General features: G+C 42.1%; 2 protein-coding genes, 2 long non-coding RNA genes and 1 pseudogene across 16 annotated transcripts; 2 read left to right on the forward strand and 3 right to left on the reverse strand.

Moving 5' to 3' along the window:
* Positions 1-8,386: 8,386 nt before the first annotated feature.
* Positions 8,387-65,277, reverse strand: RNF180 (ring finger protein 180). 6 transcript variants are annotated; one of them, XM_079995554.1, is made up of 9 exons: positions 64,194-65,277; positions 61,150-61,285; positions 54,052-54,147; positions 52,222-53,169; positions 24,743-24,820; positions 24,071-24,100; positions 23,705-23,918; positions 21,096-21,221; positions 8,387-8,718 (listed from the first exon to the last, which is right to left on the reverse strand). In XM_079995554.1, exons 2-9 carry the CDS (start codon positions 61,255-61,257, stop codon positions 8,522-8,524), a joined length of 1,797 nt encoding a protein of 598 aa, XP_079851680.1. In that variant the 5' UTR covers positions 61,258-61,285; positions 64,194-65,277; the 3' UTR covers positions 8,387-8,521. The 6 variants fall into 6 exon arrangements, with proteins under 6 accessions (XP_079851680.1, XP_079851678.1, XP_079851677.1 ...); XM_079995552.1 differs by having other exon boundaries at positions 64,190-65,277; XM_079995551.1 differs by lacking the exon at positions 64,194-65,277 and adding an exon at positions 63,866-64,162.
* Positions 13,263-17,317, reverse strand: LOC307226510 (phosphatidylinositide phosphatase SAC2 pseudogene; annotated as a pseudogene). The gene is made up of 3 exons: positions 16,847-17,317; positions 16,288-16,487; positions 13,263-15,803 (listed from the first exon to the last, which is right to left on the reverse strand). The product of its transcript is annotated as a phosphatidylinositide phosphatase SAC2 pseudogene (transcript).
* Positions 65,278-68,653: 3,376 nt separating the features above from the next.
* On the forward strand, positions 68,654-99,736 carry LOC307226874. Of its 5 annotated transcripts, none has more exons than XR_013843633.1 (6): positions 68,654-70,567; positions 80,115-80,174; positions 92,379-92,426; positions 93,696-93,994; positions 95,087-95,170; positions 99,488-99,736. It is a non-coding gene; the product is annotated as an uncharacterized lncRNA (long non-coding RNA). The 5 variants fall into 5 exon arrangements; XR_013843635.1 differs by lacking the exon at positions 99,488-99,736 and having other exon boundaries at positions 93,696-93,811; positions 93,904-93,994; positions 95,087-95,252; XR_013843634.1 differs by lacking the exon at positions 99,488-99,736 and having other exon boundaries at positions 95,087-95,252.
* Positions 74,206-92,136, reverse strand: LOC307226873. Of its 3 annotated transcripts, none has more exons than XR_013843630.1 (3): positions 89,693-92,136; positions 85,333-85,504; positions 74,206-75,278 (listed from the first exon to the last, which is right to left on the reverse strand). It is a non-coding gene; the product is annotated as an uncharacterized lncRNA (long non-coding RNA). The 3 variants fall into 3 exon arrangements; XR_013843631.1 differs by lacking the exon at positions 89,693-92,136 and adding an exon at positions 89,274-89,653; XR_013843632.1 differs by lacking the exon at positions 89,693-92,136 and adding an exon at positions 89,183-89,653.
* Positions 99,737-120,661: 20,925 nt separating the features above from the next.
* On the forward strand, positions 120,662-123,015 carry HTR1A (5-hydroxytryptamine receptor 1A). The gene has a single exon (XM_079995692.1). It carries the CDS (start codon positions 121,361-121,363, stop codon positions 122,675-122,677), a length of 1,317 nt encoding a protein of 438 aa, XP_079851818.1. The 5' UTR covers positions 120,662-121,360; the 3' UTR covers positions 122,678-123,015.
* The last annotated feature ends 21,164 nt before the right edge of the window (positions 123,016-144,179 follow it).

Genomic DNA, 144,179 nt, shown 5'->3' on the forward strand with positions numbered 1-144,179 from the left:
GGGTGAGCTCCCCTTGCTCGGTCCCTGCTCCTGTCAACCTAGCAGTTTGAAAGCATGTCAAATTGCAAGTAGATAAATAGGTACCGCTCCAGCGGGAAGGTAAATGGCGCTTCTGTGTGCTGCTCTGGTTCACCAGAAGTGGCTTAGTCATGCTGGCCACATGACCCGGAAGCTGTACTCCAGCTCCCATGGCCAATAAAGTGAGATGAGCGCCGCAACCCCAGAGTCGGCCACGACTGGACCTAACGGTCAGGGGTCCCTTTACCTTTAATGGCAACTCCTGCAGCCAATAATTTGTGCCAATGTATTGCTCAGCTTTCCTTTGGACCACATCTGCAAAGCAAAGGGGTGTGTGTGTCTTGTCGTCTGGACAGCCCAGGGCATTCATGCACACCACTCAGGCTTGAACCTTGGGGAGGTTACTTTGGTGCTGCTACTGCAGCAGTTTCACTTCACCCCTTATCTCTCAAGACAGATGGATGTCAACAACAACAACAAAACGCAATCACTAAACATAAAGTGGGTCCTTGGGGGTGGGGTAATCAAGAGTGCCCCTCCGCTGATCTTAGCACCCAAGACAGTCTATGGGGAAGGAAGCGGTCTTTCAGATATTTGGGGTCTTTGTTGTTTAGGGCTTTAAACACTAATGCAAGTACGTTGAAATGGGCGTAGAATGCAACCCCCCAGTAGAAAATTAGGTGGTTTTTGAAGCCTCCTCCTCCTCCTCCCATTAATTCCCTGCCTTTTCACCAAGGATCTCACATAATTCTTCCCCTCTCAGTAGGTTAGGTTCAGAGACAGTGACTGGGCCAAGGTCTCTTGGTAAGCTTTGTGGCTGAGTTGGGCTTTGAACCCTGGTTTCCCAGGTCCTAGTCCAACACTCTAACTACTGAAAAATAAATCCATCCTACTTTCTTCTCAAATAACTGCTAGTATGTCCTGTTAAAGCCCAAACTACTTTGGATCCCATTACCTGAAGAATCCCTCACTCTCATATTTACCATCTGGTGCTTTCAAATTCCCTTTTCTGAATGCATCTTCCTTTCAGAAGAAGAGCCAGTGTGGTGTAGTGGTTAAGAGCGGTAGTCTTGTAATCCGGGGAACCAGGTTCGCGTCTCCGCTCCTCCACATGCAGCTGCTGGGTGACCTTGGGCCAGTCACACTTCTCTGAAGTCTCTCAGCCCCACTCACCTCACAGAGTGTTTGTTGTGGGGGAGGAAGGGAAAGGAGAATGTTAGCCGCTTTGAGACTCCTGAAGGGGAGTGAAAGGCGGGGTATCAAATCCAAACTCTTTCAGAGGTGAGATAAAACAAACTTTTGAGAAAGTTGTTTTTTGTTTTACTCTGGTACTGCAGTCATGGAACAGTGAGGTTCACCTGGTATCATTATGTTTAGATTCATAGGTGCAGTACTTTCCATTGGGAGAAGTATGCTTTATATATCAGAAGTATGGAAAACAGTGCTTTAGTGGATTGGCACTACACTACTGAGCCACTCCAGATCACTCTTCCCACCCTCACCTCCACCAGACAAGGACCAACAAGAATAGCCCACCTTTCCACAGAAATGCCACTGCATTAGACTTTTTTCATTATATAAATCACATTTCTTTGAAGGTTGTGCATCCCACCTTTCCATTAATGTATATCAATAAACTTCTACGTCTCTCATACCAGACTAAAATCTGATTGGAGATGCATTCAGTGGCCCATCCTTGTGGGTCCTCTTCTGGGTTTTGTTTTTTACAGCATTCCATCTTGCTCTGACATAAATGCATCTTTCCCTACCTCTGCCTATCCATGAGGTCTTACCTGTCCTCCTTTCTCCCCATTGCTGCCTCCGAAATAGGTGAGGTTATCCCTTTGCCTGTGCTCTGAATTCACCATCCTTTGAAAGTTGCATATTCGTGCAGTTACACTGATATTATGGTGACATTGGGATCGTATTGCAGCCAGATATGCTAGATCAATTTTCAAACTAAAGCTCTTCAAGCTGTTTTAGGTTTTCATGCAGGGAACACAGACCAATACTTTTACAAAAAGTGAAGAGTGGTGTCTATTGCTTCCAAGTACATAGGGAATTAAAGCAGAGACATAAAATTGAATTGCAAATAATATTCCAATTTAATTGTTCCAAATATAAGCTAATATTTAAAATGGGTGCCAAATATATATCAGATGCGACTGTAAGCCCCATAATAAACATGATAGGTGGAACTATGTATCCCAGAATAATATAATGGCTCATAGAAATAAAACAGGTCACAGAAGGATTACTTAGAGTAGACAGCCATAAGGAAGCCAACACAGCAGCTTCGCCTGTTTGTTTAGCACAGCTGAGGGGAACCTTTGACTTCCTAATGTTGCCCACCAGTCTCAGGAAGCATGGTGAATGGTCAGGAATGATGGGAGTTTAGTTCAGCAACATATGGAGGGCCAATGGCTCCCTATGCCTGGTTTAGCAGAACAGGATGGAGCCCAAACATTTCAACAAGTTTTACTTATAAGGAGGCAATGAGTTAAAGAGGGGGAAAAAACCCCACTCTCTACATTAATTTCCATCTGTATTCCCAAAGTTTTGGGCTTTCCCCAAATTGGACCTTGCATTCCCACTTATTCAGTAAAGTAAATTTGAATTCCAGAGTCCTCCATTTCCATTAACTAATGAATTTGTTACATTTGCCATGATTACAGATCTGTTCCTATGGGTTCCTGAACCAGCGAAACAGTCAGTATTGATTTAGTGGTGTCTGGATCCAGTCCTCTTCTGGAAGCTAGGGCTGGTAAGGAGGAGACATTCATAATATGTCCCATTTGCTTAATGCCATCGCCTACACAGACAGAAGTTTCCTTTGAAATATGCTCTGGCTACGGCTTTCTGAAAAGAACTTTCTCTAAGTGATCAACAGCTGCCAAGAATGACAGTTCAATTTGGTATCAACTGCAACCATAGTCTTCAACAACTTCAATATTTTCAAGACCTGAAGGACAATTCCAGGTCCAACTTTTAGGACTAGATGAGATTTTAACAGTGCAATCCTATACACAGTATTGTTAAGTATGGCTTACTCTCAGTTATGTAGGCGCTGAAAGCCTAAATCTCAACAGGAAGTGATTTGACCATGACAAGGGCCTGATGTCAATATCTCCACTTTCAGATCACCCTCGTCCTTGTAGTTACAGAGCACATTGTTTTTGAAAGCCATTTGGTTTTTTTGCCTACCTCGTAGCAAAACGTCACAACACCTTTGGTTTTGGCAGTTAGGCATTGGTAGGGGTATTATTATGCAGATGAGTTGGGGGGGGAAGAGCGCCATCACCTCCCCCAAATGTTTAAGGGTAGTCCGATAAAGGATTCCGGGGGGGGGGGGGCGTTGCCTCGTCCAAAACCTATGGAGGCTAGGGCCTAAAGCACCCCCCCGAGTGGTGACCCCTCGGGGAGTGTCTAGGGATGTGCATCTCAGGGGCTCCCCCTGTTGGTGTTAACCCTTTCCGGTTCTATGCCAGATAGTCTGATAGGACCAATGCCTAAAGCCAATACCACTCTTACCTGTAACCAATAAAGTTGTGGCCATTTTTCACCCATTAACCTAAAATTCTGGTGTCCTGTGTCTTTATTTATCCCAACTGGGGGGGGGGGGAATCACCACGCAACAAGGTGACAGATCATATAGACTGCAGGAGGTTTTAATTCCTTTTCCCCGCACACGTCTTCTCACCAGCCTTACTTTATACTTGAATGGGCCAAACACATGTTTAACATGCACTGTTGGAGTCCAGCCTGGCCATGACTCTTGGGGGGCTTCATTTGAGGAAGAGGAATGGGACTTTACCAAGACCTCCAGGGAGCTTGAAGAGCCCAATGCCATAGTTGAACAGTCTGACCAAGTCCCAAAGACACTTCGCCTGGACCCTTGATCATCAGCAGCACCTAGACCCAGACTCTCCTTCTACATCCTCACCCCCCAGGAGCTGATAAGACGCCAAGCTCAGAAGATCAGATGGCAGAGGAGTGCTTCAAGGGCCATCCGTGGGTTTCCCTACCAGGGGTCTACTTTAGAGGAGGGAGAAACTAGAGAAGGGTCAGGTGTGCACTGAGACCCAGCAGATGATCAGGAAGAGAGGAAGAGAGAGAGGAGCTGACTGCAAGGATATAAATCTCTCAGCCTTTCTTAGGCCTTTGCTGGGATAACATTGCTCAATTGAATATTAATAGGATGTGACAACGGACTTCTGTTCCAGGGTTTGAAAGGCTAATGAAAGACACAAATGCATTTACCCTGTACATCCAGTTTGGTCCTTAATGAGCATAGGCTTCTGAACTTTCTCAGCAACTGATGTGCCCATTTCCTTTTATGACTACCACACTGAGCAGTGTATCAGGCTCTGATTTTGACCTAGATGAAGAGGTGCTGAACAGATAACTCAGATGAACCAGCAATACCAGAGGTTAATCTGGTATATCAACCCAAACTTCAACATCAGTTGGGTCTTCCATAGACACCATGTCCTGGACCTGCAACCCATCTGAGAATCTAGTCCTTGGCATATGAGTACCTCCAACCCTGCAGTGCAGGTAACAAAGAAAGAAATTGACAGAGAGAAGGTGGAATGCTAGCCTCCCATATGGATAGCCATTCATATGGATATATAAGCTTAAACTTCTGATGTGCAGTAGTAACTAAAAGGTAATATGAGGATGGACTTGTCCTAAATAATTATGTTATATGGTGGTGGTGTACCAGATTATTAATGTAAGTGCACAAGATATACCAGATTACTTATATCTTATAGTTTTGAATAGATTTGGATATAATGTTTATTAATGATATTTATTTTTTAAAGCACCATAATTACATTCTTACAAATGGTTTACATTTTCAAATCTTTTTGTTTTAGAGAATGACATTTTAAAAAATCAGTCAGGTCAAGAAAAACAATTACTTTATTATTTCTTCAGAACTATCTCCCCTTTTTTTGTTAAAGCTCCAAAGTACAAAACACATTTTGGCTGAAAATGTACTTCACATTCTTCATTATGGTGAGCCAGGAACAAGTGAGTCATAGACTTATGACAAATAAGCACCAAACAACCTAAATCCTTTGGTGAGGGAAACTGCATGTCAGATCTATGAATAAAACCTTGAAGTTTATATTTTCATTCTTAAACAGCCCCACAGTATTGCTATATTGAACATACAGTGATAAAAGACATCCATAGTTCTATAATGGATTGCATAGAAGAAGCAACAGCTGCCTAGCTTTAGCACAGCTGCAGCATCAGGTGTTCCCCAGGCTTTCAGCTGGTCTGTATTTTGCCTTTGAGATAATGCAGATTAAGCTTTTCTGGCCCAAGCTAAATACAAAAGAGGGAGCCAAAAAAGATTGGATAAAAGAGTTAATGAATTAAAATGGAAATCTTTACAGACTGACTGTACAAAGTATGTCAGAAATGGGGCACAGACAGAAGGAAGCTGCCAGGTATAGATTTAAAGGATGGCTGGTTACCTGGGACTGCAGTGAAGCATGTCCCAGGGCCATTGTGTCATGGCATGACTCATGGTTGCCTTGTAAGGTGTGAAAGCCCATTTGAATGGACCAATCAGAGTAATGAAGGAGTGTGGCTATGGTAACAGACCTGGCTCCATTCAAGTCCGCCCAAATAATTTAAAAGGCAAGTCGTAGCAGAAGTTGGCTGCTCATATATTGTTGGATCCCTCACCCTCCCAGCCTGTTTCTGAATGGTCCTGCCCAAAGGAGGGTGGGTGAGGCAGTGTGCGGACCTTTCCATGGAATACTCAGTTGCTGTATTTGGGGCCAGGGATGATATTTTCCAGCAGACAAACTGGCTGGTTGGCAGGCTTTTGCCTACCTCATAGCAATTGTCACAACTTTGGGTAGATAAGGCATTGGATTGCATCTTTAGCCTACTGGCTAAAGGAGATCTGGGAAGGGGTGTCTCTGGGAGTCCACACGGGGGAAGATGAGCCATAGCACCCTTCCAAGTGGCGGCCCTGAAGGGTTCACCCCAATTTAATGTACATAATAGATAGACTTGCTGTTCAAGCCTTCAAGGTCAACCAAACCTCTGATCAACCAGCTGGTGAGCTGCTTGATACCTGATGCATTTCCAATGCCTTCACTTAAGCCTACTTACATCTGTAATCAATAAAGTTGTGGTCTATTTCAACCCCAAACTGATGTCATGAGTCTCATTTCTACCTTGGGCAGCCCCACACCAGGGCTGCATGCTTCCTGTGCTTGGCCCCGCAAGGGCAAAACCCTGTTATTTTGAGAAATTTGCTCAGTGAGTTGCTGCTAATCTGTGATAGTGTTTTCTCAGAAGAATCCTTGTAGTTTCCCAGTGATATTTGTGATTGGGCTATAAAAAACAGTGTATAGTATTGGCAGACTAAGATGCTGTGAACTTGAGAGTATGGGCTGACTTGCGTGTAAACCATGGTCCACCACAAAGTGCATGAGCTAGAACAAGCCTGAGCTCAGCACTTCTCCTGTGCAGCTAGGAGAAAAATGTTTGCAGTACAGTAATTTCGCTTTTTATGAATTTTGGTAAGAAGCATAGATCATAGTCTAAAATAAACTCTTGTCATTTTCTAAACAACCTAGCTTCAAACCTAGATTATGAAGCTGGCTTATTTAATTAAGAAGCTATCTAAAATGATAAATATCTATTTTTTGCTCTGAATTTTTCTCACCTTTCTTGTCTGTAAATATAACAGTGTTTGTCCTCTTCTCTTTGCATTGGCTTATTGTGTTCATTTAAAAATGCTTTTTAAAACAACTTCTTAGCGCTTGCATTTCGTTGCCTCTATTTCTCAGAATACATTGCTTTCCTCTAGTAGAAATCTCTTAGACAGACCAAAGGTTACACCTGCTGTCTCACACTCAGATTGTAATCGGAGGGGCGTCATTTTCTTGTGGTTAACTGTTTCATAGCACCCTGTTTTGATTTGTTTTAGGCACTTTAGAAATAATAAATACTATGTTAAATTATGGGCTGGATCCAGATCCAGTCATATTGAGAGCAGAGGAGATTAATAGGACTAACATCAGAATGCCAAACAACAATCTGTGCCACATTCTTTTCAGTTACCTATTCTTCCACATATTGAGGTTGTGTGTGTGTGTTACAAGAATGTGTGACATATGTATCTTTGAAATGCTTCCAGTCTTCTTACATCTAAGGGCAGTTTGTGCACAAATAAAATTATTTGATTTTTCAACACTTGACAACTCCCAGCTGTGTGAGCAGTCTCTAATGAAAAACACTGTGTTTAAGGAAATGTGTGGTGATACGACCTTTCTGACTTGAGCTGTGATTGCTCATTCATGCCTCAGTTGATTCTGCATGCATGTGTGAATCTGTATAAGATGTGAGCTTAAAGTAACAGGCAAGTAACCTTATTCCACCTTGCATGTCAAGCGCTAAGAAAGAAACAAAGGGCTGATTCACATGTTCATATTTGTCACCTGATATCTTGCACCATCACTTGATTATTTGTTACTTGATGACATTGACCAAGTCTGAACATTACATTCCCTAAAATGTTCCCATTGGCAATGGGAAGTGAGGTGTAATGTTGTTGCCACATATGGTGTTATCTAGAGTAAACATGAGGTGTAGCATTTTCCTACAATAGCAATCTGATATGTTTTTTTGGGGTGTCTTTTAATTGCATTGTGGAAACAGCTTCCATTAAACACAGGCAGTACCTATGTGGCTTTTGATTTGTGTTTCCACTCATTGTCCCATAATAAATGTGACTACTCTGCTTCAGGAGACTAAAGGTTAGTTTCCTCCACGTCAATACTTTGACAGACATAGAGAAAAGAGAGCTAGATTGTCTGTGCAGGTTTGGCTACATTGGTCACCACAAAAACTGCTCTTGAACAATATCCTATGTGAACTTAATATATTCAGGGTGAATACTGCAAATGAAAAGCTAGTCTTAACACATGTGATATACAGTGCAGTTGATACACACTGCAAATAAGCAAATATATCATATGGAGAACTCCAGACATCACAATGAAGCCTAACTGCTTAAGGTGTGAACTCCTCCACAGAAACCATTATATCTGAGGTGATAAGGAGTGTCTATCTGTAGGATGTGAAATATGAAGACTGTTTCAAACATGCCAATTGTTGCTTGTAGCTGAAGCCACTTTTCAGTGAATATGCACATTTGAATCTGCTCTAATTTGCTTAAAGGTTGGTAATACAGAACCAAAAAGAAAGCATTGGATCAGAAAACTGTGTTTCCATTTTAGAAGGCATTAGTAAAATTACACACTATATACAAATACTTCTTCACAATTCAAAGTTCAAAATGCAACAGAAAAACCTAATGATTAGAAAATGGACACTGGGTTACTCTTGATATTTTAACCATTTCAATTTTTAAAACAGTAAATCCAAGTCTTCTACATGCTCTTTACATCAGGGTATGTCTGTTCCCATGTGCCTGATGGCTGAACGAAACAATGGGAAATAGAAGTCCTTAAAAGGGAAAGAAAAAATAGCAGAGAAAGCAGAAGACTATGAATCCTATAACCCAATTGATGGAATAAATGTAGATTATCACCATGTCCATGTCAAATCGCAATCCTCTGCTATCATCCTCAAAGTCCATATAGTCCATCCTGTGAGCAGCATGTGGGAAATGCCTTCGGGTAAAGGAATCTGTGTTTTGAAAACCTGCAGGACCAGAAAAAAAAAAAAGAACAAGTTATAATTCTGTCAAAAATACAGCTAGTATAAATTCCTTTTCTTAGATACACAGAGAAAAGACAGGGGGAAACCATATGCTAATATAATAGTCCAGTTACATTTGATCTCATCTCTCCCTCATATGCTATCTTGCAGCAGTCATTCCACCTGACTGTAAAAGAGGGAATGATATAAATCAGGACACACTCCGTGGGCTCTGCTGACAGGTCAGTTCCAGTTCACCCTTCTCCCTCCAAATGTTTCCATTCAAGCTACTTAGTATACAAACTTTAAGCACTTGTATCAGATTTTGCTTGTTTTCCTTTTTCCTTCCTATCTTTCTTTCCTTCTGTGTCATGCCTTCTATTTTATTTTATTTTATTTATTTGCAATATTTATATCCCACTCAATAATGTCCTCTGGGGAGTTAAAAACCATAAAACAAACAAGAATCCCTAAAAATTAAATAGAATAAAACAAGACTCCCTAGATTTCCCTCGCACACCATTCTCAAACCTTCTGAGGATCCTATAATGAGATCAACAAGCAGTTTGTATAACTGAGATGCTAACCGTTTCAATTGCCCCAAGGATTGTAAACAAACGAGGTTTGGGAGCAAATTCCTTTCTCTTTTGACGATACAGAGCTCATGAAAGATCTAATTTGGGTTATCTGGAACCAATTATGCTTTACGTTACCTAATTTCTCATGCAGCATTGTCTCCAATATGGGGTGGTCCCTTTCAGATAGGCTCTTTACACGATACAACCCCTTGCAGCTTCCAGCCTTTGTAATGGATGTACTTACCCTTATGCCAAAATTGCTTTAAAAAATGTGACCTAAAAAAATGTGACTGCATGTCAAACTATTGCAGATCTTTATAAAGTTAGAGTATCTGTGCTTATGAAGCTATTGTGCATAGTTTGAAAAGAAAAGCCATGAAATATCAAAAACCACCTCCCAGTGACCAGTCTCTCAAAGGCTCATAATAAATCACTCTCGATTAATTTTTTTTTTTTAAATCTGACATGGTTTTACTCTGTGATATGTGATAAAAGGAGAATATGGAACAAAACTTTTGTCACTACAGCCATTTTCAATGGCTCGGGGATATTAACATATCCTAAACATCACTACAAAATGTGCACCTAGGTTTTATTTCCTCATTTTACATCACAGCTTGTAAGGAATGAATCTGTAAGTGACAAGTGCTGCCATTGGTGTGAAACTATTTGATTTCCATATATAAATCTTCTATATGTAGTCCACTCTCCAGAGGACTTTAATCAAATTGGCTACGTTTGATTATATTTTATTTATCTCCGTTCATATGGCAAATATAACACAAAATTTGCCAGGCAGCTATTTTTGCCTCAACAACTTTGAATCATCTTGTAATCATGAATCAAAACATAATCATGCAAACGTTTAGTGACATTAGTTGAACTTGTGACGTTAAGTTGCACCAGTTGAGAAGATTCAGATGAATAGATGTAATCCTTGATTTGTATCTCTGTGTGATTTACTTTAAGCAAACCTGCCTTATATTTACCCTGGATTAGACTTTATAATGTAATCATTTTTCATTCAAAAATAGGAATTTTATTACTGTAATTGTTCTTGCTGGTGAACTCCACAGTCATACATCTCATACTGCATTAGCTAAATGTCTGACCCAATTTTCCCCACCAGAACTGTATGGGAAGCCCCCTTGACTTCGAAGAGTAAATGAAAAGCAATCATAAATCCAAAGCATAAGTTGCATGCTAGTATTAAAACACCCTTCCATCTAAGGCTCTTGCAGATTCATTACTGCATGCACTGAAAGCATAAAAACAGTAAGTTTAGGCTCCTGCCTGAACTTCCTGTCACATAAATAGGAAATTCATTCTACTATATCTTAATTAATTCAGTTTTAATAAAGGTAAAGGGACCCCTGACCATTAGGTCCAGTCGTGGCCGACTCTGGGGTTGCGGCACTCATCTCGCTTTATTGTCCGAGGGAGCCTGCGTACAGCTTCCGGGTCATGTGGCCAGCATGACTACGCCACTTCTGGAGAACCAGAGCAGTGCACGGAAATGCCGTTTAGCTTCCCACCAGAGCAGTACCTATTTATCTGCTTGCACTTTGACATGCTTTCAAACTGCTAGGTTGGCAGGAGCAGGGACCAAGCAACGGGAGCTCACCCCGTCGTGGGGATTCAAACTGCCAACCTTCTGATCGGCAAGTCCTAGGCTCTGTGGTTTAAATAGCCCACACCAAATTAAAAAAGGGGAAGCTGGGTCTTCTCAGTACACGTGGCTATGGATGAATAGGGTGTTCTTTAGTCACCAGTTGTGTTTCTCATTTTGCTTTCCATAAAGACTTTAAAATATTTTCATTGTTTTTAAGAATTATTTTCTATATTCCTTTGGGAAGAAGGAAGGATCACCCCACCCCCAGCCTAGTCTCCGGCCCAAACTCAAGCAGCACCATAAGCATATGTGTTACTAAGAACTGCAACTCAAGAGGCAGACCATCTTCCTTGCATGCAGTAGGCCCCAGGTCTAGTCCCTGGTGGCATCTCTGGGTAGGGTGGGAAAAGGTCCTTCCTGAAACACTGGAGAGCTGCTGCTCGCCAGGATAGACAATATTGAGTTAGATGGACCAATGGGCTCATAATTTTTCCTTACCCAATTGGAATGAAGGGTAGTTCACCACATTGGCCTCTGCTAACCTGCAAAGCCGAATGTTGTCACCATTACTGAAGGATGTCAACATTTTTCACTCATTTCCAGCAAACAGAAAGGCACTAGGTATAAGAAAAGCATAATCTTGGTCTGCCAGACATCTAGTAGAGATTTAGTGGCAAGGGTAAAGGGTAATTTTGGAAGTCTTTTGCCTGTTTTGCAGTGATGTTAGGAAGCTTTAGCTCTTGCATACTATATTTAGTAATATGATGCAAATGTCTGCTTGATATCCAGCTCCTTAGAACATGTTTCACGCCATTTATTTTTTTTCCTGATAACTTGAGACACACACTTAAATAGGAATACTTCTATCTAGAAAAATTATGTTAACAAACAAAAAAGGGCTGTTTTAATCAAATGTCTTCTTTCAAATACCTTCCTTGTAGTTCTCCCTTCAACTAGTTTCTCAGTGTCTTTAAAATTTATTCCATGTAGATTTCAATGATGGGGCCCTGTGATGTTTCAGGGACAATGTGGTCTGTGTTACATTTATGCGGCTAGTAAGGCAAACTGTGGGGATGGATGCTTTTATGAAGCAAGTCTGAAGAGAGGAAGAGGATGCCCATCAGGAAACTGTTCTGTATGACAGCCACAGAACCAATGAATATATATATATATATATATATATATATATGGGACTAATTGTTTAAAAACACTCCCAGAGGTTTTTGCATCAGTTGTTTAAGAAACATAAAATAAATCTATAATGATTTCAGGCTAAAATCTACTTGCTTATACTGCTCTCAGAACAAAGAAGGCAAAAGTGAACTGTGTTAATTGAATAAGAGACAGTCAGTCTTTGCTCCAAGAAGCGAACTGTCTGTGATTCGATTAACAGTATGCTCTCATCTTCCTTCTTTCAGCTGTTTTCTTTACCTTGCATTGATTTTTGTGGCATTTTAGAAAGTAACCACTCTCTCCTACCCTCAAGAAAAACAACAGGCAAAAGTCCATTAGAGACATTATGTGAGATGGTGCAAAAAACAACAACAACCCATCATTTTTGTTTTATTATGAACAGAAGAATGTCAATGAGCAAAGTGATGGAAAACATACAGGTGGTGTTTGTTTGTTTTTAATCTAAGTAGCTAACCAAAGAGTAGCAGGTAAATCAAACAGAAGCTGACATTTTAGCACATTCTAAGCTGAGAGCAGTACCTGCATTTCTCACAACTCAGGAGATTTTAGCCAAGTGAGATTTATCCTTGTATGATTGTGCAGCACATTTTATATGTAGATGTGAGCAATGTGTGATGCTGAAAAAAATCATGTGGAAAACAGTCACTCAAGTTTCCTTTTCGGCCTCACAGCAGGTGGCTAGCAACAGCTGTTAATGAAGATAACAAATATGGGTGAAGGTTTCTGGATTTGGAGGGAAAATGCATGAAAATTTTCTTCAAGTTAAAACTTGATTGTTAACCCCCAAACGACTACTTGGAATGCAATTTAATTCAAAAAATAAACCATGCAGGTATGAAACACAATAAAGGCATTAAGGAACATAGGAAGGAGAGAGATAGTGGGCTAGATGGACAAATAGTTCTCTGACAGACCGTGGCCAGGATGGCTGCTTTAAGGTCATTTACAGAATGTCCTGGAATGCTGAAATGTTCCCAACTGGCTTTTGAACCTTGCCATTTCTGATTAACGTCAGGTGATTTTGTCAGATCAGCCCAGCATCCTGCTCTCACTGTGGCCAACCAGAATACTGTGGGAAGCTTGTTAAAAGGACATGAGCACAACAACACCTGCAATTCCCAACAATCTCCAACCTCTAATGCCTCTAACTGTGGCAGTCAGTATAGTCCCCTTTTAAAGCCATCCAAGTTGGCAGTCATCAATGCTTCTTGAGGAAGTGAGTGCCATAGTTTAACTATGTGCTGCATGAAGAACTACTTTTTTCTATCTGTCCTGAATCTTCTAACATTCAGGCTCTACAAAATTTACTTTTTCCAAAATCAGTGGCTTCATATGAAGTGAGACTTTGGAACCTTTGTACATGGCTGGATAGAGATTATTAAGTGTCTCTCTCTGTGTGGGGATTACTACTACTACTACTAAAATTTCTATACCACCCTTCATCTGAGGATCACAGGGCACTTAACATAAAAATACATAACATAGTAAAAAACAAAATAATACCCCACCACAGTTTAAAAGACCCTAGATTGTTTAATTGCCCAAGGCCTTGGAGAAGAGGAATGTTTTTGCCTGTAATGAAGGTGTCAGGCGAGCCTCCCTGGGGGAGAGCATTCCACAAACAGGGAGCTACCACAGAAAAGGCCTGTTCTCGTGTTGCCACCCTTTGGATCTCTCATGGAAGAGGCAAGTGAAGAAGGGCCTCCGATGATGATCGCAGGGTCCTGGTTGGTTCATATGAGGAGAGGCAGTCCTTGAGGTATTGTGGCTTGGGAAACGTTTTTAAATGATGTAAAAGTCTCTGAATTTCTTCCATTGTCTCTGTGCTACTTCCTCAACCAAATTGACAGTTTTATTGTGCACATTAAGCAGAAATAAATTACTAGATACAGGTGTCCTACATGCAGGCTTTCAGTAAGAACTGATTAATATAACTACTTTCTGTGATTTGTGCATGAAGACTTGAAGATGGTTTATATAATACAAGGAAAGTTCCCAATATTAACCTGGAAATCAGAGGTAAATGACTATTCTTCACACCCAGGCATGTTACTGTTACTGAGAGTTTAAGCAACTAACATAAAGATGTTAGGAAATATCACATTGTGGCTTGTTGCTATTTTAAATCTGTTATTTACGGTAAGTATCGAGCACATCTTGTGCTGAAATTAAACAAAATAGTTGGCTGTTTCACAGATGCGTTGACACTTTTTATCATATCATTTCAAAATAGTTTAAAGATAATTACAGAAATATTTATAGAGGGATTTGTTCTCCTGGCAATTCAACACCAATCAATTCACTTTTATGTTAAAACTGAGAGCTGAGTCTTGCATGGGCATGCACCCGTGCACAGACACTCACTATCACTTGGCCAATAACATTAAATACATTTAGGGTTAACAGGTGTTTAGAACCAGCTTCTACATAAATCAGAAAGCCTGTAGAAACTGGTATCAAAAGATAATTGTGCAATTGATCACACAAACTAACATGCACATCAACCACTGGTGTATGAGCTGCCTGTTTAATATAGTTTACCTTCACTTGAGAATAATTCTGAAACCTGTTCAGAACCCAATTAACATTTCCCAAACCTTTCTGTAAACATAGTTACTGGCATTTTTTGATACCAATACTTAGTGGCAGTTGGTTCACCCCTCCCCTCAAAGGGCCATTACAAACCATTAGTTTAGCAATACTGTATGTACAACTTAAATCTGAAGCGTATGCTCCCTCGATCTGAATTATTCACATCTGACACCGTTTGAACATTTCTCTCAGTTCATTTTGCTGAATTTCATTTACAGATTCTGGTTCAGCTGGGCTCTTCTGGACTTTAGCCACTGCAAAGCTGATTTGTTGGGTCAAACCAGCTTGTGTAATATTAGTCACTTGAACCATGGAGCTCTGAATCTTTGCAAAAGGAGAAACTGCCCCACTGCTATTATTCTCTGCTGGTGAAGGAGTCGTATGAAACCTGACCCAGCTTCCAGTACACTGGATGAGGAGCCTGGACTGTTATGAGACTTAGCATTGGTGTTTTCTACTGCTAAGAATTGGGATCTTGACTCTGAAAATGGTACATTCAATTTAGATGGTCTAGAAGGAACCTCAACAGCTGTTCCCAAACAAGATTCAGTTTTCTTTGAAGCATTATTGCTAACACGATCCACCTCTTGCTGGGCTTCTTGAGAATTCATCTTCATTTCCGAAGCACTTGTCATCTTAGTTTGAGCGTCCTGCATAAATCTGTGGCAGTAGACATCAATCGGCTTAGTGAACTCTAATACAGCATTGTCTGTGGCAGCAGTTTCCTGGGGTCCTTTGCCTTCCAATTCAGACTTGTTAGTTTGGTCTTCATAGTGTGTCATGTGGATTTCTGAAGGAACAGGAATGCTAATATTGATGTCAATGCTGCTTATAGACTGGGACTGATTGCCTAGCTGACGAGCAGAGGCGATGACACCACAACTGGGCAGAACTTAATCTATCTGTCCCACGTTCTCCAAGGAGTCGATGAACCGCTGGTCATCATCAGATTTGGAATTTGTAAGGTACTCATCAGAATGAATCAGTATCTGAAGAGATCTCAATTCAGATTCTGCATTGGCTTTAGGATCTGTCATGGGATTTGTGCTGGGCCCGGGGGTAACCCAAGCAACACGGTCCAGATCCAGACCCGAATCCAAGGGTTCCGCGAGCAGTTAGTCTGACAGGGCCAAAGCAGGACACGAGGCAGGAAACCAGGCAAGGTCAGGCACAGGGTCTCAGGCAGGTTCTAGCAAACAGCAACGTTGCTCCCGCAACCTGGGGCGGGGTCCCACAGCCTTTTATCGTTGTTGGGGTAATGGGCGGTCCTGATCCCCCAGTGACTCACTTCCTTGTCTCGCCCAAAGGCAAGCACTCCTCCTGCAAGTACTCAGGTCTCTCCTTCTCTCAGACCTTAGTCTCTGCAGCTCGGGAGATGTCAGTGGGTTACTGGACCCAGAGGCTGCCTCAGCCTCTCCTGACCCAACTGCTAGTGGAGCAGCTGTAAGCGATTGCCCAGCTGAAGGCAACGAGGTACTAGCCGCATCTGGAGCCAGGGCAGGCTCAGGCCCCTGACTTGGCCCAGCTGGTGCTTGTTGCAGGGGAACCTGTGTAGACTGGGGCTTCCGAGTCCAAGCCCGCGTCCCAGGCCATCACAGGATTCTCCATGGTTTCAAGACTATTGTCAGATTTCCAAAGATTCACTTTCAAGTTGGGTCTTAAGAAGCTGACTTTCATTTCAGGCTTTGTAAAGTTCCCCAACTATCTAAGGTTGCTGATGTTTACATTGGATTTGGTTTGTTTCACTTTCTGATTAAGAGATGAGAACTTTCTCATTAAGTAGTATTTTCCTTGGGCTAAAGGTAAAGGTAAAGGTACCCCTGCCCGTACGGGCCAGTCTTGACAGACTCTGGGGTTGTGCGCCCATCTCACTTAAGAGGCCAGGGGCCAGGGCTGTCCGGAGACACTTCCGTGTCACGTGGCCAGCGTGACATCGCTGCTCTGGCCAGAGCCAGAGCCGCACATGGAAACGCCGTTTACCTTCCCGCTGGTAAGCGGTCCCTATTTATCTACTTGCACCCAGAGGTGCTTTCGAACTGCTAGGTTGGCAGGCGCTGGGACCGAGCAGCGGGAGCGCACCCCGCCGCAGGGATTCGAACCGCCGACCTTTCGATCGGCAAGCCCTAGGCGCTGAGGCTTTAACCCACAGCGCCACCTGCGTCCCTTCCTTGGGCTAGGGACCCTCTATTTTGGGATCTAATACCAATGATGTTCGCATGGGGTTTACTACTTTTCCTCTCCAGTTTCTTCTCAATAGTGGCTACAACTAACCCCATGGCTTATTTTGTGATTTGCAGCATCTCTGCAATGCACTGAAGAGTATATTTTCCATCCTCTTCAGGACTGCGCATCACTGCTCTAAGGGTATGGAAATATCCACTTGGGTCTTTGTATTTATAATGGAGCTTCATGCACATGAACTTGGGCTCTGAAAGAGAGTTGGTTCAGGATCTATTTCTATTCTTTCCAAATCTTCAAGGCTAAGCCTTTGGTACTGATTTACTTTATCTACTTCATCATCATAATAGGCTACATAGTATGCTGAGTTAGAAAGCAAACGGACATCCACATCTTCATGAGTAGCATCAACCAGGCTTGGGTCACAGCCAATAAGTACCCAACCCATTTAGGGCACAGTACTCAAGATATAAGGGACGCGGGTGGTGCTGTGGGTTAAACCACAGAGCCTAGGACTTGCCGTTCAGAAGGTTGGCGGTTCGAATCCCCGCGATGGGGTGAGTTCCCGTTGTTCAGTCCCAGCTTCTGCCAACCTAGCAGTTTGAAAGCATGTCAAAGTGCAAGTAGATAAATAGGTAACGCCCTGGTGGGAAGGTAAACGGCGTTTCTGTGTGCAGCTCTGGTTCCCCAGAAGCGGCTTAGTCATGCTGGCCACATGACCAGGAAGCTGTATGCCGGCTCCCTCGGCCAATAAAGCGAGATGAGTGCCACAACCCCTGAGTTGGTCACGACTGGACCTAATGGTCAGGGGTCCTTTACCTTTACTCAAGATATGCTGGCCATATGGGCAACAGGATTTGGCAGAAGCCCCTTTACCCCAGAGGAATAGCAGAGCAACACTGGCAGAGCAAGTCACTGGTGGAACCATTGTGCCAGCTGAAATAGGATGGGGTGGAAGAGATGTGGGAAGCACAGCAGAAAAGCAAATTTATGCTGTATCCTACAGTTCTTCAGTCCACCCCATCGATAGTACTTGTGCCACCATCGTACCCCATACTTGTGCCTGCCACAAAGAATTTGCATCTCAGTGGCTTCAACTGGTGTAGTGGTTGTGGGGGACTGAAAAATACCTGCCCATGTAAAATTTATGTGAAGTGTTGTCACATGATGAAAACTGCAGGTAATGGACAATTTTACTTAAAATGCTACATATATGAAGTGAGCATGTAATTAATTATTTGAGCAATGCGGGTAGCTATCTTAATTACAGCAGGTCTTAAAGCTAATTGTTGATTGAGTGATTCAGAACAGTGTTGTAGAATAGCATGTTTTCACTTGTTACAGAATAAGCACTTATTAAAAATAACAGAATAGCCTTCTTCCCTAAGCTGTGGAACTCCTCACAGTGGTCCATATGGCAATTCACTATACAACTTGTCCTGAATGCTGAAGATGCACAGCTTTGATGCCTGAGATATCTATTTTCAGGACTCATCCTATATTTGTGATAATAAATTGTTTTAAATGTTGTATTGTTGTAACCCGGTCTGGGGCCTTAGGGCAAAGGGCAGGTAAATAATAATACAGTAATAAGGAAAATAAACGTAAAGCATTGTAAAACAACTACAAATGGTCAGATAGTAGTTTGTATGTTTTATCTCTAGTTTTAAGACTCTTGCTTTTTGGATAAAGTGTTTTCACTGATTCCATGGAACTTAAATCTATTATTTTTCTTCAATGAAAAATTGTCGTAACAGGAAGTGTTCACAAGCTCTCTGTAGCAACATGTACTCAGGATGTTCTGAAAGTGTAGAAAGGTGAGGAAAGAAACATAATGCATTATGTTTAAAACATGGCTCACAGAGCCTTTGGGAGGAGTGACCCAAAAGGCATTAGAGATTCTATAAATATTTTAGCAATCCTAAGGGATACAATATAGGGAGAGGAATTAGAAAAAAGAGCCAGCAAGTAGTTTGCCGGCATGAAAGCAGAACTAGGGATGTACTGAGAGTTTTACTCAGTAAAATTGATTGGGCACACTCATTTGGGTGGGTTTTTTTTTTTTTACTCTCCGTGATTACTCTTTTATGTAACTCATAGCAATTCTCATAACAAAAAGAGTCTTAAGCTAGCACAGCTAGTCAATACCAATAATTGGATTTGTAACTGGATGCTAATTATCAGCTGACGAGAAGCAGTAACTTTAATTCATGAGTATTTTTGGTTAAACATTAATTGATATTTAATATACTTATTAATGACTAGGTGGGCATTATTATAGAATCATAAGGCGGCAAGGAAACCAGAGGGCTGTTGTTCAGCTCCCTAATCTCTGTCAATATAGCTGTACCTAAAGCATCCCTGTCAGGTGCCTGTTCAACCTTTCTCATAAAAGCCTGCAAGGAAGGAAATGTACAACCTCCTGAAGAAGTTCACTGAAATACTAAAACTGCTCTTAAATTTTGGTACAGTGGTGCCCCGCAAGACGAATGCCTCGCAAGACGGAAAACCCGCTAGACGAAAGGGTTTTCCGTTTTGGAGGCGCTTCACAAAACGAATTTCCCTATGGGCTTGCTTCGCAAGACGAAATGTCTTGCGAGTTCCTGCGGGTTCCCCCCCCTTTTCCTAAGCCGCTAAACCGCTTATCAGCTGATCCACTGATAAGCCGCTTATCAGCTGATCCGCTAAAAGCCGCTAAACCGCTAATAGCGCTAATCCGCTAAGCTGTCAATGGGCTTGCTTCGCAAGACGAAAAAACCGCTATACGAAGAGCCTCACGGAACGGATTAATTTCGTCTTGCGAGGCACCACTGTATTTTAAACAACAGAATTACAAAGCTCGAAGTGGTTTAATGAGCCATCAATTTCAAGCTTGTGACAGAAGTAGAGGTCATGCCCAAACCCACCTTTTTCATCTTATCTTCACTCTTGAATATACATCTGTAACTAATGTTAGAGGGCATCTAGACATTCCTTCTCTTTATGATTATTCTTTCTAAAATCTCAACAGCATTTCTGCAGATTTCTTCCTTTATCTGACATTTAGCTAGATCAACTCTTTGAAGTTGCTTCCATCAGACCTGTCATTTCATACTGCATGACTACTCTTTTCAAAGTGACATTGGGCAAACAAGGATACCAGCAACAATGTGTGTCCTGTGCTGTGTTTATGGCAGTTATGTAACAACAAAAAATACATGCTCAGCACAAGCCTGGTAGGACAATGGTACTCAATGAAAGAAGAGAAAAGCATAGTCTTTGCTGGTTGTAAATTTTGCCTGGGAGCAGAACCATAAATGCTCCATAGGCCACAGAACATTTTGCTTTCAGTGAAATAGGACTGACCTTGACTGACCCGGTTTTACAGTACTACATTGGAAGATGCTTTTGGGTCAACTGTTTATAAATTCTGGATATAGTACCCTCAGAGTTAACCTTCCAATCTTGTTCCAAGGTTTGCCAGTAAAGAATATGTTTCAAATAAAACCAAGTCAGTGCAGGGCTCTGCTCCCTAGAATAAGTGATAAAGTCATGTCATGGCAGTGCCTATTCTGAACCATGATAGAGGGTCTCTTGTTCTTTTTCTGCCTACTTCTTAGCATTTGTGAAACAGAAAGGACCTCAGTTTAAGCCAACTCCAAGCAATTCCATGTCCAAGCCCCATGAGGCAACAAATGCATATTAGAGGGCAATGGCTGTTGCTGAATCAAAGATCATAGTCATACTATTATAAGATTGTACAAATCATTGCATAGGGTAATAGTATTATTTATTTATTTAGAAGCATTTATAATCTGTTTAAGATTTTGAAAACCTGTAAGCGGAAGTTAGTAGGAAGCTGAATGAAAAAGAAAGCAAACTTCAGGTGGTTCACACCTGTATTTCCTGGGGAAACTGACAGTAAAGTAAGATTACAGGAAAATGTCACATACCTAGATTTCAAATGTGAAACACATCAATAATATTGTACAACATGGTGCATAGACTACACCAAATACCAGTTAGACCCACCAATCTGAACAGTGGTATTATCCTATACTCTTTCAATACAGGGCCCCAGTAGTGTCCTGTTATGAACTCTGATGCATGTAATGTAATGAATCTGTAGACCTTAGGCTGCAAAATTTACAGGTAGCGGCCAAGAAATGGCATCAAATCCATTCACATGAATGCTACAGGCTGCATGTGACACATGAAAAGGCAAAATATTTAGCAATCTTTCTTACCTTCAATAACTCTGAATGCCTTCCTGCAACTAGGGAGGGGCCATTTTGCTAAACCAGATTCTTGAAAATTTTCCTTTAATTTTGAATATTCAATAGGAAAGTGAGCCTTTGTTGAATTGTTCAGTTCTGCAGTGTGGGGGAAGGAAAAAAAGACGTCACAAATCTAAACCACTTCATAATGTAAATTTTGTAATTGCCAAAGATTTTATTTACTTTTCTCACATGTTACACACACACACACACACACACACACACACACTCTCCATGCAGCACATAAAAGAATTTTAAAATCAAAAAAAAAATTAAACATTCAATACAAAACACATATAAGAAAACCTGGCAAGCATGAGCTCTTGTATATAGATCTGTTACTTTCAGGAAACTTATTCTCAGTAATGTGGAATCAAGACCAATGCCACAACCCAGAAAACCATTTAATTATCCAACTAGTTACCATTTAACTAGAATTTTGGTATGTGTTTTTTTAACAGTTGCTCTCTGTGCTGCATGTTAAAACAGATCTATTTTTTTAAAAAAAATATATATACCACTTGTAAGCGTTGTATACTTTAAAATACAGGCTACAGTTGCATGACCTGGGTTGCAATCCTATCCATTCTTACCAGGGAATAAGTTCCACTGAACAAGTATGCTTAGGATCTGGCCACAGCAGATTCTAGATAGGTTGCATGTAAGCATTTGGGTATGTCTAGCTATATACACTGTGGTTCAAGGCTGCATGTCAGTGTACTTGCAGCACTAAAGTGACCTCTCTGGAACATAAGCCTGGGCAGTTTGTATGGAGGTCCTGGGTTGCTCAGATGACAAGACTCACTGGACTCACTGATGGGATCCAAAGGAAAGCAGAGCAATACTTTTAGCTTATTTATTTATGATGTGATATCTTCTTGAATACTTATATAGCATCCCTAGCTATATAAAGGGCTGCAGTCTAGGAAGTAAACATACAGATATTAAGTATAGATTTTAAAGCAGAAGGGTCTCAATCATAGTCAAGGAAGCTGAGCACATGCAATTAAAGAGCTCTCTGCAACTTTATATAGGAGCACCCTAAAGTAGATTATTAGCTGATGAAGTTTCTAGGTAGTCTATCAGCTTGCAGCACTTAAGTGGCAGGATATTGGTAGAGATTAGCCCTTGCCTTATTTTTTTATGATGGTTTAGTGTTTCCATTATTTTTAAATTATTGTTAGTATTTTATAATGTTTTTATATTTTGCTGGATATCATTCTGTGATCAATTGTAGGATGAAGAGTAGTATCAATATTTTCTAAATAAATATGCAGAGAAGATTGGGGGAAAGCATAGTCTAGCCTGGGCTCTAGTGCAGAAGGAAAACTGTCCAAAACCTCAATACATAAACACAGGATCACTAATGATTCTCATCACCTTTGCAATTAATAGCCTTCCTTCCTGACTCAATCAGGCAAGTTGTCTCTGCCACCATTTTGGCAGAAACCTAGCAAAAAAATTAATCTGGAATTTTGTGGGCCATTACTCATCCTCTTTAGAAAAGTGCCCAAGTGATTATCTCTGGATGTGCTATATAATGGACAGTACAATAAATAATGAGCTAGCTCTTCAATTTCCATTGAACCACAAATGCATCTTATCTGGTCCTGTGGGCATACCAAGTGCTCTTCCCCCGTTACTGCAGATTTCAAAGCTGAAAACTTAATAAGGAAAAAGCTCTCTGGGCTGCAGGGTATCTAAGCTCAACCAGATAATGTTTGTACCCACTCTTTAATTTCAAAAGTTGCATAGCTGGAGAAATCTTAGAAGAATGGATTACTGCTATTCTGGTTTCTAGTGCTATATTTTTAATGTTGTGAGAGAGGAATGCTTTGAGCTATTCACAGGAACTTGTACTGAGATAGATAGATGGTATCTGAAGAATATAGATGGTATCTGAAGAATATAGATGGTATTTGAAGAAGTGTGCATGCACATGAAAGCTCATACCAAGAACTAACTTAGTTGGTCTTTAAGGTGCTACTGGAAGGAATTTTTTTATTTTGTTTTGAGATAGATCATATTGTGGAAAAACTGAAACACCTGCTGTAATCGTTAATTTTTGTATAGCCCATGCTTCTGGGTTTATTGCATCAAACAGGGTTGGGGTGGACCTAGCAACAGGTAAGACTATTAAGAACGTAACTGATTGTGTTTCAAGCAGCATCTTCCCCCCTTATGTAGGGGCAGGGTGTTTGGCTATGGAGAAGTGAGTGCTACATACACAATCTCCCCACGTGCTTTCCCCCCAATATTGGTGGTTCTAAGCCCAGTTGAAGACACATGTGTCTTGGAAGAACCTCCTGGCTTGATGAGGGGCAGTTTAACACCCCCTCCTGGCTTTCTACTTTCGCTACTAACATTTGTATTCCTCCCTTTCTCTACATAACTGGAATAGATGTGGATTTAGACACATGGATCTGCTACCATCATGCCTAATGTATGACTAGTTACCATTATACTCGATTTGGAGTACAGTGTCTAATTAGTCCTGAACATTCACTTTGAGGGAAGACAGCTAAATATTTATTGGTCGTTACTAGGAAAGATGAAATATATCTTTAAAAGCTTTATACCTGATTGGAAAAAAACTTGGGCAATTGCCGTGCGGCACAGAGGACACAGAGTGCTGGTTGGATTATCTTTGGCGAGTGTGCGTAGGCAAGGTTCACAGAAGATGTGGTGGCAGGGATAGCACATGTAAGGATTAAAATAAACATCCAGGCACACTGCACAGAGGTAGCCTTCCTTATCTTGCCAGTGTTCGTGCTCCTCATCTGTATTCATAGCCTGGGGTAAGAGGGAGAAACAAAGCAGTGCTTTAAAATTATTTCACTCAGTCAAATAAGAGACACAATAAAGGCATCATGCTCCAATACAATGTGTATTCCCCAACCCCCACTAATATTTTCTAACGTAACCCCAAAGTAAAAGCAATGTACCTGAAGTAATGTGAACACTTCTAGGTGGAACTAGAACAAAAAGAAACATGCTTTGCTGCAACAGCTGAAAAATAACACAAATCACCTCCCCCTATGTACGGCAAGCTTTCCTATTACTTGTCATGTGCGCATTTTATGAACTGTATTACAACAGTCAGTAAAAGAACAACAACACTGGGGCTAGGGGTAGGTGTATTAAAAAGTAGGTGAGTGCTTAGCATTACTATAACAAATTATCTTCTTCTCTTATGAGAAAGTGAATGCTTAGATCATCTTCAGAATTCCACATGCTGTAGTCGAAAATAGTGAGCAATGCAAGCCTGTGCTCATACAAGCTAGCCCACCCAGCACTTAATGGGTTTCAAGGAGAGGCAGTAGAAACTACCTCCACTGCCTGATTACTGCCCCTCCCTCCAGAAGGTGTCCCATTCAGGGGGGCTATGGATTTGGGGGATCTAACACAATCGAGTTGGTCCTACCTCCCAGCTTCAGATCCTCCAGATCACCCCAGCCTTTCCCTTCCCTGAGCCCTAGTTAGGAGGACGGGTTCAGAACCAGCACATGTTCTGAGCCACGGCTCTGCTCATGCTCCAGGAAGGGGTGGGAGAGCAAGGGCAACTAAAAAAAATGGTGCCTAGTCATAGCTGATGCAACCTTGTCTAGCTCAGATACCTGTGATTTATAGTTGGATGGCTCCCGCACTTTTGTAGAAACCTTGCTCCGTGACCAAAGTCTTGCCGGTAAGAGAATCTAAGCAGTAGTGGAAATGGTATAGTCAAGCAATGTGTTGTTCAAGGCTACTTAGGAGTTTTGTAGCTAAGCAATAGCTTTGAACTTGCCCACACCTGGTCCCAACTCTCTAGCACAATGACTAAGAAATCAAGAGCACGGGATGGCAAAATGGAAAGGGCAAACCCAGCTTTCATTTTTAATCAGGGGTTTCTAGATCTCATGGTTGAAGAGACATATTAAATAGGTATCAATCAATCAATCAATCAATCAATCAATCAATAGGTGTCAATTAAATAGGACATATTCATTAGGTCCAGACATTAGAGGTCAGAAATGGGTTTCGGCCAAGGTCTGGTGTGTGTGTGTTTGCGTGTGCATCTCACTCCTCTTTCTTTTTGCGATTGCATTCTTTTGCTGATGCCAAATTAAATTAGAATGATAAATCATTTCTGATTAGTTCCTAAGCTCAGATGACCTAAACTTGTCTACTTTATTTTGTCAATTGTGAATTTGGCATTGCAGATGGTAGCATTTTTGTTTCTGGCATGAAGTAAACACGAAGTCCTGAATTATTATTATTAACTTATTTGAACAATGTAAGTGATAATTTCTTCTTACCAAACATGTATCTATAGATTCACGTCACTGCAAATATATATGTAGTATTTTGTAAATATGTGTCCATGTGGGTCTAAATACATGCACACATAGATCTTCACTGGGTGAAGGGGTGGCCCTGTATTGCCTTGAAAATGTGATACTATGGCCACTCCTAAAGAAACTGACCCTGGATCCCTTGGTTTGGCATGACTACTCACCAGCTGCAGATACCTCCTTCCTAGGGAAGGTTGTGGAAAGAGTCCTTGTGGGGCAGTTTCATGAATTTTTGGATAACATAGATTATTTAGACCCACTCCATTTTGGGTTCAGACCTGACTATTGACTGAGCTGCTCTTGCTCACCTTGAGCAAGAGTGAGACGAGAGTACTGCAAATGTGCTTCTTCTTTTTGATCTCTCTGCAGCTTTTGACATCATTGACCATGGTATGCTCCTGGACCAGCTCCATGGAAAATAGGCCATTGGGTTTCAGTGGTTCCGGCCCTATCTATGGGACCAAATCCAGAGAGTAGCATGGGAGAGTGCTTTTAAGCCACTGGCAGTTAAGCTTTTTAAGTATCTATATGAAGTTGCTTGGAACAGTCATTAGGAGTTTGGGGGCAATGTGCCATCACCTTGATGATGGCACTCAGCTCTATTTCTCATAATATTGGTATCAGGAGAGGCCTTGCAGACCCTGACTGGTGCCAGGATGCAGTAGTGGGATGGATGATGGAAAGTAAGATGAGCTTAAATCCAAGCAAGATGGAGATGCATAGGTGAGTGCTTCCAGTGTTTGAGAAACTAGCCAATTACCTGCCCTGAATGGGGTTGTGCTCCCCTTGAAGGAGCAGGTACATAGGTAGGAAATGCTTCTGGATCCATGTTTGTTGCTGGATGCCCAGGAAAGCCTTGGTAGCTAGAAGTGCCTCCTACCAGCTCCAGCTGGAACAGGAGTTCTCAATCACAGTAGTTCAGGCAATGGTGACTTTAGGGTTGGATTACTAAAACAAACATGAGGTGGGGCTTCCCTTGTGCTTGGTCCAGAAACTACAGTTAGTGCAGAAGGCTGCAGAATGGTTGCTGACTGGAGTCAGACCCTGTCAGCATAAAACACCCTGCTCAAAGATCTACAGTGGCTGCCAATTTGCTACAGGCCAAATTTCAAGGTGTTACTATTGGAATATAAAGATGTTAACTGCTTAGGAGCAGTTTACTTGTGGGAGCACCTTACCCCATCTATGCCTGCACAACCACTTTAACTTGCTTTTACAATGACTTAGAATCATAGAATCATAGAGTTGGAAGCGACCACAAGGGCCATCGAGTCCAACCCCCTGCCAAGCAGGAAACACCATCAGAGCACTCCTGACATATGGTTGTCAAGCCTCTGCTTAAAGACCTCCAAAGAATGAGACTCCACCACACTCCTTGGCAGCAAATTCCACTGTCGAACAGCTCTTACTGTCAGGAAGTTCTTCCTAATGTTTAGGTGGAATCTTCTTTCTTGTAGTTTGGATCCATTGCTCCGTGTCCGCTTCTCTGGAGCAGCAGAAAACAACCTTTCTCCCTCCTCTATGTGACATCCTTTTATATATTTGAACATGGCTATCATATCACCCCTTAACCTCCTCTTCTCCAGGCTAAACATGCCCAGCTCCCTTAGCCGTTTCTCATAAGGCATCGTTTCCAGGCCTTTGACCATTTTGGTTGCCCTCCTCTGGACACCTTCCAGTTTGTCAGTGTCCTTCTTGAACTGTGGTGCCCAGAACTGGACACAGTACTCCAGGTGAGGTCTGACCAGAGCAGAATACAGTGGCACTATTACTTCCCTTGATCTAGATGCTATACTCCTATTGATGCAGCCCAGAATTGCATTGGCTTTTTTAGCTGCCGCGTCACACTGCTGGCTCATGTCAAGTTTGTGGTCAACCAAGACTCCTAGATCCTTTTCACATGTACTGCTCTCAAGCCAGGTGTCACCCATCTTGTATTTGTGCCTCTCATTTTTTTTGCCCAAGTGCAATACTTTACATTTCTCCCTATTAAAATTCATCTTGTTTGTTTTGGCCCAGTTCTCTAATCTGTCAAGGTCATTTTGAAGTGTGATCCTGTCCTCTGGGGTGTTAGCCACCCCTCCCAGTTTGGTGTCATCTGCAAATTTGATCAGGATGCCCTTGAGTCCATCATCCAAGTCGTTGATAAAGATGTTGAATAAGACCGGGCCCAATTGCTTTTACAATTGTCACATAATGTTTGTCTTGCACTTGTAAAGAGTCAATCTTTTAGTGCAGCACTTCCCGCACCCAGGAACTACCTGCCCATTGACATTAGGCATCTTTGCTGTTCTCTTTTCAGTACCTTTTTGTTTAGGAAAACCTACCCAGACATGCAAAATTGATGTGCATTTTAATCTGTAATTTAGTTTGTAATGTTTATTTTTAACTGGTGACTTACATTTTGAATTTTAAAATCTTGCTTTTAACATTGATTTTTATAGACTATTTTTTTTAAAAAATATTCTTCATAAACTGCTCATAGGTTTTATTTACCATTAAGTGGTATACAAAATATGTTAAATGAAATGAATAAAAATATAATCATTGAACCAAGTTGAAGAAAAACTATGGAATGGGACTGCTGCTCACATTTAATTTTTAAATACTGAAGTGTAATTCTATCAGCTTCTAGTCTGGGATTACTTTGACACCATCCACAATTCCAGGCTGCTCTCAATTCTTATAAACTAGTGAAAAGTTATTTTAATGGTGATTATCATCCCTCACTTGCCGCTGTCACGCATTTCTCCCTGTCTTCTTCACCCAAAGCTTCTACAGTTTTACCCGAGGCACTGATTTAGTGGCAAGAAGCATCCTGTGGTAGACAAGGTAGCAGGGATTAAGTAGTAAATTTAGAAAATAACAGCAAAAGGAAACAAGTAGTTCTATGAGATGAGTGTGAGATTAAAGCAGACCAGAAAAAACAAAGTACTGAAATCATTTACCATCTAAAGATGTGGACCTTCCTCCTAATTTGGCCTCTGAGGGTTCTGTGCTCAGACTGATGTCTGATATTTAGCATAGTTGCTTATGGTTATACACTGTGGAGAAATTTATGCCTAAACTTCACATATAGATAGTGGTTCGCAAAATAAGTCAAAGCATCCATGTTTGTATTTAGTTAATAATTTACTTTCACTTCCTCTCTATCTGGCTTCTCACTAAGATGCAAAATAGAAGTAAAAAACGTCAAGTAGGTTATGAGGGTCTTTGGAGCTAAGAATTACAAAGAGCCATGGCCTCCTCTCAGGCTTTTCTGCTTCACCTTGGGAGAGATAAATTGCTCACAGAGAAAACTATAAAGAAGAGTATATTTTTCAGCACAACATTTACATTTAAAGTGAGTGTTGTCTACTTATGGCACCTAGAATAAATGATCCATAGACAATTGGAAGCATAAAAGGGTGGAATACTACGGCAGTATTCATTGAAAATGAGTAGAGTTACTGCAACTAAAGCCATTATATACTCCGGCACAAAGTCATTATACTGTCTCCCATTTTGTATAACTAAACAGTTTGATTCATTTACATTGGCACTTATTGGAATTGGTGAATTTTCCTCAAATAAGCAAAGGAATATTGTGTATATTTACAGAGTATCTTTGTCATTGCAATAACATCTATGGCATGCAATTGTCTCCAGTAAAGCACATTTAAAGAATCCTAGGAACTGTAATTTCCTGCACACAGAGCTATGCCCGGCATTCTTAACAACCCACAGTTCTCATTATTATTTGGGGAATACCATATGCTTTAATGTGGGAAATACGGGTTCACATATGCATGTGTATAGACACAAAAGCAGTTACACAAGTGTTTATGGAAATCAGTGCCAGTACTGAATACGTGTCCTTGAAAACTACATTACTTGGGACATCTGCATTACTGGATGAAAAGTTCACAGTTTGAGTTGGAAACAAATTCTTGGGGAAATAGCATTTGATTGGTAATACAGTCAAGCACATTCAATTGTCTATGTGTCAGGGGGAAAGTTTTATAGTCACTATTGCTAGACAAGTTTTGTGTGAAATGAGAAGGGAAAACTGGGGCAGGACTCAAACTTATGGGCGAGAGATCTGTGCAAGAAGCATCTGGGCCACTTTGCGCTTCCAGTTATAAAACTGGTTAAGTGACACAAGTTTCCAAAGGTGGGAGCTGGTCTCAGGAGAAGGAGGGATGCTGGTTTTTGAAGGGAATAGTTCATATTAGACAACCTTGTTCTGAATCAAGAAATGGGTCATTACAACAAAGTAGTCCATTAATGTATACATAGATGCTCAGATTTACAGTGGTTTCTATGCATAGTGAGGAATGTGCTTGGTTGTAAAATCTACAGGCCAGGGGGCCAGTGTGAATTATGTGTTCATTTGTACTATAAACTTTACTGTGCTAAATCTAAATTTCTCAAAGTGAAAGCCCGATGTCCTTAAGAAGGCCCGAGCCACTGTGCAAAGATGAATTCAATTTGAACACTTCCTCCCAATTACAGTACTCTGCATTCCATACTCCAGAACTGAAACTTGCATATTAGTGCTACAGTTGCATATAGCTATGCACTAATACTGTATATTCAGTGAGATAATAGTGGCACAGCTGGGGTTTTTTGGTAGTTTTTATTGCTCCTTTTCATGCATGCACAATCTACGCACCCCACCCCGATATATTGTGAGTGTCTAGGTTTTATTTCCTCTTCTCCTTTAACAGCTTGATCTGAGCCCAAACTGAAAAATAACTGCCTACACAGACCACCTCCTCTGCCTTTCACACAGATGGATTCTAATAGGTGTATCCTTGACTGAGTGAGACTTACTTTAACAATATTTGAGAACCCCTGTGCTAAATGTTCTAAAACCCATTTCTGAAAGCATTGTTATTGCCTTGAAGAGCCTTTTTTTTGCAAGAGTCTGCTCTCATCAAAGCACTGAACTGCTGCAAGTCTCATTGCAAGGAATGGGAATGACACCAGCCACGGCAATTTGAAGATAGGCCTGTTTTAGTATTTAGCAAAATTTCTGATGACATTCTGCAGCATCCACATTGTTAAATGCAGAAGCACTTCAAGAGCTTTACTGTTATGCAGCTTTTTAAATACTAATCCCCCCAGATCACTCCATGTCCTAATTGGAATGTCATTTATTAGAATATACATCTAAAGTGGCAACTGATATTACTAGTAGCCAGATAAATGCTACTGGAAAGATTACATTTTTCAGTTTAAGAACGTTTGGGAATGCAGCTCTCAGTGAAGCCATTGGCAATCACCCAGGGAAGTAGCAATTTTTCCCATTACATGAAACAAATTAACGCAATACATTCATGAAAATAGCTTCCCAAGATGCTTAGACATATACACATGCTCAAAATTCCCAAATGGTGGGTACTTTGTAGGCAGACAACAGGGTGTTGAGAGTTGCGTGTCGAGGTCCCCAATACACCCCAAAGGAAAACACAATTGACACTTAATTTTTGTTTAATTTTTTGGGCATAATTTTGGCCACAACTTTATTCAAATACAGCAATGTGAGTGGTTGCTTAGGCATTGGTAGCACTAACTGCCCCCGCACGGGGACAGCTCTGACATTTGCACCCCCCTTGAAGTCAGGAAGGGTAAGTCACCTGGGGAGAGAGACGGGACTGGGAACCATGCCTCACCTCTCCCCAGCATGCTCCCAGGGGCTTGCGTGGCCCTAGCCCCTTGCCAGGGGGTTTTGGACAAAAGCATGGGGGAGCCCCTGGGTTCCTTTAATGGTAAAACCCTTCAGCAGCAGCAGCAGCAGCATTTTGGAGGGGCAGGCACAGCTGAATCCATACCCCTCCACCAGCAGCAGCATTTTGGGGGGCAGGCACAGCCGAATCCATACCCCTCCAGCAACCAATTCCAGACCAATGCCTAACTGCCAAATGAGCACTGAAGCTCACCGCCAAACCACTCACAAATGCAACCCTTCCTTCAATCCCAAAGCAACCGCATCCAGCCAGGTGTCGTTCCCCATAGGGGAAAGATGCACCCCATCTGCCCTAAAGAGGGCAACAGCCTTGAAGGAAATAGCAGGGTGCAATATCACAGAACCACTGTTATTTTATTTTATTTATATTATATTATATTATATTATATTATATTATATTATTTATTTTATTTATTGTATTTTATTTTATTTTCCACCGCCTTATTAACATGCTTTCTGGCCTGCTCGGTGGTAGTTTGTCTAGGCATTTGTTCCGACTATCTGCACCTGACCTCAGCAGGGCAGCACTGACGACTGGGCCCCACCATATCGTCAGTACAAGCAAACATCGTGGGGGAGCAATGAACCAGGATCAGACTCAAGCGCACCCCAAATGCTCCAGGGACCCTTGCGTGGCCCTACCCCTCGAAAGGGGTTGACAAAAGCATGGCGAATCCTTGGATTCCTTTAAAGGATTACCTTTGCGCGGAGGGGACAGGTGCTCCCACCCCCCCTCCAGACCACCTTGAACCAATGCCTTAAATTATTTTGAGTCCAGGGAGAGCTGTCATCAACTCATCCAAGTCCTCCTGCATGCAGGAACGCAAACTTATGCTGTAAGAAGACGGCAAGTCATTCTCGTCCAGCTGCACCACTAGCACTGTGGGAGGACCTGCACAGATCACACTCGACTGCACCAAAGGAAGGAACTCCTCCCAAAGCATTCCCCATCTGGACACCCAGTATATGTTCACTTGGGCAGGAAGACTGAGATGGTGCCCCAGTCCAGACTCGTCAGCGCGCTTGCCAGCCCAGTGTACAATGCTTTATTTTTTATTTATTTTATTTTATTTTATTTTATTTATTTTCCACCGCCTTATTAACATGCTTTCTGGCCTGCTCAACCGCCAATCCAAATGTGCACAGCTGCTCCTATGAAAAAAGGAAATAACAGACAGGCATCAGCACAGACATCACTGGTGACAATTCCTGATGTAACCCTTGTTAGCATCAGACTTCCAATGACCCATATTCACAATCCTGTCTACTGACAGGCCCCCAGTGTGCAGCCTTTGCAGCAGCCCTATTCGGAAGGAATGAGGCGTGTTCAGTGGTAGGCAAGCCGCAGGCCGTAATAACTGGTGCACGACATAAGCACATCGATGCCTGGCTAACGGGAACCCATTTTCATGCACTAGGAGCGGGCCAGCCCCCAGGGGAATGAAAAGCCAAATATTTCTGGTATCCATAACTGGGCAAGGGCCCTCCTCACCTGTGAGGGGAAGCCTGATGGTGGCACTCCTGCCCACTAGGTCTGTTTTAGAGTTCCCAACTCTAATGACCAGCTCCAAGCAGATAAGGAAAAGTCCTGAAGCAACAAGCCTCCAGACTCTCAGCCCCGTGCTGGCTCCAACACAATTTCCCCAACCTTCAGTGCACCAAAAATGCAATGGAATACTGAAAGGAGTCTCGCCTTGATCTTTAACCAGCAGACAAGTTATAACTTGTTGCAGATACTGCATAGGTAAAAATTGACCGACTTCCTGCCCACTGTCGTATGAGGTTGGAGCCTATTCCAACTTTCCAAGGCCCTGTGCACGACAGACTTTATACAAGGGTCTCTGAAAATTAAAGCTTTATTATAACAGACATTGCAGCGGACTGAATACTGATAGTTTTAACAGCACATCCAATCTGCAGCAGGTGGACCAAATACTGCAGGATCTGCTCAGAGGATGGGGGCCACATCTTCTGAATGGCCGAGGACTGACAGCTTAAGGCTAAGAAATCCATCCAGGCCTTCTCATAAGAGCTAAAAGCAGAAGGGGAAATGGAAGCTGCTGCTCTCTGTAATTGACAACTAATTGTTGTCAAAATGCCACAGGTGGTCTGGAAAAGTCTGGCAGTAGCTAAGTGTCTGGAGCCCAGGATCTGAAGCGCTCCATCTGAAAATGGGATAGAGTGTCAGCAACATCATTAGAGGATCCCGTAATCATGAGAGCAGAAAGCACAATATTAAACCTTAAGCAGCGCAGCTCGAAGTGTGAGCAGAGGGGCGGAGACTCTGCTGGAGCATGAGGACTGTTTTGCCAAGACGCTCACCACTGCCTGGTTATCAGACCAAAAGCAGATCTGATGGTTACTGAACTCCTCGGGCCACATGTGAACTGCTACTACAACGGGGAAAACTCAAGAAAAGTTAGGTCAGATGATTGCTTCACCACACCGGGCTTGAGGCCATGGCTTTGCACACCAGCAGCCCCTGAAATAAAAAATTGCAAACCATCGCATGAGATCTGCCTTCACCTCACTTGGTAAGCGTACACGAAGGTAAGGGGACCTCAGGCCGCAGGCAGCCTGGCCTAGCGGGAATGGAAGGGGCGGCCTGGGGCAACACTCTGCATGCAAGATTAATTAAGTGACCCAGCAAGATCGGATGTGATGGAGCATCACTTGCTTCAGAGGAAGTATTACAAAATAACTTCCTTCAAGGCAGACAGCTTCTACATAGGCAAGTGGTATGTTTTAGCAATGATATCCATCTGGATCCCTAAATAAATGTGATTGGCTTGCCCTGCCAGGCTCAAGGCCGGTGTACATGATGATGAAGGGACCCCGGGCCATGAGACAACCTGGCCAAGCAGGAACGGAAGGGGCAGCCAGGGGCAACCACCCTGCATGCAAAATTTAACTGCCCTAGCAAATGATAGGATCTGACAAGGCAACACTTGCTTCAGAGGAAGCATAACAAGAACAACTTCCTTCAAGGCAAACAGCTTCACCACAGCAAGCAGATGTTTGAGCAACAATATCAAGCTGACCCCCAAATACATTAAAAGGGGGCAGTAGGACCACTGTCTTATCCACTGCCAACAGAACACCCAGCTCCCAGAGGGAACAAAGGGTGTCCAGAAAGCCTACGAAAAGGCTGGTGTCACATGAACCAGCCAGTAAAATAATCCAAATAATGGTACCCCCAATTAAATGAGTCTTGACTCGCACTGTTCAATCCAGAAAGGCGCTAAAGGACTTGAGTGCTGCACAGTCTATTGCGCAACCCATCGGCATCGCCTTATCAAAAATAAGGAGCTCCATCCAAATTAAAGCCCAACCACTTAAACTCTTCAACAAGGCACCTCTTCCAATTTGTTGGTAAGCTCAACCACCTGATCCAGAGACGCGTATTTCACGAAACAATTCCGGAAGGATAGCGTCATTCACTGAGGTCCCTTTGGGATGCGATAAATAAGGATCAGATGGAATTATATGGGGCTTTCTTAGGGACAATCCCCGGTGGGGATAAACGAAGATCAGGAATAGGAGGAGGATCAACGGGGATCCCACCATACGTCTCAATGCAAGCTGCGTCCTAACCTTCTTTCAGGCTACTTCAGGTAGCTCTCTGACTTTTGATTTGCTGTATTCCGAGCCACTGGCTGAAGAGCCAGAGGAATCCTAAACCTTGAAAAAACCCTTCCCATAAGCACAAAGCTGCGATCCCAGCAAGCTGCGGGAATGATGGCAGCCCTGCGTCTAACTAAAAGCTTCCCTAAACAAGGCTGCTTTCAGATGTCTTCTAGAAGTCTTGTGGTTGAGGGTGTTCCACAGGACAGGTGCCACCCGAGAAGGCCCTCTGCCTGGCACCCTGTAATTTTGCTTCTCGCAGTGAGGGAACCACCAGAAGGCCCTTGGAGCTGGACCTCAGTGTCCAGGTAGAGTGATGGGGGAGCATGCAGCTGTCCCATATAGGGACCAATTCCGCAACCTAGACATTACCATCACCACGTGCTGACCAGCTGAGCTATCCAGGCCCTGCCATAGTCTGCAAAAAACAAAAACAAAAAAACCCTAAACAATGTGAGGAACCGGTGCAACCAATGTTTCGTGCACCACTTGGGGCCGCTATTCAGGCCAGAATCGCTGCCAGAGGCCATTGAATTCTAGGGCAAAGTGAGCAAAGCCTTAGGAACACCTGCTAGGCCCGACATAAATAATTCCAATGAAATAGCAAACTTGAGGCAGCCCACCGCCTGACCAGGTACCCCTGCTTGCCCTTTTAGAGGGAAGCACCTCCTCAAGAAACCTAAATTTCTTTTCATTTCATTTCTTTCTTTTTTTTGGGGGAGGGAAGCAATGATATCGCAAATGGGCCCAACTACCCAGCCACAGAATAGTCCAAAAGGAGCAGTTTGTTTTGTTTTGTTATAACAATGACTAAGAGGGGGAAATGACCCCTGTCTCCCAGGACCTAGTCCTGTCCTCTAGCCACTAAGCCACAATTCCTCTCTAAAATAGTGGTAGCCACTATCAGGGCAAAACAAACTTGAAGAAAATAAACTTGTTCAGAAACAGCATAGTTAAAGAGCATACACAGAGTGCTCATAGTCATTGGAGGCACAGAGACACTGGCTCCACTCTGTCTGCCCCAAATATACAATAGCAACTGAGCCTGCAAGCAAAATTCTTAGAGAATGAGTCACATGTCACAGAGACTTCACAATTTACTGCTAACTGTAGCAGGCTTAGGCCTGAATGTAGGCCTCACTGCTTCTGCTCTTAAAAATCTTTGACTCATTGCAATATTAAAGGAAGCTCAAAATGGTGCTCCTGCCCAAGGCTAGATTAAAATTCGGCCAACAGCGCTGCACACACCCAAAATAAAGCCACCTTTGGGGATACTAAAAACGAAAGTGATTCCAGCTAAGCTAGGAACAGTCCTGACTAGCCCCACAATTAACAAACAGGCAAAATGAGGGAACCTTTTCTGCAAAGGTAAAGGTAAAGGTACCCCTGCCCGTACGGGCCAGTCTTGACAGACTCTGGGGTTGTGCGCCCATCTCACTTAAGAGGCCAGGGGCCAGCGCTGTCCGGAGACACTTCCGGGTCACGTGGCCAGCGTGACATCGCTGCTCTGGCCAGAGCCAGAGCCAGAGCCAGAGCCAGAGCCAGAGCCAGAGCCAGAGCCAGAGCCAGAGCCGCACACGGAAACGCCGTTTACCTTCCCGCTGGTAAGCGGTCCCTATTTATCTACTTGCACCCGGAGGTGCTTTCGAACTGCTAGGTTGGCAGGCGCTGGGACCGAGCAGCGGGAGCGCACCCCGCCGCAGGGATTCGAACCGCCGACCTTTCGATCGGCAAGCCCTAGGCGCTGAGGCTTTAACCCACAGCGCCACCTGCGTCTTTCTTTCTGCAAAAGAAAGCCCCTAATGGGGGCTCTCTCCCTATTGGGAAAGGCAAGCCAAGGAGGATTATGCACAGGCAGCGCTCACAGGTACAAGAAGGATCTTCTCAAAGGGCAGGGTAAGGGGTGGGAAATCAAAGAGGAAAAGAAAAGGGGTGGAATTAAATTAATTAAGGGACTAGAGAGGATTAAAGAGAAGGGGGAAATAAAGAAATGTAACCAGACAATGAGAAGATAACTCCACAGTCCAAGTGCTCCTGGTGATCCGAAGCACACAGCGAAAGAGGACGTCCGTTGCTGCGTGCCTTTTATTTAACAAATAGGGCTGTCAATCACTAAATGGCAACATCTAAATTTCCCCAGTAACAGCCCGCCCCTGCTTACGAGTTGGCCAAACCATCCGCCCAGAAACAGCAAGGTGTCTTGGAATCCCCAACCGCAACACGTGCTCTCCGTGATGGAGAACATGCTTTGTTATTAGTAGACAATGTGCTACAAGGGGACAAAACTCACAACTGAGCAGCAAAACTCTACAATGCAGGTTTGAGCTAAATGTGAAAATCTATGGGGACTATGAAGGGCCAACAAACCTCTTTATGTTCCCTTTCCACCAAGGGAAGGAGAAAGAATAGGGATAGACTTCTTAGATTTCTCCAAGTTCCCTGAAGTTTGGGGGTTAAAAAGTTGTTGTTTTTTGGGAAGACAGAGAATGCCCTGAGATGCATATAGGTTTTTCACCCTTCATGCTTGCCTGAAGCTCTGGTTCCACTGCAGTATAGTTGTTAGCATGGAAAGATTCCCAGCATTAAAACTCCAACTTACCCTGCTCCCCAACGCTATCGTTTGGATGCTCACAGAGAGCAAGAAGGACCTCTGTGTCCAAGATTACCAAGCTCTTCTGTTGAAACAGATACCTTGATGAAACCACCAGGCAGGGGAATGGGGGAGGAAGACAAGCCCCATTCCACCCATTTTCCAGAAAGTTCTCCAGCTGTTAAGTTTTGCTGTCCTTGCTTACATTACAAAGCAGACTTACTTTGGTTTAAAAAATGGTTTGTCTCTGCCCACCCTCCCACTCCATGTTACATCTATATAATCACAGGATTGGAAGGGATTTAAAAAACCAATTTAATCTAACCCCAAACTCATCACATTATTATTATTTTTATTATAACCAAAAAACCCAAAAACCCTCCAACAAAAGAATCTCTTACAGAGGAATCTACATTCACTTCTGCTAAAATACATTGGAATTGAAGGAGATTTACTCACATTGGAATCAGTGGCTATAAAATGGCTAACTTTTTTATTTTTGAAAAAATGCTTAATTAGCTTTGGGTCTAGAATATTTTAAGAACAGCTGAAAGCAAAAGAGGCAAGCATTTCTATCTAGTTTACGTGAAGTGTTTTTTTACACTCCTCTACTAATCAGTAATGAGTTAAATAAAATTTTAAATTATTTTAGTTGCTTTGTTGGTCACATATCAAAACACAGTAACAGTAAAGGTAAAGGGACCCCTGACCGTTAGGTCCAGTTGCGAACGACTCTGGGGTTGTGGCGCTCATCTCGCTTTACTGGCCGAGGGAGCAGGCGTACAGCTTCTGGGTCATGTCGCCAGCATGACTAAGCCGCTTCTGGCGAAACCAGAGCAGTGCACGGAAACGCCGTTTACCTTCCCACTGCAGCGGTACCTATTTATCTACTTGCACTTTGACGTGCTTTCGAACTGCTAGGTTGGCAGGAGCAGGGACTGAGCAATGGGAGCTCACCCTGTCGCGGGGATTCGAACCGCCGACCTTCTGATCGGCAAGCCCTAGGCTCTGTGGTTTAGACCACAGCGCCACCTGTGTCTATTTTGTTAATGCAATACCCACCCGGGAAGAATGGCAGATGAAGGTGATGGACTACATGGAACTGGCGGAAATGACTGGCAGAATCCGAGACCAGGGAGAAGAGTCGGTGGAAGAAGATTGGAAAAAATTTAAAGTTTATCTACAGAAACATTGTAAAATTAAGGAATGTTAGAAGGATGTTGGAATGAAGCTATGTGGGTTTTAGCAGAAATGTTATAAAGGATTAAGTAAAAATGGATTGGTAATTAGTGAAAGAGGAGAATGTAAAATTATAGTATATCAAGATAAATTTTTAGGATAAAAACAAAGATGGAAAGGATTTGCTGAAATATCTAATTCAATTAGAATACAAAAAAGGGAGGTGTGAGGAGGTCAAGGAAATAAGCAAAGGAAAGAAATTTATGTAAAGGTTGGATTTGTGTTTTTCTTTTTTTGTGCTTTGTTTAACTTTTTCTATTTTTCTTTCTGTAACCTTCAAAATTTTAATAAAATCTATTATAAAAAAAATATTTTGTTAATGCAAGCCTACAAATATTATTACTCACCAAGTAAAACTCAGACTTCTAGACATATGTTGTAGCCTGCTGCATATACTGTACATTCTATAGATGTAAATAAAATAATCAACAAAAATGAATCAACAAAGCTGTCTGGCTTTTTGGGCTTTTTTGGGGGGCATGGCTGTGAACTGCATTCCAAATTTTACTCCTACTGTACAACGCTACTTATCCTCCAGTGTACTCTGTTATAAAATAGGAACTACATTTTTAGACAGCTCTTAAAGCTGAGCAACACCACTTGGCATCTTTTTGCAAATGAAAATTTGCAGATTTTGCCTGGAGGAATGGTACCATTAATTACATAAAAACTGAAATGAGAATGACTTTGATTTGACATTTATCCAGTTTAGACTTGAATACACACACAGCAGAATGATGTAGTGGAATGGATGGTACTGCTTCAGGGTGCAGGTGCAGGATGCCATTCTGAATGTGCCCAATTTTAAAAAATCTGTCCCTGCTAGTTAAAAACTAGGACATCAGCCCTGTTATGCTAGTTTTATACTTGCAGGGAGTTTTTTTTTTGCACAGGCAAGCATAAAACTTTTTCACATGTAACCTGAAGTGGTCCATTCTTCTACCCCCGGACTCCCACATCTCACCTCAGCCTCATTTCCTGCATATATAGATCAGAATGTGCAACTAAAGTGATAGACTAGAATACACCTATTCAGACTACATGAGATTTTTCAAAAATAGTCTTCTTTAAAGACTATTTCCACATAAAAAAGATTAATCCAGCAAAGCAGCCATAATGTGTTATGCTTTTTTATGCACAGGGAGTAGGGCATCCTCACCTGTAGTTTGAAGCTTCTGTCTAGCACCTCAAACTTTTGCCGCCTCATCCTGCTGCTTGTTTAGAGAAACTGTCTCATGCTTCAGAAAGGTGAGAGGTGCAAATAACTGATCTGTTACCATTCAAATAATTATCCCAAACACAGGATTTAATGTCAACTCTAATGAAATATGTGCTTTTCATGTAACCCTTATTTTGCGAGTAAGCAGTTGTAGTTTGAAATTATACTTTTAGTCAATATTCATTTATGCAGATACTACATAAAATATTAATTCAAGCTATTGTATCTTTAAAATGAAGATAGCAGCTCAATGACAGAATGTGCGTAGCCTTTCAAGAGATCAATTGAAAACTCATACCTGCCAAATAAAGCTAAATTAAAAATTTAACAGATGGTTTCCAACCACTGCAATCAATACAACAGCTTTTAACTCAGCTCAAGGTGAAAAAGCACCCTTATAACTCTAAAAAAGAGAGAGTATGATTTCAAAATGTAAATTTAATTCCTGTTTCCCAACAAAAGCTCATAAGAAATAACAAGATTTCTGGTTTGGAATAAAACACCACCAGCAAGCAATAGCTGCTATGTAATCTAGAGGAATTTATATTTTGAATTTGTGCTGGTACTGTTGCTTTAAATGTTAAATTTATCTTCATATAAAGAGCTTAACAAATAATGAACATACATTAACTTTCAGACATTTGTTCTTAACTGCTGGCCCTGTGTACATTAGCAAAGTAAAGGATCTTCTATTCCTCCTATAACTGCCACACAAACCAACCAGAAGTTGCTGTGTATTGAGCATTAATTATTTGATTGTAAGAAAGCCTCTACTGTACATAGTTTACAAAAAATATAACACCTTATTTATTAAAAACAACTGAATACATTTATTTTTAAAAAATTCAAACAATGATTAAAATCAGCAGCAACTGAAAAGAGATGTAACTTCTAGGGGCGTAGCTAGGCTTACCTAAACAAAATGTTTTAAGCAGGCAGGGAAAACAATACAATGTCATATAACTTCTGTGTAAAAATATCAGGATGCAAAAAATAAATAAAAAATCACTACACAGGTCATCTGGAAAAGGCTCGAGTCAGCATATACGTTGGGCTGCCTACGAAGACAGTTTGGAAACTTCAGCTAGTGCAGAATTTGGCGGCCAGGTTACTCACTGGGGCAAGACAGTTTGAGCATATTACATCGATCCTGGTCTGACTGCAGAACAACTTGGAGAAGCTCATCTTAAAGTGTTTGTAATAGCCCCACAGTGCAGTACATAATGTAGGCATGGACCTTCTATGAATTACTGTATTAGTGTGAGATGACTTGTGCTCATTTGTGATGGTGGTTATATCACATTGTTTTCTGAATGTTTATTGTGCTACATATTGCTTAACTTTGGGAATAGTTTGGTTTTAGTAGTTATTAAATTATCATCATGAGATGAACGGAAGAGGTTGAATATAGGAAAAAGCAAAGAAGCAGGCATCTAAGGCAAGTGACGTTATTGATAAATGTTCTGAACTTGAATTTTTTTTATATACTGTATATAAAACAAGTAAATGAAAACAAGTCTCAGAAACCTATTAGTGAAAATATTGTTCGTTCCAGCATTCTGAGTACCAGTTTTCAAATACAAGATGCAAACAAGTTGAGTGATATAAGCACTGACCTCAACCTTGGGGGAAAGTAAAAGAAAACTCTGATTCCATTTCAGTGCACAAACAGTCTTGAACTCGGTACTAGCTCTGATAACTCTGTTGCAGATTCCAAATACTGCAGTGAGATTGAACATACGCTTCATTGTGGTGAAATAAGAAATTATGGTCACTTTTGTCAATGACCACTGATACAGCCCTATGGAGAATAAATGAAGAACTGTGAGATTATGTAGAATGATAATGAACAAAATTTAAAGATTTTCTGCAACCTAAGAGGCCTTCTGGTGCTGGCAGTCTTTTATCATTTATCTAAAGGACACCTCTTGAATGGAGAAAAGACTAGGAGGAATGCTTATTGTACTCTTAAGTCAATAGGCTCAGATTGTTTTTGTTTTTTTGTTCCCCAATGGCTTTTGCTTGGAGGGACATATTTCATAGGTAAAGAAGGTTTTAATGGCTAGAAACATGCCCATGAATTTATAAGTATGAGAATTCTCTTGGCTATAAAAACTAGGTTTTGGCTATGAAACAGTGAGGATCAGTCATTGGAAGGGTGGATGCATTAGAAGGGCAGACTGATGAAAAAGTCAAGTATTGGAGGTGTGTTCTTAGAAGAGTTGTAGCTGCAGTCAAAGCTTTAACATTTTGAGGACTGTCTTTCAGAGGAAGCACAAATTGCTTTGGATCTATTCATAATGGAAACTTTATTATGGTCACAGCTGAATTTGATCTATTTTTAGTAAAGCACGTATCAAAATATGGAACCCCAGGCAAGGGTCTTAAGTTGAAATAGATAAGTAATCAACAACATGGAAGATAAAGTTTTGAATCACATTACAGAATAAACATATTCTGCAAAGCATTATTAAAATAAGTATAAATGCCTGACATAAGTCATGTTGACCAGCTTTCTTTGATAATTTGATATGTGAACGAAAATGAACAGCCTGTAGAGTGTTTTATTTGTTTTCTCCCTAATCCTGGCCATAAATCAGAACAGCTGGCTGATGCAGTTTTTAGCACACTTAGGACATATAAATATTGAATACTGTAGAGGGCAATCATACAACACTGCAAGCAAAATGCCTGGATTGTACAAAGGTCTTCTAGTGAGAATAAAAGCTCAATGTTTTCATGCAATGCCATGCTCACTCACTGAACCTAATCGGGGTATGTGCAGCAGAATGCACATAAGCTATTGAAAATGCAAATAAGCTACAGTGGTACATCTGGTTACGTACTTAATTCGTTCCGGAGGTCTGTTCTTAACCTGAAACTGTTTTTAACCTGAAGCACCACTTTAGCTAATGGGGCCTCCTGCTGCTGCCGCGCCGCCGGAGCACAATTTCTTTTCTCATCCTGAAGCAAAGTTCTTAACCTGAGGTAATATTTCTGGGTTAGCGGAGTCTGTAACCTGAAGCATATGTAACCCGAGGTACCACTGTATTGGATTCCTTGGCCTACTTCAAAAACTTATATGTATTTTTCTCATCATCTACTCATCAGTGGGAGGTATTAGAATCACACTTGACAATATCCAGAAATGTTTCTCTAAAAAAACATGTCTGGTACTCAGTCATCTTTAAATGAAGCTTGTCACAGCTTAATCAAAACTGGAACCAAATTATTGCAGTATTACATGATGATCTGCTATAAATAAGAGAAACCCTTAACTCGCAGTAAAGGTACAGGATTGTTTAATAAACTGGAGTCCTTGGAGACAGCACTAATGGCACAAATGTGGAACACATTTTGGACTGATTCAACATAGCAAGAAGTTTCAATCTGCTGACATCAACATTAGTACTGTGGCAGAGCTGTAGAATTCATTGACATTGTATATGAAAGATGCTGGTGATATGTTTGAATTTTTTGAACCAGCTGCTATGGAAAAGCCAGGTTTGAGCAACTATGATGATATGTCCAATAAACAGCAGCAGAAAAAGAAACTTCAGAGTGACGAATCACATAAAACTGAAACAAAATTTAAGGCACATGAAAGCTTCAAAATTAACACATATAAATGTGATAATTGATAGGTTCATCTCAAAACTGGAGAGACCAAAGTTAGCATGTAAGAACCTTAATACTTCAAAGTTTGTGATCCTGTTAAAATGCCAGAAATGGAACAATTAGAAGCGCAGATACACACAAAAGATTTGCAATATTACTATCAGGATGACTTGGCAGGATCATTCATTAATGAATGCAGCCACTTCAGAAATTATTTATTAAGTATGGCAGAAGGACATAAAAGCATCTTGAAAATGTGTGCAATGAGAGACAAACTACAAGACGTCTTTCCATAAACAGACATACCACTCAGAATTTTCTCTGCACAGCAGCAACCAATTGCACAGCCAAAGAAAATGGAGTATAAAAACATATTTGTATTCTCAAATGTTACAAGAATAACTTAGCACATTAGCCACACAGAATATTGAAGTAGAAGTAGTGATTACAATAGACGATGAAGATGTGATTGATGCCTTTGCGATGCAGAAAGCACATAAAAAATGTTGCATAGTGACAACATAAAACACAATACTTGTAAATTCCTTGTTTTTTATTTAAAATATGTAATGAAACAAATGTGTTATACATTTGTAAAAAATACCCTATTAATTCTTTAATATAACTTGTTCAAATAAATAATTATTCAAATAATTAAATTATTCTTATTCAAAAAACTTACATAGAATTTATTACATTTCCCAAGCCCCTTTCTAATTAAGAAGAAGTAAAAACATTTTCTTGCTTTGAAGCAAATAATTTTATCTTTTTGTCCTAGGAAATCAAAGTGAGATAATAAGCTTAACATAAAATGAATTTGGGAACAGCATGGCAGTAATCAGGACTGCTTTCCTGCCAACTGTGTTACTTCCAGTTGCATGAATTCCTGTAACTGCAATTATGGCACCGTTGTAATTATCTGTACAGCAGAACCCACTATCACTGTTTGGTGGGGAAATGTACTAATTGTGCATCCCTTGTCGTTTTAATAAGAGACACTGTCATGGGCTGCATGCTTCCATAAGCCACCATTCAGAGGAAAACAAACATATATAGGAAAAATGGGAGCAGCTTTTGAGAGTTGAAAAATAATTCAGAATAAACAAAATATAACATGCAATATAAAGTTAATGAAGGACAATAATTACAGTTAACTTGTTAGAGCAAGTGAGGCCTCTATCATATATTAACACCACATTCTGCTATGTTGGCAGAAGCTGGGACAGAGCAACGGGAGCTTACCCCATTGCATGGATTCAAACTGCCAACTTTCTGATCAGCAAGCCTGAGAGGCTCAGTGGTTTAGACCACAGCACCCTCTGTTCCATAAATGAGTTTACTAGGCTAAACGGTGCATAAAAATGCATAATTAGTGAAAATAACATGCAAAAATGTATATTAAAATCAACCTATTACGCACAATTGCATACAAGCAAATGTGCATTAGGAGACTCGCTGATGAATTTTCATGAGGACTTTTACAAAAATCAAAAACTGATACAGAAATGGGGGGAACTGAAAATTGGGAAAATGGAAAATTGGGAGAAACTGAAACAGATTGCTGTGAGGTAATAATTTTTTAGCCATTATAAAGCTCATTTCACAACTACTCAACTCGGATAAAAAGTTTTATATTCCAAGTTGAGGTAAAATGATGCAATAAATATAATAGGCTATATTTATTAAGTCTGGTATCTACAGATCTGCCAGGGCAATTGAAACCCAATCCGGTGGGCTGGATAAGTTTTGGATGACCACCCCCTTCTGTTTTGGCTGCTACAAGTGCCAGGTCTGTGGATTCAGCACTCTATGAAGCCTCACCACTGCTGGCTAGGTGTTAGGATTACAGGCTGACAGTGCATTTCTATACATGTCTATAAAATGGAACTTACTTCTAGGCATCTATCTATCTATCTATCTATCTATCTATCTATCTGGAATTTCTATCTGGAATTTCAGTTTAAGGTTTAGTCCCTATTGTATTCAATGGGATCTACTTTTTAGCAGACACATGGAGGATTGTGCTGGAAATGCATGTACAGAATTTTAAGAGACACTAGTCTAAAATCAATGATTACACTTCCCCCGTAACAGTTTGACTTGCATTGCTGCTTCAACAGATTTTCTGCAATGACACACAAAAACTCCCTTCTAATTTCAGGTTTCTTGGGACTAAATCTGGAATAAACAACATTTTGTAAGCATACTTATGTAACAAATATCTATTTTCATTCCTAGGAGCCGAGAGTTGAATCTCAGGATCCCTCGAAATGTCAACGGATGGTGAGGCAGCCTGTGTGCTGCAGCTGCTTCTCTTGTGACCTTGTATTGGATCCGGAGCCAGCTGCATCTCATCCTCCCCTGTGATTCTGAGGAGACCCTTAGGCAAACCTCTGGCATTGTCCATGTCAGCTGATTTCCTTGGCTATCTCTTTACTTTCCAAAACCTCCCTCCTGCTCAAGGGCCAGGAGAAAATTGCTCTTCGAGTGAAGGCAGCGCTCAGCATCTGATTTGGTGTTCTTGCATAATAAATGCCACTTACTCTGCCTCCACTCTCTTTTGTTCCTTTTTAACAGATTAATTGAGCTGGTATGTCAATCCCATTGCCTACTGATGATGAATGTTGCCTTTTGGATTGCATCCGTATGTTTTTGGCTTACACTAAGTTTGGAAGCCTTTTGGAGAAGTAGATGGCGTTTGCAACTTAGTACACCCTAGGGCACCCCAGGAAATAAATGTAGGATGGTCCGATGAAAAAGAAGGCAGGGATCCTGCACCTTTAATAGTTGTATAGAAGAGGGGATTTCTGAACAGTTATTAAAGGTGCAGGAGTCCTGTGCTCTCCATCTCTCTCCTGTCTTTGTGAATTCTTACTTTTCCTGGTGCGTCCACACCAAGCATTCATTTTATAATTGCAGTATTCGCTTTTAGGGGTGTATCCACACAATGCCAAACTGTATTTGAACATGCCCCAATTTCCCTCCATCTCCAAATTATGCAGATTTTATCTAACTGGAAAAAAGCAGGTAAGTATGATGAAGTCTAGTACAGTGGTACCTTGGGTTACAGACGGTTAAGGTTACATATGCTTCATGTTACAGACTCTGCTAACCCAGATATAGTACCTCGGGTTAAGAACTTTGCTTCAGGATAAGAACAGAAATCATGCTCTGGCGGCATGGCGGCAGCAGGAGGCCCCATTAGCTAAAGTGGTGCTTCAGGTTAAGAACGGATCTCTGGAAAGAATTAAGTTCTTAACCCGAGGTACCACTGTATAGGTGTCAAAAGTAACAAGCATATCCTGCCTCTCCTTAGATGCAGAGGAAATCAAAATTGTAGGCTGTCACAAATAACAGATGTTGTCAATATTACTGCTCTCATTAATGGCAGAAATGCCAGGCTTTTTGAAGGAGCACAAACGAAGCAAACAACTGCAGAAAGGAACTTAGTATGATTCTACAACAAGCTCCTCCTCCTGGAGGCTGACAATTAAAAAAACAACGGAAAAAAATCCTGCTGTTCCTTGTTCACATGCTCAGTGAGGTGAAAAAGGAAGTGGGTGGGAAGTCTATAAAAACAGGAGAGTCTGTGCAAATACAGACTAAGGATATAGCAGCAGTGCACCACCCACTGGCGTGGATGTAATTACAATGGATATAAATACATTAAATTCTCAAAGGTGTGGAAAATGCCATACTAGCTTGATTCTACTTAAAATGGAATGAAAGAGAAATGAAATTGAAAGAAAAATTAATGTGGGAGTGCCCCGTGAGGAGGATTCTGAGTCATAATCTATAGCTCCAGCAGTACATTTTGAATGCAAGTTTTCACTAACATTTAACACAGAAAACTGCAAAGAATGTAGATGTTGTCTACTAAGACATTAGAAAACAATATGGAATCCAAGTGGGACATCTGGTCCTTCTCTTTCCCAAACCTCCTTTGCTTTGCCAAGGACTCAGCCAATGTGTACTCCTACTTTCTTAGTTTCTGAGATAGGGGCTAAGTTCCATAGACAACTAAAACAAGTCTTCAATCTGCACCCTCCCCCCCCATGGGCAACATGCCACTTCTCAGTGGCCTTTTGAGGGTGTCTCCAGATTGACACTATTTTGCAGGAGGGATTCAATTGTATGCTGTAATAAACTTAAGTTTGCACAATTAAAGTGGATTAAAGTGCTCTTTGGAAAGTGATGATGAAATGCTTTGAAAACTGTGGGATGAACACAGTGCAAACAATCAGAATGAATGAAGGATGACTAGCCCCACAAACAAATTGGAATGAATGCTCAACGAAGACCGGATATAATCTAACCTCCATGTAAGCTTTCTTCAAGTAGATCAGGGTGAATGTTCAATAAATAGGTCAAGTGGAAAAGCCCTGTGTTTTCTAATAATGGCCAAAGAATTGGAAGACAGAGGGGAAATGAGGGGTGAGGTGTGCTCTGCCAAGCACTAAGGTTGTTGAGTAGCCTTAAAAACACCTTCATACTGTCCCAGCAATCTTAGGTAGGAGTAGAAAGTCCTTCCATTCTAAAAATGGTGATGCAGCTTGTGTGTATCCAGGCTAGTTGGTACGTATTACAAATATAAATGAATTTATACTGTATATGCTTAGTCTGAAATTTTTGGTGACTTCACAGGACCAGGTGAGAAGGAGCCTCAAATTAACTCTTAATCCATTATAAATTATACACTCCTTCAGTTTTTCTTTACAGTTATTTCAGTTACCCCCAAATTATTATTTTTGCTGAATAATTCCATTGTTTGTGAACCTTCTGTCCCATAAAATAAAGTGTGATATGGACACACAGTGGCAAAATGAGTCAGTGTGTCTGGCTGTTAACTACAGTAGAAGGTTGGTGGTTCAAATTTGCCCAGGGACTACTGTGAGCAGGATTCCTGCACTGCAGGGGGTTGGACTAGATGATCCTTGGGGTCTGTTCCAACTCTGCATTTCTATTATTCTATCTAAGATTAATCATACTTAGAAGAGATCCTTTGATATTAATGAAATTCAGACCACTCATTTTAATAAGTGTACTCTGAGGATAATTTAGTTGGCTATCACCCATAATTTGTATCACTTATTTGCTTTGGTCAAAAAAGCTACCATTAATTTCTTTTTAAAGAAACACATTCCAAATGAAGGTAAATAGCTGAATTCTCTCTCTCTCTCTCTCTCTCTCTCTCTCTCTCACACACACACACACACACACACACACACAACTGAAAGCAGTAGAGTCTGGTCTAGTCTGTGTGGAAGCTGGGACATACATTTTTATCCCTTTTAAAAATTTCAAACATTGGCCGCAGTAATTACAATACTTGAGTCTCCTCCTCCTCTCATCAGGAAAACCTCACACGTAAATACTACATTACTGACATATATATCCTTCAAGATCATAGTGGTTTATAGAAAATTAAAATGCCAGTGATCAAATGTAGGACTGGGCTGGATCAATAATATTGTGTTAGGGCAGCGGGTTTCAGCCTTTTTGAGTTCACAGCTCCCTTGACCAACTACATTTTTTCTGCGGCACCCCTATGGGCTCAGGAGCTCAGTTATGTTACCCCTTGCCTGCAGAGCTGGCAGCCTCTCGCCCTTTTTTGAACACCCTCCTTTTTGGAGTGTTCCATTAGCCTCCTTGCCATTTCCTTCTCTTTAGGAGTCCTCCGAGCAGCTGCTGCTGCTGCCCCTAGTTTCTGAGATGCCCCCCCTCCCCAAAGAGAGGAGCCACCTCACACTACCCAACAGAGGCCTGGGACTTGTCTGTCCATTCCCAAGGACTGGCAGACTGGCTGACTGGGCTCCCTTGCCCGCTTGCTTGCTTGCAACCAGCACTTCTGACCAGCCCCAGAGGCACAATTTGCCTATGGAGCTTGTAGTCAGGGCTGCTGCAGCAAACAGCTGGGCAAGCTTTTGGGAGGCACGAGCTGTGGGAGGGCATCAGAGAAGGAAAGAGGGACAGAGGCCAGTGTTGGACATGGCACCCCTGTGTTATTACAAATGCACAAGAGTCTTTGCATGGTTTGGAATTAGAAAAAGCATTCAACAAATGGGAAGGGTAGATGCTAATATGTCTGTGCCCTTATTTGTTTGTTTGTTTATTTTCACTAGAATGTCCCAGGGTGGTATACAATACAATATTGTACAATAATATAATACTGAATTATTTAAAAAAATACGACCGTTCCAGCCAGAACACAACACCAGTATAAAGAGGCATGTCTTCAGCATATGGTGAAAGCTATATGATGAGAGTGCTAGATGGGAGAAGTTCTACAGTTTAGGGGCTGCCACAGTGAAAGTCCTCATCTGGGCCATGAGTTCCATAGGCAGAACTATGAAGATGGAGCCAATATTTCAGATATTTGGTGCATAAGTCATTTAGGGCTTTAAATGTTACTGGGAGCTCCTCGAATTAGGCCTGGGCTTCAAACAAGACTAAAATAGATCCAGGTAATCAGTTTTTCCCCAAACATGCCTGAAACTGGGCCATTACTGCCTTCTCAAGCACCCTCTTCAAGTAACTAAGGCAATGGCAAAAATAGAAATGAAACTGATATCTCAAAACCAATGAGTGTTTCAGTAAATAGACATTTTACCTATATTTTCTTTTGATTAACTTAGATTAATTACCAGGATACTAGTCACCATCATATTACAAGCTAAACAAAACTCTTGTTTGATAAGTGATAATTAATGTCTTGCATATAATTTTGCTTTATGACAATGACTCAAATGTTTGGAAAGAATTAATGTCATTTAAAAAAAAGATTCAGTGTGAAGAGCTCCTTGTACTGTATCAGTAATATTTTAAAAAACTATATCACATAATCAGTTGTCCATTTATTTGTTTTCTCCCCAACTTTTAAACAAAGAGAAAGTTCAAGAAAATATTTTTGCTTTTTATGATTCACAGTGTTTCTTTTCCAGTAATAATTTATGAATTGTTACAAAAATTATTCTTGCTCTTACTAAAAATATTTTAAACTCAAATGGTACCAGTTTTTAAGAGGCAGAAGAAGAGTTCTTTGGCAGACAGATTGCAGCCATTTATCACAAGCTTTTAACAAAGGCAATTTTGGAATGGATATATAATAAAATCAGCCACAAGAACCAGCTTATTACAGAAATGTTGGCAGACTCTGAGCTGCAGCAGTGGCAACAGGTATCACTATTATGCTTAAAACCTATAATCACCAGATGTTAGCAGTGTTACTGTTTTTAATCTATAAAACATTCTACAAACAAAATACACCATCCTATACCATGCAATGCTCCTTCATAAAAGTTTAGTTACCATTGTTTTGTAGCTAGAGGAAATTTGGTGCCCCCTGCTGTTAAAAAACTCACACTTCTATTATTGCATCCTTACTGGGGAGTCCCCTTATACAGGAAGATTAGCAGCAAAAACACAATACTATAGTTCCGGTGGAATGATATATTATGCTGTGTGGAATTACATTAAAATAGAAATATAGAATTTTAATGAACTTGAACTGTAATGTTTTGGTGCGTGGGTGCATTCTGACAATACAACATAGGAAAATACACCCTATTGTCTGAGAGAACAATATTAATATATTGTATTAACTATAAAATATATGGAAATATTTATAAACATAATTCTTGAATTCATACAGGGTGAAAATAACATGATGAATGATAACAATGATAGCAGCCCTGTATAGGGAAGCATTTTAATGTTTGATGTTTTATTACATCTTTATATATGTTGGAAGCCACCCTAAGTGGCTGGAACAACCCAGTAAGATGGGCAGGGTACATAGCTGTCAACGTTTCCCTTTTTAAAGGGAAATTCCCTTATTCCAAATAGGATTTCCCTTAAAAAAAGGGGAAAGTTGACAGCTATGGCAGGATATAAATAAATTATTATTATTATTAACAATAGAGAATTTCATAATGGGAAATTTTATGTAGTCATGTAATGCGAAAGCTCAAAATGATGTTTATGCAGTTGTGCACATGACTCAAATAACCTGTAATGTTTTAATGCACATGTTTACTTGTGTATATGGCTTAGCTATAGTGAAAAACCTCACACTGACTGTAGGAAGTAGAAAGCTGCAAAGAAAACTGAAGAGGAGCTAATTTCAAACATGAGCACAAAATTTTTAAGAATAGAATAAGCAGTCTTTTCACCTTTTATAGAGGAGAATTTGTATTTGTAGTTTGTCAGGTAGAAGAACTACATTACAGGAAGGGAGATCACATTTTGATTAGAAACAAGAGATTATTGAAAGACTTCCTTTCTGTTTGGATTTTAAGTGAATGCTCATGATGAAGGACTTGTTCTTTATACTGATACAAGTTTTGGGTGCAAGAAAAAAATAATTAAAATGTACATAGACATAGTTTCTTTTCTACATTTTTGGTATAATCTACTAGTGTTTTTCATAAGAACAGGAAATGTTTGTACATATTTTTGTACTTTAGCCAATGGGTCCATTCAGACATTGTGTGAAGTACAGGTAATGAACTATGGTTTGATGTTATGTCTGAATCAACAAAGCATGGTTTGCAATTGTCTGCACCCCCCAAAAAGAACAGTTTGAAGTAGGTTTGTAAACCATGACTGATGCTAACTATAGCTTAGTAAGATATCTGAACTGATATATATATATCATGGCTGCAGCCATTACTCCCACTTAGAGGCTGCTGTCTCTAACATGATAACATCTGGTATGATTACAATCTCTATTTTATTGTACATACCTGCTTCTGAGGCCACCTCTCTGGCCACCTCTTCTTTCTCCTCAAACTGTTCAGTCGGTTCCTTTTTCTCTTGCTCAATTTTTGATCAATAGTTGTGAAAGGCTGAAGAAGACCAAGAGGTGTGATGTGCTTCTGCACAGTATCTTCTTCTGTAGTGCTCTCTGATGAAGACAGGAACAGCTGCTGGTCAGCAGTAGTGCTCTCAAGATACTGTTTGGAAGCTTTTAAACCATGATTAAACTCTGCCTCTTCTTGTGCAAATGCACCATAAGAAGTAACTGAAAAACTGTTTGGAAGCTCACCAACATCTGATTTAAGTGGGAAATGAAAAAAATTATGTGTTCTGCTGGACTTTAATTGTAAGCAACCCTTTGTGTAAAAAGGCTGTGTTTCATGTTGCCTGGAGAAAACAGGTCTCTTAGCTGTGGAAGTTCCATATAAAGTAGGCAGCAAAACAAGCTTCTCTCTGAAGTTCATGTCTAAACTCTGTGATTTTCTATGAAAAGCTTTTACAGTGTATTTGTCATTCACAGCCAGTGAAGCTGAAATACTTGGTTTAGGATTAGACACTTTGAAGTGTATTTTTTTACTGTTCATCTCAAAGTTGGTTGATCTTACCTCTAGGCAAAGTGCCTCCATTAATCGTCCAATGCCATTGTTATTTTTGGCTACACATGGAAGTCTTTGATTTCTGTCTTCCAAAGATCCACCTGTCACACTCTGCCATATTTCGTTGTTAAAGTCGGAATGAACTTTACAAAGAGACAAGTGCTTCAGTGGCGATATTGCTGATGTAACTGAACTAACTGTTTGGTAGTCAGTTCGCCTCTTGCAAAGATGGATGTTTGTAAATTGGCCACAGGAGCATTTTGTATTATTGACGAAATTAAAACCCCCCAGACGGGCCCCACAGAATGGGCAGTTCAGCTTTCCAGTTGTCCACTGTGCCTGAGGATAATGTGGAGGGAAACAAACAATTAATTATTTGTAATCCAGAAGATAAGACATAAATCTTTTTTCAAACAGAGCAGAAAAGCATGTAAACATTTGTTTTATGACTGAAAAAAGGCAATGTACCAATGTAATCATTTCAAAGGGTTATTTGATATTCCTAAATACTCGGAGACCTTAGTTTTATACTAAGTAAGGCATATATTTAACATGGAACTTTGAGGGGGAGTAAGGGTAACCTTTGAACAGTCTTGTAAACTACAATCCTATGCAGAAGTTAGTCTGTTCAAATCTTTTTGTTAATATATAGTTTATTGAAAAAATTCAGTAGAGTGAAAAATGTGGAGAAAAGTCAAAAGAAAAGAAAAAAGTGCTTAAAACTGTGATACGATGCAATATATGGGTATATAAGTAGTACCATGATTCTAACGAGTATAAAATTATTAACAAGTCATTGTGCTTTTTATAAATGTATTCCATACATTCTATGTTTGTATGTTGCAAAAGTAGTCATAGCTTTTCCAATAAATCAAAATCAGTCTTTTAGCAGAAGAGCCCATTTACATCTGTTGAAATCTTACTGAAGTTTCAGGACTTATGACACCAAATGAAGTGTGGGAATAGCATTATGTATTACAATTTTACAGAAACTTTGGATGTGTTGATATGCATACGAAATATGGCAAGAGCAGAGGTGACACAATGACTTGTTTATTATAAGCATTTGAAAATGCATTTACCTACGTAAATAATTATAAAATATGTAATGATATAACTGTACTTCTTAGGCCCTTTATAAAGACCTAGATATTATTTACTTTCTGTAGAATATTGCATAGAATATTAAAAAGTTATGCGAGATAAGTAAAGTGAACATACATTTTCTATTATACGAGTCACCCAATCTGGAAGTGCTTCTATGTTCATGTGCCATACATTACAGATATCCTGAGAGGCAGTAGAAGTGTGAGGTTCCTGTTGAATTAAGATTCATTATATTAATAACATTCTCACCTACTTTCTATTTTAAAATACCTATCATTGATATTTTCACTTCCAGTAAAGGTAAAGTTAAAGGTAAAGGTACCCCTGCCCGTACGGGCCAGTCTTGACAGACTCTGGGGTTGTGCGCCCATCTCACTTAAGAGGCCAGAGGCCAGCGCTGTCCGGAGACACTTCCGGGTCACGTGGCCAGCGTGACATCGCTGCTCTGGCGAGCCAGAGCCGCACACGGAAACGCCGTTTACCTTCCCGCTGGTAAGCGGTCCCTATTTATCTACTTGCACCTGGAGGTGCTTTCGAACTGCTAGGTTGGCAGGCGCTCACTTCCAGTGCCATGAACCAATTCCTTTGTATCCATTTCCCGCATTCTTTATTCCTTCCTCCTTGCCTTCAGGCAAATGTGTCCTTTATGCCAGCTTTCCTTCTAATTAGTGCCCCATCAACCTATTTCCCTTTCAACCAGGTTGAACAAGTGTCTATACCTAGCACCTTTGCTTCTCCTTCTCCAACTATGATACAGGATGCATTTCAGTGTTTTACAATTAAGTCATGAAATACAAGTATTGAAATACAAGTTTGAGGGCTTGCCCTAAAAGACAGCAAGTATTTGATAGTTTTAAAACACATATTGTTGATCCTGCAATAAAGAGGCAGACCAGCTGCCTAGAGAAGGTTTCTACTGTAATGGCCTCTCTGCAAAGATGATGGAACACAGCTGACGTCTCCTAACCATCTTAGAAAATGAGGAATTTCTCAAGCATATAGTGAAAAAGTTTAGGAAATTGATTCAAATCTTGTGGTTGAATTCTTTCCCGACAGATTATTGCTAAACCTTTATTAATATATCAATTATGAAATTTTATAAATACATTGTTTTGAAGGCATTTGTGCAATCAGTATTATAAGACACTATGCTTTTCCAAGAATACACTATACATTTAGGAAACAATGGCTGATAAAAGCAAGTTGTGTAATTGTTTAAATAAATGGTGCCATTTTCTTTCTTTGAAAATAGGCATTGTGCAATTTGTAAACAGAAAATAGCAAATAAATTGTTTCAAATAAATACAGCATTTCATCAGAAAATTAAAAGGTTTAGGTTACAGATACGTGCCCCAATTCTGAAAGCAGTTGAACTGACAAATTATAGACCCAAGCCAGTTTAGTCTCATTGTTACTAATGTAATAAAAACGTGTTTCAATTTAATCAGTCTTGTTTAACCAGTTTAAAGATAATGGCATTAGTTTCTAAACTATAAAAGGGTTGCAAGAATAAGAAAAAAAACATGTTTAAAACTAACACAATTTAAATGAATGGGGTCATGTTTAATTCTGAGAAAACCTACTTGTTCAATAACATTTGTACAATCACTGGGGGAAAAATCAGTTCACATTGTTGGTACTTTAAATTCCATTTCCCCCCATAATTTTTTGTTGTTATTTTCCAAACATAAACTTATCTAATTTTAATTTTGTTCTTTGAGCAGGGCAAATTTTTATACTGAAAACAATATTGTGAAGAATACTTGGCTTTAAAACATATGATTATTGGAGCCTTGGCTTTATTTTACTATGGCAGTAACAAAAAGAAAGTAGGAAAAAACAAGAAAAGTAATGAAAAATATTTTAATTTATCTTATGGCTATACTGCAGTATGACATTTAAATGCTACTAAAAGCTTTATCAAGTGCACTCTAAATAATCACAATTTAGTGCCAACAGTTGCACTCCCAAGGCTGAATTCACTGCAGCATATGAAAATGAAATTTTAGGATGTAGCTAAGCCCTGTCTCAAATGCAAGTCCTAAAAAATTAAGCAGAATAAAAAAGCTTCAACACTCTGTATTATTTGCTTAATCTCCAGTTTCTTTCTTACCAGTGGTATAAATAAGTGTCTTAAAAAGTCTGGTGAAGGGGACGAAGGGAGCTAATATTGTGTCTTGATGTGATGGGAATCCCTGTTTAGTTATGACGTTTACCACACAAGGCTCAGCCCTAACTTAACCCACTTGAATGTGAAGAAATGATAATAGGAACATAGGTGCCTTATACTAGGTTAGACTATTTGTCCATCTGGCACAGTAATGTTTGCCCTGGTTAGCAGAAGCCCTCCAGGATCTTAATAATGGACAGATTGGGTACAACCGGATCCATGCCAATTTGGGTGTAAAGTATATCCCTTGAATCTGTTTTTCTCTCTCTCTGTGTGTAAGGCACTTACAACAAGTTTTCAAGGTGGTGCGGTTGCATTTTCATCTCTTCTTCTTTACAGGTTTATTTTATTATTTATTTTATTTCTTAAATTTCTATATTGCCTTTCATCAGAGGATCACAGGATGGTTTATAATATAAAAACACAAAATACATACCATAGTAACAAACCAAAACAATACCACCCTGCCACACAAAATCAATTTAGAGTGTTAGTTACTTAGAGCAGCTACAAAGAACAGAAACTGCGATCCAGGTTGAAATTGGGCTGCATATGCCTCCATGGGGTATGGTATATGGAGATATTTTGCACCTCACAGGGGCATTGCATGAAAAAAATATGTCTTTTTTATGTGTGCATTTATGTGTGCATTGCTACATAAATGCGGTCATAAATGAATCTGCAACATGGCTTGTCAGGTGTTTGACCCTGGTGTTCTAGATGTTTGGTAAATTATTCACATTTATAGAAACCTTACCTAAATATATTAAAAGTTACAGTAAGTCATTATATATAACTGTTACTGAGAAACATTACAATGTAACAAATTTATATCAAAAGCAGGAAACCTGCAGGCAATTAAAGTATCTTTTTTCTTGTTCTAATGAAGCTCATAGTTTAAAATATTTGACTGGTAATGTGACCAAAACTTTACTGAGAGTCAAATGTCCAAACTGAGTCTACTGTGAGTTTCATACATGTCCACAAACCTCAATCTGGCTTGTTAACCAGCCTCTGATAGCATTTGCTATCAACTTTCCTTCTTTCCCACTGAACACCAAATTTTCTATCATTTGCAGACTGTTTCTGGGAGAGTTATCTGATTTGTCCTGCAGTGTGGAGAAGGAAAGAAATCAGTGGACTCTCTCCTGCTGTTTCTTCTCTTGTCCAAACTGCAGGGACAGTGGGAGGAAGCCACATCTTGCAAACCCTTTGGAAAGCACAGAAGACTTGACATAAATGCAGATACTGTTCCATCTGACTCACAGTGACTCTGCCCTGCTGTTTCTTATCTTATCCAGACTTCTGCAAAAGTGAGAAAAGACTCTCCCCTCTCTTTACCCCTCTAGCAAGTGGAATATATATTGACTTATAGGATGCATAAAAAAGGTAAAGGGACCCCTGACCATTAGGTCCAGTCGTGGCATAGTTGGATACATATTTAGAGATGTGTGCATTTTCTTTGAAACCCAAATTGACTGCACTGTGATCTGTTTACTGGAGCTCAGCTTCTTTTCCTCTTCACACCCTCTTAATGTATATAGACTCCTTGTCAGACAAGCAAGGTGCAATGGACAAATAAACATTCTTTTAAAAGTCTGCCCACCCCTCTCTCTGCAAAGCAGATCAACGTGTGCATATCAGAAAGTCCTGATGGCAGTCTCACTTTCTAACCTTGCCCTCTGCAGTGCATGCATGCTTTAGTTAGGACAGCAAGTAGACCCTGCAGCAAGGGCAGCATGTGCTTCAAGTGTGTGTGTGTGTGGGGGGGAGCAGTTTCCTCTAAACTTACTACTGCAGGCATAGACTACCCAGACTACCTAATATGCAGATAAGTTATAGGGTACTATACTTTCTTTGGAGGGATTATGTGTAGGTGTATGTATTTCTGGACACAATGCTTTACTGAGCCTCTTCTCCTCCACTCCTCTACAGCCATATCAAGGTACACTTCCACATTTCTTTTTAATTTGGAAAAAGTCACAGAGAATCAACTTGTGAGATATCAGATATCTATTACCCATCCAGCATGAGATGTTTGAGAATTGCTAAAAAAAATCCTTCTAATGTAACATAAAAGTTGGATGGTACTGAAGACTTTAAAAGCATTGATAGTTAATTATAATATTGTGTAAAAATAATCCCACCTTTATGAATAAACACTTTTAAGACACATTATTATCGTTTGCTGCATCATAGCCTGGTGCTTTTGTGGCCAGATGATTGGAAGGAGATGGAAGGACCTAAGTGTTATGTACACTCTATATTAAAAAACGTAAGTACTACAAAATAATGCCCGTTCTCTCTCTCTCTCTCTCTCTCTCTTTCTCTCTCTCTCTCTCTCTCTGTGTGTGTGTGTGTGTGTAGAAAAGCCCTTTTAAACTATGCAGGTCAATAAAACCACCTCCCCTACTCATCAGCTGCTTTCAGAAAGCTTCTGAGATTTCACCAGATGCTCCTTCACACTTTCAAGCATATCTTCACTATCATGAGGGCCAATCACTTGCTTTTAAAAAAGACTAAGCCTGAGAAACTTGAGGTACTGAATTCTATGCCTGATAACATATTGTGGAAAAAATCGTGCAATTCACAAAGCCTTAGTTATAACAAGTGTAGGAAGCAGACCTGTCCTTTTGACTGGAGAAGCTTGATGAATTTGAAGGCTTATTTCTTAGCTGAAACTGGTCAAACGAGAGAAATAGATGGCTTTTGACACTGTAAAAACTGGAATCCTAAAAATATCCTGCTATTCACATAAAAAGCTGTAAAAAGTACAGATAATTCACAAGCCATGTATTGCCTGTTCTTGCACTGGGTTTCAAAGTAGGACAGATGCAAAACTTTTGACATCTGTTTGTCCTTATTAATCATGTGATTGCACATAGTGCATTGGGTTGCTTGCCTAGCCCTGTTATGCTGAGTCATGCTATAACATCTGAAGAATGTGTAGGAGACACTACAGTTAAGCTAGAAGCAGATACAAAAACACCGTCCAGATTCTCCTTACAGATTATTTCAAATCATTAAGAGGTGGAAATTTTTAAAGGGTTGCTATATAAGGAAAGGAAAATAATGTGAATTTCTTTTTCTGCATGTATCACCCAGTTTCATAATCCAGATTAAGAATAAAGCTGCTCCCAATAGTCTATGTTTAACTTAGACATACAAAACTGAAAAAAATGATGTTATTTTCTTTCCTGGCAAACACAGCATTACATTGCGGATGAAGAATCAGCATGGTGCACTTTTACTTTGCTCTTCTCTCTGAACCAGCATTATAAAAGACATCAGCAGGGGAGCTAGTGGAAACCAGTGCTTGATAATTAACTGATGCTGCAAAATGACAGCAACTGCACAAATGCATTTTGTATTTTGTTTTTTTTAAGCCAAGATTTAAACTTCCCATTTTTTAATGAAAATGATTTTCTTAGCTAGTGAATTATGATGATATATTAACAATTTACGAAGCTGCCTGAAACTGTCTCAGACAAGGCATCCCCAAACTCAGCCCTCCAGATGTTTTGGGACTACCATTCCCATCCCTGACCACTGGTCCTGTTAGTTAGGGATGATGGGAATGGTAGTCCCAAAACATCTAGAGGGCTGAGTTTGGAGATGCCTGGTCTCAGACCATCGGTCCATAGAGCCCAGGCCTGCCCATTCAATCTAGTATCAGCTCTCCAAGGCCTCTTTCCTAGTTCCCCTATATGAGATTCTTTAATGGGTTGAAAATGAGAGGCTGTAGAGGAAGCAGGCTTGAGCAATGGACCAATGCCACGATTATTTTTAAACTAATCTGACGGATTTCCATAGCACTTCTAAGTAATTGTGAAAGCAACTGAACAGAAAACAGCATCGTTAAAGAGAATAAAGGTAAAGGGACATCTGACCATTAGGTCCAGTCGTGACCGACTCTGGGGTTGCGGCGCTCATCTCGCTTTATTGGCCGAGGGAGCCGGCATACAGCTTCCGGGTCATGTGGCCAGCATGACTAAGCCACTTCTGGTGAACCAGAGCAGCGCATGGAAATGCCGTTTACCTTCCTGCCGGAGCGGTACCTATTTATCTACTTGCACTTTGACGTGCTTTCGAACTGCTAGGTTGGCAGGAGGTTAAAGACAATAGGTGCATTCAAAAAAAACCTGTGTTATTAATTTACATTGATTTCAATAGGATTTAAGTGTGCTTATATTTCTCTGGGTTATCAATAGCAATAACAATAATAGTTGCTGAAATTATTTTATCACAGTGAAAAGCACCCCATCACCTAAAAGGTCTGTGCCAAACAGATTCTTCTTCTGACTGTAAAATAATGTAAGAATGCTGGTGCCTACTGATCCTTTGTTCATCTTCCTGTGCAGTCGAAACAGTTATTGCAAGTTTAAGCTTATTTATACTTTTCAGAAGTTTAATCTTGCGAGCCCTTGTTGTGCTCCCTGCTGCAATGGTGAATCTCTCTAAACTATCCTTATAAATCATAGAGATTAGGCAATTTAGCATTGCGGATGTCTTTAATTTTTTTGCTTTCCTAAAATTTTAGGGTTAGCAACTTAATAGCACTGTATCATAACTACAAATCAAAATAAATACTTACTGCAATAGTCTGAGCTGCAGAGTTGTAGAAAATTTGTAAAGTTGAACACACTCTCTACAAAGTAACTCATGGCTATGGAGAGACACAGATCCAGTACAACAGCACAAAACCGGTATTGTGATTTACTTCCCTGTTTTCTGCATTGGGCATACTGTATATGACATCTACAATACAATACAATACAATACAATACAATACAATACAATACAATACAATACAATACAAATATGAAAGAGTACTTCAGAATACTAAAAATATCAATAAAGCTCCATTTGATAAACAAATAGTTTAAATTGTCCAATGGGTGAATATCCATAAACCAGTTCTTCTTAATTCAGTAGTATATAAACTGTGCAATTTTGAACATGTTAATTCCAGCATTCCTAAATTATACATACATACATACTCTAGTAATGGCCTAGAAGAAACAATACATTTTTTTACTTACTTCAAAGACCAAATCTGCAGTTTGGTCATTTATGAGGCAATCAGAATTAGCTACGTATTTTCGACACTTCCAGCAACGAAGCATGTCACCCTGACCTTGGCTATTCATCTTAATTCTGGTTCTTTGAACTGTATATCTGTTAGAATCAAATAAAAATAGCATACTTTATTATGTTTCTGTATTCTGTGTTTTTTCACCAGTTCTTTCAGAGAAAGAGAACCTTACATTTTATTCTGATGTACAAAGTTATGGGTCAATCCACATTAGCTGATGTTTTATCCATATTAAACGCTTCTTGACTCTTCACGATGCACATACTACTCAGCCCATTGTATTGATGCCACTACTTATCATCTTTTATCCTGTGATTTATCAGAGTACTTTATGCTAACTTTTATTAGTTACTGCGTTTTGCTCCCACTCATTTCCTCATATGCACCTTCTGCACAGTATTGCTACCAAAATCAGTGGGAGTGGCTTTGTTCCTGTGAAATCGGTTTAGCCCTCTTTCCCCCACTTTCCTCCCCTGATCCATCTCTGAATGTACAATGGATCTGAGGGAAGTAAAGTTTATTCTCTGTTTTATTCCCATTAACAGAATAGTCATATTAATGACAGTCATATTCTTGGTTGTTTTTGTTTTGTTTTTTGCATAGGTCCAAATAATTTGAACAAATAGTTCTGCTATCTATGCAGATTCCTTGAACAGATGCAGGGTGCAGCTGAATTTCCATCATGCCCCATAACTACATCCCCTGCATCATCACCGTGTTCAAGTTTTCAATACCTGAAGAGGTAACTCAGTGTAAAATCTTTACCTGATTGCAAAGCTAAAAGAAAACTTCAATTCTTCATTCACACAAGCAGTCACATAGGACTGCTTACAGGAATGTATTCCTGACAGGTGAAATATGTTGCTTTGCTCTGTAGCAACATGTTCTCCCTCTGACTGTTGCTTTGAGTCAAGGTTTTTCCTGAAGTATTAAACTATATTAAACCATGACTAGTTAGATTTCTAGTCCCCATTGTCAAATTTCTTAACTATGATTGACAAAAACAAAATGTTACATAATGAAATATCATTATTTTTCAGTGTTTCAAGGCTAAACACCTGGCACAGTAAGAGTCAGGCCTCTAGTTAACCTCTGGTAGACTCTGTAAACTCCCATACCAACTATCCTCCTCTTCCAACCGGTGAGGCCCATAATCCACAAGGATTCCATAATGTGTTAATCTAGAAACACATTATGGAATGCAACTGCCACTAAAACATGCTTAGCTTTCAAGGACAAAATGAGATGGTATGGTAAATGTGAATGTGCATTTGATATATTTGCTTTCTATTTGGCATCAATAGCAGCTTGGGAACAGTGTGTGAGAGACATTTTCATCAGAATCAATTGCACAGTGGGAAAGGACTATCCCTCTTGAGTGTTGTGGTCCCGATCCTGATCTCCACTCTTCTCCAACAATTGTTATTTGTAAAGTAAAAACAAATCATGCTAAATGCATACATGTATTTAATGTGTCCTCTCATTTGCTCCAGAATTTGTGGTCCATTGCTCCTTTAAAAAAAGTTCATGAAATTCTTTTATTAGTCAAATTTACTCATGTCTTGCAGTCCTCCTCGAGGAGAGTATGCTTAGCTCTTCTATGTTTGGATACAATGAAGAAATGCTAATGCTTACAGAAAACTTGAATATCTTGAAGTACACCTAACTGTGTACTTAAGCAGCAGACATTGTATTTGTTTCCATCATGAAAAATCTTTTTGCTCAGATGTAATTTTGCTAGTGGCATGAACATGCCTACTGAAAGGTGGTACATAAATCTAACATAAAACTACGCAGCACACACACAGAGCACAATACTATAGATGTCTGCTCAAAGGGAAATCCCACTGTGTTCAGTGTTTCCTTCCCCCAAGAAAGTGGGTATAGGATACAGCCTTAGTGGACCTTTTAGAATTGAGCTGTAGGAATTCTCCATCAACAGTGCTTCAGAAATGGGGAGAGTATCTTACATGTGTGTACTTGGCAGGGATCTCCTGTGTGTGGGTTGTAATATTATTGAGCATTAGTGATTTATTTATGAATGGTTCAATGACAGAGATAATGCTTTAGGTAGTGAATGATTGTACTGGTTCTATAGAACAGATGATGAGTGAGATTAGGTGAGTGGTTGTATGAATAATGTTTGTTATGATAATTGAAATCTTACATTATACTGCCATTATACTACCATTATACTGGTAATGCTCTCTTGACTTGATTTATATTGCTATAGTATTTGTGTAAATTGTGTATTTTCTTATTTATTGTACTGCCTTGCAATCTTCAGGTTGTAAGCAGTCTATAAATGGAAATTAAGAATAATAAGCATCATAAATCCCTGTGGAATTTAGCAGTTTAAGTAGTGCCCCCCCCTCTCCTTAAAAGAAGCAGCATGCTTTCCTGCCCAACTGCTGGACCTTCAAGAAAAGGCACTTTTCGCTTACAAATGACTGAAACGTAATCCAGAAAACAAGGCTGAGATTCTAAATGTGCTTTCAAGTTAACTCCCTCGAAATCAAAAAGGCGCTTCAGAGGAAATACATTTAGAAAAGGGAGCATGGTTCCCCCCTCCACCTTTCGTACGAAACAGGTGGGGGAAAGCTTCTCTCATCTCTCTCTCCACACACATAATGTATTTTTACTCCTGCTGCCGCCGCCCCTACTGTTTGACAGGGGGTCGTGTGGGGAAGGGCGATGCCACTGCCATTCCTTTCCACGCGGCTTCCCTCGCGGGACCGTCCTGGCTGCTGTGCCTCCTTCAGACGAGGCGCCCCTTTATTCTACACCCACAGGGAAGAGGCAGCCTTCGTGTGACACCCCCTTCTCCCTCTGCCCTCACGCGGAGGCTGGAAAAGGAGGAGGAGGAGGAGGAGGCGCCTGCCTGCTTGTCTCCTCGACCACAGCGACTAGGCCTCCTTCTCCTCCTCAGCCCGGCCGTGCCTGACAGAAACTCCCGCGCGCGCGCGCGCCCGGCCGCCCCCATTTACCTGCCTCTGCCCCTCTTGGCGCCCGGCCGCTGCGGAGGCGCCCTCTGAGGGAGAGCAAGGAGGGCGCCAGAGAGGCCTGGTTGGCTCGGCGGTGCTTTGTCGAGTCTCTGCCGGGGGGGATTATGAGAGATGCGGGCTGTCGCGGCGCCAAACGGGAAGAGACGGGAGACAAACGGCAGCGGAAAGCGCTCGGTCTCCTCGGGCAAAGCGGGGCGCTGGAAGCGGGAGAAGAAGGGCTCGTCGGCTTCGCCCGCGCCCTCGTTTTCCTTCAGCGCCGCTCCTTCCCGGGATGGTGGCTGTAGTAGTAGAGCAGGCTGGGAGGGGCGGCGAGGTCTAGCTAAAGTACCGTCGCCGCCTGCTGCTGCTGCTGCTGCTGCTTCTCGCGCCTATAGCTATAATATAGCTGCTTCTTTTCTCTCCGAAAAGAGCATAGGGGGTGGAGGATCTGACCCCGAGCCCTACTGCTTGTGCTTGCTTTGGAGCGCGCTCCATACATGCTCAGAGTACTTTTTAAAAGGAAAGTCTTGCCATATTCTATAGGTGTCACTGAGGTATCCTAGTTGGACCGTGACCAGGGAAATTTTGGTTTAAATCCCCCTCCCAGGCTTGAAGTCTGCTGGGTGACCCTGGGCCAGTCATCGTCTCTCAGTCTCGCCTACCTTACAAGGGTGGTTGTAAGGATCAATGGGCATTGCATGCTCTGGGCTCCTTGGCAGAAAAGAGGGGCAGAAACGTAATAAATAGATAATCTTGCGGTTAAGGTCTTGCTGCTCAAACAGGCACCAAAGTTTCCCTGTTGGTATTATACACTTGAAGGGATTGCACTACCAAAATACTCTTGAGGAGAACGTTTTCATGGGACCAGGTTATGTGTTGGCTTCCACTTTTTGTAGCTCAGAGTACGCAAGTCTTCCTTGAAGACAACACATTTATTACAGATATTTCTTCATTCTCGCAGGGCAGACTTATGAAATGTAAAAGCTAATTCATTGCTCTCTTCTGCGATTGTTGTATGGAATGTATTTGGTGAAAGGGGCACCTTTTGGGTATTCACAAAAGTAGTGTTGTGTGTGTGTGTGAAGAACAGAATCTCTCTCCCTATTATAAGATCTTTGAAAGCAACAATGCTGTTGGCCGGTGCTGAACGTAGAATGGAAATAAGCTGCAGACCCTGCCCTAAGACTTTAAAAAAAGTAATGTACAAGGCAACATCTGCAAAGGAAAGCAAGTTGAAGGAAAGCACTAAGATCTGTTTGTTAATGTCTGCATGAGAGATTTTAACAGGCGTTTGCACTGACCTTCCATTACTGGATTGCTTCCTGGGATAGAGCTGGTTGCTGCATCTAACTGGCTCTTCATCCTTTTGCCGGCCAGAGTGACCTTGCCTTCATTTTTTCATTCTCCGTGCAGCTGACTTTGGGGATGGTATTCTTCCTTGTAGGACAAAGAATTCAATCTCAGTGTTGCTGCATCTGCTCATTCTCTCATCAATATCTGGGGACATGGTAATATTCACCTTGCTATGGAGCTTTTCTGGGGAGGGAAGGATTGCATAATGATAACCTCCTTTGTGCTTTCAGTAGTGGCACTGGCCAGGATGTCCTTCCCTTGCTTCTGGGTAGCTCATACCATTGTCAATGAAGAAGTCATTAATGAAGGGGCATGCACTCAGTGGTTCTGTGGAAAGGCTCTGAGTTGCAATTGTCATTGTTGTCTATATCTGCTTTAATGTGACATTTTATGTTTTTGCTGGATTATAACAGCACAGATTACAACAGCACAGCACAAAGCTTTTCATCATCTGGAATAATCTGTGACCTATTTAAAGCACCAAAATATAACATGACGGTGCAGATGCTGACATTTGCAAGACCATCAGCTTGGTTGTGAAGTTTAAATGTTCCATTGCATATCTTACTGTGTAAGATATGAAAATGTTTTAATTAGCATTGTAACCCACCTGGTGATAAATATTATAAAGAGCAGTACATAAATAGCTCAAGTAAATAAAGAGTTTGTGATTGTGAGTGGGCACTATAACATTTGGTAGCAGTAGCCTAGTGGCAGCTGGCAATTGACTTAGGTTATTTTTCCACTCTGTGCTGTCTTTGTGTGTAGTCATAGTTGCCAGTGTTGTTGTTGTTTTATTTTTATTTTTATTTATTTTACAAAATTTCTATACCAGGTAATTTCTTACAAGTGCAGAACAAGTATTATGTAGTGTCTGTAACTGTGAATTCTGCAGTATGAAGTGGTTGTGTGTTCCTATATGGGGTAAGGCAATTCTGCAAGTAAATTGGTTCCAAGCTGTTAAAGGCTTTATATACTAATAGTGACATCTTGAATTTGGCCTGGTAGCAAAGAGGCAACCAGTGGAGATCTCTGAACAGAGATCTAAAATGCTAACAGGGTCTTCTTCCTGTTGGCAATTGAGCTGCATCATTCTGCACTAACTGCAGATTCTGGTTCAAGTGCAAGGGAATCCCTACTTGCTTCCTAAACAGCTCCTTGCACCTTGTAATGGCATCAGGAATGACATTAAGTTGGGCTAGAGACATCACTGAGGTGGGAGAAACTAGATTTCACGCTGTTGTTTCTATGTAGTTCTATTGCAGAAAGCCATTCTATTTTACCCATTGGGTAATAAAAGTTCAGTTCTTAGCATATTGTTAGACTGCATTCAGATATTGCTGGATGAAGCCAATAATGCCTCTTTTTAGATAGTAGTGTATCTTTTTATTGTACAGTATTCCCCAATTAAGCTGTTCTAATGGAGACCCTGTGGCGTTAAATAATTCATTACAATTATTTAGAACCTTTAATGGCATTGCTTCACCACAACAGTTAACCAGCTTTGATTTTTATTTTTATAATAATGGAAATCTCTGTAGTGCACCCAGTTCTAATAAGTTCACACTTCAAACACTTAACAATTGCTTGACAATGTGTGACTGGTCGAATGACTTTATTTCAGTCCTAATGCGAGCATTCCAAGTTTGGAACATTCACAGGAATATGATCAACTAAGTGTGAACAGCATTTTTACAAGGTTTAACCACAAACCTTTTCTATGAACAAAGAAAAGCTCTGGTGAGTTATCTCTAAAATATGATAGCGCTTGTAGCCGTAAACAACACACAAAGATAATATGGTAACTTCCTGAAAGATGAATCTGCACCATTTCCCCCTTTCTTTCAATGCACATAAATCACTAAGTTATTACTTTTGCTTCACAAAAGCTGTTACTTTTGTTTCAAAATGAAGGATCATCAAAGGTCCTTTATGAGGCTAGAGTTATTATTGTTATTGGAAGGATGCAGCTCTAATTGCTATTTCTTGCTGCAATAAGGCTCATTGCTGACAAATCTCATGGAACGACTTTGGGTTTTTGATGAACATACACTAAAGCTGAGAGAGATTCTTTTGATAGCCAATATATTGGAAAAAAATAAAAAGGAAGAAATGTGAGTTAATTTCAGGACACCCCAAAAGAGTCCTGAGAGATGTACAGTATTCTACACCCACAGAGGTACAAATCCCAGCAGGCCCCAGGATTCTTGTGGGTGTGGTTTAAATGTATTATGTCTACTGTACACAGTCAAATATTATAGCTACTCTTCAGTTAAGATCAATGTGAAAACTTAAGGAATTGTACATAGCAATCCGAATAAATTGTTCTGATTCATGTTGCATCTGGTGTGTGTATCTGTAATTAGTTATAAAGAGCAAACTAGGGTTCAAGGAGAGTGAAAGAGGAGAGTGCAAAATATGGTCTCAACATAAAAAAACAAAGATCATGGCCACTGGTCCCATCACCTCCTGGCAAATAGAAGGGGAAGAAATGGAGGCAGTGAGAGATTTTACTTTCTTGGGCTCCATGATCACTGCAGATGGTGACAGCAGTCACAAAACTAAAATAAGCCTGTTTCTTGGGAGGAAAGCAATGACAAACCTAGACAGCATCTTAAAAAGCAGAAACATCACCTTGCCAACAAAGGTCCGTATAGTTAAAGCTATGGTTTTTCCAGTAGTGATGTATGGAAGTGAGAGCTGGACCATAAAGAAGGCTGATCGCCAAAGAATTGATGCTTTTGAATTATGGTGCTGGAGGAGACTCTTGAGAGTCCCATGGACTGCAAGAAGATCAAACCTCTCCATTCTTAAGGAAATCAGCCCTGAGTGCTCACTGGAAGGACAGATTGTGAAGCTGAGACTCCAATACTTTGGCCACCTCATGAGAAGAGAAGACTCCCTGGAAAAGACCCTGATGTTGGGAAAGATGGAGGGCACAAAGAGAAGGGGACAACAGAGCATGAGATGGTTGGATAGTGTTCTCGAAGCTACCAGCATGAATTTGACCAAACTGCGGGAGGCAGTGGAAGACAGGAATGCCTGGCGTGCTCTGGTCCATGAGGTCACGAAGAGTCAGACATCACTAAACGACTAAACAACAACAACAGTGTTCAAGGCTTGATTCTGTGTCACCTTATATTTTGTTAAAGCACATCCCTGTAGGACCTCTGCTTTGGAGAAGAGGCTCTCCAGTCTGCTTCCTTATCTATGGGAGTAACTCTGAATGCTCACTGAATTCCTCAGTGATGAGGAAAATGCACCTGGATTATAGTAATCCTCCTGATTATAACTTGCTTCTAAGGTTGGGCACTGTCATTTGGAGCCAGGCCTACAGGATGTGGCATTGAGCTCTTTCTCAAATTAAGACCTAGCTACAAGATGTCAAAACTTTGGAACTCATTTGTGATTGTGCGGCCATTCAATCTAGAAAATTAACTTCCATAAATGTTGGAATGCATGTCTTTGGGAAAGAAATAATAACAGAAACTAGCTTCCCTATAGAATTATTTGAGAAAGCCTGCAAGAGGCTCAAACATTAATATTTTAAATTGTAATATTGGAATTCTCTAGAAGAGATTTGTTGTACCTTTTACAGTTTATAGTTTATATCTGGTCTTCTTCTCCCTTTACCCCAAAGTGAAAATATATTTAGGGCATTTTCTTTACTGCTGTTCCAAGTTCTTTAATAATAAGACCTGAATGTCTTGACTGTCACTTCAGTCCAAGTGATTAAGAACCAGTGTGGTGCAGTGATTAGAGTGTCAAACTGAAACTGGGGAAACTGAGTCAAATCACATTCGCCACTAAGCCGCGAAACTCGCTGGGTGACCTGGGACCAGCCCCTCTCACTCAGAGTTTGTTGTTAGATTAAAATGGGAAGTGAGGAGGAAGGAAAGGGAAACATGTATGCTGTCCTGAACTCTTTGGAAGAAAGGCAGGATATGTATGTAATCATAGAATCATAGACTCATAGAGTTGGAAGGGACCCCAAGTGTCATCTAGTCCAACCCCTGCAAAGCAAGAATCTCAACTAAAGCAACCATGATATATCATCATCCAACCTCTGCTTAAAAACTTCCAAGGAAGGAGAGTCCACCACCTTCCAAGGGAGTCCATTCCATTGTCAAACAGCTCTTACTGTCAGAAAGTTCTTCCTGACGCTTAGTCAGAATCTCCCTTCTTGTAACTTGAAGCCATTGGTTTGGGTCCTACCATCCAGAGCAGGAGAAAACAAGTTTGCTCCATCTTACATGTGACAGTCCTTTAGATATTTTAAGGTGGCTATTGTTGTGGAAGATGGAGTGGTAATGTTCTCATTGAGCACCCATGGTATATACTTCCCAGGAGAGGAAAGCTCTATAGACATATCTCCTTACAAGGGGAGCAACCCACTTCATTAAAGTGAACAGATATCAAATTTCAGAATACCCATCAGATTGCAGCCTGATCCATATTTACTCAGAAGTAAGTCCTATTGAGTTACAATAAACTTAAGAGACAACTAATATAGCAATACAGAACCAACACAACAGAACATTATATTGTGTGCAGAACTAAAACACTACTAAATTCTATACATTAAAACCACCAACGGTACTGCGAGGATTTAAAACTGGGAGATTTATCCAGCTAAATTCTTAGAATATATCCAATTGAAATTAATGAACCTCAGTTAGTCATGCCCAATAATTTCAATTGATCTACTCTGAGTACGGCTAACACTCTCTACAAACCCAGGGAGAACAGAAATGTCTTAATCTGATATCCAAAAGACAGCAGAGTGGGCATTAGGTGGGCTTCTCTAGGAGAGTGTGGAGAACTGCATGCATGCATGCTGGATATCTGAATTGGCTCTTAATTCGTAACACTTTGCTTTGCCAATTGAGTTCTCTAAACTCTAATCCTGACTCATATACAATTTATTTCTGGCTACAGTGTAATATTCAGGAAAATGTCATTTGTTTCCTTTTGTTTGAAAGATAATGATTCTCAATCAGTTATTCAGGACCAAATCTGATTTGTCAGGTGAGTAATACTATTATGGCAATCATTTTCCTTTACTGTACAGAAAAGGGAATGTCCTTAACTCAATTGCACAATATTTTTATTGGAAAAAACTTCACTTCCATGAGCAATCAAGCCAATGATCTGCTCCATTTTCTCTAAAGGAAGTACTTATTCTAGTCCAAGTGAGTCAGATGCATGCGATGTGTACTGTGAAGAGAAGTGAAATCCTCAAACTAAAATGTGCTAAAATATAATGCATACGTTAGCTTCATCAGATATTGCCAACAACTAAAATAGTAAGTATTGGGGAAATTACAGGTTTGACAAATGTGTCACAGCTGATGAACAACAGTTGACTTTTAAAATTGTGTCTTCACATTTATTTATTAGTTCGCTAGAGATTTTAAAAGGAATATTGAGCTGTGACTTGCACACCTCAAAATTGTGCATCTTGTACATATCAAAGTTTTGTGGGGCCCCACACGATGGCTGGGACAAGTTCCACGGGGGAGGAAGCACTGGGACATCCGATCTCGGTGATCATGGGCAGGAGGCGGAGTTACGCTAAGACCAGACCATGTCATTACCGAGGAGGCAGGTTTAGTCGTTGTTTGAAGACTATCCCTGCCTCCGGGTCTGGTCTTGACCAGATGGATACTGGAATCAACAGGGGAAACCTACATGACCTGAAGGTGTTGCTGTGTAATGCCAGGTCAATGATGAATAAAACCACTGCCATCCACGACCTGATTGTGGATGGAGGATTTGACCTGGCATGTGTGACAGAGACCTGGTTGGAGGAAGCAGATGGGCCTGTCCTTGCCGCTGCTTGTCCACCAGGTTTCTCTTACGCACAGCAACCCAGGTTATGTGGGCGGGGAGGGGGGGTTGCAGTGATTTTTAGGAAGTCACTAGTTTGCACCAGGCGTCCTACTGGGAAGATCCAGTTTTCTGAGTGCATGTTCTGGAAGTTGGGCAATAGGGGCAGTACAGGATTCCTTTTGGTGTACCGACCTCCCCGCTGCACCAAGGATTCCCTGTCTGAGCTGCTTCAGGTCGTGGCGGATTTTCTCCTGGAGACACCTAGTTTGGTTGTCTTAGGAGATTTTAACATCCATGCCGACACGACCTTACAAGGGGCTGCTCGGGACTTCGTGGAAAGCATGGCCTCCATGGGGCTGTCCCTGAATAAGTTTGGCCCAACTCATAGTCATGGACATGCCTTAGACCTGGTGTTCACCTCTAGTGACGTGGGTGATCTGACACTAAGTAAAAGTGAAACAAAAGAAGTGCCATGGTCAGATCACTTCCTGGTGCAACTGGACTTCTCCGCGACCCTTCCCCTCTGCAGGGAGGTGGGACCAATTCGGATGGTCCGCCCCCACCACTTAATGGATCCAAATGGTTTCCAGAGAGTGGTAGGGGATGCTTTATCCCATGTTGATGGCCTTTCAGCTGATTCCCTGGTGGCCCGCTGGAATGCGGAGTTAACCAGGGCTATCGACTGTCTGGCTCCGAAGCGCCCTCTCCGATTGCATGGAGCCCGGACAGCTCCGTGGTTTTCTTCGGAGCTGAGGGCGATGAAACAATCGCTGAGACGGCTAGAGCGTCGGTGGCAAAAAACTCACTCCGAATCTGACCGGACACAGGTTAGAGCTCAACGTCGAGCCTACCAAGTGGCGATAGCGACGGCGAAGAAGACTTTCTTCACCGCCTCTATTGCATCTGCAGAAAATAGTAGCAGGAGACTCTTTCAGGTGGTTCGTAATTTAACGGAACCACCTTTACCACCGGGGCCTTGTAAAGACCCCAAGATCTCCTGCAACGATTTTGCAAAGTTTTTTGCAGATAAAATCACTCATATTCGGAAGGAGCTAGACACCTCCGTGGGAGCAGTGCCGGGGTGGGAGAGTGCTAGAGCTCTGTCTGGTCAAGTTGCATGGAATCAATTTCAATCCGTTACCCCCGAGGATGTGGACAGGCTGCTTGGACGCGTGAAACCAACCACCTGTCTCCTGGATCCTTGCCCATCTTGGCTAATAAAAGCAAGCCGGGAAGGGCTGGGCGATGGGCTCTGCGGGGTGGTGAATGCTTCCCTCTGTGAGGGAACATTCCCAGATCCGCTGAAAGAGGCGGTCATTAAACCGCTTCTTAAAAAACCATCTTTAGACCCGGCCAGTATGGCCAACTATCGCCCAGTCTCAAATCTTCCTTTCTTGGGCAAGGTGATTGAGCGCGTGGTTGCTGAACAACTCCAGGCACGCCTGGAGGATGCGGACCATTTGGATCCCTTCCAATCGGGATTCAGGCCTCATCATGGGACTGAAACTGCCTTGGTCGCGCTGGTTGATGATCTCCGGCGAGCTAGGGACAAAGGTGAGAGTTGTTTCCTAGTTCTGCTGGATCTCTCAGCGGCCTTTGATACAATCGACCATAACATCCTTCTGGACCGTCTAGAGGGGCTGGGAGCTGGGGGCACTGTTATACAGTGGTTTCGCTCCTTCCTCCTGGACCGTGTTCAGAAAGTGGTGGTGGGGGATGAGTGTTCAGACCCCTGGGCCCTCACTTGTGGGGTGCCTCAGGGTTCCGTCCTCTCCCCCATGCTTTTTAACATCTATATGAAGCCGCTGGGAGAGATCATCAGGGGGTTTGGACTGGGTGTCCATCAATATGCAGATGATACCCAGCTCTACCTCTCCTTCAAATCAGAACCAGTGAAGGCGGTGAAGGTCCTGTGTGAGTGCCTGGAGGCGGTTGGAGGATGGATGGCGGCTAATGGATTGAGATTGAATCCTGACAAGACAGAAGTACTGTTTTTGGGGGACAGGGGGCGGGCAGGTGTGGAGGACTCCCTGGTCCTGAATAGGGTAACTGTGCCCCTGAAGGACCAGGTGCGCAGCCTGGGAGTCATTTTGGACTCACAGCTGTCCATGGAGGCGCAGGTCAATTCTGTATCCAGGGCAGCTGTCTACCAACTCCACCTGGTACGCAGGCTGAGACCCTACCTGCCTGCGGACTGTCTCGCCAGAGTGGTGCATGCTCTGGTTATCTCCCGCTTGGACTACTGCAATGCGCTCTACGTGGGGCTACCTTTGAAGGTGACTCGGAAACTACAACTAATCCAGAATGCGGCAGCTAGACTGGTGACTGGGGGCAGCCGCCGAGACCACATAACACCGGTCTTGAAAGACCTACATTGGCTCCCAGTACGTTTCCGAGCACAATTCAAAGTGCTGGTGTTGACCTTTAAAGCCCCAAACGGCCTCGGCCCAGTATACCTGAAGGAGCGTCTCCACCCCCATCGTTCTGCCCGGACGCTGAGGTCCAGCGCCGAGGGCCTTCTGGCGGTTCCTTCATTGCGAGAAGCAAAGCTACAGGGAACCAGGCAGAAGGCCTTCTCGGTAGTGGCGCCCGCCCTGTGGAATGCCCTTCCAGCAGATGTCAAAGCAATAAATAACTACGTGACATTCAGAAGACATCTTAAGGCAGCCCTGTTCAGGGAAGTTTTTAATCTGTGATATTTTAGTGTATTTTTGGTTTTTATGGAAGCCGCCCAGAGTGGCTGGGGAGACCCAGCCAGATGGGCGGGGTACAAATAATAAATTATTATTATTATTATTATTTTGCAAAGTAAGGCAATATTGCCTCGGCAGAAGCTTTGTGTGCCTTTTATTGGGCAGATGGAAGCAGTAACAAATGCTTTAGAAAGAGTGCACTTAAATGTCCATACAGTAAATGTCCACAAGTGTCATGTGCCCTTCAGCTCCATCAGCCTCACACAGACCAGGAGGAAAACGAAGGAAATGTACAGATAGGGGGCTGGAATCCAGGTTCAAAAAAGAGATGTCCTCTCTTTGTGACTCTAGATGTCAGAGAGAGAGAGCAGATTGGCTGGCTCCTCTGCCTTATCCGGGAATGGGGAGGACTTTGACTAGGGGGACTTTGACAGGTGGAAGTGGCACAGGAGCTGGAGGCAGAGGGCAAGATACAGTCTTGTCATTGTGAACCAGGTGCTGTCTTCACAGGTGGGACCAGGTGCATCTGCCCTGATAGAGCGCATGTACAGCATATTTATAGGGTGAGCATGTCCTGTGAGGGAGCTCACTCTACCACATCTTTAAAAGTTTGGGAGGAAAAACATGTCAACTGTCAAGACAGTTTCAAAGCTCCCATTATGAACCTCTTTCTTTGTTCTTGAATCTTGGAATCTTGACTTCCGGCCTTGTGTTTCCTACTGAGCCTGTACTGCTCTTAGCCTGAATAAAGAACTCTTCCTTGATTACCAGTAAGAGTTGCTGACATAGTGATTTGGGATGGGAGTAGTATCAGTAGGATATCTGAAATTATTTATGTGTGTTAGGTGTCTGCTCCATAGAGATATACATGTCATGGACCCTGGTTGCATAAACAAAATGAACTCTGCATTGGGATATATGCTTCCATCTTTGACTAGCTATGTCTGTAATTTCCAGGGGATGTAGTTATTGAGAACAGCTGTGGAAAATAAATGCGGAGTTTGAAATAGGCATTTCTTTTTCAATTTACTCTACGAGATGTACTATATATATGTAATGTATTGTAAGACTATTAATAAAGCTTGTTACATTGGGGGAAAAAATTGGCATTTCTTTTTGTACAGCACTAAGTTTACTTGAGAACATATGTTCCTTCTTCAAGCAGTGTAATGTGAACTTCTGGTGCAGCTTCTGGTTGTGCTTATACTGTTTACCTGAAAGACAGAAAGAGTTTGAAAACAACAACATAAATAAACTGGGAGTAGACATTAAACTGGGGAAACAATGTTAATAATCATTAGTTGTGCACAGTTTTTATTCTTCAGTAATGGTTGAGGAGGGTGTTGCCAGCTGTGGATACTGGCAACTTCGTTAGTTCCTTCTATCAAATTAATACAGGCGATGCATTAGATTAATTAATTTATGATTATTAGGAAGGTTAATTTAGTACTATTATTTATAATATCTATCTATCTATCTATCTATCTATCTATCTATATCTATCTATCTATCTATCTATCTATCATCTATCATCTATCTATCATCCATCTATCTATCTATCTATCTATTTATCTATCTATCTACCTATCTATCATCTATCATCTATCCAGTTGAACTACTTTTACTCCATTACTATTAGCCAACCACCTAGTAGAGTAAAATTCCAGTGCTGACCTTAAAGGGGCAATTAATAGATAGAAAGATAATATATAGCCACCCCACCAAAAACAACACACACTGTATACCCACCCTTGGGTGATTCCCCCCTTTCTTTTTTTACTATTCTTACAGTTATTATTTTATTAAATATATAATGAGCAGTGCTAACTGAGTATTCCAGTTCCTTATACAATGGCTTATACATGACGACACTCAATTGTTTTCTTCTTTTGTTGATTTTTCCTATTTTATCATTTCATTTAAAAGACTGCAACACAAATTACAGAAAAGTGAGTGTTTAGAAGAAGGAATATGCTCCTGTTGTGGACGTAACTCGGCCAGTGTTCTCTCCCCTGATCCAATGGGCGTGGTTGATTGTGAATGGCACATCTGAAGTCACATCCCCTTAAAAATAATGCAATGAAATAATGCAGTGAAACTCATTGGTCAGCATTAGGACATATTTCCTCCACATAGAAGCTTCCATGTTCAAATCCTGCTACCTACAATTAGAGGGATCTGTAGATGATAAGAAATATCTCTACCCAGGACCATGGAGAGCTGCTGCCAGTCAGAGCATGACAATACTAGAAAAGTAGTCTGACTATAAAGTTGTTTGGTATGCTCCTATGATTTGGGAATCTGTCTGGCTATGAATGTTGTTTACCTGCACTGCATTCCTATTAAAGGGATGTACAGTTGCATTATCTCCTAACTAGTCTAGTGCAGCCACAAGTGATGAGAGCTCCATTGTATGCTGCTGGTAGGCAATGAAACTGTCACTACAGTGCTTGGCAAGGAGCATCAAGCAATTGCCTGGACAGAAGGGACTGTTCCCTTATTAAGAGTCATAGTTATGGGAGAGCTTTGTTTACACTTGGGGATGTTGTCATGTGATGTCATGACATCCTGTTCTCTGCATGATCCCTGATTGAGTGGTATCATGTAGTAAAGGGGAAAAAAGTTTTCAGAGTGGTTCCAAAGCAGCAGCGTATCAGGACAACAAACAATTCCCCCCAAACACAGAAAGCAATCTTAAGCCAACTTTTCATATCAAAATAATAATAATAATAATAATAATTTATTATTTGTACCCCGCCCATCTGGCTGGGTCTCCCCAGCCACTCTGGGCGGCTTCCATAAAAACCAAAAATACACTAAAATATCACAGATTAAAAACTTCCCTGAACAGGGCTGCCTTAAGATGTCTTCTGAATGTCAGGTAGTTATTTATTGCTTTGACATCTGATGGGAGGGCGTTCCACAGGGCAGGCGCCACGACCGAGAAGGCCCTCTGCCTGGTTCCCTGTAGCTTTGCTTCTCGCAATGAGGGAACCGCCAGAAGGCCCTCGGCACTGGACCTCAGCGTCCGGGCAGAACGATGGAGGTGGAGACGCTCCTTCAGGTATACTGGGCCGAGGCCGTTTAGGGCTTTAAAGGTCAACACCAGCACTTTGAATTGTGCTCGGAAACGTACTGGGAGCCAATGTAGGTCTTTCAAGACCGGTGTTATGTGGTCTCGGTGGCCGCCCCCAGTCACCAGTCTAGCTGCCGCATTCTGGATTAGTTGTAGTTTCCGAGTCACCTTCAAAGGTAGCCCCACGTAGAGCGCATTGCAGTAGTCCAAGCGGGAGATAACTAGAGCATGCACCACTCTGGCGAGACAGTCCGCAAGCAGGTAGGGTCTCAGCCTGCGTACCAGGTGGAGTTGGTAGACAGCTGCCCTGGATACAGAATTGACCTGCGCCTCCATGGACAGCTGTGAGTCCAAAATGACTCCCAGGCTGCGCACCTGGTCCTTCAGGGGCACAGTTACCCTATTCAGGACCAGGGAGTCCTCCACACCAGCCCGCCCCCTGTCCCCCCAAAACAGTACTTCTGTCTTGTCAGGATTCAACCTCAATCCATTAGCCGCCATCCATCCTCCAACCGCCTCCAGGCACTCACACAGGACCTTCACCGCCTTCACTGGTTCTGATTTGAAAGAGAGGTAGAGCTGGGTATCATCTGCATATTGATGAACACCCAGTCCAAACCCCCTGATGATCTCTCCCAGTGGCTTCATATAGATGTTAAAAGCATGGGGGAGAGGACGGAACCTTGAGGCACCCCACAAGTGAGGGCCCAGGGGTCTGAACACTAATCCCCCACCACCACTTTCTGAACACGGCCCAGGAGGAAGGAGCGAAACCACTGTATAACAGTGCCCCCAGCTCCCAGCTCCTCAAGACGGTCCAGAAGGATGTTATGGTCGATTGTATCAAAGGCCGCTGAGAGATCCAGCAGAACTAGGAAACAACTCTCACCTTTGTCCCTAGCTCGCCGGAGATCATCAACCAGCGTGACCAAGGCAGTTTCAGTCCCATAATGAGGCCTGAATCCCGATTGGAAGGGATCCAAATGGTCCGCATCCTCCAGGCATGCCTGGAGTTGTTCAGCAACCACGCGCTCAATCACCTTGCCCAAGAAAGGAAGATTTGAGACTGGGCGATAGTTGGCCATACTGGCCGGGTCTAAAGATGGTTTTTTAAGAAGCGGTTTAATGACCGCCTCTTTCAGCGGATCTGGGAATGTTCCCTCACAGAGGGAAGCATTCACCACCCCGCAGAGCCCATCGCCCAGCCCTTCCCGGCTTGCTTTTATTAGCCATGAACCTCATGAATATTTAGTGCCTAATACCTAGATAATTTATTTATGATCCTCCTAGAATAAATCAATTTAATTCCTTCCTGCCACTAGAGGGAGAGGTTAGAAAAGAGCAATATAAATTTGTCAACAAAGGGCCTGAGAGCGCTCAATTTCAAGAAGCCGGGAAAAGAGGGAGAGCCTTAGAGGTGCATGTTGCATTTCAGGTTAAAGGCTTCCTCATGGATGACTATGCAAAGAGCAGCAACAAGAAATTCTACTTTAAGCTGTAAAAATAATAACCGTATGCAGGAATTAGTCAACAAAGTGATTCTCTCAGCTATGTGTTATATAGTTGTCTCAGTTTTAGAAAACATACAGCGCTCCTAAAATACATTGGGTTATGTGAAACATTATGACAAATGCATCCAAAACAAGAATGATTGTAGTACCAGTCACAGTGCCACCCTTACCTGTGCAGTGAGTAATGTGAGGCGTGATAGAATAAACTCAAAGAGACAATGAGCTGGATTAAAAATGGCCACAACTTTATTGATTACAGGTGTAGGTGGAATTTTGGCTCAGGCATTGGGTGAATATCCATTTTAGCCTCCTGCCAGAGGGCTGAAACCACTTCAGTGTCGTGCCAAGGAATGTGGCCTCCTCCAAGGTGTTGATCTACTGAGGTCATTGTCCTAAGGATGCCACTAGAAGCTCTATGGCCCATCTGTCCCCATGCTTCACTTCTGGACAAAAGCTTCCACCGAGACCCCTCTAACAGGGTACCCTGATTACGCTGCTGGTTCAGGGCAGGGTGATGTACCACTTTACCCCAAAGCTTGAAGACTAGGATTCCACCCAATGCCTTAACTGCCCAAAGTTGTGATGATTTGCTATGAGGAAGGCAAAACCTCTAGACCGACCAATTTGTCTACAGGCAAATTCCTTCCTGGCTCTGAATACGGCAACCATCAGTAACCATAGCAAGGTCAGGATGCACTAAGAATGAAAACCAGATAAATGGAGTAAACCTAAGGAATAAAGAGAGGTTAAAGCAGCAACCTTAAAGGAAAATTATGATTAGAATGCAGAATACAGACTAGACCTTCTACAGAAAGGTCCAAAAACCAGAGTCAAAGGATGGCCAAGAGCAATAACAAAGGACTTAAGTGAGTGAAATATGCAGCCAGCACCTGCAATATACACCCACCCACAAAGATAACCTCAGAGATCTCTGGTTTGTCCATTCCACCCCTCTAAGTAGGTCTCTTGTCTTTGAATATGGATATATTGGTTGGTTTTTCAAAAGGATGTGATGTTAGCCTAGACTTCTTTAGTAAAATGAGATAAAATGTATATTTTGGTAGTTTTAGAAAGTTCAACCGATGAAGTTCCTGAATATTTAAACATCAAATTTCAGATATTCAAATTATTCCTTTAAACAAAATAGTTCCCCTCCTCTCTTTTTATATAAGCCCTGCAAGTAAAAAGCTTTTACATATTGATGTTAACTTCTGTGGTCCCTGCAACTGCAATGCATCTACACAATAATAAACCTTAAATAAGTACATGTTTATAACACCCTTGATCTCAATTTAATGGCATCCTTTGTGTTTAGAGTATCCTGCCATTAAGCAGTTCTTTATTCAGAGCTGTATTATTATCTTTGTTATCCATGAATATGTGTTCACTTCCTAACGCTTCTCAGCCAATTAAGCTTTTTCTTTTTCATTTTCATTTTTCATATCACCTGATGTGCTCATTAGAAAGCTGTTAGATATGATCCATCGGGAACTTCTGCTATACAAGCTCCATCAACATGAATGGTATGTACGTAAGATTACAACACTTGGGATTTGAGCAAAGAGTAGAATGTGTTCCTTAATCGTTATACTGAAAATTGATTAGCAGAGTGTGTGACTTTCTCAGTTTCATCAGTTGATTTCAGCAAGGCCTCCTTTCATCTCTCATTTCCAGTTTTTATTTTTTATTTTTAAATTTAAAAGCATTTATAAAATGCTCAATCTTTCAAAAATCTCTAAGTGCATAGTATAAAACAACAGCAAAAGCAAAACAGAAAACCCATTTAAGCAATAGTATAAAAGCATAGAAAAATAATAACAGGAATCCAGGAAACTTCAACACATAAAATGTCAGGAACTGGCTGGATGAAGAAGAGTGGTAGGAGGAACCAGCCAGGGAACCCCCAGAGGAGGAAAGCTAAGAGCAGGGGATTGCTGGTGGGACACTGAGGAGAGGTCAGAGGAAGAAGACTGGGAGGAAGTGCTGAAGGGGTGACAGGGTTTAGTGAGCAGGAAGAGCCTGTGACAGGGAGCAGTTCAGACTCCAAAGCTGAAGCAGAGGAGAGGGTGGTCAAGGAATTGCTGAAGAATCCAGAGACCTTCCCTTTCTTGCTGCAACAAGCTCCCCTCCCCCCGGTCTCCAAGAACTCACAGAGCGATGAGAAGAGCAGAGCAGAGGTCAGAGGTGTGCATGTGCAGTATGAGACTGCTTGGGAAACATCCAGGAGAGGAGGAGCCTTAGAGAGGCGTGGAAGCAATAGTATAAAAGCATAGAAACTGGCAACTGCTCCATAGGGGCAAGACCTGCTGAGGAATGTTGCTGAGACCACTGGGCTGTTGTATGTTCATTTCCTTGAATAATTAGTTAATTTCACTGACAAGAGAGATCTGCATTCTTTATTGCTGCATCTGACACCAACTTTGATATAAAACAAGGCCCAATCTTATGGGTCAGGGAAAGCTTCACAAATAGACTGTAAAACAACTGTTGGTTGTTGCTTCACGTAGGGTAGAGTAAGTGGCATTCCACAGTACATGGTCAATAGCAGAAAATGCCCATTCTGGGGTCACCATGTTATGATATTTCACTTTCTTGCAGTAAGACTAAAGTAACTTCAAGCTTAGCTGTTAAGCTCAACAGAGCCAAGATTCCACCTATGAATATTTCACACACCACTGGCTTTATCTTTAGTGTGTGCTTATGAACTCAAATATAAAATGTTCTATTGTTGTTGTAGAACTATTACACCAAACAAACTTTTTAGAGTCAAAGTACTTTGTTTCTTTAAAATTCTGTCTAAGAGTGTAAGTGGGAACAATGCAGAAATAATGACATTTTGATGAAAAAGTGGACGTAGCACTGTGGGTTGGAATTTAAAATCACTGAGCTTATGGGCACATTTATTCTCAGTGATTGCTACAAATCAAATATTGATGAAATAAGATTAAGCTGTTAATAGGGCAATTTATTTCATCACTGGAACATGTAATTTCTCACATCTGTTCATTAGAGTATAGGCTCTACATCCTATTATAAAAAGATTTATCGGTCAGCATTACATTTTTAAAGCTTTCTTTGGGGCAAGAGAATACGATGAATGGATGGGACAGAATGAGAAACAGTTCACACAATCAGATTGCCTTGTGCAGTGGCCAATTAATTGTCTGTGTAGCCCATAATAATGCACTGGAGAGAAGCAGCAGAGTAACTGATCACCATCAAGAAACCCTGTACAACCTCTGTTATCAATGCCTCTGAACAGCCAAGACAATGAAAAAAGTGAATGTTTGAAAATGAATGGCTGCTGTCACCTGGCTGCCATCCTTTCACTGAGAGCCAGTGTGGTGTAGTGGTTAAGAGCGGTAGTCTTGTAATCTGGGGAACCAGGTTCGCGTCTCCGCTCCTCCACATGCAGCTGCTGGGTGACCTTGGGCCAGTCACACTTCTTTGAAGTCTCTCAGTCCCACTCACCTCACAGAGTGTTTGTTGTGGGGGAGGAAGGGAAAGGAGAATGTTAGCCACTTTGAGACTCCTTGAAAGGAGTGAAAGGCGGGATATCAAATCCAAACTCTTCTTCTTCTTCACTAACATAAGCTCTTTAAAAAAACAAGCCGCTTCATGCAACAGGCAGAAGTTCAAAAGGTGCACCTTTCCTACCACAGCATATCTATGTTGGAAAAACTGCATATGTTGAATTTCTATATGTGGCCCAACTTTAAAAAGTTGGGGGAAACGGTTGTCCCTTCTGCTTCTTCATGATTTGGCCAACAGTTTTCACCCAGTCATTAATATTCAATGGAAAGCTAGTTTCCTTTTCAATCTTTGAGGAGATAATAGGAATACACAGTAAAACTTGAATTGCCATTAATATTTTGCCTAAAGTAAAGCTCACAGTGAATTTAAAGGTTCCTCCTCATGTGGAATTGTCGAGGCAAGAAAAAAAAAGGTTAGGTTGTTGTCTCATGGCAGAGTTCATCTTTTCATGTAGAAGCCCTCAACTTCAGTCCCTGGAGCTTCCAGTTTGAAAAACAGATCTCAAAGTATCAGGGTTGAAAGGCTTTTTCCTGCATTGCAGGTGTTTGACTAGATGACCATTGGGTACCTTCCAACTCTACAATTCCATGATTCTACTTCTAGACTGCCAAAAAGTTGATAAAACAAAATTTCAAGGGGTTGGAAGGAAAACAAAACATTTCAAAGACTAGCAAAGATTCTCAGAAGGGATTCAGACAGTTATAATACTAATAGTTGCCTCCAGCTCTTTTTATGTACATTGCTCAGTTATAGAACATTTCAGTGTAGAAACACAGTCAACAACAATGTGCAGCATGCACAATTTTGCCATGTACATTGCTTTGGCATGACCTTGCAAACTGAGTTTCAAGGGGAGTTACAATATTATTACTGAATTATGTACTTGTGTGCTAAAAGACAGGAATTGAGGGAAAGACTCAAAGGTTGGATACTAGTTGCTAGATGTCTGCTTTGAGCAGGGGGTTGGACAATATGTCTTCTAATGATCACTTCCAGCTCTTAAAATATATAGAGAAAGAGAGTTTTAAAGTCTCTTTCTACAAACTCCAGCAGACATCATCACATTTCCAGATATAGTTTGCTTTTTTGTTTTTGTTTTGCATCAAATTGTTGTCTTAATATGAAACAAAATGGTAGCTGGATGGTCACTGTGTTGCTCATGTTTTCAAATACAAGTTCAAGCCACTGTCTCTATAAGGGCCTACTGTATTACTGTATGGATTTTCTAATGGGTATTATGGATATAATACAAAAACACACATGCCTGCCAGCAATTGTCCCCTATAGACTATGTGACTTGGAATAAAAAAGAAACAAAAGGTTACAGCTTAGCTATTTAGTGCTCAGAATCCCCCCCCCCCCCCGGAACGTTGTAAAGAAAGCATCTCCTTTTATCATTATCGCAGATAATCTTCTTGTCTCTTATTCTTTGGAAAGAGAACTATACTGAATTTGAATGGATAGCTAATTTCACTAAAAATAACCATTATTCTGTACTTGCTTGCTTCACCAGCATATGTACTTGAGAAGTATTGTACTGACTGTTGTGGTTGAGTAACATCTTGCAATGTATGATGTGATGCCAGAGTTGCAGATGCATTGTAAGAGCAGGTGCACCAACTACAAATCATTGGGATCAAAGTGCCAGTCAATCAGATGAAAGGTCCCTCTAGCTCAGTATATTGCTAATGACAGCTGGCAGTACTAGATGTAACCGAGTCAGTGCCTAAGTCAATCTTGGCATTTCCTGTGTCTGGTATTAATCCACAGACAGATGGTAGCGGAGTAGCTGCCATACTCAAGAGCCGTGACCAATGAGAATGGGAAAGTAAAACCCTAACTTTCAGCTTAACATGCTTGCTTCATGGGAGACTTATGCTTACTCGTCTCCAATTTGATTGCAAACAAACTGAAAACAAAGGGAGCTGCCTTATATTGAGCAAGATAATGTGGTTAGCATTGTCAGCACTGAGTAGCACAGCTCTCCAGGGTTTCAGAGAGGAGACATTCCCAGCCCAGCTTTCTGGGGACTCTACCTGGGACCTTTTGCATACAAGTCAGATGCTCTGCCACTAAGCTATGATACCTCTTCATATAATCTACATATTGGAAATAGTTTGGGCAAGTCAGAACATTTTTAAAGCTCATGCTGGGACTTCACCATGGCTCCTTTGCGTAGGAAGGGTGGTAGAATAACAATAAGGCATAAATCTTTTGGAAAGATATACTAGTCACATGAGTTAGTTTGAAATGTATTCAAAACTGGCCTTCCTGCGTGTGACAGAATCAGATTATCCCCTAGCCCTGCATAAAGCCTTTCTGTTTTTGTTTAGTGCTAGGAATTAAGGTGGCTTGGCCAAACATCTGTAAGCAACATGTGGTCAGATAAGCAAAAAAGATTTGGAAAGCAAAAAGTCCTCCAAGGTGAAATACAAAATACAACAACACAACAAAAAAAGAGGTCATATACCTCTCTTTTGATTTGTTGGCTTCCATATTTGTCAAGGGTGCCAACAAACACCAACTGAATGAAGATATTTTGAAAAAGGAAGGATCACATACTCCAAATGTCCAATAATTCAGGTTGCAAAGTTTGCTATAATTGTTCTGCATTGGTGTATGATATGAAGTCCCACAATGTAGCTTGAAATTAATCTGGTTTTGCAATGTCATACAACTCTCACATGCCAGATTCTTTTTTCTTTTCACATTTCAATTCCTCATCTGGGAGAGCAGAGGTTCCCCAGCATTATAAATATATTTCTACTCATTGTGACCAGTTGTGACGGCTTATAGCTTTTAGCAATAAAGATTCATTCATTCATTCATTCATTCATTCATTCATTCATTCAGTATACAGTGGGTTACATACACTTCAGGTTACAGACTCCACTAACCCAGAAGTATTACCTCAGGTTAAGAACTTTGCTTTAGGATGAGAACAGAAATCGTGCTCCGGTGGTGCGGCGGTAGCAGGAGGCCCCATTAGCTAAAGTGGTGCTTCAGGTTAAGAACAGTTTCAGGTTAAGAACGGACCTCCAGAACGAATTAAGTACTTAACCCGAGGTACCACTGTAATAGCCAATAGTAGTTATCCAGTGTTTCAGGCAGGAGGAGACATTCCCAGCCCTACTTAGAAAAGCTTACCTTGGAAGTAATACTAGTTGACATTGCTCACCTAGCATTGCTCACCTAGCTTCCCAATGCTGCATTCAGGTTACTGAGAGGGAGGGGGTGATGTTGTGGTGATAAAGTTGCTGCCATAACTTATGGATATGATTCCTGACATCAGCTGAAAACATTAGGGTCCTTGCCACTCCTGTATCCATAAATTCAAAAGGAGAGTATGATTAAAAAAAGCTGGGTATACATTTGCTTTGGCTCAATGTTGAGGACTTGGCCTTTGTGAATGGGGTATTTCAGTTATGTTATTCTGTAATTAGGATGATACATCTCAATATGCTTCTCTAGAATATATCGGTACAACTTTATAGATGTGTCACAGATTCAATCCAGAGTCCCTTTGCCAAGCTGATAGGATACTGCATTAAAATCCTGGGCTACTATGAAAGGGGCTGTTAACGCAGGAACATTAGCCTTGCTTATCACTTTAATGTCTTCCTTTGATGGCTAAGCAATGGCTAAGTCTTGAAATATTTACTACATAATGAGAATCCGTTATTACCCTACAGCCTCTTTTCCTGAGGGGTGAATATAGCCAAAAGCTCCATTTTCATCTGAGAGTTTTGATGAAGGAGTGCACATTTTGGCTATCAGCTGTCATGATTGCAAAATGACAACTGCAATATATATACAAAAGGAAACTCGGTGTTCTTTTTATGTCGAGCAGAAAAAGAAGGAGAACTCTGGCTCGTATTTTGCTGATTTGGAACCAAAATTGAAGAAGCTTTTTAGAAAAGAAAGCTTGGTTTTCAGGAGGCCATCATGGGGATTTTAAGGAGCCCAATCCACAACCATCCTTTATTCCAACTGTTAAGTGGGTGGTGGTGGTAAGACAAACAGCATGGCTGAAACTGAGCACCACATAGCTTACAACATTTGGATCTATTGGCTGTATCTAGCTCTAGCCCAATTCAAATTAGACCCATTGAAATTAAAAGCATAAGTAACCTAGGCTCATTAATTTCAATAGGTCTACTCTGAGTAGGACTAGCATAAGACACAACCCAATGAATGAGCAAGACTGAGCTTCAAAAGATGCCACAGTCTGTTTAATGACCAGGTGGGTCTTATTTCCTACAGAAAGTACCACTATTACTGACCAGGGCATTATTAGTTCTTGTAGTTACTCCTACTGCTGTGTTGACAATTCCATCAAACTATAACCTGGAGATCTTTCTTCGATTTATTAGCTGTGTGCCACATGCAGACAGCAAGGACATTATAGAGAAATGTTCTTGGCAGCTGCTGTCAATGGCCGAATTTATTTCCCCTAGGGATTTGCCAGCATCTAAGAATTTTTTGAAAGTGTGGTCTAAAGTTCTCATAGTTGGTGGGAAGGGAAAAGACAATAAAGATGAATTGGTGTTTTGTGCTTTTGTCCCATGTTTATAGAAAATTTTATATCTGTGTGGGTTTTAAATTATTGGAAATGACTCCCAAGGCTTTAGAATCATGCAGGGCAGAAATGTGCATGAGTAAAAAAATTAGAATGAAATAAAAATCATAAGACATAGTGTTAGTGAACAAGAAGGCAATAGTTTTGCTGCTGAATTCATAATATTACAAGTGAAGGTTTCGGTGGGAGCCTCTCAATCAACGCAAAAAGCAGCTGTGGCAGGAGGGGCAATCTGGATCAGGGCCATGGCAGTGGCAAATGATTAAAACTCCCTCCTCCAATGCTACAGTCCTGCTTCAGATCTCTCTCTCCGCCTGCCCTCTGCTACCACTTTGACTGCTAATGCAAAAACCAATCACTTGATTAATGTCTCATCTACTTTGGTGCACAATAATATCGTGGGGAAAAGCTGGAAGAATGAAAAGACCTGCCATCTCCCAGCTCTGCAATTGAAAACAAATTATTTCTGGACTCTTAATTGCGTCTCACTGCAATTTTTATTTCTTGGTCATTCTTCTTTGTGCTCCTCTTTGACACGGAGCCATGCATTCTATGGTGATTGCTAATAATCGCATCATAAACTCCCTGAACCTTAGCTGGCCATAATTTTTAGCAAGCTGAAGTTGAGAGTAGGAGTGGAGCAAGAGGGAGGGGGAGCAGTAAAGCAGTAGCTTTGACATGTGATTTTGCTGCCATTCTAATATGGTTAAATCTGGTCCAGAAAACTCCTGGACATTCCTGGAGACAAAAGTGTCTTCAGTGATTTGCAAGCACACTATTGTTAATTAACGATCTCAAATGCCCCTTGCCAAGTGTAACAATTAAATAATTTTCGTGGCAAAATTTCCTTCCTGGGCTTTTTCTTGATTACCACCACTCTGAAGAAGGGGGTTTAACGACAATTGATATTAGTATAATAGAGTGACCATTGTTGATGGATATGAATGCCCATATAGTATTTTTTGGACATGACAGATACACCAGTGATATGCTGGCAAAATAGCTAAAGTGGGACTGCCTCAGGCAGTGCAACATTTATTTAATTTCCAATATTTATGGACAGCTTTCTGTCATGAATGGTCTCAAAATGGTCTGCAGAAGAACAGCTGCAGTGGGTGGTTTGGTGTTGCACACCTGTCTTTCTGAAAGTGAGCATTGCTGATGCTTCTTGAGAGGGAGAGGTCAGGTGCAGAGTGCAGTGTGGTTCAGGTTCAAGAGTCAGATTAGCTCCGCTGCCGTGCCTGCACTGTGCTCCCTGTGCCTTGCCCCTGTCCCTGCCCCTCTTGGTAAGTGGCAGCAATGCTAGCCACTGGAAAACCAGGTGTGAAACACCACCCTGTGTTTATTGCCCAACTGCTGCTGCAAAACCATCAATAAAACAATGCACCAGTCAAGCAACACAGTGTTTAAAGAAAAAACACAGGTGAAAACATCAGATAGGCATAATTTGACTTAGAATGCCTGGTTTTCGTTGAATACCTCGAGTTCAGTAGGGTGGGGGACAGACGTATCTCAGTTGGGAGGAAGTTCCATAGAGTCAGCCCCATAATTCTTAATGCATGGCTACTGGTAGATATGCGCTGTACATCTGAGCCATGGTAGACCACTAACAAAGACATCTTTGAAGATTTCAGTGATAGGCAGGGTAAGACGGAATTGGGTATCCTGGAACCAAGTAGTAAAGAATCCTGAACTTGACCCAGTAACATATGTGCAGCCAGAACAAGTTTTTAAGCTTTTAAGCACCTGGGTTATGTGCTGTGGGGTTGATCTGTGCCATATCCTATAACTATGCTGTATCCTGTGATTTGTAACTATTTTTTAAAATTTACATATTTCATATCTAGAGACACAGCAATCTTACATATGTGATTTATGGGACTGCTGTATTGTATATGCCAATAATAAGCACAAGTCCATTGTGAATTTCATCTTGAACAGTGAAATCAATGTGCTATCAGGCACATCCAATTTCCAAGGGACTGTGATCTACTCCCATAATAAAAAATCTGGCAGTGATCTACCCATTGGATTGACCAGAGTTGCTGAGCTTTTTTGGGGGGACTTTGAGCCAAAGTTGATTAGCTTTTTTGGGGAGGAGAGCAGGTTCCCACAATCAACCATGATCGACCAGGGACACCCTGCGATCGACTGGTAGATCACAACTGACCTGTTGGACATCACTGTGCTATATGATAGAGCACATCCTTTTTTGATGGAGGATGTGCTGGGAGATATTCCTAATGAATTGGCCTATGGATAGTCACCAGGTCAGGAAAAGTCAAAGTGGTACTGCAACCACTGCAGACACTAAATCATAAAGATCAAGAGAAAAAATATTCCAGCGACAACATATTTTGATAAAAATATCTGATTTTCTTTTATATTGTGGTCTTGACCTGCAACTGATTTACTTGCCTGGCAGAGTTTCTGAAAGACAGTTGAAATAATGAAGTTGCAGACTAAAAAAGAAAGAAAAAGCAAGTCCTTCTGGAGATTTATCACTTACCACTACCACTGAGAGTTTGATGGTCTTTTTACTTTTCATGAGCATCTCAAAGAGGTGTTATGGTTTGTACTTTGAAAGTATTTTAGAAGTTTAACAATACCAGTTGCTGAGTGCTCTTGCAGGTTTCCCATGGGCATTTTAGATAGGCATGGGGGAATTAGACTCTAGTTCCCATTTGCAGAGATATGCATAAGTCAGCCCTGGGACGTTTGACCCTTTAATTAGTTCTCTTTTCTCCTCCTACAAAAACTGTTGTTTAGTCGTTTAGTCATGTCCGACTCTTCGTGACCCCATGGACCAGAGCACACCAGGCACTCCTGTCTTCATCTATAAAAACTATGCAAGTTTAAAATAATATATAACTTTTACTTAGTATACTTTCAGTTGCAGATTAACTATACAATGCTAATAGGTCTCACATAGATTAAACTGTTACAGACTGACTGATACTCTGACGCTGAGGCAGCCAGCTGCAAAACACAACATACCTGCCGCTCTAACTGTTAAGACTAACGGCCATAACTGTACCAAGTGCCATAACTACCACAGAGTATATGACATCGGGGTTCTACATCTCTTGCAATTAACCCTTTACATATGCATTTTGGATGCTAACAACCCACAAGCCGCTGTGAGAACAGGGCGCTGGACTAGGTGGCCTGATCCAGCAGGCTCGACTTATGTTCTTAGTTCCTGCTACATTGTTTGCTGTAGAATAGACATTAAAAAAACCAGCCAGCCACCATGTTGGTTAGAATGCAAATGCATGATGAAAAGGGGGTGTAAAAAAAGGCCTTTCTTTGTTTTCTGCTATGGAGACCCAGTCCACATTAAAACACTTTAACAGCGAAATTATGTAAACCCCACTGAATTCAACAAGACTTACTCCACAGGAAATTATATATAGCAGGGATGGGGAACTAGCAGCCCTCCAAATGTGGTTGGGTTACACCTCCTATCATCCCATGCTGGCTGGGTCTGATAGGATTTTGAGTTCAGCAACACCTGGAGGGCCACAAATTTGTCACCACTGGTGATTAGGGTGCAGCCAAAATCACTATGACTATTGCTCTTTGAAAATATATGTCTTAGAAAGAGAGGGAGCATGGAATGCAGACGTTGCAGCCAACAGAAAATCTATTTTAGGGAGACTTATATTTTCCCCTGCAGGGAAAATCTTTATACCCCGTGTGCTTACGCGAATCAATAAATGGGCACATGGTGCACTCAAGAATAGTTATAATCCCTTTTACTGAAAAAAAAATGTGTGTTCATCTATATGTTTATTTACAAGTCAATACAGATTTCTTCTTTCTAAAGCCATTCTCCATCCTTGTTTGCCCTGAAGGAACTTCCATTTTTCTTGGCTCTAACTCATACATATCTTACTTGCCTTAAGGCAAAAAGTCACAAACCATAGGTTTATTTATAACTCATCATGTTCCATTCCAGTGGTTTTCTCTAGTTTCACCTAGAGTATTGACTCAGTAGATCATTTTAAATTGCTATTTAAATGCTGGAAAATGTAATTATTGACATTATACTCTCATGCCCAGCATTCATGGCGCAAAATATAATCACACTAATTGGTAATAATTCCTATTTGTGCTGTTAAATCTCTGCAACTTTAGCTATGATGCTTATTCTCTTTAGATTCATTATTCACAAGGCAAAGTTTTCTCACACTGACGTTTATCAGAAATTCCATATTAGTCATAGAATGAAGAAGGAGGTTTGCCAGGTTACATGCTTGAGGTTCCTGATCTATCTTCAATTCTGCCATTGCAACATAAATCAAGACTGACACAGCTTCTCCCACACAACTGCCTGTTCTGTACAACTGCATGCTGGATTTCCCACAGAAACTGAAATGGGATGGAGGGGTATATTTGAATTTGGGGGGTCTAGGGGTTAAGGACTGTGGAATATTACCCTAGGCAAATCTCAAGCCATGTAGCACCATTGTGAAAAATTGAAAATTAACAGTATTAATACTGCTAATAATTAGTAATAATCTTAATCCTATCTTGGTTTCTTGCTATACCTTTGCACATTAACTTCTTGAGTGCAGTACATTCAATCTGATAGTCACTTAATTGATATTCTTCTTTATTTATTACCTACCCTTCACCCCAGGTCATGGGCTGGTTGCAACAAATAAAACAGAGTATTAAAAATAGTTTAAAACAATTTAAAATTACAGAAATAAAGCAGGTCCTAAAAATATACACCACAGCTGTCAAAGGCCAGGATAAAGAAGTGAGTCTTCAGTATTTGCTGAAAGCTGTATAATGAAGTTGCCAGGCACACCTCTCAACTGATATACTTACTAGTTTATTCCTGTATCAGGCAGAAGTGGTTTCTTTCAGAGTACAAGATTCTGTTCCATGAATGTTCAGCTGTAGCTGATGGGGCCAGAAGTAGCAAGAGATGAATCCCTATTTCTTTTCTTCCAAGAAGCACCAAGACCAGACTAAATTACCATTGGAGGCAAATGTCACCCACTTTTGAATAATATTCCATTCTAGCCCTCTTCAGGCAGTGTACTAACATGTAAAACTAATATATAGTGTGGGGAGAAAGGGGATAAGCTGGTTAAACTTACCATCACTGTCTTCTGAAATGGGGACTCTCCTGTACCCATGGAGCCTCCCAACATGAAGTAGAACACTGGAGGTGGACTTTTTCACTGGTGGTACCAATGTTGTGGAATCCCTTCCCTGACTGAAATATGTCTGATCCCATTGATATTGGCTTTGTTTAAGACACACCTGTTTAGACAAGCATTCCCCTTAACTTGAACTTCTGTTATGTTATTATTTTTAACTAGCTAGTCTTATTGTACATTTTAATTAAGGATTTTTAAATGCATTGATAGAATGGATTTATTGTGTATTTTGATTATGTATGAATCTAATAATTTATTCTATAGGTGTAAATTGCTTAGAAGCCATTTTGGCATGTAAGTGGTGTGTGTATATATATATATATATATATATATATATATATATATATATATATATATTAATGAAACTAAAAACTCAATATTCTGCTCTTATCATATTTCAACATCATTGCTATCTTACTCTTTTTTTCATGCTTTAGAAGCCAGGTTGTGCTAAAACCTATGCAGGTCTATGTTGGTGCAGAGGGGTGAGTATTCTGATTGTCCAGAGTTCCTGCTCACTTGGAGGAGCCCTGCACTATATATTTTTACAGAGGTCCCCCTTTGGAGGACTGGAGTGAAGACTTCCTGACTCCACCCCCTAGCCTGCCTATGATTGGGCAGTTCAAAATTTGAGGCTTGGAGGCCTATCCAACAACCCGGCTGTGGAGAAATGGCTTTTGCCACCCAATAATAAAGGGGGAACTCGTAACAGGCCACAGCCACTGCCTACCCCCCAAGAAGGGCAAGCAGCCATTCCAGATGCACAGCTGTGGGGTAGAAGGCCAGCAGACATGCTGCCAAAGGAGGTCATAAATAACCAGTGCAATCTTACTCCCCCAAAGTGTTTATCAGGGGGAGTGAATCTGCAATGGTCAGCTTCACCCCTGGTGCCAACAGGGTGTGTGGATGTTTTATGAACAATGCATAAGAGGCTGAGTTCATCCGACAAATGTTATGTCACACAAGGAAGGATGTGACAAACTGTTGGAAGAAGCAGTTCTTGGGGGGGGGGTATTCTCTTCTGTTACTAGAAACACTGATAAATACGGACTTCTAATGTTCCCTTGACATTAAGTCCAAGGGGAGAGCAAAAGTCATTATATCTGTCACCTTTGCTAAAATGACTAAGGTGTGATGAAGTACTGGGTTGTCATGCCATCTATTCAGTTCCAACTCATCACAAGGAGGTTCCTCTCCAAGTGCTTCCTTCCCTCTCTGCTTTTAATTTCCCAGTTGGTTCCATTCGATATGTTTTGATGAAATACTCTCTTTAGATCTATCACTCAAATCAGTACTTTTTATCTTTTGGTTTCCCCTGCTTTGGCTTGCCTGCTTCATTTCATTTTTCATGTGCGCAGTCAATCTTTCTCAAAAGGTTTCGGAGATAATGGGTATAGGCGACTCTCAACTTATGCTGGGGTTGCAGTTCTGGGGATGGGGCCTAAAGCCAAAACCGTGTATAGTCAAAACATATTGGGTTCAATGGGTGGGAATGCAAGAAAAAAAGGGGGGAAAAAGGCAACCCACTTTCCACCCCTCCATCTTTTTGGCAAGCACATAAAGCTGAATGTGCACAAGTTAAATGTGCATCAGTTTGTCCAAGCCATAATATTTGCATGCATTTCCAAGCCATCATATTTTTGAAAGCAAGAGTTAACTTAATATAGTATCTTTTAACCATCTTTCTGCCTGTACAAGTACAATAAGCTTTGTACTGTACAGTAATAATTAAGTTTCCTATCTGTGGTTTGTAGTTTTTGATTGAAGCGAAACAAAGTTTCAGAGGGCTCTTATGGAAAAGATAATGAATGTAACCTCCTGACAGAAGAGCATGAAATACACATAAATGAAAAGAAATATCAAATCATGGGTAATGTCTTTTCTTAATCTTTAGAAGACCAATTTATGGAATATGAATTCTTTCTCAGCAGTGCTGAAGAATGCAAATCTCTTGCATTTCAGATCCAAGTTGAAAATAAATGATAATGCCATGAAGTATGAGACAAATAATGTTTCCAAAAGGAGAACAAAAGAAGCAATTAGCTACCCATAGGTCTGGTATGTGTGTGTGTGTGTGTGTGTGTGTGTGTGTGTGTATTCCAATGGTCCTAAATCTGGCATATATTTTCTGTGTGAATGAAACAACCAAACTTAAAACAGCCCTTAACAATGATCAAATAGATAAAACAAGAGTTAAGGTTAAAATATAACTAATACAGGAATTTATTATGAATAAAAATATCTACATATACACACTATTTTAATTATATAAAGGCAAAATATGCATTTTGACTACATCTTCCTCAACAGCAATCTTGTTAAGCATTTAAGACCACTGAGCAAGACATAGCTGAAAGGTGCTTGGCCTTTTTATATATTTCTGACTTGTTTACTTATTTGTAATTCATATTTTCATTATATTTTTATCTTCTACTCTCCCACCCTGAGATCAATCTGAATGCTATGCTATTCACATATGTACATATGATGTTCAAACTAGAGATGACCCTTTTCTGTAGCTGAATTAAAAATAAATTCTAGAGACTTGAGGAAATGAAAATTGCCTTTGGTTGCTGTGGAGCGAACCTCTAAACCTTACACTCTTTTGGCTTTTTAGCATCGACAGGCTGCTAGGTTGCTTGATCTGTGTGAGAAAAGGAGAACTACATACTTTGTAGTAGCTTAGCAACTACAGGGTGACCTGCCCCCACCCCAGCAGTTGGCAACCATGGGCACCTCTGCAATGTTGCAACTCACTCCTCCACAACCAGCCAAGAGGCCAGCTAGCCAAAGTTGAAATACTGTGATGTTTTAGACAGCATGAAAAAGAAAATGAATTGAATGGGGCTCATTCAATGAATGTTTGTTAGTTCTGAAACAAATGCAGAAGGGAACAAATTGGCATGAATGGAATTCCCATTTGGGACTACCATTCATACCCATTTGTACCATTCAGATGTTGTAAGGTCTTGTCTTTGTGGTGGTAGTGCTGAGTTTGGAAAGTCTCTGAGAAGCTGCTAATTTTCTCCCCAGACTGTCTTAGCCTTTGTGTCTTTCTAAGACAGAGGAGGGAATATGGAGGCCAGCAGATGAAAAATGTCAGTTCGCACTGGTGATCATTTTTATTGTTGCTGATATTTCCCAGAATTACACAACACCTCCAAGATGAGTAGCTGCCAGACTCAGCCTGTTGCTGCCAAAGGTGGTGAATGTAAAGAAAAGGAAAAGGGTGAACAAAAGAATGAATGTTAACTTAAGTACAAAAATGAATTTGACCTCAGTGAATGAATAATAAAATGAATGTGATTTTTTTTAAATGAACTAGTAATGATATTAATGAGTCTTAATGCCAACAGTGAATGGAGTTGCTTATAAATGGCTTGAGACCATAGTATAGCCTTCCCCATATTGGTAACTTTCAGAATTTTTCTCCACCTTAATAACTTTTAATATTCAGGAATTTGAGGGCTTCCATTTGAAGTCTTTTTAATAACAATTGCAGGGAAGAACCTTTGTGGGAAATCCCTTAATTTCGGAGTAAGGCAACCTTCCCCAGCCTGGTGCTCTCGAGAGGTTATTGGACTACAACTCCCATCAGCCCCAGCCAGCATGGCTAATGGTTGGGAACGTGGGGAGCTTTTGTCCAACAATGTCTTTGGGACACCAGGTTGCAGAAGTGTGCAATAGTGAGATTGCTGGCATCATGGAACCCCCTGAAGCCCTGGTACCCAGATGGTTGCCCCAGCTCTCTAACAGGCATGTGGTGATATCTGTCCACTGTATCTGTTCATGAAATCTTGCTGGTTGTAAGTTTTTTCTTCTAAAGAAAACGGCTATAGAGTTGCTAACTGAAATCTACGTGTCCATCTCCTGGGACCTAACTAGACCACCAGATTCCTGTCCAAGTTCTTCTCAGGCTTTCTCTTTCGATGACTGAGCACCATAAATCATCCAGTGCTTTTAGCTGTTCTGTAAGCCCTTTGACTGAAGAGCGGGTATGGATATTTGCAATAAATAAATCTGTTAGAACAGATATGATAGCTATTTAAGCAAGCCTTTAACTTGTTAAGGAAAATCTTTCAATCAAACATGCTTTCAATTCCTATTAATAATAGATTGTAAGTATAACATCTTTATCACTTGAGGCTCAAGTATCCTCTGTGGCTAGGAATGCTTTTTACCAGTTCTGTCTACAGCTGTTCCCTGGACAGGGATCGCCTGACCACTGTGATGGTGACCTTGAGGCTGGATTCCTGCAATGCACTCTGCATGGGGTTGCCTTGGACCTCACCTGAAAGCCCCAGCTGGTGCAGAATGCAGCAGAAAGACTGCTGATGGGGGCACATGGCCAACACTACCTGACATCTGTGTCTAACAATCTGCACTGGCTGCCCATCTGCCACTGAGCCACATTCAAGGTCTGTTGCAATGTACGGAAGCCCCACATGAAGCCCTCAGGCGATGAGCTGTATTTTAAGCAGGCTTTATTCCAGTTGCAGTCTTGCATCATCATAAAGCCATCTTCTTACATCCAGGAACCAGCATACACAGGTTGGGTTGCATTCAGGGGAGAAGCCAGTGTGGAGAACTCAAACATATCTCTTTTTACTAGCTGGCTATAGACCAATTAGGCAACTCCCCACATCTCATGGTGCTGACTCATCAAATGATGTTGAGTCAGCATTTTCTCTTAGCACAAAATGCCTACAACACTCCAACACTCCAACAAGGTCCTCGTATTAATTTACAAAGCACTGAACAACTTAGGCCCAATGTATCTTAGGGACCACCTAAACTCTTGTTCTATCTATTTACTCAAGATTTCCAAAGGGGCGGCCATGCCAGTCTGCCAGCACAGAAGTAGCAAATAATTTAAGGCACCTTAATGACTTGATTTGGTGTAAGCCAGGGCTAGCTAACATGGTGCCCTCCAGATGCTGGAATAAGCTCCCATCATCCCTGACGACTGGTTGTTGTTATTGTTGTTAATATTTATTTCCCACCTTTTCCCCAAGCTGGGACTCAAGGTGGCTTGAAGATAAAATAGAAAAAGTTAAAACAAAGGAAAGATGGTCATTAAAAAGTAATTAAAGATAGTCATTAAAGATAGTAGTCACTAAAAAGTAATTCAACTCTCTTGACTGGGGCCAGTAAGAGTTGTTTTCCAGCAACCTCTGGAGGACACAATATTGGCTATCTTGGGCATAAGCTTTTAGGGGCTGGATTTCACTTTGTCAGATGCAAATAGACTCTGTTCGACAAAAGCTTCTACTGTAATTCATTTGTCAGTGCCATGAAACCCCTAGCTGTATTCACCCAAAATGTGCAAAAACCATGGAGGGCAATTGGCAAGAGAACAGGACAGGTTAGGGCTGTTGATTTGGGTCAGCTAACAACCTTGAATCCTGTTATCAGACTTAGGCCAGTAGATTGCAAAGTACAACAGAGTTGAGCAAATTCACCGAGTGTTAGATCCAAAGCCTTTTCATGCATCAGCAGAAATTTCAAACATTCGACAGTGGGACAATGCTGCACAGCTGGGAAAAGAAAAATGATTTATTTAGAAGTACCATTCACATTTTTATCAGCGCATTGCTATGATTTCTCTGTCCGCCTCCTTTTCCTAATCTGGTCTTGACAGTCAATTTCATTGGTATGTCTTCAGATGACAATAAATGACTTTGCCACAGAGGAGAAGGAATGAATGCGCTTCTTTACAATGGGATAGTGGCTGTTAAGATGCAAATGCAAGCACTTGACTGCGTGCACTTCTAAATCAAATACCCCATAAACTGAAAACCAAGGTCTCACATGCATTTTACCTTTGGGTATGAATGTGTACATTCTAAAACCCCACTATACACTACACTGGTGTAAAAATGACCTGATACCCATCATTATTTTCACTTGCAATGCCATTTCCTATATGGCAACAGTGCAAGAATACATGCCAATTCAAATGTTATAGAATAATTGTCATATATCCTAATGCACACTGACTTGGAGGGTTGGCTGCTGATGAAATTACATGGCCACTACTCCTGTGCTTCCAGACTGATCTGCATAAGTCAGCAGATGATGCTTTTAACAGGATAGAGGTAAACGTTAGCCTTTTTCATACATTCCGAGAATATCGTGGGCACACAGTGTGATTGGGGCAGAGAGGTGTGCACAATTGCCCCATCCCTGCCAGTGCCAATCCTGACCTTCCTGAGTGGGTAAGGTCTGAATGGGGATTTTTCCATGTGCAGTGATGGGGGAGAAATTTGTTTAAAGTGTGAACTAATGTGAACCTGCATAATCAAACTTCCTTAGGCAATACACGAACCAAAACACAGCTGTCCTTCAAAAGTCACATTTCTCCAAGTTTTTCAATGCAGTTCTCCAACCAAATAATTTCTAACAACAACAACAATGCATATATCTCCACATTTACTCCTACAAAAAATGCATTATATTAGGGGAAATTACGTGCAGAAATACGTATATTAGGAGAAATGTGCATGGAGTTTCATGTAGACTTAAAAATATGTTTGCAAACTGGTGCTGAAATAGGGCAAATGGAACCTGAGAATGGAAAAATCAAAAATGGAATGATAACATAACTGACAGATTCATTCATCCTTCTTTAGGATCCCACCTGTGATCAGGACTGCTGCTTTTTCAGGGGAAGATTCTAAGTCTACTTAGCCAAATGCACTTAGAATCCCACTTCAGAGCTCCCCACTTAGTGCAGGAAGGTCTGGGGTGCAGTTGGTAGAGACAGGGGACTTTATGTGGCTTTTCATTCCCACTACACATTATACCCGTAAGGATTCTCTGAATGCATGAGTAGGGTTAATTGCTACTGGGACATAGCAACAGGGAATGGCAAACCTACTGACAAAGAAAAAGCCATGTGGCTAGAACATTGTGTGTGTCTCTGTGTATGAGGTGGGGAGAGGGAAATGAAGTCTTATTGTTGAGGAGAACCAGGATGAGGGCCACAATGAATGAGCAGTGTCAATGCTTATTCTTGTGTCATTGTCCTAATGATCATCACCCCACCGCCCCAGTGGTTCTGATTGGCATCGAACGTAGACTGCCATAATGTGTAGTTTATCCTGGGGGTACACCCTACTTATGGCGAGAAAGGTGATCCAGGTTTAACAATAGCCAAACTGCAGGCAGTCCTACATCAATGATAAGTGCAGCAGCCTAACAGCCAGGGACCTTTGGAGTAATAGAAACTAGGAGGAAACTGGGAGAAGAAAACCCTTGAACAAATGCATCTCAAGAGAATGAACAAAGGAATTTACAGAAAAGTTGATGATCTTACTTATCACATCCCTATGCATCACATCCTTATATCTTTGAGTATAGCATTGGGAAAAGAAAAGAAAATATTGTGACAGAATCTTCTTTTTCGTCTGTGCTCCACTAGTAGTGCTTATACCAGCCTTCACAGAATTCAGTGATCTTGAAACATAATGATTTAAAATCCACAGAAATGAATACAGAACCGTGCATCTGTGTGGAAATAATGCAAGACTATCATCTTTTATAGTTTGATGAACAACCAACAGGATGAGAGACTGCTCCTACTCCAACAATTCGAAAGGAACAAACCAGATTTGCTAAGTCAGGTGAATTGTGGCAAACATTTGGCAATGATCCGATTACACATGCATGCAAAAGTCATCATTTCTCCCTCCTCCAATTCCTCTGTATATTATCCTGTTATAGGATTTGGGGGGGGGGGGTGGTTTGGATGTTGCCTGTTGGTTCTAACAAAACCTGTAGTTTTATATCTACAGGATGGGAGTTTGTGAGTTTGTTCTAGAAGAAACTGCTGAACTGGTCAAACCATTTTCTTTAAGCTAATGGCCTGGTTAGATCTGTAGAAATCCCCAGCTGCATGACTGAAAATGTGGATAAGAACAGATGTGTTGCCATCAAGATAAGTGTGTCAGCCTTCACCCCCCCCCACCTGGCTGGAGACCAAGTCATCTTGTAAGAAGGAGGAAAAAATAGCTGGGGCTAGTATGCGAGTCTGGGGTTGAAGATGGAAAGCGATAGAGGTTGAGTTTGCTCTCTGTGCTGAGACCAAAACTTTGGCTTTGGGGAGCCTCCCTGACAACCATATGTGGAAACAAGATCTGTTGGAATGTTAACTCTGTGAGCCCTTCCATCTTAATCTCAGACTGTGTATATGCGTAAATAAAATCACAAACCCAAAGGACACCAGAGTCTCCAATGACCTTCATTCTAAGGAAACGGAATCTTGGATAAGTGGTGACACCCCTGGACTTACTTGCCGCTTGGAGATTGGGGTGCATGCAAAGGGTATCAAAGACCAGGGTAAAGAGGTGTGTTTTACTTCCTCTGAATCTTTTTTTAAAATGCTATTTCTATATGCTGCTTTTGTAATTGTTAATTTGTTAGCTTCCCCCCTCCCCCCCGATTGTATTTTATCATTGTGTTAGCTGTCCTGTTTTGGGGTTGGAGGAAACCTCTTCTGACAAATGGGGCATATTTCCCTTTCTAAGCCAACTAAATAATAATAATAATAATAATAATAATAATAATAATAATAATAAAATGTTACACTGTCCTGAGAATCTTGGAAGAAGAGCAGGACAAAAGCCTCAAAAATGCCTGCTTATTAAGATGCAGATTTTAGTTACTAAAATGAAAACCTTTTTTTTTCACTGAAATGCCAATGCACAGAGGATTGATAGCTACCATTTTACTTCATTAATGCAAATGTATGCATGTTTTCCCAGAAGTAAACCTCACTGTGTTCAACTGGGTTTACTTTCAGTGGAAGTGTGCATAGTCAGCCGCCCACATTCCAGCAATGTTGCCATTCCTTTCAGAAAACGACACTGCCATCCATTACCATCCGGTCAAATTTCACCCTTTGGCCAAAAAAGGGAGCATTAGTAATACTGACAATTAAATTATGCTCAGTAAGATGATTGTTTCAGTCTGTCTGTTGGTAGCTTCAATAAGGCAATTCTGCACTGCCGTCAGTTCAGATATGAAATGCTCTTTGCAAGGAAACATTGCGAAAACATTACTGAGTGGAAGCGGGGGTGGACTGGTTTCATGGCCCAGGGGACTGAAATGTCAGGGTTAGGTCCGTAAATATACACACAAAATAAATCAGCTAACTTGCTGAGTGTCTGGACTACAATGCGCCCTAGCAGGTCTCCTCCTGTTTCGACCAGCTCCTTCTTTTCCACTATCTTCAATAATATTGAGGGAAAAGATGATAATCCCAGCAGTCTTAAGTGACATAAAAATGATGATAATAACAAAAGGAGAAAATAAATTCTGTAAATAAAATAAATTTTAATTGGGGGAGAGTACTTTGTTTAATTAAGATACGTTTTATTCTCTCATGCCAATCCAAATATCCATCACTATCTATCCAGTGATGGATATTTGTCCAGTTAGAACACTAGGGAGCAAGCTCAGGCAGAAAAGGCCCAGCAGAGAAGAACTAAGCACATCCTCATGGAGGCGGTTTCATGAAGCCCCTTTAATAAGAAAACAAGTAGAAAAATGAATTCTTTTAAGTGGTTCTGCCTTCTGTTTGTTGGATTTGGAATCAGTCTATCATGCAGGCATCCTTAAGTCTTCATGGAACCTCCACAAGGATTTGCTACCAGGTATTCATTGTAGAGAACTGTACAGCAGCTAAGAACGTTTGAAGCACTTTGTGCTCCTTACAAGTCCTATTTTCCCTATGGAGAACTGAGGCAAGGTGGGAAGCATACTTAAGGTCATAGTATCCATAGCCATTTGCAAACTGAAGATTTCTGTGTGTGTAATTTTAGGTTTTGTTTTGCTTTGCTTTCTTCTAGTGTGTTTATATGAATATTATAATATTGTTATAAATTTAGTTTTGCAACAGTTCCTAACTATATTGCATTCTTTTTAGTGGGAGGGACTGTAGAAAAGGCTTTGCATGCAGGTCTTCAGTTTATTTCATGGCATCTGCAAGTGTGCTTCTGAACCCACATGCATATCCAGCACTCATGTGTATTCAACACACAACTCTGAGAGGATTGGATTCTTTTGCTCGAGTCAGTATGTGTGTCTGTTATTGAAACATGTTTATTCTTATCCTTATGCCCCATGAAAAAGTTGTGCACACTGGGAAATAAAGAAATGTTGGTTTATTACATGGCACAAACCATATTACAAATATGTAGGCACCAAATCATTCAGTAGAAGCTTCTTCTTCTTTGGCGATCACTCGTAGCCAAGTAAGATTGTCTTCCATAAACACAGTTTTAACAGTGAGTCTGTAAGTGACTGTGGAGGCCAATTCTGAATCAACCAGTCCTTCCACAGTGGGGACATAGGTTTCCGTGCCGGAGTTGATCATGGTGAGGGTTTGCCAAGCGTGCCTTCCTCTTAGCACGTTTCTCCTTTTTGTTCTGAGTTTGAGCATCTTCAAAGGCCATGACACCTTTGGTAAAGGCTGTTCTCCAATTGGAGCGCTCGCAGGCCATCTTGATCATCAAGAGTAAAAGAGTCATGAATTACCAAAGTTTGAAGAGTGAGCGTGATGCCCACTAAAAGATGAGAAGAAAAGGTGATCTGGCACATCCACTGCCATGCCTGCAGAAATAAAGAAGTAGAGCTGTGTGTGTCAGCATATTGCTGACCACGTACTCTGAAATTCTGAATGATCCCACTTAATATTCACGTGAATGTTAAACAGCATGGGGATAAAATTGAACCCTGTGGAACCCCACACTGAAGACTCGACGGGGCCAAGAATCACCCTCTGGTAACAACCATTCAGATAGGACTTGAACCACTGCAGGGTAATGTCACCTACCCGAAACTGGGTTAGCTGCTCCAGAAGCATATGGTGGTCAATGGTATTGAAAGCCACTGAGAGATCAGGGGACATACTCCCCCATCTCTCTCTTGACAGAGGTCATCACACAGGGCAATTACAGTAGTTCCCATGCCAAAACTGGGCCTAAACCTCAACTGGAATGACCCTTGACAAGGTATGTTTAAGTGGAAGTTTGGAGAAGCGATTAATATAACTGTGGCAGCAGATTCTAAGAAAGCAAATAGAAGGGCTGGTCCAACTTTTAAAAAGTCTATAAAAGATTTCAGGATAAAAATAACAAATAAGGGGTGATTTATATAAACATAGCTACAGTGTATTACATAAGGAATTTGTTGCCCTGGTTTCACAAAGACAGGAGTTATCCATTTCTAGTAGAATTTTTGTAATTAAAATGATACTTTTATGCACAATATCTATTTTGGGGGTGTTTGTGTTACAAACTAGTCACTAACGGCCCACTAAAATCAATGGGTGGTATTAAACTAAGCTTTACTCAGGGTAGACTCACTGAAATTAATAAACATGTCTTAGTTATGTCCATTCATTCCCATAGGTCTACTCTGCGTAGACCTCCGTGTTGAGCTGGGAGAGGCCCCTGTCTGAAGTTCTGGAGAGCCAGTGCCAGTCAGAATAGACAACAGTTTGAATTCAGAACATTGCTAATTTCTTTAGGAATGTTTTAGAAACAAGAATATTAAGCAGGTACCTATATCTGAATTTTATGGTCTTCTGCAGAGACAGACAATATAGCTGTCCCTTATTATTGTGTCCCATGCTGCAAAAAACTGATAGCATTTAAAATTTCACATGCTGTTTCCTCCTTACAAAGCTTGCCTAACTGCAAATATTTTTGTGGAAAGAGCAAACGTTATGGAGTTCTTCCTTCCTTTAAATTATGAAATCACTAAGCAGCACAAACCTCATAAAAAGAGCTAACCAGCGTGAACAAATAATATGGAAGAACGTTGGGGGAGCGGAAGGAGGAAATGTATTTCTAAGAAGCGCTTTGAAACGGGGACAAAGAGATTGAGGTGAGCATTGTTGACCAAATGCCTTCCTTGGGTTCTTTCCACCCCCTTTTTTGCAAGGAGGATATTTTCCAGGAAGAAAAACTTTGTGAAAAAGAAGCAATTTACCCAGCGCTGTCCATTCACAGCACCAGAACAGGTCTTTTATATGGACAAGCTGAAGATAAATGAGATGCTGCTTAATTGGAACAAAATTTATGTAGTCATTATTTGTCTGAGGCAAGCAGTTCATTTTACAGTTGCAACTGTGGTGTCTCATTCCACTGAGTTCATGGTGTGTTGTTGTTGAGGATGTATCTTTGAGATAAAGAGAGGCCCCCATTGTATTCCAGTGCTAAGCTGCTTTCATAATTAAGAAGTTTCCCTATAATATTTAAAAATTCCCCCCAATATCCTCTAGCTTTTTGTCGTGTGTGTGTGTGTGTATCTGGTCCAGCGATGGCCCATCTAGTCCACTATCCTTTTCTCAACAGTGGTCAACCAGATGCCAATGGGAAACTCGCAAGCTGGACCTAGGAACAAGAGCTGTCTCTGCTCCTGCAGATTCCAGCAACTGGTATTCAGAAACATTACTACCTCTGACATGGAGGCAGAGAATAGCCATCACTGGACACATGCCCTGATCTACTTTCTATGATACTCACGTCTATTTATCACAGATGGTAAATGACACATGTAGAAAGGAATTATTAGTAGAATAGAACCAATAGAACCACATTCTTCTGGATGTCTTCTAAAGCCTTGGCTTGGACATTTTCTGGAAGCAGTCTAATATGTTTTTATTCAGATAGGCATTTGTGGCGATGGACAAGCAGATGTTTGCAGCTCTTTCATTATAGATTAGGGATAGGGAACCTGCGACCCTCCTTATGTTGTTGGTTTCCAGCTGGCATGGCTACTGGTCACTCAGGGATAATATGAGTTGCAATCCAACAGCACCTGGAGAACCACAAATTCCCCATCCCTGCCTGAGACATAATAGGTAGAAAGTCTGTCTTTGGTAAAAGACAAAAGTCTTCAAACTCTACTGTTTTCCCCTTGCACCTATAAGTCATCACCCAGGGCTCAATTCATATTTTTGCACACTCTTCATTTTTCTGAGTGTAGAAAAGTTCTAGGGGCAGCATTATTCAGGTTTTGCTTCCCTTTGGATGAGATATCACTGGAGACTTTTGCAATTCTTCTGCAAATATACATACGTACAAGAAGAGCATGTGTAGAAGCAAACAGCATAAGCATTCCAGCAGGCAGAAGACTTGCTGCCCCACTTCAGATCCTCAGAAAGAGGAACCTGCACCCCAAGATGCTTCCAAAACTCTTCCAAAGGTCTCAGGTATGGCTTCTTCTCTCTGCTCTATACCATGCATTTAAAACACATCCAACACATATTTAAAGCACAGGACCTTTCCAAAAGACTCTTGGAAACGGTTGTTTCCCCCTGACAGAGCTACAGTTCCCACCTTTAACAAACCACAGTTCCAGGATTCTGTGGTGGAAGTCCTGTGCTTTAAATATCCGTTGTATGTACTTTAAATGTATGGTGTGGATTTGCCTGTCTCTCCACCACTGCCTCAAATTACGTTTATCTAACACACACCGTAAGACCTGGGCAGGGTGGGGGAGGTTGATAAGTTCCCTTGCCCTGACTGGTGGCTTTCACATTCCAGGGATTATCATGAAACCACCACTCTATCAAGTAGTTCAAGTAAACATCCACCACACATCCTGGACCAGTTACCTCCTTACAGAAGGCATGGTTTGGTCGTTGACCATAAAGGAATGTTAACCAGGAACGAGCCCATTAGCATTATTTTGTCAGAACCCTACAGGTGTTCATTGCAACTGGATAACAAGCAACCACACTACTACTGTGCCATGCAAGTTGCTCTCTGGCTGCACCATACACAGCAATGTCTATAAAGAGGAGCCACACAAATTATGTAGCTTCTTCCCGTCCAGCACCACCAGCTTCTAGGACAGCATGAGAAGTAACTGCCATTCGTTCACCCAGTCTGCTTGGTTCCTTTATGAGGTCCTTAGCAGTACAGCTTAGGACTGGACCAACACAGAACTTGTTCCCAGTCCCACACTACAAGTAATAGAGACGTAAGTTGGGTCTTGGTTTGTCCGCTTACAATTATTATTCATGGTCCCATGTGGAGCTCTGATGTAGGACCTGGTGCTGAGGCTACTCCTGGAATACTGAATGAATAACAGTTAGCTAGGAGACTGCTGTCTTGCCTCAAGCAGCTAGGTAGAAAGACCACAGTGAGACAATGGAGACAGTGCAGGTAAGATCCACCACCATCATCATGGGTCTTCAGGTGTTTTTGGACTACAATTCTCATCATCATCCCTTTCCACTGTCCATGTTAGCTGGGGCTGATGGGAGCTGTCTTCCAATTACATCTGAAGGGCATGTGGTTGGGAAAGACTTCCATACACTGCTAATAAGGAAATTTCCATGAAGGTCATTTCCTGAAGTTGTTACTGAATGGAATAAAAAAGGCTTTTAATGAAAGCCCTCAAGTGTCTGAATATTAAATGTTATTAAAATTAGGGGATGCCACTTCATTTGGACTTCTGACAGTTAATGGAGTTTTCCTCTGACAGGTACATTACTAGTAAAGTTATTATAAGGCAGTGAAGTCTGTCGTTATAATTGCTCATGAAATGCCAGAATAAAAGACTTCCAGAATCTGATTAATTTTGATTAAAGCATCAGACCAAAATTCAGACAATTTATTTGTTGTGTGTTGTTTTTTTTTAAAAAAAAATAAAAGCCCATACAGTTAAGCTAAAAAGCAGTCAGGGAATGTGAAAATGTGACAATACACCATCCACATGACCAGTTTAAAATATTTACTATTTTAGGATTCAACAAACTATGCTGGAGTCTTCTCCATGAAAATTTCACTCCTGTAAATGAATTTTATACATCTTAACTGAGAAACTAGCCTCATCAAGTTCAGTGGAACTTACTTCCAGGTGTGCAGAGAATTGTGAATTTAGTCTTTAAGGGGCTATTGGACTCATTGTTGTTCTGGTTACACAATGAAGCCATCCTTTAATTTATACTCCATCTGCAGCTTCATCAATTGTTTACCCCAAAGTTAAATATTCATCCAGTTGCTAAATCTATTACAGCAAGAGTGGGAGGATGGGTCCCCTCCAAATGCTGTCCAACTAGCTGTACTTATCCATGTTTACTTAGATGTAATTGCTACAGAGTTCATTACTTCTAAATAAATGTGTTTATGACTGTAGCCTAAGAGAGCAATCCTGAGCACAGTAAACTGGTGTAAATTATACTGGTTTAATTTAAACCAGGATAATGAACTTCCACCAACATAACCTGGCTGAGCCAGGACTTGGTTGACTGCACCGGACAACTCTAAATCCTGAGCTGCTCAGCCCAGCAGATCTGAGCTCAGGTAGAATTTGTTCCCCAATTTAAACACCCCCTTTCCTTTTCGATATATGTATAATTCACGCTTTAATTGAAATACAAGAACTTTTTGAATGACAAATGTAACAGGAGCCACACTCACAACCCATATTTAGTGGAAGTTCAACTAAAATCAATGGCTTCAATTTTCCTTGCACTGTTTTGTGAGGTATGCATGTCATAGCTCCCTGTTTAATCATGCTGCTTTTTTAAAAATACAATCAACTAGAAATACCTTAATCTACACCCCTAGTCTCTTTCGTTGTTCTGTAATTATGGGATGCATCTTAATTTATACCCAAGAGAACATTTTTACTAGCATTAAGGGGGGAGAGACCTATTTGCATGATTGCACATATAATAGTTTCACTTTATCCTATTCTCACCTTTCCAAGTTTCTAAGCAAGTGATATCAACCCCCCAAAAATGTAAAAGTTCTACTGCAGAAGAGTCCAAACAACAATGGGACTTATGGCATAAGTTTTCGTGAGCTACAGACCATCTCATCAGATGCATGAAGAAAAATCCAGACTTACAGGTGTATCACTTGTGTGCGTGAAGTGTTTGGACAACGTATTAGCTTATGCGAAGACTGCCACAACACCTGTTATCTGAATGCTTTGTAACCTGAGTTACGTATCATATTGACATGCACATTAAAACCTTTGGCAGAAACAGAGTTGGGAGTTTGAACCCTGCATCTATCAGTGATGGCCAGGACATTAATACAGCTACCCTTCTGGAAATTGTTACAAACAAGCAGCTTGCAAAAAAAGCCCAAGTGACTTGAGTTTGTGATCGAAAGATTAGTACAAGGCTCATTGGGTCTGACAGGCAGCGAAGGGTGTATTTTAAATTCTAATCACCTTTAATGCTGTGTCTCTATTCAAGTTGCACAGAGAAGAAAATGAATAACTATAGTTAAAATGAAGCTATCATAACATCAGCTTTCTGGAACAAGAGTTTCAGAACTTGTTCAAGAACTTTGCTCAGTGGTGGGGTACTGCCCCCCCCCCAAGGACTGAAAAAGAGTCCCACCAACTGTAATGTTTCAGAGGCTTCATGCTGATAGTTGGACGAGTCCATAGACATTGGAGGATGGGGCTGAAGACACCCTACACTTTTTCTCTCTCTTAAGAGAATCATCACCCCACATTATTTCAATCCAAAGAGGAAAGAAGCTGATGGCAATGGTGATCTTAACTTCGAATCAGACCATTTCACACTCTTTCTAACAAACAGGGAGTAAGAGTCCTCCCAAATCCTTCTCCGCCCCCCGTCCATTCACACACACAGACATTCCTCCACCCACATATATCCACCCACCCATCCATCCATCCATCCATCCATCCATCCATCCATGTGGGGGACTAGACTGAATAGCCATTGTTCTTACTTGTTTAAACTAGAGGATGAAGATGTCCATGTGTTTCCCTATTGCCACCGCTGCTATGCAAGGGTTGCCTGTTCTTATGTTCTGTCTATAAGGCTAACTTTCTATCTACAGTGGTACCTTGGGTTACAGATGCTTCATGTTACAGATGCTTCAGGTTACAGTCTCCGCTAACCCAGAAATAGTACCTCGGGTTAAGAACTTTGCTTCAGGATGAGAACAGAAATCACGTGGTGGCAGCGGGAGGCTCCATTAGCTAAAGCAGTGCTTCAGGTTAAGAACAGTTTCAGGTTAAGAACGGACCTCCGGAACGAATTAAGTTCTTAACCCAAGGTATCACTATACTGGATTACACAGGCTCTCAGTGGAAGACTCATGGCCATGTGAGTCACCCTGTGCCAACAACTTTGGGGCCTTTGGGTTTTTATTTGGAAAGATTCTTGTGTGTCACATTGAATAATGTCACCTCTTTCTCTTTGTAAGCAATGCCATTAAAATGTTGGAACAGGCATCTTTATTGATTGCAAGGGAAAGAAGCCTAGATAAATTCATCTTTCATCTTCAGCACTGCAGCCTTGACAGAGGAACCAAACCAAACCAAACAAATAATTGGTCACTTAAATAATGAACTTCAATTTTGTGTTTTAAATTGAATTGTAACAAGTACATTTTTTTAAACCCCCCCCCCAAAAAAAAATAAACACACACACTTACTTCATTGGTTTGGTTAATGCCAGGATGAAAGAACCAACCCAGGAGTTTCAGGTAAGCCATCCTGAATTATCTGAAGGAATATTAGCATATATGTGTCGTATGTCATGAATATCCAAATGATCCATTAGGATTCATGTAAAAAGAATGTCAAAAAAAAAATATTATTCTTATACAATAAAACCTTAAATCTTTATTAATCAATCTTTGTATTTCTGTCTACCTCCACCTCCCAAGTTGGTTCAACCATGTGAACCGGAGAGGAATGTTAGCTGAGAGGAAGATCATTGCATTTGGGAAACCCAGACAATTTTACCTGGGAAGGAGGCCTCTGAATACCCTTTCTTCATAGGAACTACCTTGGAGAATGGTGCAGTAGGGCAGTACAGCTGGCTGTTAACCAGAAGGTTGGTCGTTCAAGCCCACCCAGGGATGGCTGTGGACAGGATTCCTGCATTGCAGGGGGCTGGACTAGATGACCCTCATGGTCCCGGCCAACTCTACAATTCTATGATTCTGTGATCATCACCATCTAATCTAAACAGTTTACAAGTATAAAAACCCATCACACAAACATTAAAATATGAGCATTCATAATGAATATACACAGTAAAACAACCCCATTAAAATAAAGATAAAATTAAAGTAAAATAAGGCAATCCTATCAAACACTGCAGTTATAACAGGAAGCTCAAGCTGAAACATTATGGCATACCTGTGTAAGCAGGTGGATCTTTAAAAGCCAGCAGAATACCATTTGGCAGGAAATGCATTCCATAGCACCAGCCCACCTCCATGTCATCACAAGTCAATCATCATTAGGCCATGGCAATGATCCCTTCAATGGGCAATGGCTTCCTTACTGGGCTCCATCTGAAGATTTTTGCACACTAGCATGGAAATTTGTGGTCCAACAAGATTTTGGTCCTAAGCTGTTCTGATACAAATGACAACCCATTTTGTTGGCAGGGAAAAACTGATAAGCTTTTTAATTCAATATAATATCATATGAAAATTAAGAAATACAATGAAATGCTTAAATATATTTATTTATCTCTTGGATGTGCTCTTTGGTACAGTTGTCTGCCTTCTTTGATTTTCTGAACTGATTGCTTTTAATGGTTTTTATGTTTCGAGATGTGTATTGGCTTGCATTTTTAATATTTGTAGGCCTGTTTGGATGAAAAGCAAGCTCTCAAGCGTCACCGTAAAAGCGAGCACAAACTCAGAAGCCCCTCTCCACCGAGAAAGTTCCATTTACAAATGGAAAACTTTATTTATTGGCACTTCCATGTAGCTGTCATGCTTACAGTTGTTGCAGCAAGAGCTCTCTGACTCATCCTGTAGAACGGGGGGGGGGGGGGGGAGGGAGGCAGTAGCAGGGGGTTAGTGGTCCAAATAGAGTCATAATGAAGCATATTCTCTTTCTGCATGCTGTGACACTTCAGCATCATTCTAGCTAATAAGCAATGCAATAAGCCAAGGACCTTGTGTTTCTTAGCTGATTCTATTTCTAGTGCAAAGAAGAAAGGCAAAACAGACAGCATTTGCTCTTTGTGGAATAGCATGACTGAGTGAGGACGCTTTTCCAAAACTCTCCATGTTACCTCTGAAATTGGTGTGTACATGTGTTTGATTGCCAAATATTCATGTTTTAAAAGAAATTGATCAGGGAAATTTGAGCTCAGATTATTTATTTATTGCATTTATGTCTCATCTTTCCTTCAAGGATCACAAGGCAGCCTACATAGTTCTGTCCATTCCCCCTTTATCCTCACAAAAACCCTGTGAAGTAGGTTAGACTGAGTGTGAGTGACTGGCTCAAGGTCATCCAGTAAGCCTCAAGGCTGAATAGAGGGATTTGAACCCTGGTCTTCCAAGTCCTAGTCTTATACTCTAACCACTACACCACACTGCCTCTGAGAATTAATTTCACTAATGGATAATGAAACTCAATGGTTGTTGTTTCATATTATTATTTCATTTCGTTTCATGGTTTAAGACAGAAGGATGGGAAGGAGCAAGGACCAAGACATGGCTCCCATCAGATATAAAAATAGTATTGTACAATATTTAAAAACTGGATCCACAGCTGCACACAAAATTCATGGACTTGTTTCTTTTTCAGGCCAGATAATTCTTTTCCAAGAAATTTCAGCTCAGTCCTATTGAAAATGTATTGAGGAAAGAAAAGAACAATATTGCAATCTAACCTTCTTCCACCCTGACCTGCTTTGCCCCGAGCTGCTGTATATGTATAGATTCAGCAGAAGTGTCCCACCCAGCTCTCCTGGCTGAGGTAGCCTCCCACCAGCTGCCACCAGAGTGGTGCTAGTGTCACTCAGCCAGTGAGGCAGTACCCCTTCTGCCCACAGAACCAGTGGGTGGGAATACCATTGTCAGTGAGATGCCTGCAGGGTGGAGCTAAGCTGGCCAGGTTCCATTGGATTCCCAGTCTGTTTCACTACCATCATGCAATAGCATGGGACCCAAATCAGGTCTGATCGCTGTACCAGCTCTAGGCTTTATGGAGCAGCAGGTCCAGTACAACAGCTATAGTCCTCCTGCTTCCCTGGCTTCCATGAGCAGCATGGCTGTAGATGAGGCAGTGGACCTGCTACTCCATAAAGCCTCATTGGTGGCAAGTGCTTGGATTGTGCCCCTCTTAACTGCTAATTAGGGTTGCAATGCAATTTGAGCCATGTCTACTCAGATGCAAATCCCAATGAATTCAATGGGGCTTCCTTCCAGTTAAGGGGGTATAGGATTGCAACATTTGTAGCTTTTCAGTTTATTTATTATATGTATGTATATCCTGCACTTGTGAGATGTTTCTAGAACTCTCTCCCCAGAATACTAATAAGGACTATAGCTCTTTAGTTTAAAAAATACTGGGGCAGATGTTGGTTCCAGACCATTAGCTCCAATGATACTACAGAACTTGAAAAGCTTACTCAGCAGCTAGGTAACTCCCCAGCTTTATTAATTTAATCTAAATATTATTTATATTTATTAATTATCTTATTTTAACTGCTTGCACCCCACATTCTCCACTGAGATGGATCCAATGCAACTGATAAAGGATAAAACCAGATAAAAATGTCAAATCATATTGCTAATTACTGATAAAATACAGTCTCCAAACACCAAATACAAAAGAAGTAAAGAATAATAATGACCCTATTTCCAACAGGAAATTCCACACAGCTGCAAGAGAAAAACAATTAATAACACAGAGAATAGCAACACTGTCAAAGCCACTGTGCAGAAATGGCTACAAAGTGCTATCTCAAAGCCTTCTGGAATACTCAGGTTTCATAACCTGATGCTGAAAGGAACATTTAGTAACTCAATCCTGTATCTGCTCAATAGTATGTCCCACTGAGTTCAATGGGATTTATTCCCAGTTTGCTTTTACTTTGGAGATGCTAGTTAGTATGTGAAGGGGTTAAGGACCGCAGAGTTCTAAATTGCTACACTAGGCTCAGTGAGGTCACCTCCCGCTTCTCCTGAGAAGAAGGGAGTAAGGCTTGTTTCCTGTTCCTGTTCCTGTTCCTCTCCCTCTCTCCCTCCCTCCCTCTCCCCCTCTCCACTGCAAGTGATGGAGGCAGACATGCCTCAACATACCTCTCTGCCTCAGATATGTGTCTGAGGCTGCCTTTGCTATACATTTCTATCCAAGAACATTTACCTGCATTCCTTATTGTTACATAGGATAATGCATGGCTGTGACCTCGGATTAAGAAAAGCATTTTTAAACTTACTTCAGAGTGTTTCATTGCATGAGGGTAGTAAGGAGGCCAGCTGCCTCAAGCAGCTGGAAGGCACAGAGCTGTGGCTAGGTGATCTTACATCCCTGGTAGAACCATCCAGATTGTGTCCCCTAGCCACGAACAAATTAGCTCTTCTTTCTGCCTCTCCTCCAACCCCCTCCCTCCACCAAAACCATTTCTTATGAGGCAATAATCAATATTTATATTTATGGACATATTTTTAGCCAATTTTGTGCCCCCAAATCACCTGCGCCCCTAGCGGGGGCCCACCTCACCGCTCCCTAGCTATGGCCCTGGGAAGGCATTAAAATAAGGTTTAATAACCCATTCCTATGCTTCTTTAATCTGCCTACTGGGTAGAGTTTTTAAAACTCTAGCTTTTTATGTGCTAGCCCCACGGTTTTAAAACTGGCACCAGTCATTTTCTCCTTTGTTAGTTAACCCAAGCACATGAGTCTGTAGAGGATTAAATATAATTGATATACCCTCTTACTAAGACCCATCAAATAAAGCTCAGAATTATTGTATGAGTAGGAGAATATCTGATGCTGGAAGCATGGTAGTGGTGAAGAAATGGGATACTTGATTCTTTTCTTTCTAGCTATTTCCCTTCACTAAAATGCCACATATATTTTAGTTTTGATAAAGAATGTTACATGGGGACAGTGGCATAGCGTGGGTTGTCAGCACCCGGGGCAAGGCAAGTAATTTGCACCCCCTAACCCCTGGATTTTAGCACTCGAGTGCGAGGGCGCCCCCCCAGATGTTGTGGCCGCCCCCCCTGCACGCCCACGCTACGCCACTGGGGCTGGGGGCGAGCGAAGGAGCCAAGGACCCCCCCCTTAAGGCTCAACAGGAATTTATTAAATTTATTATTTGCGGAGCCCCCGCGGGCCGAGGCAGCCGAAGCGACCTCCCCTCGGGTGCCTCCCCGCCCCCTCCTCTCCTTGGGCTGTAGGTGGAGCCCGCGCTCCGAGGCGCTCCAGATCCGGGCTTGGCGAGCGCCTCTCCTCCCCCCGGCCTGGTCCGGGGGCTTCCAGCCGCGCTCCGTCCTCGCCCGACCCCCCCCCTGCAGCTGAGACTTGCGCTGAGAGCCGGAGCCAGCAGCGCCCCCTTCCGCCGGGAGACCCTTGCCCGCCCGCCGGCTTCCTCTCGGAGGGTTTTGGGGAGCGCAGGGCGCGGTGAGGCCCCTCGGAGCTCTCCTCCCTCCCAGTCGGCAGAAGCAGCCGCCGCCTGTGGCTGGGCCGAGGAGATGGCGGCGGCGGCGGGGTGCGGAGGCTGCCCGTGCCCGGCCAGGCGTTGGTGGCGGCGTCGGTGCTGCTGCAGCGGCTGCTCCTCCTGCGAGCAGTGAGTGGAGCGCTGCCGCAGCGGCAGCGGCGGCAGGGGGCGTGCGCGCGCTAGGGCGCAAGGCTGGCGGTGGCGGCAGGGAGCCTGGCGGAGGAAGGAACTTGTCCCTTCCCTCTGGACTCGCGCCCCCCCAGATGTTGCGCCCGGTGCGGCCGGCACCCCTGGCACCCCCCACGCTACGCCACTGCATGGGGAGCCAACTTTGGGCAGAACAATTGCCAATGGGGAAATGACTATGCCCCTATTGAGTCTACCACTGACTCTTCCACTTCTGATTTCAGTCTCCCAAGGCTGCTTTTCAGTTAAAGAGAAGAAAGGAAAAAATGCAGAGGTACCATTATATACATGTGCATGAAGGCAGAAGTTGGTGACCACAAATACAGGGTTTACCTCCTTTATTATTTTCTCTCTCTAACCATGTGAAGATTATTGGAAGCCAGGAAATTAAAACCTATATTGTCTCCAAAAGGAAACAATAAACAAATTTCAAGCCAGATCTTAGGCATGTCTACTCAGAAGTCCAATGGTGTTGCAGCCTAAGTCACAACTATGAATCAAATAATTGTGGAGTTGGAACGGATGCTGAGGATCTAGTCCAGTTGCCTGTGAACTAAATCATACATGACTGATGGCCATCCAACCTCTGCTTAAAAACCTCCAAGGAAGTGTGAGAACTTAACAAGAGATGGTCACATAAGAAAGTGATGTGTGGGAAATGTATGTTCTATGGCAGTCTTCCCCAACCTGGTGCCCCTAGGTGCTTTTGGATTGCTACTCCCACCATTCCTGTCCTTTGTGGCCATGCTGGATGAGCCAGGAGTTCAATAACACCTGGTGGGCTCTAGTCCAGTGACAGCTGCTATGGAAATCTAGTATAGCTGCAGTTGCCTACAAAAGAGGTCATGGGGCAGAGTAGAAAGCTCAGTAGAAATATTAGCACAGTCTGCTGCAGCAGCAAAATAATTGATTATCAAAAAGTACTAAGAAAGGGACTGCAAATAGAACACTGAGAATCATAGGGCTTGTTTGGACACAGTTTAGGGTCCTAATCTCTCTCCAGTGTTGCTACTTCTCTGGTGTGACCTTGAGGGCTTTGGAATCCTCTATTTTTTTTTTAAAATTAATCAGAGCATGCTATGTTCTTAGAACCCAAATATTTGTTAATATAAACCTTGGTTTGAAAAATTGACTTGTTTCAGCAAACCATAGTTAAGATTATACACTGTTTCGGGTTCAGACACAACACAAAACTGCGCTTAATCTAAAATGGAAGTGGAAGCTTTGAACTGCTTCCTCGTGATTGCATTGGAGGAGGAGGAGGAGGAGGAGGAGAGGAGAAGCTGCAGCTTGTCCTATGGTTCAGCATTACATGTGAAACCCTCTCCTCCCCTTAAGTAGTCCTGAGCAGAAACTTCTATGAAGGTGCCAAAATTGGAGAGTGGAAGAAAATGATTGAAAAGAAGGGGGGATTGGGGGAACTCACCTTTCCTCTAGTAGTGGCTTCTTTCTTTCTTTCTTTCTTTCTTTCTTTCTTTCTTTCTTTCTTTCTTTCTTTCTTTCTCATTCCCACCATCTGTATGTTCCTCTTCTGGCAGCCACCATTCCTTTCCAGATCTCCCCACACCCCACACCCTTATATTGTCATTTAATGGCCATCCTAGGAGGACAGTGTGGTATACCAAGTCATTTTGCTAACAATAGGAGCCCCAGTGTCCATTCCTACCTTTGACTGGGGCTGACAGTCCGAGTTTTAGTCCAAAGCATCTGAAGGGCACCAGCTTAGGTTTGACTGGTCTACACTGGTCTACTCTGACTGGCAGTGGTATTCCAAGGTCTTGCACATAATTCTCTCTGTTCCCTGCCTCCTCAGATCCTTTTTAACTGTGATGAAGCACCAGAAAGAAAACCTAGGGCTGTAGCTGTATCAATAATGTGCTCTTACCATTGAGCTATGGCTCCTTTTATGTAAGCTCATGTAGATGTAGGATTATGAAATCCACAATGTAGTGTTCTGTTTAGGAAAGAAGATATGTATGAATGCATCAAGGGCCTCATCATAAAGTTAATAATAGTCTCCCCCGCCAAGTATTATTGGAGACCCAGCAGTAGCTGATATTCAAATGCACAGTTGGAAATGCAAACACAATTTCTCTTTGCAGGTTTCACGTATGACTGCTTTACCCATAATGCCTCTAATTGTTTGAGAGAAGGTGGGACTAATGTTATTAGACACCTCAAGGTGCACCTCTGTGACTAAATGTTGCAATAGGAGTGCTCCTGTTCAGAGTTCCAGCCAATTAATGCCCCATTCCAGGACATTCCATTCCTTTCTCCCTGGTTTTCCTTTCCACTCCCAAAAATATATTCTCCCTTCTATGTCGCTCTGTGTTCTGTGGCCACTGACCATGCTGAGTCCTCACTAGACTATTTTGGGTCTCTCCTTGCCCCCCCCCAAATTTTGTGGCATTTCTGCAAACCTTGGGGTTCCCTCAAGCCAACTCATGTGCACGATAGTGCCATTTTGGCTACATAATTATTAGCACTCGGATAATGAGTTTGCTGTTAGTAGTATATATGATAGCTGAAAAAGGAGCTTGTGTGGTGTGTGTGTGTGTGTGTGTGTTGTGGACTTGATTGCTAGTTATTAAGAACCAAGGACAGAGGTAGTTATTCTTCATTATACCCTTTTTGAAGGGTATCTGGCTGTCATGGTTGGAAAATGAATTATAGATTAGATAAACCTTTGGTCTGATCCAACAAGGCAATTTATAAATTATGTTCTTAAGAGCAACATTTTTAAAAGAAAAAACATTGTTCTAAGCAACATTCAACTCTAAAAATGTCTGAGGGCAAACTGGGGTGCAAAATCCCCTTTCTTTATTAAAAGAACCTTGTAAAGAGATGCAGAAAATCCCACCAACCTAGTGATATTATTTTCCTCAGGATTTTCAGTTCTTTCTTCCAGTGAAACTGACACTCTTGTCAACAAAATAAAATTGTCAGCTAATTGTCACCAGCCCCAAACCCTCTGAACTTTTTGGAGATGTTTACCAGCTAGAAATGCACTGATTTACGGTGTGCCAATCTGATGCTCATTTCAGATTGTTCCCAGAGATACTGTTTTAATTTCAAGCTCTCTTTTAGTTGTTGTTGTTTTGGTTGTTTTTTTTTTTTTTGCCTCTTTCTATCAAGTGAAGCTATAGCATCCTTTATCTTTTGGACATCAGCAATTTCAATACTTGGTTGCATTGTAATTTCCTGCAATGCAACTTTCCTTTGAGCAGAGAGAGCAGGACAGAATGGATCCTTGCTTTTGTGTGTGTGAGACATGACAGAATCCAGAAAACAGATTCAGAAACAACCAGACAAACCTCTCCACTTTCAGTGACCAGTATCTAGTGGATGGATACGATATTCCTAAATGACTCTGTGCTACAGTGCTTCCAGATGATTTGAGTGGACAACATGTAAACAAATCCATCTTAAGATACTTCAAGGACATGACGCTATAGAAACCTGCCTTGGTCTATTCCCCTTACCTTGGCTCTTTTATTGATCATTGTGTGACCCAACTAATTCAGTTCAAAGGTTCTAGGACAAAACGATTCATTTACTCCATTGGAAGTTGGAAGAGCTTAGAAAAACAGCTGCACAGTCATCCACGTACAGCCAGATTGACAATGACTTTCTGGTGCGATTGCACACCCAGAAACGAAACAAACTCTTTAGCTGCTATACAAGTCACCATTCCTTACGGGAAATTTCAGCGGACATACAATTCTTTGGGCTGGGGTCCCTTTTCATTTAAGTTCACTGAAAATCATTGTTGGCTGCAATTAAAAAGTACCTGGTGACCGTATGCCTTCCCATATGCTTATATTATAAAGTGTTGGTGCAAGCTAAGAGTCAGCTCCAGAACCTTTCCAGGGAGTTTAGTGGTAAATCATTTGCTGTGTCTGCAGAAATTTCCAGGTTCATTTCCCAGCATTTCCAGATAGGGCTGGGAGGGGAGGGGGGGGGACACCCGTGCCTGAAACCCTAGATAGTCGCTGCCAGTCAGTGTAGACAATACTGAGATAGATGGGAAGACTCAGTATAAGGTTGCTTCCTGTGTTCTTGTTTTCAGTGCCAAAGCACCCCCCTTAACCCTGAAGTGCTAGCTAAGTGCAGAGCACTTTTTCCTAACTGCTTAGTAACAGCCACCTTTAAAGATCACCTGCAATTAGCAGTGGGGTCTTTCAAAGCAGATAGCGCGGCTTATATCCAGCCTTTGTGCTGCATCATTTTGGAACTGAAGTGCTGCCTTTTATGGACTCCCCCACTCCAAACAATCCAAACCCCTTTCGAGCCTTTGTGATTAGGCGAAATAAAAGGGCTAATTGTAACCTCCAGGCAAATGTGCCCACACACCGACACTCAGCTGCTCTGAAACACCAGGGCGGTCCGATTTACCTGTCTGTGAAATGGTAGCAACAAAAGTTCAAGGAAAAAGGAGAGGAGGGAGAGAATAAAAGACGGAGCGCTCGAGTACATTTCGCTTCAAGGCGCCCAAGCGATGCCTTCCCCCGCCTTTCCCCCCGCCCCCGCTGACCCGAGGTGGGCAAAGGCGACGTGGAGTTTCAGGGACTTTTCGGGCAGATGCATTCAAACGACCCGAAGCGGTCGTTTTCAGCGGGGAAGCAGCTGCCCACGGGCGCGCCGAAACGTGGTCGTTCTCTGCCTACAGAGCTATCTGGAGAGGCTTTCCGAGTCTCCCAGCGCAGGTACGCGAGCTGAACAGGCGAAGCCCGACGTGGCGCGCCTGCAGGTGGCGACAAATGCCCTTGAAGCTCAGCGCTGTCCAGGGTGCTGAAATCCTGGCGCTCGCCAGCCGGCGCCGAAATGGACTTCGTCGCCTCTGCTGCCGCGAGGAAGGCGGGGGGGGGGGAGCAGGGATGCCCATTCGCCGCCGCCGCCGCCTTCCTTGCAAAGCGCCCGATTCCAGCTAGGGAACGAAGCGGTTCGGGGGGGAGGGAAGGGGGATCCCTTCCCTACGGTTCTCGCAAGCCTCGCCAGTCACCCTCCGCTGGTTCAGCGGAGCTGCTTCCCCGGGCAAAGCGTTCCAGTTGAAACGAAGCGTAATGAGAGACGGAGAGCTCAGTTCAGCGGTTCTGGCTGCTTTCCCTCGTCAAGCCCCCGCCAGTTCCTCCGGGTCGCCTCCGGCCAAGACGAAGCTCGGTCTCCACTGCATCCTGCCTCTTTGGCACTCCTGGCTGGGTAGACCCTGGGTAGACGTGAGGGCGCACCTACAGGGACTGGGTTTTCAAGGGGAGGCGCGGCTGACGCGCGGCGAAGCAGTCCCAGCAACACCACTATAACTTTTTGCTCTTTTTTAACGACTCTCGCCTGCTGTTGGAGGGTTGCGATGGGGGGCGGGGAGCAGGAGGCGGTTTGCGTTGCGTGTAGGGGGTTCCCCTTCCTTTAGAGAATCTATCTGGTCTAGTTTCTGACATGTGTATGGATCATGTGTGAATGTGTGCTGGGGTGGGGAGGAGACAATGTGTCCTATCGGTCCTATCCTTACTCCCCTATGGCTGCTAAGGCACCCAGTGAATGCTGCCCCAGATTCCATTGACGAAAAGGACCATCGGCACAGAGTCCCATGTCATCCGGCGAGAAGCACCCACTAACGCACACGAGGTGTCTATGTGGGGGCGTTGTGTGTGTGTGTGTGGAGGGGGGGAGCGGAGAAGTGAAAGGGAGGGGCCGAGGGGAGGAGGAGGGAGGAAATAAACCCGAGAGGAGGAGAATTGGGGGGGGGGGGGAGGGGGGCAACAAAATGCTGAAGGCGAGAGATCTCAGCAGTCCTTGGCAATGGAGAAGTGAAAAGAAGAAGGAGGGAAAGGAGAGGAGACGGGGGCAGACCCAAAGGCTGAAAGAGGAGCAAAGAAGCCGACGGGGTGACAAGGAGAAGACGAAGGGGAGGGCTGGCAGCAGGCAGCGAGGACTACAAAAAGTGTGTGTGTGAGTGTGTGGACGGGGGAAGAGCGGCTGCAGAAAGAGAGCAGCAGCAGCAGCAGCAGCAGCGAGGGCTAGAGAAGCGGAGCAGAAGCGAGGGAGAAGGCGGGAGAGGGCAGACAAGGGAGGAAGAAGAGAAGAAGTGGGGCAGAGAGAAAATAAATGGGATCCAGGCAGAAGGAAATAAATAAATAAAGGAGACAAAGAAGTCGAGGAGGGAGCCCAAGAGGCAGCGGCAGGAAGAGGAGCAGCAGAGAGAGAGAGAGAGAGAGAGAGAGAGAGAGAGAGAGAGAGAGAGGACGGCGAGAGCGACCGGAGGCTGCGAGAAGCCAAGCTCAGTGAGTGAGTGACGGGGGGATGTGGCAGGGAGGATAAGAAGCGGCGGGCAAGAGCCAGAGAGAAGCAGAGAGACTTTGAGAAGGAAGGGCGAGGAAGAGGAAGCAGGAGAGCCAGCCCAGCAGCAAGTGGGGGCCGCCTGAGGGTTGAGCGGCGGCGGCGGCAGCGGGAGGGGGCAGTGGCAGCAGTAGCAGCAAGGAAGCTCGAGAGGAGGTGCTGGGCACTGCTCCCGGGAATGCCTAGCCGAGGAGGAACAGGAGGAGGAGGAGGAGGAACAGGAGATGCAGCCGGTGTGCCGGGACTGGAGCTAGCCCGAGGCGCTGCCTGGCCTTAGCCCGCCCAGGGGCGCGTGAGTCCCGCCAGCCGCCGCCGCCTCTCTCCGCCCGTCCCGTCGGGGGGCCATGGTGGTGCTGACCCTCTGGAAGTGCTGCTGCCCACCGCCGCTGCCGCCGCCGCCGCCGGAGTGAAGGCGCTGCCTCCTCGGCCCCCCTCGCCCCCCGCTCCTCCCTCCGGCCCCCTTCCGCCATGGAGATGCCCAACAGCACGACGGCGGCCAACGGCAGCCAGCCGACTAGCCCGTCGCCTGCGGCCACCCTGGGTTACCAGCTGGGCACGTCGGTGGTGCTGGGCGCGCTGATCTTGTTCGCCGTGGTGGGCAACGCGTGTGTCATCGCCGCCATCGCCCTGGAGCGCACCTTGCAGACTGTGGCGAACTACCTGATCGGCTCCCTGGCCGTCACGGACCTGATGGTGTCGGTGCTCGTGCTGCCCATGGCCGCCCTGTACCAGGTGCTGGGCAAGTGGACGCTGGGCCAGGTGACCTGCGACATCTTCAACTCCCTCGACGTGCTGTGCTGCACCTCGTCCATTCTGCACCTGTGCGCCATCGCCCTGGACCGCTACTGGGCCATCACGGACCCCATCGACTACGTCAACAAGCGGACGCCCCGTCGGGCCGCCGTCCTCATCAGCCTGACGTGGCTGATCGGCTTCCTCATCTCCATCCCGCCCATGCTGGGCTGGCGGACCCCAGAGGACAGGGCCGACCCCAACGCCTGCACCATCAGCAAGGACCCCGGCTACACCATCTACTCCACCTTCGGAGCCTTCTACATCCCGCTGCTGCTCATGCTGGTCCTTTACGGGCGCATCTTCAAGGCGGCGCGTTTCAGGATCCGCAAGACCGTCAAGAAAGCAGACAAGAAGCAGCAGCAGCACGAGGACTCCGAGAAGGTGGCCGACACCTGCCTGTCGGCCTCGCCGTCCAGCGGGGAGCCCAAGCGGAGCAACGGGGGTCCCCAGCGCAGCTGGAAAAGCGCAGTCGAGCCCAAAGGGCCTGAGGGCCCGTGCGTCAATGGGGCCCTCCGGCTGGGAGAGGACTGCCCGGTGGCTGCCTTGGAAATCCTCGAGGTCAACCCGTCGAACTCCACCAAGAGCCACCTGCCCCTGCCCAACCACCACCACCATCACCACCATCATCATCACCACCACCACCCTCCCCAAGGCAGCTCGGGGGCGGCCACGCCGTCGACGGAGCGCAAGAACGAGCCCAAGAACGCAGAGGCCAAGCGCAAGATGGCCCTGGCCCGGGAGAGGAAGACGGTCAAGACTCTGGGCATCATCATGGGCACCTTCATCCTGTGCTGGCTGCCCTTCTTCATCGTGGCGCTGGTCTTGCCCTTGTGCGGCTCGGGCTGCTACATGCCGGACTGGCTGGGCGCCGTCATCAACTGGCTAGGCTACTCCAACTCGCTCCTCAACCCGGTCATCTATGCCTACTTCAACAAAGATTTCCAAAGTGCTTTTAAGAAGATCATCAAGTGCAAGTTTTGCACGCAGTGACTGGAGCGCAGGGAGGGACAGCACACACACACAGAGAGACACGCTTCTGGGGGGTGAAGTGGGGGGCTGGGAGAGGGGTAGGGTAGGCACTGGGTGTGTGGGTCTTATCCTCCACCTCACCTCTTCATGAACTCCCCTCCCCCCAGGCATCTCCTTCTACTATGGATGCTTTGCAGACATCTGATGCCCTGTAATGCCGTCGGGGCTGGGCCATCTCACCTCTTCTGCGCCATTTTCATTGGGCACTGATGGCTCTTTTATTTTCGGGAGAGGAGGAGAGGAGGGCGGGGAGCGTCGCCTGGACCCCCCCTCCCCCATTTGGGACGCTCGAATGGAGGCTGCCCAAAGCCAACTGCTCTCGCCCAGCAGTGTTGCTCATCCGGCGCCCTCGGGGGTCCCTTTTCTGAACTCCTGCTTCAACACCGCGAGGCGGCTCAGGAAGGTAGGAGCGTCCCAGGGAAGCCTGACAGTCTCCTTTGTTGTTGCTCCCGGCCTCGACTCCTTCTCAGAGTTTCCTCCTTACTCCAAACTGTGCATAGAAACAATCCGATCTAGGGGAGCTGATCTAGGATTTTGAGGGTGTGTGTTTGCGTGTGGGGGTGGTAGGATGGGCTGCAGACCTGGAGACTAACCAACCGACAAACAAACAAACAAACAAACAAACAAACAAACAAACAAACAGGGTATCTGCCCGAATTGAAACCACACAATAAAACCATCCTATTCATAACAACATAAATCTCGTCTGGTTTCTCTCCTTCGCTCGCTCCCCACACGCCCCCCCCCCCAAACCCATCGGATTTATTTATTTTTATTATTTTAAAGAAGAAGCTAAAAAACTTCTTTGCTTCTTTTAAGGCCGAGTAAGTACGAACTCTGAAAGGGAGCGAAGCAACCAAGCCAACTGGAGCGGCTTCCAGGTGGTCGCTGGCTTGGGCAAAGTGCATTTCGGTGGGGTGGGAAAGGAGGGAGGGAGCCAAGCGGATCCGCAGTCCTGTAAGTGACTTGCTAACTGATCGGTCTGTACCATGTATTGTAGAGAGCGCTCTCCTGCTTATATGTTGTCAGCCATTTCTATGTCCAGGACTCCCGCGAAAGGGCAAGCCGATCCCACGCTACGCATGTTTACTCGGAAGTAAGTCCCACCGAGCTCAATGCTTCCAAGGAAGCCCGAGGTCCTTGGCACACTTGGGTGGGAGGGGAGCGGAGAGAAGAGCCATTGGTTGAGGCGAGATTTACTTCAAAGTAAAAACGTTCATCTGATCGGGCCGCCGTTAAGGCTTGAAGCCTGAAATTGTGGGAAACACACCTCTTATGAAAGATTTAGCAGACGAGGAGATAGCTTTAATCGGTGTTTAAAGCGCTAGAGGCAAGCTTCCGGGCCACACTGAACTTCCTGCAGCAGACAAACCGATGCGGTAGGGTTAACTTGATTCAGTATTTACATAGCTTTCGGTTGAGTCCAGCTAGATTTTACTCAGAGCAGATCCGCTGAAATGAATGTTTGGGGTGCCTGTTATTTTCGGTGGGTTTACTCTGAGTAGAACTAGCATGGGATTCAACCCTTTATCAGGACAAATAAGTAGTGAAATGCTTAATGCAGGCAGCGTTCATTAGATCAAAATCCTTGATAAGGATGCAAATTAGAAAAAGTTGTTCCAGGGACAAAACAGCTTCTGGTGGATAGTGCCCAGGGGTGTCCTTTGGAAGCAGAACAAAGACAGTTCTGCATCACTGGAGTCTCCCACAATGCTTGGAAAAGTGAAAATAAAGAAGGCAGTCCTAGCAATTATAAATGATTAGCAAATGCTTGCAACATTTGGTCCAGATAAATATATGGTCTCAGTTGAGTATTGCTCTTTCTTGTTTGGGATCAACACGTGAGACTTGGAACTCTTCATATTGCATCAATAGATGAACGTGATGCCCTTAACTTACCCTGCTGACTTCAAGCCTCTAGACACTTACTCCCAAGTAGACACGTTGTCTGCAGAGAAGGTGAATGGGGGAGCTGTATGCCCAGAGTGTGAGCAAAGAAGTTAAAACATTGCTCAAGAGATAGCAAAAGTCAATAAATCAAATGAAATGTATAATATAATGCCATTGCATATTATTTAAATGTCCTATCAGAGAAATGTGGCCACTGACTGAGTTTATTTGCATGCATGTCTGCATATAAAAAAGCCCTCATGTCTAATAAACTTTGCTGAAAGTTACAATGCAGCTACTGACTGCAGTTCACAAGCCCAAGGATGTGGCTTGTGGATTGCAGACTGTATAAAACTGTCACTCTGCTTTTTTATTTTATTTGAAAAGAGCATTTTAAAGTACCACTAAAGATTAGTAGGTGTAGAGGGCATATGTTAGCAGAGGCAGCAAAAGGTCTCCTAACTCCTCCCACAATGACTTTGACTCATACTGAATCCTTCATTTTAATCATCTCAGTTCTCTTGTTGAAGATTAATGAAGAGAGGCAAGTTTCACTCCCAAAGTTCTGTGCATTCCATCATTGATATGAATGGAACTTGTGCCAGAGCATGGGAAGTGCTCTCAAATCCTTCAGAGGAGTTTGCACAAAGGTATGTCTGGCGTGTTGTGCATCACACAGCTGTAAAAATAGCCATACAGCTGTAAATAAATAAAACGACAGCTTAAACTCATGAGCAACCATATTAGAGTGCCCAGTGCTTCAGTCCCTTGAGCACATGACTGGAAAATGCATTGCGTTGCTTCCAGGGAGTGAGATTTTCTGACAAGTCATGGACTGTAGAACATAATGGGCACCAGCTGCAACAAGCCTAAGCACATATACAAAGAAGTCATGGGCATTTCTATGTAAAACTTGCTTCCATGGGAAAGCTTTTGGAATACTTCTTATGAAGACATAATAAACCTAGGGAAAAAAGTCTTGTCAGAATTCATTAGCAGCACAGATTTTTAAAGGTTGAATTCATAAGGAGACTAGATTTGTGTTGGTTCAGTTACTGGGCTTCCCCAAGAAAAACACACATGGATAACTACACAGCAAATATCTCCCTGAAGGGTAACTCCAAAAGACAAAAGTTATAATAGAAACAAAATGTGAGTCATTCATTGTGAAGGACCCAGATATATTCTCTGAAAGCTATGCTTCTGTTACAGGGATCCAATATCCAATTTCCACTGCTCTCCAACTGAACTATTCTTATTGGTAGGATCCCAACGGTGCATCCATTGATATTTTTATTATTGTGTAGAATGTGGCAGCGTCAATGTTGCAGGTGCATATTGGAGAGTGTCTGTGACATTATCAGTCACAAGTGGCACGACTCTTCCACATGGCTGCTTCAATTTCATGTACGTATAAGAAGTCCAATTTAGCAAATTATAATTACCATTAAACTTCCAGTTAGAGTTGTCAGAATATGCAGCCCTCCAGATATTGTTGGACTTTAACTCCCGTCAGCTTCGGCCCGTGTGGACAATGGTCAGGGATAAGGAGAGTTGGAGTCTGAAAGCCTCTGGGGGGGCTGCAGGTTCCCCATACTTGCTTTATATGTGGAGCATGGCAAAATTTGTGTAGCTCTTAAAAAAATAAATCACTCCCAGAATTTCTCAGGACTGAAGCCTACATCTGTATTTTTTAATATATAAAAAAGCAGCAATATTGTTGTTCCCCTAGAGCAAGATTATTATTTGCAGCAAAGCTACTTCAATCTTGACCCAATATCAAGCTATTACATTTGAGTTAGTCCCTGCTGAACAATTTAACACAGGCTAAAATCCATATCTAGAATACAGTTTGACTGCTAATTATTTAATTCTAAAATCCTAAACACACTTACTAGGGAGTAAGTCTCACTGAACACAGTGACTAAGTCAACATGCAGAAGAATGCACTTTTCCTTATGGGACCAAAAGTAACACCAAAGGCATATGAATGGGACATAATTTCAAGTGAAGTCTATCAATGTTTAAGCATATTTACACAGAACTGAGTTCACTGAAATCTTATGGGGGCATGCTACTATGAAAGTGGATTGTTACTGCCTAAGAATCATATTTGCATGTAAGAGTTTTAATAGCTATGGGTTGATGTACACATTACATCTTTATTGTATAGAGACAATTCCCAGGTAGTTAACAAAAGTGTTCTCCATCATTTCAAGGGTGCTTTTGCAGCCAGTGTGCTGATTGGGCAGTTGATACACTTTACAGCAAAGGGATATTTAGGTTGTAGTGGATCTTGCACAATTTTGCAATTCTTTTTCTTCTTCTTTGGCGATCACTCGTAGCCGAGTAAGATTATCTTCCATAAACACAGTTTTAACAATGAGTCTGTAAGTGACTGTGGAGGCCAATTCTGGATCCGCAAGTCCTTCCCCAGTGGGGACATTGGTTTCTGGGCAAGAGTTGATTACGATGTGAATGAGCTAATGTTATATTTGTACTAAATGCCCATATAATTGGAGCTGGAAGCAAAGGTTGTGATTCAGGACCACTTATTCTTTTTATTCATTTATTCATTCATTCATTTAATAATAATAATAATAATAATAATAATAATAATAATAATAATAAAATGTGCACCCCACCCCTGAGACTATTCCATTGTAACTATCCAAGCTCTTGAAATTTCAACATCTCTTGTGAGATGTACAAATTCTACAAATACTTTCCATATCTCCTCAAAATCATTTCTCCTGCATATGGGACCGCTTATTCTTGAACATGCTAGCTGAAGTCATTTTGAAGGCTCAGTGACAGTACCATTTCAAGATATTTCTGCAAGGGCCAATGCTATGCCAATTCTCTCCGTCATCTATAACCTGCCTTCTCCATGGTGCCACCTGAAGCAGGTTACTTCACCCTGTTGCATAGCAGGGGCCGGACTTGCTATGTGAATACCTTGACATTGCTCCAGCGCAACTGGCATGTAGGGTTTAGTCTTTCACATGAGTTACTTTGAAAAGATTTATACCCCACCATCTCCCAGGACTCACAGTGCCTCACAACAGCTTTATCTACAAGCATGTCCTGCCTCCGTGGGACTCAAAGCTGTAGGCGCTTAAACAAATAAGTAACTAAAGGAAGCCAAAACAATGAAAAGCCCCCCTTTATGGCAGGGTTGGAGAAACCATTGCCAGCCCAAGGGCTGCACTGTCTTCTGGGCAACACTTTGGGCACCACATGCTGGTGATGGATGGGGCCAAAGGCAAAGGTTGGGAGGGCAACATATGTGACCTGGGGAGAAGGATGGTGGTGAGAGTCTTGAGAGCCAGATGGAGATGCCTGGAGGACCACATTTCCCCTCCCCACCATCCCGAGGTTCCCGATCCCTGTTTTAGAAAAAATTCACACACAAAAAGGAGTTAGTGTAAACCAGTTAGCAAGGAGCAAGTCCCATTCAATTTCCTGGAAACTTACAAATAAACAGAAGTCGAGTCATGTTGCATAATATTTCATTCCAACCCTTTTCTGCTATTTCTTGCCCCCCAAATTTCCCCAGCCCCTGCTATTACACATAGTTTACCTGACTGGCTTGTCCCTTTCAATGTAATCCTGACCTAAACGAAATCCATTGACATCAGCAGTGTCAATAGGATAGATAGAATTAGCCCAAGTCCCATGAAAACCCATTTTGAAAATGAATGTTGTTTTCTTGGCTTCAAGCCCAAGCACTCTGGCTTGGAAAGATGTTCCATAGAAATCCACCAGACCTGTTTCCAAATATATGTGTTTACAATCCAGGTACAGATCTCTCAGGTGCTGTTAAAATGTCAACCTTGTTATCTCGAGCCTGAAAACAATTTGTATGAAAAGAGAGATGTATGTGTTTGGGGTCAGTTTTCCAGCACTTAAAAGCTACCACAAAGAAGACAGAGAACACTGAGGGACGTGTATGGTGAGATATTTTAACATGCTGTAGTATAAACAAATGTTAGGTGTTAGGACTCACTTCCTGACTGCAAGATCAGTTGGGCAATAATACAAGTTATTGAGAGTCTTCTACTCTGGAATGATCCTTAACCTGGATGGGTTAAGGAAGGCATGTGTTGTCTTAAGGGAGATGGGTTTAGAGTAGATGATCCTTGAGGTCCTTTCCAGAATCAGAACTTGTAGGGAGGTGACAGAATGCCCATTTTGCACAGCACCCCCTATCTTCATACAGGGTATGGATTGTGATCTAGTCTAACGTTCCCAACTCCTGGTTTGACAGGGATGCTAATTTTGCACTATGAAATAGTCTGAAACCTTTGTGAAGTTCATCTATGATCTCATGCTTGAGCCAAAGACAGAGAAAGAGGTGATTGTCCTGCTTAGTTTGATACAGTTTGTGCTACCTAGCGATAAAGGGAATGTTTATTCTGTGATTCATGTGAATGTATATGTCCACTCATGAACTGATGCTACTACATACTGTGTTCAATGACGTTGATAATTTTAATATGTTCTATAAATAGTCTAATTTTCTGATTAAAATGGACTGCATTTTCTCAATTAAAGTGATCTTTGATCTCACTTTCCCCTCTTTCTTTGATCAACACGTTCTTGAATTTCTGGTCTTTGAAAATCAAGTTGAGGTCCCCACAACATTGCAAAAGGCGAACACACAAGAATTAACAAGTGTTGCTGATATAGCCATATTACAGCAACAGACACAACTTGTACACAGGGATGCAGGAAATTTGTTAGCTATACATATATAAACAACAGTTCAGGGGACTTTACAAATTAATTAATTAGCTCTGTGTTACTGGTGGGTGATATTTGTTGAAACTAGAAGTTCCCTATGCATGAGTAGTGATGATGACGATGATTTGAAAAATATGCATCATTTATCTGTGAAGGTGTGGAACTGTTTGCATCTGCAAATTTGTTGGTTCCTACTTTCCCTTCCTTCCTGTAACTCAGTGACAGAGAGCATGGTTTGCATGCAGTGGGTCCAGGTTTAAACACTGGCATCTCCAGCTAAAACTGGGAAAAGACTTGCATCTGAAATCATGAAGAGTCACTGCATGTCAGTGTAGTCAGTAGTGAGCTCAGCACAAAGCAGTTTCCTATGTTCCTTTCTCTTTCCTTGTATAAAACACTAGATACTTTCTAAATGTAGTTATGTCAGCTTATAATTCCGGATTAGAGCTGGATTTATTTTAGTGGAAGATTAAATGGGATAACAAATGGGTTGTATTTCTTGTTTTCCCTAAATATCACATGGTCAGAAGCTGGAGGTGATCTAGTGAAGCATAGGGTGCTCAGAGCTGCTTGTTATTTTACACACTGAGAGGACCTAGACCTGGCTATGTATGAGTATCACCCTACTGGAATAGACAGGTCATTGCCATAAAGCTGTTCTTATACTATATTCTGATTTTACTGCCCAGTTTAATGAGAACTTGAGGACCACAGGGGAAGGACTAGTGCCAAATCTAGTCCAAGGGCTGGATGCATCTAGATAGTAGCACTAGTGGAAGCCAGTGTAACACATCCTACAAAGACAATGGGGATTCCCCTCTCCTCATCCGTGCCCCCTAATTCACACTAGGAGGTCAGGAGAATCCCCAGAACAGGGCAAGAGTGGAAGAGAGGTGATATCATTTTACCAGGCAAGTAGAGATGCTAGTGCTGATGGAGTGATCTCCTCAGCACTACTTCAAATTCCACCTCAGGTCACATCTTGGATCACACACTGTCCTCTGGAGGAAGCTACAAATGATGTTGTTTCTGCAGAGATGTTGTAGGCTAGAACTAGTGTGGTAGGATCTGCCTCCCTGGAGGAGCTAGCTGGTTATTTAAAGGGCTCTTACCTTGTTTTGTAGCCTTTGCCTTTTGCAGGGCTGGGGAGACAGAAGCAATTCATGGGACTCATTCTCTGAGTTAGAGGGTAGTGGCAGGGCTGTGCCCCCTGACATGCTCATGGTTGTCTTCTCAAAGAAGGCATCTGAACCTTGTCCTCATCAGAGTCCTCTGCCATACGCTGCAAGTTCCCTGTGTTGTGGGTCATGATGGTTGCCTCTCTTTCTTATTACTCCTTTCAGGGAGATGTATCACAAAATGGATGGAATGATCAGTCTAGATCTCTTTTATATGCACTACGAGTGTGGAATATGTGGTCTTCTACATGGTGCTAGACTACAACCGCCATGATCCCTGACCATTGGTCATGCTTGTTGTGGTTGACATAATCCACCAACCTCTGGAGGGCCACAGATTAGAACCTATACCCTGATATAGGTATGCACAATCTCTTTCATTTCATTTTTTTAGTCAATTAATTTTCTTTTGCAACAGTTTTATGAGTGTTCCACTTTGGCTGGGCAATCAAAGAGCTTTGAAGCAAACAGAAAGCTACATGCATGGCTTCAGTTCTTAATGGACGATCTGGAAGAGGCTATATTAGTCATCAGTGGACTATGCCTTCAGAGAAATTATGCCTTTAGAGAAATATAACTCATAAATCATACTTCTATTTCAACCACGTGTCTGCCTGACATAATTTGCCAATTTAAGTGGAAGTTGAGTTATGGGTTGTGGGTGATCAGTAGGACCATATTTACATTATAGACATGGACGATTTTTCATACCACTTTGACTGTCAAGGCTTCCCTAAAAGAATCTGGGAATTGTACCTTGGTGGAGTGTTGACAAATCTGCCTCCCCTCACAGAACTACAGGCCTAGTCTTCCCTGGAGAGGGAGAATGACAGTTAAACAAATATATCTATCATAGATAAGTCATTTGACTCAGCTTTCTTTCAGCCGAACTGATTTGAGAAGCAGATTCACATCCTTGGCATCAATTTTATTTCCCACAGCCACATATTTGTAATAATTTGGATGCAGGCAACCTGCTGCTGAATTACATAATCAAACTAATCACCACTGGATTGTTTTGAACAGGTTTAAGCACAAACATTGTGCCATGGAAGCTGAAGGGATGTTTCCCTTGGAAAACATGGTTGCGGGAATGTATCCCGAGTCCTCCAGTTTACTATGGCAATTTCCTTTTTCATGGAGAGGTGGAGATTGCTTGCATGGTTCTATTATTATTAATTAAATTTGTTAGATGCTTTACTTTGCCCAACACAACCCAAAGTGACTTACAACCAAGCAGAGAGGGTTGCAGAGATGCACCAGATTCCATGTTCAAGCATGAACGTGAGAGAGAATCTTTTTATGAGGGATGTTGTTTCAAGTATATTGGGGTGTTTTAGAAATCAGTCTGAATATATACAAAAGCCAGTAGTGTGGAGTGCTCCTGTTCAGGGTGATAGTCCAAGGAAACTCCACTCCACCCCATTCCATCTCCCTCTGGTTTTCCATCCCTCGCCCAATCACCAGTCAACATTTCACAAAAATGAGCATGCTCAGCTCTCAGTGGGCTCTTTTTGGGTTCTTTCCTTACATTCTTTTTTAAAAAAGAAAAGGGCTTCTGCAAATTTTGGGTGTTCTTGATCCTGCTGATGTCTCCCACTTGTCTCTAAGTGGTGCAGTTTTGGGTATGTATGTAACAATGTTTAAGCACTGGATATAAAGTGCTTTATATCCTGACTTTAGCACAGTTAGAGATGAGCATAAGAGTTCAACGGATATTACCGAGTGTAGTAATAAGCAGAGGCTTGTGGTTCTCTGTGGGAATGTTTCCCTAGCCCAAGGTGAGCTCTAATGCCCCTGAAAACACCACCCATCAAACAGCAGGGAAGAACAGAAAAAAAATCCACTGTTGCTTTACAATTCTATTAAGCTCATAATACTAGGTTAGAACTGGATTCATCTTCCTCGATTGGAAACCTGTTTCCAAAGTGATAGTTCAAATGAAGCTTTCTGTTTTTTGACTGCTATCAAAGTAGTTCATTTTTGGTACTCCGGAGTCCTCTTGGTGGATCTGTGTGTCTAGCAAACAGGTGCAACGTTCAGAGAAACTTAATAGCTCCAGCTAGTTACAGATGCCAGCTCTCCCTGCAAAAACCTCACACAGAGCTCATTAAGGAAATTAAGTCGGATGCTGATTCTGTGTCTTCTCTCTAAGTTGGCAGTTCCTGCTGTACAGGCAGGCTTAAGTTTGTTGATACTTTACTGCCGAATATCCTTGCAATCGGGTACCATAAAGAGCTAGCACTAGCAGACAGCTGATGCTACCAGATGGAATATTTCTACAGAGGAAATACGTAGTACTGCTAGGGTAACTCAGCAATGGCCATTGCGAGCATAATTAAAGAACCCGCCTAGAATTGCTGTGGGAGAGGAACAAGAAAAATAAGGTGGCAGTAAAATAAATGAAGGCATTTTAAAGCTGCCTAATGGGTTTTGTAAAAAGAGAAAGGAAAAAAATTCCGTTTTCACTTGCCCACCTTCATGGGGCTTACCTTTAAAGGGAACTGGTTTCCATTTGCAAAAAACCGAAACTTCATATGAAAAAGCAGAGGTGTGACATATACTTATTCTCCACCTAATCTGAACATGTATCTGGTCAGTGACCTTCAATAGCAGATTGAAGAGAAGGAAAAAATAAACCATCCAAGTAATTATGCATGCCCAGTGGAGCTCAGGAAACTAGGAACCTGCCAGGGCATTAGTTCATCTAGCCTGATGTTGTCGACACTGGCTGGCAGTGGCTTTCTTTCTTTTTCTTTTTTGCAAGGATCCACCCAGCCTGACCTGGAGACGATGAGAGACACTTGGGACCTTCTGCATGCAAAAGAGATGCCCCAAAACTGAGCCATAGCACTTCCCCCTAGCTTGGGGCTTATACTTCTCAAATAGCATTCCTTTCTACAGAGATGCTCAAGGTAATTTGTCCAGCACTTTAATGTGAACTGACCAGAGCCACACTTTCTGGATCAACATATAGGTCATCCTTTGTTTTTCACTCTTCTCCAGATTATGCAATATTGAATGTACTAAAATACATACACAAATGCATATTTTGGGGCAAAACGTGCAGAATACAATGCAAAATTTGTGTGGGAAAACTTTACAATTTTCATAATAAAAGATGGGTACATGCAGCTGTTGCAAATACTGTTGTGGTAACAGTGTTGATAATAAAAAACAGAATTACTGATGCTTTGGGTTTCCCTTTTAAAACAGGAATAGGTAATTTGGAATGTCAAAATCCAGGGAGAAACTCCAAGGAGAATTTTGGAAGGATCCCCACTTACTGGTTTAATCCAGTTTTGAATATTTGCGTTCTCTATTATTGACTCTTGCACAGTGGCAATAGAGCGTGGCTTTTAAAAAATAGGTGTCCCGTAGGCAGCTAATTGCCATTGTTAAAGCTCACATAGTGCTAAGCCCCAGCACTCGATTTCTCTCAGTTCATTTGCTCTGATAAGGAATTAATGTTGAGAAATTGCACTTGTCTGTAGCAGCTTTCATAGTACCCTGGTCCGACTTTCTAATCGCATTATGGACTTGTTCTTGTAGAGAAGAATATTAAATCAATATTTTGAGTAGCAGGTACGCACAAATGCGAATGCTTTCTTTAAGTCTGAAGATGAATCTTGGCACAGGCAATGATGAAAGAGAAAATCTAAATGGACAGCAAAATAATTTTTGCTCCTTGCTGTGGGGAATAGGTCCTGCAGACATTTAAGGGCAGAGGAACTGCATTACCAGAGGTACTGTATATGAACTTCCCTTGAAGACTGCTAGAATCCTTCTTTTGATATTAATGGAGGTTGGTAAAAGTTCCCTGAAAATGCAATATCTATACAGAAGATTATGCTTATTTATTTTGTTACTGTAATATACAGGGCAGAGAGGTGAGTGCAGAAGTCAGCATTCTGGGGGTTTTTGTCACATTTTCTTCAGAGTAGACACATTGAAATGAACAGCCTAAGTTAGTCCTGGCCATTAATTTCAGTGGGTTTACTCTAAGCAAACATTAGTTGAATACAAACCGGCAAGTCAAAAGTTTAACCTTTGGAAAGTCAAAATCTAGTCCTTAAATCTCCAGCTGTTTTTGGACTACACTTCCCATAATACCACTGGCCCTGCTAGCTAGGGATGATGGGAGTTGTAGTCCAAAAACAGCTGGAGACCCAAGTCTGGGAAGCACTGATCTAAGGGAAGGATTGGAACCTGGTTGACGAAGATGGGGCTTCATCCCCTTCAGTAGCTGAAGGTGAATGAATTAGGTCAAATAGGTAATTTTGATGGTGTAGTGGGGTCTGGGTTTGCATGTAACACTAAATTATGTTTAACATTAACCAAGGTTTATAAACCCACTGCAAGCCTTGGTTGACAAGAATCCTTTACCTATAGTTAAGCTGCTGGGCTGGGTTAACACTTAAAGTAGAACTATGGTTCAATATCATAGTTTAGCATTGCTACTGTGTTGTTGTTGTTGTTTAGTCATTTAGTCGTGTCCGACTCTTCATGACCCCATGGACCAGAGCACTCCAGGCACTCCTATCTTCCACTGCCTCCCACAGTTTGGTCAAACTCATGTTTGTAGCTTCAAAAACACTGTCCAACCATCTCGTCCTCTGTCGTCCCCTTCTTCTTGTGCCCTCAATCTTTCCCAACATCAGGGTCTTTTCCAGGGAGTCTTCTCTTCTCATGAGGTGGCCAAAGTATTGGAGTCTCAGCTTCACGATCTGTCCTTCCAGTGAGCACTCAGGGCTGATTTCCTTAAGAATGGATACGTTTGATCTTCTTGCAGTCCACGGGGCTCTCAAGAGTCTCCTCCAGACCATAATTCAAAAGCATCAATTCTTCGGCGATCAGCCTTCTTGATGGTCCAATTCTCACTTCCATACATCACTACTGGGAAAACCATGGCTTTTACTATACAGACCTTTGTTGGCAAGGTGATGTCTCTGCTTTTTAAGATCCTGTCTAGGTTTGCCATCGCCTTTCTCCCAAGGAGCAGGTGTCTTTTAATTTTGTGACTGCTGTCACCATCTGCAGTGATCATGGAGCCCAAGAAAGTAAAATCTCTCACTGCCTCCATTTCTTCCCCTTCTATTTGCCAGGAGGTGATGGGACCAGTGGCCATGATCTTCGTTTTTTTGATGTTGAGCTTCAGACCATATTTTGCGCTCTCCTCTTTCACCCTCCTCACTTTCTGCCATCAAGGTTGTGTCATCTGCATATCTGAGGTTGTTGATATTTCTTCCGGCGATCTTAATTCCGGCTTGGGATTCATCCAGCCCAGCCTTTCGCATGATGAATTCTGCATATAAGTTAAATAAGCAGGGGACAATATACAACCTTGCCGTACTCCTTTCCCAATTTTGAACCAATCAGTTGTTCCATATCCAGTTCTAACTGTAGCTTCTTGTCCCATATAGAGATTTCTCAGGAGACAGATGAGGTGATCAGGCACTCCCATTTCTTTAAGAACTTGCCATAGTTTGCTGTGGTCGACACAGTCAAAGGCTTTTGCATAGTCAATGAAGCAGAAGTAGATGTCTTTCTGGAACTCTCTAGCTTTCTCCATAATCCAGCACATGTTTGCAATTTGGTCTCTGGTTCCTCTGCCCCTTTGAAATCCAGCTTGCACTTCTGGGAGTTCTCGGTCCACATACTGCTTAAGCCTGCCTTGTAGAATTTTAAGCATAACCTTGCTAGCGTGTGAAATGAGTGCAATTGTGTGGTAGTTGGAGCATTCTTTGGCACTGCCCTTTTTTGGGATTGGGATGTAGACTGATCTTCTCCAATCCTCTGGCCACTGCTGAGTTTTCCAAATTTTCTGGCATATTGAGTGTAGCACCTTAACAGCATCATCTTTTAAAATTTTAAATAGTTCAGCTGGAATATCATCACTTCCACTGGCCTTGTTATTTGCAGTGCTTTCTAAGGCCCATTTGACTTCACTCTCCAGGATGTCTGGCTCAAGGTCAGCAACCACACTACCTGGGGTATACGAGACATCCATTTCTTTCTGGTATAGTTCCTCTGTGTATTCTTGCCACCTCTTCTTGATGTCTTCTGCTTCTGTTAGGTCCTTTCCACTTTTGTCTTTTATTGTGGCAATCTTTGTACGAAATGTTCCTTTCATATCTCCAATTTTCTTGAACAGATCTCTGGTTTTTCCCATTCTATTGTTTTCCTCTATTTCTTTGCATTGCTCGTTTAAGAAGGCCTTCTTGTCTCTCCTTGCTATTTTTTGGAAATCTGCATTCAATTTCCTGTATCTTTCACTATCTCCCTTGCATTTTGCTTGCCTTCTCTCCCCCACTATTTGTAAGGCCTCGTTGGACAGCCACTTTGCTTTCTTGCATTTCCTTTTCATTGGGATGGTTTTCGTTGCTGCCTCCTGTATAATGTTACGAGCCTCCATCCATAGTTCTTCAGGCACTCTGTCCACCAAATCTAAATCCTTAAACCTGTTCCTCACTTCCACTGTGTATTCATAAGGGATTTGACTTAGATTGTATCTTACCGGCCCAGTGGTTTTTCCTACTTTCTTCAGTTTAAGCTTGAATTTTGCTATAAGAAGCTGATGATCTGAGCCACAGTCAGCTCCAGGTCTTGTTTTTGCTGACTGAATAGAGCTTCTCCATCTTTGGCTGCAGAGAATATAATCAATCTGATTTCGATGCTGCCCATCTGGTGATGTCCATGTGTAGAGTCGTCTCTTGTGTTGTTGGAAAAGAGTGTTTGTGATGACCAGCTTGTTCTCTTGGCAGAACTCTATTAGCCTTTGCCCTGCTTCGTTCTGAACTCCAAGGCCAAACTTGCCAGTTGTTCCTTTTATCTCTTGACTCCCTACTTTAGCCTTCCAATCCCCTATAATGAGAAGAACATCCTTCTTTGGTGTCATTTCTATAAGGTGTTGTAAGTCTTCATAGAACTGGTCAATTTCAGTTTCTTCAGCGCCAGTGGTTGGTGCATAAACTTGAATTACTGTGATGTTAAAAGGTCTGCCTTGGATTCGTATCGAGATCATTCTATCATTTTTGAGATTGCATCCCAGTACAGCTTTTGCCACTCTTTTGTTGACTATGAGGGCCACTCCATTTCTTTTACAGGATTCTTGCCCACAGTAGTAGCTATGATGGTCATTCGAACTGAATTCGCCCATTCCGGTCCATTTTAGTTCACTGATGCCCAGGATGTCAATATTTATTCTTGCCATCTCATTTTTGACCGCATCCAACTTACCAAGGTTCATGGTTCTTACCTTCCAGGTTCCTATGCAACATTTTTCTTTACAACATTGGACTTTCCTTTCGCTTCCAGGCATATCTGCAACTGAGCGTCCTTTCGGCTTTGGCCCAGCAGCTTCATCAGCTCTGAATCTACTTGTACTTGTCCTCCGCTCTTCCTCAGTAGCATGTTGGACGCCGTCCGACCTGAGGTGCTCATCTTCCAGCGTCATAATTTTTATATGCCTGTCTTTGTCCATGGAGTTTTCTTGGCAGGGATACTGGAGTTGCTTGCCGGTTCCTGCTCCAGGTGGATCACGTTTGGTCAAAACTCTCCACTATGACCTGTCCATCTTGGGTGGCCCTGCATGGCATAGCTCATAGCTTCTCTGAGTTATTCAAGCCCCTTCGCCACGGCAAGGCAGTGATCCATGAAGGGGATTGCTACTGTACTGCACAACATTATTTACTGTTACCTGTGCAGATCCCTATTTATGCAATGTGTGGCTTTGAAAATAACCCCTGTGCCTTTATATAGACTTGCATGGCACAGAGGCACACTTCTCTTCAGTACAGTGCTAGGAAAAGCTGCATCTTCTGGTTTCTTTATATTTTCAAAGAGCTTTCAAAGGCACAAAAGCGATGAAAGGTTATGATGAATAGTTTGGAACTGTATGTTTGCTGACTCAGTATCTGTGTTAAATATCAGGGGCTCCAAAATGGGCCATAAGTGTAAGCAACGGTACAATGATGAACATTGGGACAAAAGGCCCTGTCTTTACATACACACCAATGGGCTCAGTACTGGCAATGATTGCCTTGGAAAGAGACCTTGGGGTCATGGCAGGTCACTCAGTGAAAATGTCAACCCAGTGTACAGCAGCTGTGAAAAAGGCAAATTCAGTGTTGGGGATAATTAAGAAAGGGATTGAAAATAAAAACTGCCAATATCACAATGCTGCCCATTATATGTATCTATGGTGTGACCACTGCATGCAAAAAGGCCTGCATGCCACACGTCAAAAAGGATATTTGTAGAACTGGAAATGTTTCAGAAAAGGACATCAAAAATGATCAAGGGGTTGGAGCAATGCTCCTATGAGGAAAGGTTGCAACATTTGGGGATTTTAAGTTGAGAGATAAGGAAAGTGAGGGAGGACATGAAATTAAGCATGAGGTGGACAAAGTGGATAGTCCACTGACCCTAAAAGTTGAAAGATTCAGGACAGATAAAAGAAAGTACTTCTTTGTGCATCACATAATTAAACTGTTCAGCTTACTTCCACAGGAGACAGTGATAGCCACAAACTGGGATAGTTTAAAACATCTTTCAACAAATTAATGGAGGATAGGACTATGAGACAGGATGGCTATGTTGTTCCTTCATTGGCTGGGATACAGGTGGCACTGTGGTCTAAGTCACTGTGTTTGCTGATCAGAAGGTCAGCAGTTCGAATCTGCATGACAGGTGAGCTCCCATTGCTCTGTCCCAGCTTCTGCCAACCTATCTGCTCAAAAGCATACCAGTGCAAGTAGATAAGTAGGTACCGCTGTGACGGGAAGGTCAACGGCGTTTCCATGTGCTCTGGCACTCGTTACAGTCCTCCATGCTCCAGTAGCGGTTTAGCCATGTTGGCCACATGACCCGGACAGTTGTCTGTGGACAAACGCCGGCTCCCTCGGCCTGAAGTGAGATGAGCACTGCACCCCATAGTCGCCTTTGACTGGACTTAACCACCCAGGGGTCCTTTACCTTTACCGTTGTTCCTCCATTCTTGGAGGCATTGTGGATCTGAATACCAATTGCTGGAAATTACAAGTGGAGGCTGTGCTGTAATGCTCAGGTCCTGCTTGCGCACTTCCCATAGGTTGGCCACTTTTTTTATACAGGATGCTGGACTGATGGGCCATTGGTCTGATGTCCTTCCTGTGTCCTTACCAACAAATGGATTGATTACTAGCTGAAAACAACAATGATAATTATAATGATAGAACAACAACAGTAGTAATGATTCCTTCCGTGTTCTTCCACTCCCCACCCACAGAAACCTACAAGATGAAAAATACATGCAATACATTCCTAAAATACAAGACAATAATCAAATTGCCAACAGACAAAAACATATATAAAACAATTACCTAGAAACCTGACAGCCTTAATCCTAATAGATGTTGTAAATGAGAAGCCTGTTGAAACAACAGCGTCCTCAGTTTCTGACAAAACACAGTCAAGGAAGACAACACTGACTTTGACTGAAAATGGAAAGTTCCATTGTGTTGGTGATGGCTGGGATCTGCTTTAGCGCTCTCGGAATTTTTAAAAACACAGCGACGGCTTGAATTCCAGAGATTATTGAATGGTTGCTTTGCAGGAAAGATCCTGGTTTACAGCAGAATAGGAAGCCTCTGTTCTGGCTTGCCATTTGTATTATGTCTATGCTGCACACACATATCCAGCAAGATGATTTAGAATACATTAAGGGCACTGTGTCACCTTCATAGTGCTGAACAAAATGTATTTTATCTGCTCTGTGGATTATAGTACCCATTCACCAAGTCATTTCCCTTCTAGAAGCAGCTCTGTTTTAATATATATTTAGTGATAGCAATGCTTGTGCAGAAATCAGCAACAATATGCCCATTATGTGATTAGACAGCCAATGTGATGTAGTGGTTAGAGTGCTGGACTAGGACCTGGGAGACCAGGATTCAAATCACTCCTCAGTCATAAAGCTTACTTGGTGACCTTGGTCGCAGTCCAACCTACTTCCCAGGATTTCTATGAGGATACAAATGGGAAGGAGGAGAGACACATGTGTCACCTTGAGAATGGTGGGATATAAATGCACTAATAAATGTGCAGAATTGATCAAAGTGCTGCTAGATCTTAAGCCAGTTCAGCATCCAGATGGGGACCCAATCTGGGCCTTTGTAGTGTACCAGCCTCAAGCTGTTGTTGTTGTTTTGTCGTTTTGTCATGTCCGACTCTTCGTGACCCCATGGACCAGAGCATGCCAGGCACTCCTGTCTTCCACTGCCTTCCATAGTTTGGTTAAACACATTTTAGTAGCTTTGAGAACACTGTCCAACCATTTCGTCCTCTGTCGTCCCCTTCTCCTTGTGCCTTCCATCTTTTCCAACATCAGGGTCTTTTCTAGGGAGTCTTCTCTTCTCATGAGGTGGCCAAAATATTGGAGCCTCAGCTTCAGGATCTGTCCTTCCCGTGAGCACTCAGGGTTGATTTCCTTAAAAATGGATACGTTTGATCTTCTTGCAGTCCATGGGACTCTCAAGAGTCTCCTCCAGCACCATAATTCAAAAGCATCAATTCTTCAGCGATCAGCCTTCTTTATGGTCCAGCTCTCACTTCCATACATCACTACTAGCCTCAAGCTAGCATAGCATAAATCAAGGCAAAAACTGCCTCCCCCTTCTGCCCTGGCAAAAGGCAGGGCCCAAGATGCAGTAGTGGAGATGCTGCTCCATTCAACACTGTTTCCCCTTGACTAGGAGCTTTAATTGTTCTCTAAACAAGTTTGTACTAGCCATCTCCCCCAGGAAAACATTGTTCACAAATCCCTCTCAAATGTTCCCTTTTCCTACATATTGGGGGATTGGCAATTTACCAGCAAAGCCCTGCTTAAATGTCTGTTTTTAGACTGGCTGTGAGATGTCACTCTGCATATTTACATCCTTTGGCACGTTTGCTCAGCTTCCTTTAAAGAAGAAAGTATAGCGACCTAATTAAAAGAACACCATAAAGACCATGCAAAGTAGTAGGAATATTGGGGAAAAAAAGGTCTGGGAAAGGCTGGAGTTATGGAGACATTTACTTATATAGGTTAGGTGTTGTAAGCAGTGCTTTTTTTCTAAGAAAAAATGTTTAGGGGTACTCTCATTTTCCTACTCATATTGAAATGCTGCCCCTCAATGAAGCCAAAATTAGATTCACAAAATGTTTAGGGGTATGCATACCCCTGCATCCCCCCAGAAAAAGCACTGGTTGTAAGATAACTTAAACAAATACATGAGCAAGGGGCATTATACCTGATGAGAGTATTTGTCCACCTAGTCTCATAGTGTCTACCCCAGGTGTAATCAATGTGATGCCCCCCAGATATTGTTTGACTACAATTCCCATCATCACTGGCCATGCTGTCTTGAACTTATGGGAGTTTTAGCCCAAGAACATTTGTAGAGCAACATATTGGCTATCCCCAGGCTACCCCAACTGGCAGTGGGTCTCCAGTATCTCAGCTTAAAGCCATATTGAAACTCCATCACTTGCACTGAAACATATGGCCCCTTTGTGTGTGTGTTTTTAAAACCTTTGGTTTGGGGGAAGAGAGAAGAGATTCTAAAAAGCATTATTGGGGAAGTTTAATTGGGGAATCTTAATTAGGGTTTTCTCAAGCTACAGAGGTCCAGAGGGCTGCATTTCACCCACAGTTCCGAGGTTCCCAATCCATGTCTTACAATATGTTGGCCAAGGCATACAGAATTGCTGTGGGAGGACAATGGGGCACTGGGCACAGATACTGGGTCGCATTCTGGTTTGCCGGGTAAAGCGAAGACTTTGACTTTATTTGCCTCTTTTGTCAATATCATCTTTTAAAATATATCATCTTTCCATAGAGGCTTGAGGAGGTTTACATCAAATGGATGAAAACATTACAATTTAAAAAAACATAAACAGTTAGCCTACACTCTGGCCAGAAGTTAAATGTAAATTAATACATAAGGCAACATGTAGGTATCAACATATTACAACAGAAAACCCCTTAAAGCAACTAATTGAAACATAATCTATCATGAATGAATTTACTAGATCATAGCAATAATATTTATGACTGAAAAGCATAATTGATGAATAAACAAATAATAAGCAAAGTCTTCCAGCAGGTCAAGAAATAACCAGTTAGTATGAATCATAACGGGTCTGCCATTTTCAGTGGCAGCTCCATTTTTCTTCTAACATGCAGATCTGCCCTTAGCAGAGATAGCTGTGACTGTTCTATGACTATGTGAATGTAATTGGAAATGTATGGTATCTGTCAACTACTAGCTCAGTATTTTGCTGTACTGCATAGACCTAGGTTAGACATATGGTGATCAGCATGAAAGATGCAGAAAATGCTTCTTTCCCCTTGCAGTCCTGAGCTTCCGAAACAGATAAAAGATATGTCTTAAGCTAAGAATGTTAATGTTCAAGAACACACCAAGATAAACCATTGGGGATGCTTTTGTATTGAAGTCACTTTGCTTGCAATAGAAGGGATGGGGAACCTGTGTCTCTCCACCTGGTGCTGGTTTACAGTTCTCATCTTCCTTGACCATTGGATGGGTTGGACGAGGCCAATGGAAGTTGGAGTCCGGCAACATCTGGAAGGCCATGGATTCCTTATCCCTGATTCACCATAAGCAAAGTACGGCATAGCATGCCAAATATAAGTGCCTTGAAAATATAAGTGGTGAAATTCTCTTTAGCTAAATGTGAGAAAATCCTGATTCTTAGCTTCAAACAAGCATGCTCCTGTTTTCAGTTCCCATTCAGTATCTGTTTTGATTTAATAGTAGTCTTGGCTACCTGTCAAAATATTGCTGCACATCAAGATGCTGAAATAATTATTCTGGACCTCTGTCAATTTGGCTGTGGACTTGGTTGCCTCTGCTGTAATAATATTGATCAGGCCGTTGACAGCCAAATTATATGGCTTGTCCTGATTGAATAAATGGTACTGTCTTCCATGCTGAGTAGTTGCACTGCTGGGTGATAACTTCAGCTTTGTATAAATGTGTACGGGGTAAATGGCAATGAAAATCACCTGGTTAGACTGGCAGTGCATTTGTTTGTAAGACTGGTTACCTACAGCATCCTCTCTAGTTTAGAAACGCTACAATGCAATCCTATGTGGGCATACCCAGAAACAAGTCACATGGGGTTCAATTGAACTTACTCCCAGATACATGAGTGTAGCATTGCAGTCTTAATTAATGAGAACTTGTGAAGTCCAGCTTGTCTCTTGTGTTCAGAGCTACCTGGTGAGTCCATCTCTCTTTCAAGGTTGTTGTTGTTTAGTCATTTAGTCGTGTCCGACTCTTCGTGACCCCATGGACCAGAGCACGCCAGGCATTCCTGTCTTCCACTGCCTCCCGCAGTTTGGTCAAACTCATGCTGGTAGCTTCGAGAACACTATCCAACCATCTCGTCCTCTGTCGTCCCCTTCTCCTTGTGCCCTCCATCTTTCCCAACATCAGGGTCTTTTCCAGGGAGTCTTCTCTTCTCATGAGGTGGCCAAAGTATTGGAGCCTCAGCTTCAGGATCTGTCCTTCCTGTGACCACTCAGGGCTGCTTTCTTTAAGAATGGATAGGTTTGATCTTCTTGCAGTCCATGGGACTCTCAAGAGTCTCCTCCAGCACCATAA

Source organism: Podarcis cretensis, assembly GCF_951804945.1.
Source record: "Podarcis cretensis genome assembly, chromosome: 11".
NCBI lineage: Eukaryota > Metazoa > Chordata > Lepidosauria > Squamata > Lacertidae > Podarcis > Podarcis cretensis.

Coding starts and splice junctions, on each gene's coding strand:
- HTR1A (XM_079995692.1), top strand. CDS start 121,361: ATGGAGATGCCCAACAGCACGACGGCGGCCAACGGCAGCCAGCCGACT.
- RNF180 (XM_079995551.1), bottom strand. CDS start 63,909: ATGGCAGTGGCATCGCCCTTCCCCACACGACCCCCTGTCAAACA. Junction 61,286..63,865: donor ACACGACCCCCTGTCAAACA/GTAGGGGCGGCG, acceptor TGATTCTAACAG/ATATACAGTTCAAAGAACCA. Junction 54,148..61,149: donor CTGCAGATTTGGTCTTTGAA/GTAAGTAAAAAA, acceptor TTAATTCAACAG/GAACCTCACACTTCTACTGC.